This window comes from Muntiacus reevesi, chromosome 1, assembly GCF_963930625.1.
Source record: "Muntiacus reevesi chromosome 1, mMunRee1.1, whole genome shotgun sequence".
Lineage (NCBI taxonomy): Eukaryota > Metazoa > Chordata > Mammalia > Artiodactyla > Cervidae > Muntiacus > Muntiacus reevesi.
The window spans coordinates 95,331,625-95,433,564 of NC_089249.1; the positions used below are offsets into that span (position 1 = coordinate 95,331,625).

General features: G+C 51.6%; 3 protein-coding genes, 1 long non-coding RNA gene and 1 pseudogene across 8 annotated transcripts; 2 read left to right on the forward strand and 3 right to left on the reverse strand.

Moving 5' to 3' along the window:
• Positions 1 to 24,994: 24,994 nt before the first annotated feature.
• Positions 24,995 to 27,064, reverse strand: UBL4B (ubiquitin like 4B). Its single transcript, XM_065903490.1, has 2 exons — positions 26,864 to 27,064; positions 24,995 to 25,753 (listed from the first exon to the last, which is right to left on the reverse strand). The coding sequence occupies exons 1-2, from the start codon at positions 27,062 to 27,064 to the stop codon at positions 24,995 to 24,997; spliced, it is 960 nt and encodes a 319-aa protein (XP_065759562.1).
• A 1,171-nt stretch (positions 27,065 to 28,235) lies between these two features.
• LOC136162984 (uncharacterized) lies at positions 28,236 to 68,449 on the reverse strand. The gene is made up of 3 exons (XR_010662184.1): positions 68,032 to 68,449; positions 63,276 to 63,483; positions 28,236 to 28,570 (listed from the first exon to the last, which is right to left on the reverse strand). It is a non-coding gene; the product is annotated as an uncharacterized lncRNA (long non-coding RNA).
• Positions 30,071 to 30,933, forward strand: LOC136162952 (ferritin light chain pseudogene; annotated as a pseudogene).
• On the forward strand, positions 67,121 to 77,326 carry ALX3 (ALX homeobox 3). Of its 3 annotated transcripts, XM_065927388.1 has the most exons (5): positions 67,121 to 67,442; positions 72,511 to 72,827; positions 75,804 to 75,932; positions 76,307 to 76,363; positions 76,570 to 77,326. In XM_065927388.1, the coding sequence occupies exons 1-5, from the start codon at positions 67,166 to 67,168 to the stop codon at positions 76,639 to 76,641; spliced, it is 852 nt and encodes a 283-aa protein (XP_065783460.1). In that variant the 5' UTR covers positions 67,121 to 67,165; the 3' UTR covers positions 76,642 to 77,326. The 3 variants fall into 3 exon arrangements, with proteins under 3 accessions (XP_065783460.1, XP_065783457.1, XP_065783469.1); XM_065927385.1 differs by having other exon boundaries at positions 76,307 to 77,326; XM_065927397.1 differs by lacking the exon at positions 67,121 to 67,442 and adding an exon at positions 68,719 to 69,193 and having other exon boundaries at positions 76,307 to 77,326.
• Positions 77,327 to 79,990: 2,664 nt separating this feature from the next.
• STRIP1 (striatin interacting protein 1) lies at positions 79,991 to 99,421 on the reverse strand. 3 transcript variants are annotated; one of them, XM_065907232.1, is made up of 22 exons: positions 99,198 to 99,420; positions 96,742 to 96,811; positions 95,948 to 96,022; positions 95,391 to 95,525; positions 94,975 to 95,095; positions 94,136 to 94,204; positions 93,018 to 93,124; positions 92,784 to 92,911; positions 91,376 to 91,558; positions 90,781 to 90,998; positions 89,531 to 89,596; positions 89,359 to 89,422; positions 88,191 to 88,262; positions 87,617 to 87,691; positions 87,326 to 87,423; positions 85,965 to 86,091; positions 85,656 to 85,756; positions 84,853 to 84,919; positions 84,196 to 84,300; positions 83,347 to 83,551; positions 81,959 to 82,252; positions 79,991 to 80,223 (listed from the first exon to the last, which is right to left on the reverse strand). In XM_065907232.1, exons 1-21 carry the CDS (start codon positions 99,375 to 99,377, stop codon positions 82,005 to 82,007), a joined length of 2,514 nt encoding a protein of 837 aa, XP_065763304.1. In that variant the 5' UTR covers positions 99,378 to 99,420; the 3' UTR covers positions 79,991 to 80,223; positions 81,959 to 82,004. The 3 variants fall into 3 exon arrangements, with proteins under 3 accessions (XP_065763304.1, XP_065763297.1, XP_065763307.1); XM_065907225.1 differs by lacking the exon at positions 79,991 to 80,223 and having other exon boundaries at positions 81,392 to 82,252; XM_065907235.1 differs by lacking the exons at positions 79,991 to 80,223; positions 84,196 to 84,300 and having other exon boundaries at positions 81,392 to 82,252; positions 99,198 to 99,421.
• Positions 99,422 to 101,940: the final 2,519 nt, after the last annotated feature.

Below are 101,940 nucleotides of genomic sequence, written 5' to 3' on the forward strand. Positions count from 1 at the left end.
CTTGTAGGATGAGTGATTCTAAAGGACCTTTCACATGACAAAAGGACTTGCCATGTTCTCTTCCTCCAAGATGGTGAGATGTATGCAGTCAGATAAACTCAGGTTCCAATCCCACACTCCCTTGCCAGATGACCTTTGACAGATCACATAGTATATCTGATCTTCAGATTCTTTATCTGGAAAATGGAAATAATCTGTTCTCTAACCTCATGGGGTCATTGCAAGGATTAAATGAGATAAAACCCTTTTTTTTTAAGTCAAGGCAGTATTCCCACTGTTGCTGTTAACTCTGAAGATGTGCCCAATGCTACTTTAAGCATCTTACACCTATTAATTCATTTAATGATTAAATAACCATTTACCAAAGATGTTATAAAATATAAAGTACTTTTTTTCCTTAAAAGTTGAAAACTTCATTTAAAATATAACTCAACCAGACTACCCTAGTGGTTCAGAGGTTAAGATTCTTTGATATTAATGCAGGGGGCCTGGGTTTTATCCTTGGTCAGGGAACTAGATCCCACATGCTGCAGTTAAAGATCCCACATACCACAACTAAGACCCAGCACAGCCCAATAAATAAATAATAATAAATAAAAAAACTTCACAACTAAAAAACAATATAATTCAGTAAGTGATTGGTTGCAAAATTAGTATGTACGATAGCTATAATCTTCAAATCTACAGCAACCAGTAAGAAGATGTAAGAAATTCAGCCACAATAACAATAACAAAAAGGAAAAATACATAGAAATAAATTTTAAAAGATGTGTAGAAAATTCCTGAATGCCACTGATAGCTCCAAAAGGACGTTTGAACATAAGAAACAGCACGTTCTTAGATTGGAAGACAAAACATAATGAATGTGCTGTGCTTAGTCACTCAGTTGAGTCCGACTCTTTGTGACCCCATGGACTGTAGCCTGCTAGGCTCCTCTGTCCATGGGGATTCTCCAGGCAAGAATACTGGAGTGGGTTGCCATGCCCTCCTCTAGGGGATCTTCCCTACCCAGGGGTCGAACCCAGGTCTCCTGCATTGCAGACAGATTCTTTACCTTCTGAGCCACCAGGGAAGCCCAAGAATACTGGAGTGGGTAGTCTATCCCTTATCCAGGGGAACTTCCTGACCCAGGAATCGAACTGAGGTCTCCTGCATTGCAGGCAAATCTTTTACCAGGTGAGCTACCCAGGAAGCCTAATGAAAATGTTAATTCTCTCTGAATCAATCTATGTTTTAAAATGACCTCCATGAAAATAACAAAAGATTTTATTTTTATTTTTAACTAAACAAGCTGATACTAAGCTTCATCTGGAAAAAGAAATCAGCAAAAATATTCAGGGAAATCACAAGGGAGACTAATGGGCCTGGTGTGAGAATTTACCAGGTGATAAAGCATGGTATAAAGTTATGAGTTTAAATTAGTGTAGTCCTACTTATGAGAAAGACGTGAAGCAGAACAGAGTCCAGAAAGAAACCCAGATTCAGTCATTTAGAATATAATAAAGATTACATTCCAAATGAGTAGGGGGAAGATGGATTTTTAATAGAATTGACAGTACCCTTATACCCATATACATTGTAGATGTATTGAGATTAATAAATGAAAGAAAATATAAGCCATAGAAAGTATCAAGAGCAGTACTTAGGAGGATATTTATATAGAATATATACATTAGAACAGAAAGAAAGAGTGAAAAATAAATGAACCAATCAACCATCTCAAGAATTTAGGGAAACAGCCCCAAAGAAAACAAAAGAAAGAAAGTAAAGGCAACATGCATACATGCACACTCAGTAGTCTCAGTCATGTCTGACTCTTGGTGACCCCACGGACTATAACCTACCAGTCTCCTCCGTCCATGCGGTTATCCCAGCATAGAATACTGCATAGATTGCCAACATAGAAATTGATAAACTAGAAAAGCATATATACAATCGAGAGGATCATCAAAGTCAGAAGTTTGTCCTTTGAGAAGTCTAATTTTTTTAAAAAATGAAACCTAAAAGTACTAAAAGAAAGCAGGGAAGAGAGATTGTCACGGCCTGGGTGGGGAAGACCTTTCTAAGTCTGATATATAATCATGGGCACTCCCTGTGCCTCCTCCTGTTTTATTTATTGTTCTCCAAATCACTTCTCACATCTGGCACTCAATTCACAATCATGTTTGTTTGCTTCTTGTCTGCTCTCAACTAGACAGAAAAACTCTGTATTCCCTGGAATAAAGCCTAGGACAGTCCTGCCATATAGCAGGTGTTGAGGGCTATCTGTGGAATGACTGTTCAGAAAGTGGGGAAGGTATTTCCTTAATATATAAAAAGTTCCTTAAAAATTGCTAAGAAAAAGATAAAAGGATATGAATAGAAAGTTCATAGAAAATAAAATACAAGTGACTCCTACACACGTAAAAAGATGTTTAGTTTCATTCACAACAGAAGAAATGCACATTGAAAAATGAGATACCATATTTTACCTATTATGTTGACAAATAACTTTTCTTTAAAAAAAGACTGATAACACATATGTTGCTAGTAGGAGAAGAGTTAAACTGTACAGTTTCTACAGAAGATAACTAGACAGTATTTATCAAAATTGCAAAGGTGCGTCCCAAGGCTCATTAGGCCATATCTGTCAAAATTATGAAGGCACACACTCATTCGTCTAAAGACATTCATCCAAAGATACTCCCTCAGCAGTATTTGTCATTAAAAAAATGGAAACAATTTAGATGTCTATCAACAAGGAATTGTTTACATAATCTATGGTACCGCCACACAATCAAATTTTTTGCAGCCATGAAAATGAACAAATCTGCTCTGTATGTTCTGATGTGGAAACATCTGCAAAATGTGTTGTTAAATGAAAAAAGATGCAGGGCTGTGTGACCATTTGTGTATACTGCACATACTTGTAGAGGCATAAAATATTTCTGGAATGATTCATAAGAAACTGATAATAGTGCATAACGCTAGGGCAAGCATGGCTGGGGGGAGGCGTGGGAGAAAAATTTACTCTTCATCTTTTGAATTTTAGTATACCTTATGTCTGTACCATGTCGATTCAGTATAGCCATATCTGCCTCTATAATGCATCTGAGGTCTCTAGAAAGGGGACATCTGAATCTGGCCACAGTGACTGCCTTTACAGAAGGAAAGTGAGGGCTGGAGGGCCCTGGAAACAGAAACTCGGCATTGAACTTAATGAGTTCCGTTTTAATTTTTCTTGACCATAGGCATGTCTTACTTGCTCATTAAAATACCAAAGCGCATTTCTCCTTGCTTCTCCAGACTGCCACTGTCTGCCGTGCCCCACCCCCATCCCTGCCCCTCTGTTCAGGCTCCTGCCGCCTTCTCCACAGCGGGGCATGGCCGGAAGGGCAGGGACTGCGGGATCTCCTTCTGCCTGGGGGCTTCCTTGCCCTCATCTGTAAAACAGGAGAACAGTAGTGTCTATGCTCTAGGATGCCTGAGACCGGTGTACAGGAGATAACATCCGCCCCGCCGACCTTTGGCAGATACCTCTAAACTCTGAAGGAAGAAAGAAGTGGCAGAGGCTTTGACAGTACCTTCTAATATTTATGAAGACCAGTGAGGACATTCTTCTAGTTTGTACTCGGGGTTGAGGGGTAAAAAAGGGTGTCCCAGATTGCTCACGTGCCCAACATCCTGGAGCCCCAAACTCCCAGCCTGGGAGGAAGCTTTGTTCAGTGTAAACAGAAGGGAGCGGGTTCTGCTCTAGTAGGTGCAGCATCAGCCGGGTGTGAGGTGGGGAGGGGAATGTGCTGGGAGACAGTGGGGGGTGCTAATCTGTCTGCCCCCACCCCAGACCTGGGTAGGGACAATCAAGTGCAAAGCCTGCCTTGCTCCAGAGCCAGCATGAAGCTTTCAGTACCGAAGTCAAATATAGACCCATTTCCATAAAAGCACCAGCCTGCTTCTATAAATACCTCAGCCAGTTTTCCGGGGTTCTCATGTGACTTTGATGCCTACCTCTGTCTGCGGGGATCCGTCTCCATGGTGACCGGGCCATGTGACCAGCTGCTCTTCATTCATGGCAGGTTGCCGCATCCCGTGTTGGGGGTGGGGTGGTGAAGGGGGCTGGAGGGAGGGCTAAGGAGAGGGAGAAGGGGAATGAACAATGAATAACGATAAACTGTCTGGTCTTGGGGGGAAACGGCAGAGTGCCAGCCTTAATGCAAGGATGCTCTGACAGAATTATTAATCTCCCCAAAGCTGGCTGTCGGGGAGGAAAATTTTTATTTGAGAAGCAATAGACATCTTTGCCTATGAGTCAGAGAAGCAAAATCTCAGGGCTGTAAGGGGCACCTTAACAACTCTTGAGGACTGTTACAATCCCCTGGTTGTCAGATGAGGGTAACCAGGCCTGGAAAGGTCGAGGGACTTGTCCAAGGTCAGGCGGCGAGTCAGTTAGAAACTGGGACAAGAATCAGCGTCCGTGTGCTCAGTAGGCTCCTCCCCATCCCTCACTGGGACTTTGCTCTGGCCTGGGGATGGCAAGGGGCTGCAGAGATATGTGTGACTCTGGTCAGTGGGGACTTCGATACCTTGGCTCCCAGGTCATCCCACCTGGCTGGGGTCATAGATCCTTCAGGGGAGGGAAAAACCATTCTGGGCCAAGACTCCACACTGGCCTCTTGGCAGATCCATGTGGAGAGAGTGGCTAATAAATCATGAGAAGTCCCGCAGTATCCAGCAAAGCCAGATGTCACCCTCAGTCATCTATGGAAATATTTCTGTGATCAGAATGTCCCAGATCTGCCCCCATCCAGCCAAACCCCTCAAACATCACCAAGTCCTATGCCCATCCTTGCTTGGGTCTGGGGATGAGATGAAACGGTAGGAAAGGACTGTTCCTGCCTTCACAGAGCTGCTCTGCTTAGGTGCACATGGAGAAGTGAATAGAAGAGAATCTGGTTAACCAGCAGCTGAGCTCCAGGGATGTTTGGAACTGGATGTAAGATGGGCCATGGAAGTTGGGGAAGACTTACAGGAGGATGGGAGGGGAGGACACAGCCAGGCAGGCCGATGGAGAGGGGCATTCTCAGGGGATCCTGGGTGCTGGGGTAGGACCTGTGCAGGGGTGGGGGGTGTGGGGCAGTGCTCTGTTGAGGTGGACCAAGGAGGGAACTCTGGACATGCCTTGGGTTAGGACACTGCTGATCGCAGACTTGATTCATGTGGTTCAATCCCATGAGCTCAAACCACCAGCAGTGGAGGGTTCAGGAGTACCAGAGATGACAAAGAAACTCGTGCACTGATATATTTCTGGGGGAGACAGAACACAAAACCAGACATTATCATGGGCCTGCATGTGTCAGTATCAGCCACAGGCTCTGCAACCACCTGGCCTCGGGACGGGTCTTCAGCAAGCTCCACAGAGGTTAAAATCCATCAGGCTGGAGGCTGGTACCAGCCACAGGGACCCAGGGCAATCCTCCATCTTCCTAACTCTCTTCACCTCTGCAGTCTTTTTAGCGCTGAGGATAGAACCTCCTGCCTGTCCCTGCCCCCTCACTACCATGGACTCTCAGCCAGCCTGACAGTGGACTGGCTATAACAGCGCATCCCCAAGCTCAAGGGGTGAGAGCTGATGCTCTGATGTGGAGGGGGAGCGGCAAGAGAACAAGCCGTGCAGGCCATGCTTTCTCTCTGCTTCACCACCAGCTGAGCACCCACGCTGTGTGTGTTTACTTCACCAAGGCTGCTGGAGTCCAGAGACAGTGCCCAACCTGTTTCTAGAAAAGCCTCTTCTGGCTCCTAGCTGGGAGTGTGGGATGGAGGCACACGTTCATTCAGCACTGACAGGTAGTCAGCATGGTGGAGTGGTCAGAGCACCCTAGGGAGACAGATTTGAATTAGTTCTGGCTCTGTTGCTCACTTATGACTCTCTTGGGGAGATTATTTAGACTCTCCAGGCCTCAGTTGCTTATCTATGAAAGAGGATAATGTCACCTAATATGAGAAACAGTTGTGAAAATCAAAGTGATTACGAAGTGTCTGGCACGTAGAAAGTGATTTTAAAAGACAGTTGCCTCGGACTCCCCTCAGGGTCCAGTGGTTAAGAATCCATGCTTCCCATGCGGAAGATGTGGGTTTGATCCCTGGTCAGAGAATTAAGATCCCATATGCTGCATGGCACAGCCAAGTGAATTTTAAAAAAGTAAAAAGCAGCCATCTCTACTACAGTGGGTGGATGAATGGATGCACCTCCTCATGGGTACCAGTTTCCATGCTCACCGGCCCAGCATTCTCGAGTCTTTCCCTGCATCATCTCTTCTGCTGAGAAGATTCTCCCTCTTGGCTCCCCTCATCAGAAGCCTTTCTGTCCTTCAAAGCCCCATTTCAGTGTCACTCTTCCCTGCTACCATGCCCGATCACCCACAGGATGCTCCTTGCGTAGACTCTGCTCACACAGAGGACCAGCTATTGTACCATCCTTCAGTATGCAACAATAACAACAAGTGCTACTGGGATGGGATGCCATTTACCACGCTGAGAACCTAACAGGCCTGAGACTTAGAAAGGTAAGTGACTTGTCCATGGTCACACAGCTATGACGTGGCGAGAGTGAAAGATAAACTCCAGCCCGTTTGGTTCCACCTCTTGTGCACAGCTTCTGCATCCTCCCTGTTAATGATACTCTTACTTGACCATCTTCACTCTCTCAACTACATTACCAGCCTGTGTGGTGTGGCAGGAAAAAAAATACAGATCCTGGGTTTAGCTAGAAATAGGGTTAAAATTCACCTTTGTCACTGAGGAGTTGTAAATAAGTTGTGATCTCGTAAGTCCTCAATCTTTCCAGATCTGTCTCCTTGCCTACAGCTGTGTGCGGTCCTTGAGATGACGTGACATGTGGTGATGGGCCTGTCTTATGACAACAGACATCACCACCGGCTCGGCCTTGTCCCCCAGGTGGCTGGGTGTGTGATGACAGCTCGTCCTTGAGTGTACCTCCTGTAGCAGGCACCCTCCTGTACATCTTCTCTTTGTTTTCCTGATAACATTACCATGAAGTAAAGACTTTGAGGATCCCCATTTTTTATAAAACCAGAGCTTAAAGAGGTTGAGAAACTCACCCAGTGCAGCAAAAGCAGACAGCAAAGATGGGACTTGACCCAGATCCATCAGATCCCAAAACCCATGCTCTGCACTGTGATTCCTCACTGCTTCCTTACGAAGCAGGTGATGAATATTCTTCTTCCATTACTGTCATGAAGCAGTTAAACAGAAATCACAAACTCCATCTTACAGATGGGGCAGCAAAAGCCTGAGGTACCAAGTGACTTGCCCAAGGTCATGTAGTGACAGAGTCAGTTCTAGAACTTGGGGCTCCTAAACCCAGGGCTCCACTTTCTCCCTTGTCCCTGCTGCCTGTAGCTGAGATTCTTGAGACAGAGACACCAGGACTCTGGGAGCTTGGCCAGTAAGTTGGCCACAGGTCTCAGCCTCAGTCCAGGAAACTTCCAACCATGGAGAAATTTGCTTTGAAGACAAAGGATGATTCCTGGCAAGGAGAGTCATTCCTATTTCTGTTCTAGACAAATGGGAAGCTGTCTCAGATTCCATGATAAATCTTTTTGCTAAAGATGATACATCACTTTGAGCTGGTTATATGCGCAGTCTTTGGACATCATACAAGTCAATTACTGAGACCAAGTCCTCAGCACTGAGCAGAGATATTTTCTTTGGTTGCTGTAACAGAGCCAGAGCCTCCCAGGGACTGCAGAGTGCTGACACCTGCCCAGAAGCCCTGTGGGGAAGGTGTCCACCACTCCCATTCTGATGGCCTCCACTGTCTCCCCCTGAGGTCACCACAAGGTTTCTGGGTAAGATTATTGACAGCCAAGATTATTCTGCCTATTTTATAATCCCAAGCCTTACTCTTGGCTAACTGGACTTGGGGAAGTAAGTTTCCACCCCAGGACAAAACCCCAAGTACAGAGCAGCAAACAGGGCCTTGCTTCCCTGACCCTGAGTCTCAGAAGCATATCCCTACACTCTGAGGAGCTCCTTACCTGAGTCTGAAACACTTCCAGGTCAACTCTGCCCCTCGCAAACCTCTTGGGCATCACAACTTTCTGAGGCTGACCCCTGAGAACCACTCCAGGCCAGCAGATCCAGCCTTCCCTCACTCTCAGACTCTAAGAGGAGCCTGTGTGTGGTTTTCAGTGTTGCAGGACCAAGGTTTGAGACCATGTTAAGAACATGGGTGATGTGAGCTTCATGACTTTGGCAGGTCTTTAATTTCTTTGAGCCCTCATCTGAAAATGTGACCAATGGCCCATCCTAGCTCCAAAATGCTAAGAGTCATTCTCTGGGGTTCCAGGAACACAGTTGGAGATGGCTGGAGCATAAGATGAGGGGGCTGGAGTGGTAAGGAATAGGGAGGTAGGGATTAAATGGAGAGGGCAGGGGTCTGAATCATACAGAACTTGAATGTCATGCTAAAAGGCTTAGATTTTATTTTAAAGGTAATGGAAAACCAGGGGAAATTTTTAAGCATGGGAGAAGAGTTGCCAGATTTAGCAAATACCAAACATCTATTTAAGTTTAAACTGGGCATCTTGTATTTTATCTGGCAATGCTGCAAGGAGTGACAGAGAAAGCTCTCTGGCCACTGAGTGGAGAATGTGTCGTAGGGAATAACACTGGAAGCACAGACCATTGCGGAGGTGATTATCTTCCAGGCCATAGTTACAAAAGTTAATATTTGTTGAATGAATATTTGTTTTTACCAGGCACTGTTCTAAGTGTTTTATGTGTATAAATTCATTTAATTCTCATAACAAAGTGTAGTATCATTTCCGTTTTACAGATGAGGAGACAGCGGCACAGAGGGTTTAAGTTATTTGTCTAAGTCACACAGCTAGTTAGTGGCAGAATTGAAATTGGAGTCCCAAGCCCACATGCTTAACCACTGTGACATGCTACCACTCCAGTGGGCCATGAGAGCCTGGACCAGGCCCTGTAGTGGGAATTAGGTGTCAGTCTGAAGCTGTCTTGACGCTCCAGCCCCTGGGGTGGGGGTTGGGACGCTGTGACTGGCAGAGAAGAGAGAAGGGAGGCTCAGGGATCTAAGCTCTGTCACAGTGACACATTTTCAGATTACCTGGTACTTTTTGAAGCAGGAAGAAGGGCTCATAAGAAAAAGAACTAGCATCTCTTCAGCATCTACCAAACACCAGGCAGGGAGCATAGCAATCCTCGAAGTATTCAGGAGTCACAATCAGCAGGCACAGTGGTCGACGGCTGTGGAGTGAAAGAGGACTTGAGGATTCTTGTTTGGGATGACTGAGGGGCCCCAGTGAGGGACCAGAGAGAATAGGCATCTAGTTCAGGACATGTTGAATTTATCAGGTATAAGACCAGGAGGCAATCAAGGCCCAGAGAGGTTAAGTGACTACCTTGGAGTCACACGGAAGGTAAGTGTCAGTGCAGAAACTAGAAGTCTCTTTGACTGTGTCTGGGGTGCCTGATACAGAGAGGACCCCAGTCTAGGTTCAAAGATTAAGACACCTCAGAACACAAGTCATGACCAGTATTTGAAGACTGCTGTTTGGTGCGGGTTCAGGTGGTGCCTACGTGCTCGGTTCTGAGAGCAGACCGTGCCCCTTCAACTTTAAGCCAAGGGCTGAGTTTTAAGCACTGTGAGCCAAGAACATTCTCTCTGCAATGTTTTTCTCCATCTGTAAAAAGACAATATCCACAGCAAAGCTGTTTTGGAGATTAAATGAGGTAAGTAAATGGGGAAGCATTGACCCATGTCGTGTAATCTGTCCTTGTGCTATTATTCCAGTCTTCTGCCTCTGCCACTACCCCTCACCCTTTCCTGCTCCTCCATCTTCCTCTCTCTCTCTCCCCAGTCTGCCCTCCCATTTTCTCATCTTCCCTCCTCTCTTTTTAGGCCTTGGGACAGAGCCTGCTCCAGGGAGTGTCTGCAGATAAGCAGCCTAGAAACAAAACGTGCAGTCTCCCATCTCCGCCAGCCTAGCTCCCTCCCCCACCCCCACCCCACCCCCACACTCACTTGCTTTACAGGACAGCCCACCCTATAGGGGACCAGCCCACCTGGCCTTCTCTCCTGCTGACCATCAGCTCCCCTCCCTGCTGCCACATCCACCGGCTTCCTAGGGGACTCAGTGACCCCCACCGGCGGTTGCCCAGGGATTGCCACCAGAGGTGGCCAGAGGGACAGCAGAGACACCACAAGAGTCCCAAGGGGATGGGGAGGCTCCAGCCGGGACAGCCTGGAAATGTACAAAGCCGATCCCTAGGGACGGGCAAGAGACTGACGTCAAACCGAGGCTGAAAATATAGTCTGGAAAGTCACGCGGCATCGTGAAAAATGAGCCGTTCTCCCCAGCCAGAGACATGGACGGTGGGGAAGGGATATAAATCCTGGCTCTTTAGAGGTTCCAAACAGCAGGGGTTGCTAGCTTCTAGGCTGCCTCTCGAGAGGTCTCGGGGGTCCCCAGTGTCCTATTCAGGGGCCAGGGCACCTGCAACCATCCCCATTCCTGAGAGCAGTCAGTGCCCTGAGAACTGAGGGCCAGCAAGGGAATCTAGGGGTGATCCTGGCCCCCTCCCCCACGCCCACACTGCTCAGCCCGTCTTTGGCTAAGCCGTGGTGTGGTGGGCAACACGACCTCCCGCAAACCACACGCAGAAGGCCCAGAGAGCCAGGGCCAGAGCCTCAAAGTGGAGGTCAAGGTCCCTGATGGCTCTGAGCTCTGAAGTGCAGCCCGCTGCCGCTGCCGGGGAAGCCTGCTTCCCCAATCCATTTTCTTCCCCTCCCCACCCCACCACCGTCACAACGACTTAGAAGTCTCTCCTTTTAAGAGGTACAGAGCTGTTGGGTGGCCTGGTGTCCAATCCATAGGCAGTCTGTCAGGGAGGGCCTGGAGTCCGCTGTAGTGTGAGGTTCTCAGAGACTGGACTTCCCACGGCCTTCAGACGCCCAAGCACCCCCTTCAGGCTGGTGTGAAAGGAACAGAGGAGCCCCAGGCATGAGGGCTGGTCATGGGATTACTGCTTTCTGGGACACCTAGCCCTGGGCCCCCAGGGCCTGCGAGGACATCAAAGGCAGACGGCCCTGCCCCCAGTGGCCTTGGTACTCCATAAGTTTGCAAGAATTAAAGCAGTCCCACGGAAAGTGTCCGGGGTTCCCCACCAAAGCAACTGAGGTTACATTTTCACCACCTCGTGGCAATAGAGTCAAATGAGGTTTTAACTGTCATAAGAAAAGAAAGAAAATTTGGTTTGTCTTATCCCTTGTTAAGGGGCTTCCCTGGTTGCTCCACGGTAAAGAACTCACTCGGCTGCCAATGCAGGAGAGACAGGAGATGTGGGTTTGATCCCTGGGACAGGAAGATCCCCTTGAGGAGGAAATGGTAACCCACTCCAGTATTTTTGCCTGGGAAATCGCACACACAGAGGAGCCTGGCCAGTCCATGGGGCTGCACATAGTCACAAGTTAGCGACTAAACAACAACCACCCCTGAGTTCAAGATTAATATTCTTACCTCCTACAGTTTCCTATTCCTGTGTCTTGTTCCCTCTTCTGGTCTGCCCCTCCAAGTTCTCTTTTTAACACCCCAGCTCTGGTGCTGTTCACTGTCTGAATGCTCCCACCTCACTCCTCACCCCCAGCCCCATGATCCACCCCCACCCAGAATAAATCACCCTCTCCTTTGAGCTTCTCCACAGACAAGCCTCCTGACACTGCATCTAAGTGTCACACACATGTCTGTCTCCTCCTTCAGGGCTCTTCCAGGGCAAAGAGGGGCCGTGGTCATCTCTGCAGCCTTCAGGGTTCAGCTCAATCCAGCCAGGAGGAGGGCTGGGCTCAGTTCATGGAATCTAACTAAACAGGGTTCATGTGTATGTTAGCAACACAGAGACCCTAAAAAGACAAGCAAGGGCTGGCGCCCTGGGCTGGGAGGTGGGGGTGTCACTGGACTCTCCTTCTCTGGGCTCCTGTCCCCAGAGCCCTGGACCTCAGGGCTCTGACAATCCTTGGTGGGAATCAGAGCCGTGTGCCTGAAAACCTAAGTCAGAGTCTATCCCTAACCTCAAAGTCCTGGCCTGGCTCCTCACCTCACTGGGATATAAAAAACCAAAGTCCTTAGCAAAACCCAAAAGCCCTGTGTGACCTGGTCCCCATTATCTATAACCTATCTTATGCTGTGCTGTCTCCTTTCTGCTCCAGCCACAGCAGGCCTCCTTCAGCACCCACCTCAGGACCTTTGCACCTCTCTCTCCCATTGCTCAAGTGTTACCTCTAGGAGGCCTTCCCTGATCAGCTTATTCAAAACCACATACTTGCACACACATACACACAAGCATGCTCTCTCTACACCTTCCCTGTTTTCTCCTTATTATTGATCAGCAACTGATACCTATTATACTTTATTTATTATTTCTCTCCCCAAGTAGAATGGAGATTCAATCAGAGCAGGAACTTTTATCTGTTTGATGTTTGTTCTTCTCTTAGTTAATTCATGTTCCTCCTTTATTTTTATTTTTTCATTTATTTTTATTAGTTGGAGGCTAATCACTTTACAATACTGCAGTGGGTCTTGTCATACATTGACATGAATCAGCCATGGATTTACATGTATTCCCCATCCCGATCCCCTCTCCCACCTCCCTCTCTACCCAATCCCTCTGGGTCTTCCCAGTGCACCAGACCCGAGCACTTGTCTCATGCATCCAACCTGGGCTGGTGATCTGTTTCACCATAGATAATATACATGTTTCGATGCTGTTCTCTCAAAACATCCCACCCTCACCTTTTCCCACAGAGTCCCAAAGTCTGTTCTGTACATCTGTGTCTCTTTTTCTGTTTTGCATATAGGGTTATCATTACCATCTTTCTAAATTCCATATATATGTGTTAGTATGCTGTAATGTTCTTTATCTTTCTGGCTTACTTCACTCTGTATAACGGGCTCCAGTTTCATCCATCTCATTAGAACTGATTCAAATGCATTCTTTTTAATGGCTGAGTAATAGTCCATGGTGTATATATACCACAGCTTCCTTATCCATTCGTCTGCTGATGGGCATCTAGGTTGCTTCCATGTCCTGGCTATTATAAACAGTGCTGCGATGAACATTGGGATGCACGTGTCTCTTTCAGATCTGGATTCCTCAGTGTGTATGCCCAGGAGTGGGATTGCTGGGTCATATGGCAGTTCTATTTCCAGTTTTTTAAGAAATCTCCACACTGTTCTCCATAGTGGCTGTACTAGTTTGCATTCCCACCAACAGTGTAAGAGGGTTCCCTTTTCTCCACACCCTCTCCAGCATTTATTGCTTGTAGACTTTGGATAGCAGCCATTCTCACTGGCGTGTAATGGAATCTCACTGTGGTTTTGATTTCATGCTCCTCTTTTAATATCTTGTAAAAAATTTTGAGATATACAGTTATTTACTCTTTTAAGTTACGTTAGACGGTGAGAACAAGAGAGGAAGAAAAAAATATTTTCTTAATACAAATATACATATAAGCATATTCGTAAGGAAATCTTGTCCTTGTTTCCACAACTGGCAGAGTATTTATAATTCCCTTATTCCACTGGATGATCCCTGTTCCCTATGCCCTCAGCAGGTACCTCAGTCGGTTGCAGTCTTTACCGAGTGGGGGTGGGAACGTTAGGGCACATAGCAGGCCTTCAAATAATATTTACTACATCAGTAAGGAAGAGGCTGGTCTACATGGATCATTGGAAGTAGAAAGGAGCCTGTCTCTGATTTGTGTAGACAACCAGAATAGATGAACGACCTAGAAAGCTCTACTCACCACACAACCATGTGAGCTGACACCCAGGTCAGGAGAGAGTCTCTTGCTAGTTTTTGTTTTCCAAGGTGCTTGGACACACAATCAGAGAGCTGTACCTTGGGCTCTACCCGCGTCAGGTGCGGTAGGTGAGGCCCCACCTGCCTCAGTGGCCCCACATCTGTGGAGCGCTCTCTCGGGCTGGACGGGTAGGAGGGCTCAGGCGCCGGGAGACGGTGTGGAGGAGGGTGAAAGGCAGTCCTCAGCCCCCTGTGCAGCACCTCCTTCAGTACTTCCCTCTGGATGACATTTTCCAGTGCCCTCACCAGCGCCACTAACGAGACCCAAGGGGCCCTGGGGGGCTGCCAGCAGGGCTTCCGCTGCTGCGCTGAGGGCTCTCCACTCTGCCTGCAGGCTCAGAGAACCTGCCTCGGTAGCAGCTTCTCCTGAGAACTGCTCAGGACAACCAGGTTCAAGCAGGCAAGCCAACTCCAACCCACAGCTCCCTGAAGGTCCAGCAGCAACCCTCACGCAGCCACAGACCCAGAGAGGCACCTGAACTGGGAGCTCCGTGGGCAGGGGAACAACCTCATCACCCTTCTCCCAGATCTCTGGCTCCAGCACTGGGACCTGACCGCAGCGAGGCACGTGACACACTCAAGCAGTTCCGAAAGCAACAAGCAAAATGAGCAGTGCTTCTGAGAGGGTCCTGGGGACCATCCATTCGCTTCTGCCACTCCTTGGCTGAGTCACCTGCATCCTCTGAGTGCTGATTCTGATTCTTTATCTCAAAGGGGAGAATAACAATGCCTGCCTCACCCACTGTTTAAAGGTCCTGATGTGACCCTGTGTTTACGGCCAGAGACTTGCAGAAGCTCCACAAATGCTGCAGCCGGGCAGGTAGAGGCAGAGCTCCCCAACACACCCACATGACACCCTGGGACCATCAGACACAACTCCCTGCTCTTTCACCAACGCCTCAGACACAACTCCCTGCTCTTTCACCGACACCTCCTGCCCTGCTGTGTGCCAGCAGGAGCACCCTGTGTCAACCAGTGAATCAGACCCAGTAGGAGATGTGCATGGGTTTGTTACAGGAAGGGGCTTACAGGAGTGTGGAGCTGGCTAAGTGGGTCCAACATCTGTGGGGCGGGCAGGCAGGCAGGAAGGGAAGATCATGGGTAGACTGAAATCCACAGGCACTAGCTGAAGCTGCTGGCCAAAGGCCTGAGTCTCTCTCAGGAAAGACCCAAGTTGTCTCTATCTTTTTTAAAAAAATATTTTTTATGTATTCATTTATTTGGCTGCCCTGGGTTTTAATTGCAGCATGCTGGATCTTTAGTTGGGGCATGTGGGGTTTAGTTCCCTGACCAGGGATTGAATCTGAACCCCCTGCATTGGGGGCACAGAGTCTTTAGCCACTGGACCACCAGGGAAGTCCCCCAAACCTTCTCTTAAAGCAGGGATCCCCAACCTCCAGGATTCAATGCCTGATGATATAAAGTGGAGTTAATTAATAATAGAAATAAAGTGCATAATATATGCAATGTGCTTGAATCAACCTGAAACCATTCTCTACCACCCCAGTCCTTAGACAAATTGTCTTCCACGAAACTGGTCTCTGGTGCCAAAAAGGGCTTCCAACAGAGTGAGCCAGGCCCACCAGGATCATCTCCATAATTTAAAGTCAACTGATTAGGTGCTTGAATCACCTGTGCAAAAGCCCTGTAAAACAGCACCTGAGTTAGTGTTTGATTTAGTAACTGGTAGGTGGGGAGTGTATGCTACAAAATAGCTGCTTCTTCCTTTCTGTTGTCCAACTCCATGAAAGACTAGCACACAGGGATTCTAACCAAGTCAGGCTACCAGGAAGCCCTTACATATCCCACTTGCTTAAACCTGTATAAAGACACTTCTTGTCAACATACAGTCACGGTTTACAAAACACATCTAAATTTCATTGTCTCATAATCCTCATGACAGCTCTTTGAAGGGAATTTATTTTATTGCTGACTTACCTAACCTCACACACAGCTGCTAAGTGACAGAGTCGGGACTTAAGCCTGTGTTGACCTGATTCATTCACATCCTCACCAGAGAGTGAGTTTGATAAGCGGAGGGAGGAGAGAAAAGCTTCAGTTTCTGGCTGCATTTTAGGAAAGGGCAAAGGAATAGAGACTCAGATTTGTGAAACAATCTTTGCCTAAATGTTGGTTTTGCTGGGGCGCATTCTAGATGACAACAAGATAAGAAGTCACAAACAGGGGATTTTACTCTTCTGCATATTGTGCTTAAAAAGTCCCATTTCATCCCCCAGTTAAATTTAACCTGTCCAGAGGGAATTCAAGGTGTTGCTATTGGAGCTTCCTTGTCCACTATCCATTAGAGGTGAGCAAAGATTCTGGAGTCTCCCCCATCACAGTACATTCAGAGAAGGGCCCCCTGGCCTCTGTGTGCACTGTCCACACAGCTCTGCTCATGACCAGTCCTCATTTGGTCTCTGCCAAGAGTCAACTTTCTCAGGTCACCTTGCTGCCATTGCCCTCTGGCTCCTCCCAACCTCCTGGGAAGCCCTTGCCCTTTAGCCTGTTTTCCTCCAAGCTGCCCTTCCACCATCTCCTTCAGCATAATGCCCTCAATGAGCCTGTATTTTTTTCTTTTTCTTTTTGGTTTTGGCTATGATTTTTTATTTGTTTATTTTAATCGAAGGATAATTTCTTTACAGAGTTTTGTTTTCTGTCAAACCTAAACATGAATCAGCCATATGAACCTGCATTTTTACAACACAAAATCCAGGAAAGGGTAAGAGTGGTCTTCTAGGTGTCCTGACAACCAACTGTTGTAGTAACAATAACAAACTTACTGAATATTTATTGTCTACTAATCACTTATGTTGCCTCATTTAATCCTATTAACAAGGCACTATTATCATTAACCACTTTTACATATGAGGGAAACAGAGGCTTGAAGTCACATGTCCAAAGTCAGCTCAGCTCATGAGCATCTCCCAGCTTTCTTACTCCAGGGCCTGTGCTCCAATCACTGCCCTGTGCCATCTCTCCCTAACACTGGTGTCAGGAAAGGGGGCGCAAAAGCCTGCCTGTGTGACCTTGGGAGAGAGGAAGGACAATTAGCCACAGAAGCAAAATCAAGTCACAAAACAAGCTGCGGTAAATTATCTCATGCAAGTGGGTGGGGAGTGGGGAAGGGGAGTAAAGGAGCCAGATTATGGTTCTGCCATCTACCAGCTCCCTGACTTACCCTCTCTGTCAGTCTCCTCCCGCACAAAATGAGGTGGGTGAGCCCAACCTTCCAAGCTCGATGAGAGGATCAAAAAAGAAAAAGTATGGAAGAGCTCTTTGTAAACTCTGAATTCTGTAGATGTTTCATGTTAAGAGTATGGGCAGAACATATGCCTTGCCAGCGCCTGGGCTTAATAACATCAGTCGTGGCAGCCCTAAACAAAAGACAGCCTGATGCCAAGGTTAGGTCACTGTTCTGGGAGCTAGGGAGCTGGGCAAAAAAATTCTGTTAAAGACTGAAACAGAGTTTGCTTTCCTGTGCTAAAGATGCTGGAAAACACAGAACTACATTTCCTATAATTCTTTGCAGCTAGGACCCACGAGTGACCGAGTTCCACCAGGAAAATTCCTACATAATACTTGGAGGGGCTGGGGAAGATAGGTGTGGAGAAAGAAAGAAACGTAAGGCAGTATGGGGTCAGGGGAGATGAAGCCTCTTGGGTGAGCTGTGGAGGTTTCCAGCGCCTGCTCCCTGGGTACAGGGCCGCAGAGCTGGGTCTCCACACAGCCCCCTGGGGTGCTCGTGGAATTCTCCTGGCTCCGTGATGTCTTGGCCCTCTCCAAGGTTCTATAAACTACCTAATATCCTCTAATAAATTCCTTTCTGCTTAAATCAGCCAGAGTGGAATCTGTTCTCCCAGACTGGTATTGGAAGAGATTCCGAGCAAGAAACCCTCGAGGATATGAGAATCTGGGACTGGTTTCCGAACACGTTGCATTTCCAGACAACAGCGAGTCAGCACCAGAAGACGGGATTTCAGTCGTGGTTGGCCATCACGATGAAAGAGCCACCGCTCTCACTCTAAGGGGCCCACAGTAAGGAGTCCGTGGGAGGCAAGGCTTTAGCAACTTGGCCGCTGCTGAAGTAAACCTCTAAAATAAACTTTTATATGAAAAATTTCAAACCAACACAAAAATAGAGTAGTATGCGCAAACCCTCATGTACCCAGTTTCTACAGTCACCCTATCATTCTGTCACTGCAGGAACTTCCTCTGTCCCAGTTCACTGGATTGTTCTGAAACAAATCTAATGTAACATTTCACCCCGAAGTACTTCAGCGTGCTTCTCTAAAAGGTGACTTTTAAAAATATAACCATGACAATATCTCACCACCTAGAAATTGACACTAATTCCTTAATGCCACCAAATATGCAGTCAGTGTTTATATTTCCCCATGGTCTTGCCTTCTTAAAAAATTATTTTCATATGGACCATTTTTTAATGTCTTCATCAAATGTATTACAAAACTGCTTCTATTTTATGTTTTAGGTTTTTTGGCCACCAGGCATGAAGGATCTTAGCTCCCCGACCAGGGATTGAACCTTCATCCCCTGCATTGGAAAGTGAAGTCTTAACCCCTGGACCACCAGGGAAGTCCCTTGCCTTTCGGTTTTTAACAGTTTATTTGTTCAAATCAGGATCTAATTAACTCTATACACTGCGATTAGTTGACACACCTCTTAAATTTCTTTTAATCTATAAATTTCTCTCCCTCTTTCTCACTCATTTTTTCCTTCTTGTTGAAGAAATTGGGTCATTTGTTCCATAAAATTTCCCATAGATCAGCCTCCCCCAACTAACTTCTTGGAAAGTTAAAATCCACATATCCAAGACTCTCTTTTAGCTAAGGTTTCATCACAACCTGGCTTCTCCCAGGCAGACCACTCACCTGATACTTGTAGGTGGAAGTGGGCTAGCTCAGAAGAGGCAGCTCTTCAGCGTGGGGCTGGAGACAGCAGAGTCCCTGGCGTAACTGTCGTGGTGAGGAGGGGTTATGGTTTACAGGATCCCTGGGAGGGCCAAGCGACCAGGTTTGGACACTTAGCCAGGAGGGACACCCAGACTGCCATCTCACCTACCACTTGGCTCCCACGCAGTACACCTCTTTAGGTGTGAACTGGTCAGAGTGCATTCTGCTGACTGCAGTAGAAATCGATGTGGGTTCAGGGCAAGGGTAGAATAAGCCTTAATTCTGCAGAGCACGTTAGGGTTCATAAAACACTTTCACATCCAGTGGGTGCTCTTAACTACCCCAAAAGAGGGCATTGAATAGATGCCCTCATCCAATAGATGAGTCAGACCAAGCAACCAAACCTCCCAGCTAAGGAGTACCTCAAGCTCAATCTCAAATCTTCAGATTCCAGGCCTCACACTGTTCTCACCATCCGCCTCCATCTCCTCACGGGCTGCCAGACTCACAGCACAGACGAGGGGTGTCTGAGGCTACGATGGCCCAGGAAATAAGCCAACACAGAGAAATGCAGAGGCTGTAGGAAGACTCTTCCCTTTGGGTAAGCGAATGCACATCCTCCCCAAAACTCCCTGCCCAGTGGTGTCAGCGTTACTTGGACAAAGTCCTGGGGCTTGAGCACCCCAACACTCCTCCTTTCAGCCAGGCTGTGCTGGAGGGAGGAGCAGCAGTGGTCAGGAAAGACAGCCCTCCAGGCGAAAGCCCGCTCTGTCCCCAACTCTGTCACCAAAGCCTTTCAGAGTCCCTGTTCCAGTGTGTGTGTGTGTGTGTGTGTGTGTGTGTGTGTGTAAGGGGGTGCACTGGGAATTGGTCAGGGAAATAAAGTGGAAGGGGGTTCAGGGGACCCTGAGAGGACAATGACTTTCTCCAATGCATGGTCACTCAAGTTTAAGTAGTGGCAGTGGCCTGAAATTATCTAGATAAGAGGAGAGGCTGTGGGGGGAGTTCCGAGGGCCTCCCTCCTGCTCTTTCTGATGGACGGCAGCTTTGATCCTGGAGTCTGAGGCTCACAAATAACATCCCAGGCACGGGTGCCCTGGGACTTCTCCAAGGGCAGCTGGCTGACAAGGCCGACTCTGCCAGGCCTTGCAGGCAGGCCTGGCCCCGCTGCAGCGGGCCGTGACGGGTTTATGGCCAGCAACCGACAGTAGTTACCTCAGATTTATCACCCGTCTACAAGGGCAGGGGGAGCCACTAAAGGCTGCCAGGGAGCTGTTCAATCACCGTGATGGGAAGTGCAGTCAGAGGCGGCGGAGAGCAAGGAGGTAGGAGCATCCTGGGAGCCTGGGCTTCCTGCTGGCGCCTTGGGTTACAGTCTGTTCCTGAGGGGGATTTACAGTCCCGGAGCCCACAGGAGTCAAGCCACCCTCCGAGAGGGAGACAGCTGAAGGAGAACGAGGGGCCTATACTGTTGGACTGGCCCAGGCAGAGCCGTGAGGGGAAGCACGGGGACCCAGCACCCAAACTGCTGGCCACAGTGCCTGTGAAAGGCAGCTTGCCATCTTGGCCAACGCTGCCTGACCGCCTGCCTCGGCAGTTCTGCCTTCCTGGGAGCACGTCCATCTTCAAGCAAGTCTGTTCGTGGCAACCCTCTATGTGCAAATACTCGTGCCCTTTCTCTGGATGTGTGTCTGTTTGGGGGTTTGCATCAGCAAGAAAGGTGCATGCATGCAATGAGGCCATTTCCCATCGTGCTCGAACACCGGCCTGGACAGCTATGTCTATGAATTAGTATCACATCAGTGCACAGGTAGGGTGGAGGGCGGGGACATCATCAAAGGCAGAGGGTTCTGGGTCCTTGTCCACGCCTATCTAATGGGTGAGTCAGTAGATACAAGAATACAGGAGAAAGGACACAGGAGGACAGGGAGAAGGGCTGGTGGGGTTTAATAGAAGGGCAACTATGGATGAAACGGATGGGAGGAAAGAGAAGCTGGGTAGGGGTGGGTGGAAAGAGACTTAAAGATAGAGGGAGAGCCAAAAAGCGCCCAGATGTCCACACAATGCAGCCAACTCGGCCCCAAATGTGGTCACGAACAGGAGGGGAAGGGGGGAAAAGAGGTACGGGAAGAAAAGCAGAAAGGACAAGGGAGGAGGGAGGCAACCCGAGAAGGGGGGGCAGCGTGAGGCAGCCGGTGGGAACGTCATCTGCTCCAGGAGCCTGGGACCTGGCTCTACAGCTTTCGCACCTCAGCCATCTCCACTAGTTCTAGCTGGCTCGGCAGCTGGACCTGAGCGCAGGTCAGCCTGCCCTCTGGTCACTCCACAACCACCCAGGCCCAGCTCAGAGCCCAGAGAGAGTGATCCAGGCCTGGGCTGGGTGAGAAGCAAGCTTGCCACCTTGGAGATTTCACGCAGAGAAAGGAGTCTCTGTCCTCAGACGTGAGTGGGCTGATGCCAATACGAGTGTGGAGCACCACTGCAAGGCCCAACTGCTACCCAGCACACAAGTGTGTGCATCCACATGGCCATCTCCATGTTCCTACATGCCCTGTGAGCACCTGGGTCCTGACCATATAAGGCATCACTTGAATAGTACAAAGCTGGTCCAGGCCACCTCCTCCTGCAGCCCTAGGAATTCCTAGGTTCAGCTCTGCAAAGTCTTCTCTTTCTGTCCTTGCATTTGCTATGAGGGATCTTCTGGCTGGACTGCCTGGGCTCCAGAAGCCTGAACCCCAAAAGGCCAGGTGCGAACCCAGACACTACAAGTGGAACAGAGCCTAAAGCTCACTTCTGCAAGCCTGGTTCTGCCACTACAGACCACACCCTATGGGTGTGAGGTGTTGAGGAGGGTGTCTGTGTGTTTGCCAGTGTGCACCTTGGGTATGTCACATGACTCTGGGTATCATGGGGCACCCAGCCAGCTCAGATGCTGGGTGTGCTGAGCCCAGTAACAGTTCTCCAAGTGTGACGTGTAGACCCCTGGGTGTCAGGAAAAGTCCTTGAGGTACCCTTCAACTTTTCCCCTTTCCTATGCTGCACTGGTGTTCGGCCCTTTGTGAGATTCCCTTTCTCTGAATGTGGGCAAGACCTGTGACTTGGTTCTACTGTAGCATCAGGCGTCCAGCGTCTCTGGAGACCTGGGAACACTGTAAGCCCTCTCCCTCCCCAACATCTACAAGAATGTTCATCCTGACAGACCGTTCCCTGCCCTACCAGGGCCACGGGTGTAAATTCATACAGCCAGTGACACACACATCCCCACATCTCAATCCTGGGCTATGTGGCAGGGCTTCCCTGAGCCCTTCCGCAGCAACAAGCAACCAGGGGCAGCAGGGGGCGCACTCCTCCCTGCACTGTCTTCTCAGGGAGCCCAACCCAGGTCCCCAGCACAAAGCAGAGCCCGTGCTAAGACCACCATCAACCTGTATTCATCAAAGAATAAGGGGCTTATGAAATAGCACATGAACCAGGGTGCGACACCTGTTTCCATCAGAAAGATGATTTTGCCAGGGACCGGGGACAGAGGCTGTTGGCCTGTGGTGATGCAGGAAGGAGCTCGGAGGAGAAGGCAGATTTCTGTGTGGTTGAGGATGCAAAGCTGGAAACCTAGATGCCGTGGCTGCCCTGAGATGACTCCCACTTGAGTAAAGCGGTTACCTCTAAAGGGATCTGTGTGTCCTTTTGTGGCAGGAGAGGGATGCTGCGGGGAAGTGGCAGAGCTACATGGCCAGGGCTGCAGTTTAAGAAGAGCGCGCCCTCCCATTCCCATGGTCCCTCAGATGCTGACAGCAGCGGAGGGAGCCTTCAGTGGGTTTGCTGGCACAGGTTCCAGTCCACCTTTGAAATGAGGTGAAACTGAGACAAGGAAGGACCTCCAGGGCAGAATAGGAGCCAAGTTTCTCCACGCAGGGGAGGAGTCTAACCCGTTGCAGGAGTGTGAGTGGCCACTCTGCCCCCAGCCTCCCAATAATCCCTAATACCTGTAAATTCATCCATTAGGGGACAAACCCCACAGTGAGAAATGCAGCATTGAATAAAATATCCCTGGGAGGGAGAACAAAGACACGTTCTTGCTCAGTTCCACGAGGCAATGCATTCTGCCCTGCGCTCAGCTTTGTGGGGAGGGCTGGGAGCAGGGCCCCCCCGGAAGGGTGGAGTCAGAAGCAGGAGGCCATGACAGGCACTCGAGAGCAGAACAATTCTCCTTCCTCCCATTTGGGACCTAGGGTCCCTCCCCCACAGCACCCGGGCTTAGCAGCAGAAGTGGCTGCTCCCACCCAGCCCTGACACTCCCACTAACCAGGGAGACAACAAAGCCGTCCCCCATCCCCTCGTGCCAGCTCTTCTTGACAAAAGGAATAAAACGGCCCACTTATTTTTATCACTCACAGATTTCCCAGGAAATGGGCTATTAGTTCCCCTAATGTAAAGATAATAGGCTTGTCCCCCTCCATACGTGGCACAGCCCAGCATGAACTTACTTGAAGCTCCATCAGGAGGTCTCTCCTGCAGAGGATGGGGTACCTGGGAACAGGGCCTAGAGAGGAGCCAGAAGCTGGGGTTCCCCTACCCCCAATAGCAGAGACACGGTTTCAGGAGTCTCTCCCTGCCCTGTAGCTGAGCCCACCCTACTCTCCATTGTAATCTTCATATTTTACCCTCACAAACACCTATGGGTAAGTAAACACTACTATCACACACCTCAACAAGTAGGATGTGGGGGCCCCGTAGGCCAAGGACAGGATGCTTCCCAGGGACCTGTGTATGCCTGTGTGTGCTCAGTCTCTCCAGTCGTGTCCAACTCTTTGTGACCCCATGGACTGTAGCCCACCAGGCTCCTCTGTCCATGGGATTCTCCAGGCAAGAACACTGGAATGGGTTGCCATGCCCTCCTCCAGGGGATCTTCCTGCCCCAGGGGTTGAACTCGTGTCTCTTACGTCTCCTGCACTGGCAGGCAGGTTCTTTACCACTAGCGCCACCTGGGAAGCCCTGGAACCTGCGTGCCTCCAGCTCCTTTCTAGACTGTGCTTCATCCGTTTCCCTTCCTCTCTGCAGACCCCCTGTGGAAACAGCACTGCCAGGACTTCAGAGAACCAGGCCTCAGTGATTCCCTGACCTCTCGCACACGGGCTGTGGGAGCTCCTCAGCCTTTGGCGAGGGCCGTTCTCATACAAGAACAGGCAAGGGGGCCCGGCTTTCCTGTGGTCTGTGAGGACTGCGCCCTGTAAGGTGGTGGCTGGTCCCCGGGCATGTAGTCACACGGGAGCGCTCTGGTTTTATGTTGCTGCTTTACTTGTCACACGTATGGCCTCTCTCTCCACTGAAGCTGCATGCTCTGTGAGAGCAAGAGCCCTCACTGATACTCTTTGCTCCCAGGAAGCCTGGGCAGTGATGGGCAGGAAATGGGGGCTCAGTGAGCCCCCGTGATTGATGAGATTTGGGGCAGGGCATGGGGGGCCCGGCCCTGTGCTGCTCATGCTGACCACAGTGAGTGTGCAACGATGCAAGCTGCCTTTTCAGCCTAAGCCTGGGCTTCCTGCTCTCCCGGGTGTGTGTGTGTCTCCCTGAGAACACCAGGCCTGCACACAGTAGGTGCCCTCCCCCCACTCCTACCTGTCCTGCCCCTTAGGCTGTGGAAGCATGAGCAGGCAGAAAGTAGGGACAGCCTCTCCTAGAGGGAAAGGGCCAGCTACTAGGCACTCCTTTCCCCTTGGCCATCGGAGGTCTGGGGGTGGGCGCCATGGCCTGGGGATGGAAGAAATAAACTCACGTTATCTGTCTTTCTGCCCCCAAGGAGAAAGACAGTCTGTCGAGAACCACGGAGATTCTGAGCCAGGAGGTGTGCTGACAGCCTGGGTTGTTGTTGGACAAGCAAGGGCAAAGCCGCCCAGCTCGGGAGGAGCTGCCCTTCCAGAGGGGCAGAGGGTGGGGGAAGCCTGTGACTACCCCTTTTGGGCTGCCCATGGAGAGACCAGAGCCACTTCTAGTGATGGGGAGGGAATTCCTCTGTGTTTCAGAAGGGGAATCCACAGGCCCAAGAGAGGAGAAAAAGGTCCCAAATCCCTCCAGTTGCTTTGAAATTTCAAAAAGAGGTGAAGGTGCGTCTATGCCAGCAAGAATTTGTGGGGAGTCACTGGGGAAAACTTAAGGATAAGGCGGGGCAAATTTGAGTGTGCAAACAAGCAGGATGGCCGGTTTACTGAACAGCCGCCTTTTCCTCCTCCTTATCGGAACTCAGAGCCTCAGGCTCCCTCTCCCCAGCGGGCTCTGCGAGCAGCTCCTTGGGCAGGAGGTACCGCGCCAGCTGCTCCAGGTCCCCCAGGCTTATCCTCTGCAGGCGCTCCTCGTGCTCCCGCCTCAGCAGCTGCAGCACTGCCTCAGTGTCCTGGGGCCCAAAGTGTTTGGCCAGGACCTGGCCCAGATGGAGCCACAGGGGCTGGGGCTGGCGGGCGTCCTCAGGCGCCGGCTTCTCCAGGGGCCGCATGACCACTTTGATGGAGGCATTGGGCCCGATGCGGTAGTCGGAGACCTGCTTGTCATCTGCCAGCAGCTGGCCGTGGAAGAGCAGGTGCTGCTGCTCCTCCGGCACAGGCAGCTGCTCGGACACCAGCTTCTTCATCATGGCCACACTCTCCTGTCCCGACACCCTCAGGCTACATCTCTGGCCCAGGAGCAGTTTGGCTGTGAGGAACACCAGGCTGCCAGCAGATTCAGGAGGGATCCATGCTCTGGCGGCTGCCCTGAGGGTGAAGGGGTTCTGTAGAAGAAAGTTTGTGTGTGGCTTCTCCTTATCAATGGAGGGCAGTGGTCCCAGGAGGCTGTGGGCCGGGCCCAAGACGACAGCCATTGGCTGATGCATGGTGATGTCACAATGCCGCTTATCAGAGGGCTCATTACCAGAGTGGGACTTTAGGGAAATGAGAGGGGCATTTGGAACACAGAGCATTCCTTCCTCCTTTAGAGGAGAAATGGGGGGGGGGGGGGGGGGGAAGGAGAGTAGGGAAAGCAAACATAGGACTAGGAGAAAGGAGAGCAGGAGGGTGAGACAAGAGGGTCCAAAGGACAGGGTGGCAGAAGGAAACACGTCCATGTTGCCTCATTCAGCACTATTTCATGCCCTTTCTGCTGGGACCCATCCCCGAGGAGAGATCATATCACGATAGATACTTCCTGCTCTAATTTATCAAGGGTCCTCCTTCTGTCACACACTTGACATGCTCTCTTGGATTGGGTTTCCCAGACGCAGAGACAGGGATTCTCAAGCACATACATAGTTGGGAGGTAACCCCAGGATGCTCCTGTAAGCAGGAGCGAGAAAGCGAGACTGATAAGGGTGGGCAGCCCACACTGCATCAGTGAGCAGATGGCCTTTGTGGTCAACTAGGAGCTCTTAGTCCCACCGGGCACCTTGGGAGGCCACATGGAATGCACCAGCCGTGCTGTTGGGGAAGTAAAGAAGCTAGATCTGTGTGCTCTCTGTCCTGCCTTTGGTCAGTGGGGTGCTAACTTGGTACTGGTGGTCTGAATGCGTGCAGAGCAAGCTCCAGGGACCAAAGAAGACCCTTAGGCAGAGACTTGCAGGAGCTGGCAGTAACTTTAACTCTCTCCACTCCCATCTCACCCCCATTCCCTACTCACAAATAATTCTCTCTTGTCGAAGTTAAAGCCCACTCAACCAAAAGAATGAGACAACCTGAGGGAGGCGCCAGGACACAGAAGTCGCTGTAAAACCTGGGGATGGCGGCTAGCCGCTCCCACCCCAGGGTCAGACCACCTGGGATGATACACTCTCCTCTCATGGGTTGAGACAAGATAAAACCCTAGAACCTAAACAAATCCCTTGTGACCTTTGAATTCCAGAGCCAGCTAACCCCACCTGGGCCCAGCCCCTTTTGCAGAAATGAATCTGCCGGAACCCATCTTAAGCAACAGGGAGCATGGAGGGGCTCAGGCTGGGCCGCCGGCAGCATCTGCTGCAAGGCCTCACCTTAGTGAATCCTCCCGGCCTCTGGGGCAGGTACTGTCCTACCCTCCACCTGCCAGAGGAGACGGTGGGGCTGCTTACTGTCACCGCCAGCAGGCAGCGCACTAGTTTCGTCTCCTGCGACATCTGTTCTGTGCCCTCTGGGTGCCCGAGGGTGCCAATAAAGAGGGAACATGCTGGGGCCTCTGGTGTCAGCAACTTCTGTGGCCTCAGTAGGTTTCTGTTCCACTCGAAGTTCTCCTGGGCTGAGCCCGGTGAATGTGCTGACACATTTAAGTCCATGAGGAAGGCAATGGATGCACTTTGGAAATGAGTGAGCCTGGAGGCCTGGCTGACGTCCTACAGCTGGTGGGGAATATTGTCAGGAGTGCACTCACTTCTCCCCAACACTTTGTGTTCCATGGCTGCTCTCGTCAAGAACCTGTTCTTTCCTCTCGTCCCCTCTTCTTCCCCCTTTCCTTCCTCTCCCTGGGGCCTGGGCTACACTTGATTGAGACTGTTGCCAACAGCCCTGGACTTCCAGACCTCACCCTTCCACAGCACTGGGCTGATTCCCTACCCAGGTTGTGCCTGCCTCCACCCCTCTCGTCTGACTCTGACAGCCTTGGACAGCAGAAGAACACAAATGCCACAGACTCAGCTGCCTTCTTTCTTCCTCCAAACCCATGTTCTCATCTCCAGCAGGTGACCAAATTCGAGTCCATCAAGAAACTAAGCTAAAAAGTCAGGAATCTCACCCCAAGAATGAATGACCCCGAGGGAACGGGACTGGAAGGAGGCAATGCACTATGAATTCTGAGTCACCGGCTGGAAGAAAGTGAGGGTCTGAACTGGGCTGGGATTGGTGGAGATGCAAAGGAGGAGCAGATTTTGGATTTTGTTCCAAGGAAGAACAGAAATAATAAGAGGGCTCCTGTGGTTGGGAGAGGAAAGGAAGAGGGAGGTGGGGAAGGGGCAGCTGACCAGGTGGCACTTTTCTGAGTGACACCATTTGGTTTCACCCTTTTGCTTTTGGAATCAAACCTAGCTCCTCAGCCTGGCATCCAAGGGCATCACGACCTGGCTCTGCTTCCCCCCAGCTTTACCCAGTTGGCATCCTCCACTCCAGCCACACCCACCGGCCTTTTCCTCTACTTACCTGTTTCATTAGAATGCTTCAGCTCATCCTTCTAAATGCTGGTCAAAAACCACTTCCTCCATGAAGCCTTCCCTACTTTCCCTAGTCCTAGGTGGAGATAATCCCACATGCCTCTGTGGAGCCATTACCCTCCTTGAACATTACTTGTGATGTATCTATACATGTCTGTGTCTCCCTCATTGACTCTCAGTGGCAGAGAATGGGTCTCATCTGTTTCTGTAACCCCGCCTCCAGCACACAAAGACTGGTACACAGAAGGCCTCACATGCATGTTTATTGAATGAAGATGATAAATTTCAACACGCTGAGCCATGCAAGCAGATGCAGGGTCCAGAACAGCAGGCTGTGGAAGCAAATGAACCTGCCTTCAGCCTCTCCATCTCCCCCAGAGAAATGAAAATCCAAAATTACATAAAAAAATAAATCAGAAAGTGATTGCAGTCTTTACCAAAGGATCTTCTATAGTATTCTTTAAATAGCCACCTCCCTTGGTGCATTTGAAACAAGATAGAATTTGCAGATGTTCATACAGTGCGTGGGGGTCCCGTGGACTCCATGATCACAGGACGTCTGTCTTGCTGAGGGAGCTGAGGATGGATGAGGTTTCTCCTCGGCCATCTGAGAGTTCCCAGCCTCAGGAAGGAAGGACCCTGTGATGGACAAACCATGAGACGGACAAGGTTGTGCTGGGGGGAGCTACTGTGAAAGATGCCCAGAGCAGAGCTAACCTAGGAAGGCTTCCTGGGGGCAAGGTTTAAGTCATCTTTTGCTAGAGATTGAAGGAACGTGAAATGGGGAGGGGAGTGGCCTGCAATCTCTCTCCCAGGCTATGGAGTTTATGAGGAAAGAGCAGGGGTCCGAGTCTTGGGCTTGGAGGAAGAAGAGAACCAGCTACCTGCCTCAGCCAGACCTCCTAGACCTGCCGCAGCCACTGGGGAAGAAACACTGGGCCTGGGCTTCTAGAAACAGGTAAGGCCACAGCTCAGGCTCCGTCTCCTCAAAGCTAGTGACCACTTGCAGACTGGCACCTCTGTGACCAAGGCTTCAAGGGCCAGAGCTGCTGGGTCACACTTTCCAAACCCACTTCCTGGTCTAGAGAGTCCCATTGTGCTAGGGGGCTATAAGGACAGAAGCCTTAGAAGTAGCGGTATCCCCATTAGGAGAGATGGTCACCACTGACCCCTGCCTCTGTGTTGGAGCCCCCATTGCCCTCCCCAGCGAGGGGAATGGAGGAACCTTGCTGGGCCCTCAAATCATATTTGGAGCTTGGAAACATCATAATTTTTTCCCAGGCGATTGCTTGTCTTCATTATGCAATTAGCATGAGAAAATGCAGTTGTGTAATCAGAGCAGGCAATCAGACAACGATTGCCATAATTAGGGAGGAAGATTAGTGGGAATGAGTGGGTTTTGTGACTTGAGGGAAAGGAACAAATGTGTACAGAGAGAACACTGGTCAGTGGTGGGTCCCAGCCCCTCTGACATACAACTTTAAGTGCAACTGTGTCACGGGAAAACCAGCATAAAGTCTTCAGGAGAGGAGGAGGGGGAAGGAGAACACTTGGCTGCCTGGAGCCTTTGGTGTAGGACTCTGGGACATTGGCACACAAGGGCCTGAACTCCGCAGGATAAAAACCAAGGGTCTAGCGGTCAGCCTGGGGCCACCTTGAGCAGCCTGCTCCTTGAATCTCATTTGCTTCCTCTAATGCCTCCTCTGCCTTGTGAAGGTCTCAAGAGACAGGTCATGCCCCCAGGACCCAGCACAGTGACTGACCCATGAAGACATTCGGTGCGTATTTATAAAAACTTGGAAATGTGAGCTGTTACCCCCAACTTTCAGGGGAAGACCCCATTGCATGAAGCCAGAATCCCACGTGTGATGACCCACAGGCAGGCTGAGCCTTCCTGCTGGCACAGGTAGGCAGCCCAGCAGCCTCTTCAGACCCAGCAGGCCAAGGGCAGGAAGGGGCCAGAAGATGCTGGCTGACAGCTGACAGTGGCAGTGCCCTGAGCTTTGGTTAATCTACAACCACTGACTGGGGCTGCTCAAAAGGCTCATGAGCAAGGGACACTATGCCCATGCCCACCTCACTCTCCAGGAAAGTTATCAAGTTATTACTACACTTTAGAAATGTCAGGGGAAAAGTGCGCTCGGCGGCCCCGCGGATCTGTCTCTTGCTTCAACAGTGCTTGGACGGAACAGGCCCAGGGACGCCCCTTGCTCCAGCCTCTGACCACCCTCCAACCTTTTTTCCAGTCCCAACCTCCGGAGTCAGCCACCCAGCTGTCCGCGATCACCGGGACCAGCCACCATTTTTTAACTCCTTATTACCGACCAATCATGAGCTCCCAGATTCGTCAGAATTATTCTACCGAGGGGGAGGCCGCCGTCAACCGCCTGGTTAACATGCAACTGCGGGCCTCCTACACCTACCTCTCTCTGGGCTTCTATTTCGACCGCGACGATGTGGCTCTGGAGGGTGTGGGTCACTTTTTTTTAGAATTGGCCAAGGAGAAGCGCGAGGGCGCGGAGCGTCTGTTGAAACTGCAAAACCAGCGTGGCGGCCGCGCCCTCTTCCTGGACGTGCAGAAGCCATCTCAAGATGAGTGGGGTAAAACCCAGGACACTATGGAAGCCGCCCTTCTCATAGAGAAGAACCTGAATCAAGCCCTGTTGGATCTGCATGGCCTGGCTTCTGCCCGCGGAGACCCCCACATCTGTGATTTCCTGGAGAACCACTTCCTAGATGAGGAAGTGAAACTCATCAAGAACATGGGTGACCACCTGACCAACCTCCGCAGGCTGGCTGGTCCCCAGGCTGGGTTGGGCGAGTATCTCTTCGAGAGGCTCACCCTCAAGCACGACTAGGAGCTTCTGGAGACCAGTGGCCTTTGAAGAACCCACCTAACATCAGTGCTGCCTGAAGCCCCTCTCTGCAGCTACTAGGCAGCTTTTTAACATCCTGGAGCCCTCTCTCAAGCCTTGGACCAAATGGAAACAATAAAGCTTTTTGCAGCATAAAAAAAAAAAAAAAGAAAAGAAATGTCAGGGGAGTAGTGGGGGTGGGATGCTAGCTGGAGGGGGACTGAGAGATACTGAGAAGCCGGGGAGTGGAGAAAAAGCAAGCAAAAGAAAGGCAGGTGGAGACACAGAAACAGTGGAGAGAGGAGGGGGTGGAGAACGCAAGGGCTAAGCACAGACCATGCTCAGAAAGGAGAGAAGTCCGGAGGGATAAGAGGAGTGAGGGGCAGGCAGAGGAGCCGTACAGAGGCGGCAGGGAGAAGGGACAAAAGGACATTTGTGCCTGGAAAGGAAGGAGGGGAGAAGGAGAAACAGGAAGGAGTTGTTACTGCAAAAAAAGGACAACGAATAACTCTGCAGGCCTCCCTGCTGAGAACAGTGTCCCTCGTCCACTCTCCTTACAGTCTGGAAATGGTTCATGGGAAAATTCTAGCAGAGAAAGTGGAGTCCAGGCGTGGAGAGCCTGAAGTCCTGGTTCCAGCAGCCCCTGCCTCTTCCATCCCAGGTAGCCCCACATTCAGCACTTCCTGAGCACACACGCGGCGCTCTGCAAGGCCCGCAGGAGAGAGAGCTGACCAGCAGGCAGGCAGAACACAGGCCGGTTCCTGGATGCAGCCCCGCATTGAACCTGCCCTCAGGCCGCCACTGGGGAGTCTGTGCCGCTGCCTGTAGCAGTGACCAGGGGACCCCTCCCTCTTTGAGGAGGGGTCTCCCAGAGCTGCTCGCGCCAGGCCAGTGAGGGCTGGCCTGGGACCACGCAGGCAGCTCTTTGGGTGGCCCTTGCCTTGGGTGCTTTCCAGGATGCCTGGCACACAGTAGGTGCTCAGTAGGTAAATGAGGCCCATCATTCGTCCCTCATTTGCTGGCTGGCACTGGCTATCTCAGCAGCCGTACCCAAGTCATCTGTGGCTGCTCCAGCGGGGACCCAAAGCCCCCGGACACTGTTTTAGGGGACAAGGTTGAGGCAGATGGGCCCAAGCCTGGGCAGGCAGGAAGAGGGAGCTGGAGCAGATGGAGGGCGGGGGATCGCAGCGGGCCTTGGGAGCCCAGGGGATGTGGCTGCAGCTTCTGACTGTGGGCTGCCCAGCCTCTCTCCAAGCCTCGGTTCTTGCACCCCACAACCTAGGTCCTGCCCTGCACTGCGGGCCTGGCGCCCTGGAGATGTCACACTGGCTGGGAGCCCCTCGGAAGCCCAGCACGGTGCACACATGTGCCACTCAGACGCACACCTTCTGGAAACCCTTGTGGGGCTGCAGCCGGCTGTGACCACTAGATGTCACTGGTGACCTCCCTGGCCAACTCCAGCAGTCCTAACCAACCAGACCAAGGGCCTCCACCCTCTCTGGGCCTGGCTGGGCACACAGTCCTGGGACAGGGTCCAGAGCCTCATGGGGGATGAGCCCTGTCCTCCTGCAGATGGCAGTCACCCCCCTTCCACCCTCAGGGGTCAGTGCTCTGGGTAGCCGTGCTCCAGGCACAGACATCAGTGCCCACCCTGAACTGGGCACAGTGCCAGGTGCTGAGGCAGGGAGAGAGGATAGGAAGACATGTCCCTGTGTGGAGGATGCATACACAGAAACCTGTCATTTTAGCACTGGGCATAAACGTGACCATGGAGGGGAAGGAACTCCCAACTCCACCAGGAGCGAGGTCTAGGTCAGAGACGCTTCATCCGGGAGGGTGCTTGGTGTGTCTGAAAGGGGAGCAGGAGCTTGACTGAGAGCCCAGCAGGCACACGGCTGTGTATAAGAGTGTGGAACTCACTCTAGCTGGAGTGGTAGGGGTGGGGTGGTCAGGGGGCGAGAGATGGGGCGGGATAACTGGGCAGGGGACAGTCACCTTCACACAAGAATTCTTTACTGCAGCCAAAACTGAATTATCCACGTCACATCCTAAATCCTTGCAGTGCATGTAGGAGCAACCCTCAGCTATTGTTCACTCTTATACACACACACACACACACACACACTGCCAACCTAAGCTGGGGTCCTCAAAGGGCTTTCTTTCCCACACCATTTCTGCTCTACCAGGGCTGTAGGAAGGCCCAGCCAGCACTGCTGCAGAGTGGGTGTTCCCTCCTTCCCAGGCCCTTTCCTGGTGAAGACCCTGCCCATCGTGTGGCTGGTGGCCCATCATCTCCGTTGGGGGTGCTTCCACCATGAGCCACACCAGGCATCCTCTAAGCCCATCTGCACCCTTAGCTGCATCGTTTCAGATGATAAAAAACAGTCAGCTTCAGGCTGTAGCCATGGTACCTGACACTCATTTAAACGTACTAAATGTGCTCTGAACTTCAGAGGGGTGCATTACAGTGCATTCTGAGGTGCAAGCCTCAGAAGTCAGCAAGATGACCTCTCAGAGGTAGAGCCATCAGCGGGTCCTGGGAGTGAGGGTGGGTGGGAGGGTGGTCAGCTGCTTGGAGCCAGAGCTGGTTATTCATGATGCATCCATGCCTGCGTTCCACAAACATTCCTCACACACTAAATCTGGGCCAGACGTCTGCGCTAGACTGTGGGGAGGAACTCTGCACTGCCAATTTACCTGGAGTAAGAGGTGGGGCTCAAGCTGGACTCAGACTTGGCAGGTGGGGCAACGAGAAGGGCAGGTGAGAGGGGGAGAAGCAGGGTTCTTCTGTCCTAGAAAAAGGACAGATATGGGGCTCTAGGGAGAAAGCTCAGGCAGAAAAAGCCATGACCAGCTTCTCAATGTCCGTCAGGGCAGCATGCAGGGGCTGACCATGAAAGGCCTTGTCCTAAGCCAATGTTAAAGTCCGCTGGGAGGTTATGGGCAGCACCCAATCAGATGGTGCCAGAGGCCTGGGGCAGGGTTGTTGTTGTTTAGTGGCTAAGCTATATCTGACTGTTCATGACCCCATGGACTGTAGCCCACCAGGCTCCTCTCTCCATGAGATTTCCCAGGCAAGAATACTGGAGCGGGTTGCCATTTCCTTCTCCAGGGGATCTTCCCGACCCAGGGATCAAATCCACATCTCCTGCATTGCAGGTGAATTCTTTGCCGCTTAGCCACCAGGGAAGCCCCTAGGTCGGAGTTGGGGAGAATGTGTGGGGTCCAGTAGGAACCTGCCTTCCTCATCTGGGGTCAGGGAGTAGGGAAAGCTACAGGGTCCTAGTGGCTGAGGTGGGGGCCGATATGCCAGGCCAGGCACGGTGTTATAGGGCAGATTCTGGTTCCACTAGGACTGATGCTCTGTAACCCATCCATGTGTCTTCCAGTTCCGGAGCCCTATTCCCCCCTTAGCTTCCTAAAACAAAACAAAATTATAGTCTTGTCTTGGCTGCAACATTAGAAAAAGAGATTTATTCACATCTAAGCCAGATTAAGTGGAGAAGCAAGAGGGCTTCAGGATCAGGCGGAATGGTGGCAGCTACAGAGAGCTGGCTGAGGGACAGAGGGGTCCCAGAGGGCCTAGCATTGGTGGATACACCCCTGGGAAGAGCTTTGATTAATCTTCCCTCCCTCTAGGGATGACAGCTCCTTTGAAGATCTGTGTCATCAATCAGAGTGGCAGGAACCCTCCACTATGCAGCAAAGATCAAACATGATATGTTAAAAGTGAAGACAGAGGAGGTGCCCACAGAGTCCTGCCCTGAACCCCGCCTGCTCTTGCTGGTTTCATGAGCCTGCCATGGGGTCGGGGTGGAGAAGTCTGTAGGCATCTCTAGAGATGCTGCCGCACCCATTCTGCAGGACCAAAGGGGCCCCTTGTTGCTCCTGGGGAGATGCCAAGGCTGGTCCTCCAACAGGGCAGCTTGTGCCACCCTCTCAGCCTGGCTGTTGACCTGAGGATGCTCAGGCCAACCTTTATTTGAAATTCTTGCCCACCTGCCCCTTCTCTGAGTTGAGCTATAGGCAGGCTTTTGCCAGGGAAGATGGCATATAACCACCCATGTGACTGCTGCTCCAAAGACGCTGGGACCAAAATGGAGGTCCAAAGAGAAAAGATGAAAGAAAGCTGGGAACAGACCAGGTGAGGCTGCGCTTGGGGGAACCAAATGACTCGGCAGGCAGGCCTCTGTCAGGAAGAGAAGTGCTAAACTACAGTCGACAAAGCAGCTGGTCAACTTGGATTTGATTTGGGCTTGGATGACCCCGAGGAGTTTCAGCTGGCAGGTGGGGCACTGGGCTGGGCAGACTGCTGATCTTGTAGTGGGTGATTTCTTGCTCCTCTAGCTGACAGCACTAACCACATGCAGCTGGTCATTAGAAAAGGCAGGAGCCAAGAGCAAGACAGAAAATTTCTAATCCAGCCCACAGCTGGTTGGATGTTCCAGGGAACAGCATGGAGTATATCAACCAATGGAAGAACTCGGGCCCAATCAGGGGCTGCCTCACCTCCTAGGAGATGATCAGAACTGAGTCAGCCTGGGTATTGAAACCCAAGAGACCAGTTGCTGGACCGGCAGCCTGAGCTCCCAGGTGATAGCCTTCCTGAGGTCACCAACAAGGGCTCAAGAGCTTCTCAGCTGGAAAAATACCATACTGGACATTAAGTTCATTCACTAACAAGTGCTCCTGGGTCTCCTATACAAGTCAACCCATTATTCTTGCTCACAGGGACCTGATTAAGAGTTAAGTGTCTCGAATGGCAGGGTTAGGATTAGGGCAGGAGCTCTTTGTCTTGAAGAGAACCAGAGAATACCCAGGGGACCATGAGCAAGCTGTCAGACCTGTCCTTCCCTTGGCCTCTCCAAACTACTGCCCCCCCATTGACGCTCTTAGTATATTAATACTCATGTATTCCCGCTTACAGAACCCTGCACCTCAGATTCAGTAACTGAATCTGAAAATTGGCATTTTCAGTTGATCTGGACACAAAGTGCTTCAAAGAGGCCTGGGAGGTGGTGGGCAGTGGCCAGGAGACAGGAGAGTCAGGCTGATTGGAGACTGAGAGTTGGTCTTGCAGCCCTAACTCTGGACACAGGCTTGCAGATGCCCATCAGATGCTGATGTCTGTACAAGTGGTGTGTCTGCAGTGACAGCCTGGGACCAGGAAGCAGGGTGTGGGAGCCAAGAGGGGAAGAGGAAGCCTCCAGCCTGGAGAGCTGTGGGGAAATGGAATTGAGACCCTGGCTTCGGACCAAGTTTATGTTCTGGAGATCTGGTCTTCAGCCCTGAGACCCTCTGGTCCCTTGGCTGAGCAAAGACAGAAGTAACCGGGCTGGGTTCTTTGCCAGACAGAAACCAGTGGCCCAAGAATGGGGTCTGGTGGGAATCTCATGGGTTGGCAGAGAGGCTCTTCTCCCCTCAGTTGCTTCAGGGGTCACAGAGTGGTCAACGCAGGAATCTCCTGAGCTGTCCAAAACCACAAAGCATCCTCTCTAGCTCATGCCTGGGGAGAAGGGTAAAAGGGGATCCTGGTGCAGAAGAATTTAGGGTAACAATTAGGGGAAATTTTCTGATATAAAGCTGGTATGCTGCTTCCTGTAAACTTTTAGCAATAAAGAGAATGTGCATGTGTGCATGCTAAATCACTTCAGTCATGTCTGACTCTTTGTGACCCTATGGATTTTGCAACCCTATGGGCTGTAGACAGGCTCCTCTGTCCATGAGATTCTCCAGACAAGAATACTAGAGTGGGTTGCCGTGCCGGCCTCCAGGAGATCTTCCTGACCCAGGGATTGAACCCATGTCTCTTATGTCTCCTGCACTGGCAGCCAGGTTCCTTACCACTAGTGTCACCTGGAAAGCCCAGTAAAGAAAAAAACCCTTGTTTAATTGAACCAGTTAGCCAGAAGCAGGAGAATGGGCAAAATGACCTTGACATGCAGATGTTTTTGAAGAGCCTTTGTGGTAAACTCAAGCAGCGGTGCCTGGACAGAGAGAACCCTGAGCTCCCAGTCCACCAGGCCTCACACTAATGCAGTAGGAAGAGGACAACACAACTGAGGTGTAACCCTCCTGTTCCACTCAACAGAAGAGGTGATGAGACGGTCCTACTCTGGCCTAGCCTGGAGACCCCAGGGTGGTAGAATCACAGATTGCCAGAGGAAAGGGAACTCAAAGAGGCAGACTTGCTACCCCCAACAAGAAACTGGGGCCAGAGAGGTAGCCTGCTGCTTTCAGCCCCTTCTGGAGGGTCTCCATGCCTGTGGACCCCTGGGAGAATGCCTTCCAGGAGAAGAGCCGGCACCTAGCCGGAGGAAGCGAGGGGGGACAGCCGTGGGGAGCCGGGTGTGGAGAATGGTCCCCATGACCCTAGCCAAGCTTCTGGGCCCCAGATGAAGAGTGCATCGTTGGTTCCCCCTGGAGGGGAGTAGTCAGTCACCCCGTAAAAGTTTATTTTTATACATGTCTGATCTATTTCACATCCGCTCAGATATTTTGACACATATACAGGAAATGTAACTCTCTCCCATATGGCACTGTGTGTTTGGCCAGACCTGGGGAAACTCAATAGGGTCACAGAGGAGCAGAGGGGAGTTGCAGTGTCAGGAAAGAATGCCAGAGGCCTGAGGCCACAGTGGGCACCTGGGGCCAGCAGGCTGGGGACGGGTCAGAGCGAGGTCAGTGCAGAAATCCCCCTGCCTGGGTACAGGGCCCCAGGGTCTCACGCCTAGGAGACTGAGAGTGCTGTGGCTGCTGCTCCCCAGGAGGGATGAAGTGATCCAGGAGAGGGCAGCTAGAGCCAGGGGATGGGGCGGTTAGAAAAACAAAGACAAGTCAGGCCTGAGGCCCAAAAGCTGAGACTCCTCAGACACCAGCAGAGCCGTGCTGGCATCTGGGCACGAGCACCGCAGGAGACCCACAGCTCAAGTGAAACAAAGGGAGCGGTAAGGCACTCTGGGCTGGGTGCTACCCACTTGGACCTTCCCCGAGTCAACGAACTCCTGTGGGCCTCCATTTCCTCATAAGCAAATCAGGGTTGATGTTACTTAGCCGGGAGGTCGGGAGGATGAAAGGGGAGAAGGCACATACTGTTTTTTGGATGGGTCTGGTGCAGGAGAAGAGGTTGGCACTTGCTAGTTCTCTGTTCTGAACTATAAAATGGGGAGGATGCTGGTGTCTTCCTCCAGAGCAGTGGGAGATTGAAATGGGACAATATGGGACGATGTGAGTGAATCGCCAGGCACAATGCCGGCTCCAGGGGTGTGCTTTCCACGTGGCACCGTGGTGAAGAACCCACCTGCCAATGCAGGAGACACAGCAGAGGTGGGTTAGATCCCTGGGTTGGGAAGATCCTCTGGAACAGGAACGGCAACCCACTCCAGCATTCTTGCCTGGAGAATCCCACGGACAGAGGAGCCTGGCAGGCTACAGTCCACGGAATCACAGTCAGACGTAACTGGGCACCCACGTGCACAGCAGTGGCTTCCTGGTTCTTTCCTTCAGAACACGCTGGGTCTTCACGTGATGCTGGCAGGCCCCATGTGGGTGTGAGCACAGCACGGTCTGGAAGAACACAGAGGAGCACCTTGCCCCTCCACACGGGTCAGGGAGGGTCCTTCTCAGCTCTTGCAGAGAGGAAAGTAAACTCATTGTTCCATGATGGATGGTAGCCAGAATAGCGCACTAACTTTATTGGGCTTCTCCCTTTTTATTTTTTGAAGTTTAAATTCATTGACATAGCATTCCTACAGGGTGCCCCATGGAGGCAGGCTGATGGACAGCCATCCATAACTCAGGGTCGAGAACGGAGCAGATGCCCGGCTCTCTCCCCGTGATCCCTTAATGCTGGCATCAGACACAGGGCACGGCAAGACTGGCCACGGGACAATCTCTCCAAACAAAGCCATGTGGACTCTCCTACTCCTCCTATGTGCTTGAACACCACACGGGTAGCCTGGCCTCTGCCTCTGTTTCCAGGGACTCCTTCCCCACAGCTATGGGCGCTGCTGGCCTGGAATACGTCCCTGCCTTGGTCATCACTGCCCCAGCGAGCTGGTTCAGGATCTCAAAGGGCCAAGGAGGAGCCTCGCAGTCCCTGCTTGGTAAATGGGGTGTGACAGCCGAGAAGTCGCTAAGCCCTCCCCTTCCTCCTTTCTCCTCTGGGACCCAGAAGGCTGAAGCTCCGAAAAGCCCAGGGAGTGTCAGTAGGTGGAGGCTGCACTTGGCCTCACCTCACCCCACTCCCCCACCCACCTCCCTGTAAATCCTGGCGACACAACAGGAAGGCCCTTTAACTAGCACATAAAAGTGCTTTGGGCTTTCAAAGGCCTGCTCTGCATTTATGGGGAGCCCGAGGCTTTTACGGGCCATTTCTAGTCCCCCTCCCCCTGACCTACTGATACACTGTGGTTTCTAGCTGTGACATGGGGAATTATCACAGCCCAAGCCTAGTGACCAGTGGGGCAGGGAAGGAGAACGAGGGAGCCTTGCACCAGGGAGGCAAGGATATCTCAGCAAGGCCCAGCCGGTCATCCAGCCTCCATGGGCCAGGCAGTCTTCTGAGGGGTCCCTCTGACTGGCCCCTCTGTCCTTTGATAGGGCTCAGAATAAGGCCTCACCAAGTTGGTGCTGACGGATTGACTGATCTAAAGCCACAGTAACCATGGATCAGCCTCAGAAGGGGCTCAGCAAATGCTCCTGAAGGGCAGGCAGGGTCTTGTCCTAAGAGATATTCAGCCCGTTCTGGAGCTGACCAGGCAGGTAAGCCAGTCAGACTAGTGTTCAAACAATGGATTTTTTTCTTAATTTATTTATTTTTAATTGAAGAATAATTACAACATTGTGTTGGTTTCTGCCATACATCAACATGGTTCAGCCATAGGTAAACATATGTCCCTTCCCTCGTGAGCCTCCCTCTCACCTCCCACCCCATCCCGCCCCTCAAGGTTGCCACAGAGCCCTGGTTTGAGTTCCCTGAATCATACAACAAATTCCCACCGGCTATCTGTTTCACATATGTTAGTGTATATCAAACAATGGATTTTGAAAATCTTGTTTGGCCCTGAAAGACTGAGCCTATAGGCTTGTAAGGATGTGTCACGGGGGGTGGGTGGGGGTGGGGGTGCAGATTGTTAAGCATCTCTCCAATGTAGAAATGTAGAGCTGGAACTTCATCTCAGCAGCCTTGCAGAAGCGTTTTCCCCACCTGGGCCTCTGATCCTCCTTAGTACAGAGAATGCTCTGGCTCTGAGTGTGTGGGCAGTGGGAATAGGGTAGGGGGTGTGGTCCCCAGCTTGGGAGATGTGAAGGCTGGTGGAAAGGAAGAAGTGGCCAGTCTCCACCTGCTCCCATCTTCTCCTGCCTCCAGGCTCCCAAAGTAGACCCCAAGACCCCTCACTGAGGTCTGCCAGGACCCCCTCTCCACCCTGCTCACTGCCCCTCCCTTCTTGATTGTCTTCTCTATCAAGCTTCTTCTCTGCTATTTTCTTTTTTAGTTTTTCCTCTCCCTTATTATCTCCTCTTCCTCTTCATTGGTCTCCCTCCTATTCTCATCCTGTGGACCATTTCACTCTGTTTTTACCTTTTATTTCTTTTCTTTTCCTTTCTATATTTATTTGATTTAACCATCTTCCTCCCTCCTCTCTTGTACAAGATGTGTCCCTTAAGGTCTCATTTAACAATGAAATCACATAATTTTTTAAGATTCCATAAACATAGGCCATGCACAGTGTCAGGCAATTTCCTGGTTATTATTATGTTTAAACCTCACCATCATCCTCTGAGGCTGAGGCTGCTCGCATTTTATAGGTGCAAAACTGAGGCACAGAGAACAGGCATGATTGCCTAGGACCACACAGCTATCAGACGATTGACCTAGGATTACCTCCACCTGCCTTCGATAACAACTATAATCAAGATTTCTTATAGTAGTGGCATATAGTATGGCTCCAGAATATAGTACAGTACATGCCAAATAGAGATAGTACATTTAGTGCAGTTTACGATATACGGCCAGATACTGTTCTGAGCGTTTGTATTCTCAGCTCACACTCCTATAAGGCAGGTACTGCTGCTTCCACCCTCATTTTACAGACGATGAAACTGAAGTGTAAGAGATGAAATAACTTTCCATACTATAACTAGTAGATGGCAGAGGAAGATTCACGCCCAGGCCCCTGTATACACCATCACTGGGCCCTCCCTCCTCTCCATGTTCTGTGGCAGGCGGTCCTTTCATTGGGAGTTTCCGGATGATGGAGGCATCACCTCTGGCTCAGACAGCAACAGAGTCCTCGGGGGCCTATGGGCCAAACCCACCAAGGGAAGGTGTCCACAGCACATGTCTGGGGCTGTGTGTCCTAAGGAATGCCAAGGCCAAGTGCTAAGCACGGATGTCACAGGCAGGGGTTGGCTGAGACAAGAGGATCTTGTCTTGTTTCCAGACTAGACAGAATAAAGGCCTCTATTTGGAGTCCCTGCCCCCCAGCCGGCTCCTCTGTTCCTGGAAGGGCCTTTCATTCCCCTCCTGGGAAGGCCTGGAGAACGTGCCCTTCCTCCTGACCTGCTCTGGGAGCAGCAGCTGACTCCTGCTCAGGGAGGGGCCCTCTGCTAAGGTCAGGCAGCACCCCACTTGGGCCCATGGCTGCCCCAGCCACTGGTGAGTTCTTGGCGGGTACCTGGTCTTGTTCTCCCTCACCCTGGCATGGCAAGGAATGTGCTTCTGTCATCCTATCCTCCCTCCCCAACCCTAGCCCAGCGCAGAATTGGATTAAGAACAAAAATATGAGCTGTGTTTGTTTTAATCAGCTTCAAGACATGGGGGTTTTTAAAGGGAAGGAGAGCAGGCCGGAGCTGGCCCCGGGGCAGGCAGGCTGGGCGGTGATGCCATCCCAGGGTCAGAAGCACGCCGAGCCATGAGTGCATCTGCAGGTCAGATCCTGGGGCAGATAAGGGCTGAGAGGGAGAGGACCTGGGGGGCCAGGGGGCTGGAGGAAGGATGAAAAGGATAGAAAGGAGGGAGGGAAAGATAGGGTTTTCCCTAAGAGTGCAGAGGGCCGGCAACCAGCAGCCCTGTGCTGGCATGGCAGGAGGCAGGAGGGGAGGATGCTGTGAGGCTGGGGGAAGCCCCTGGAGCCCAGAAAAGCCAACAGAGAATCATTTTTTCTAGAAAAGGGCTTCCTCCTGGTCTTTGGAATGAGGGATAATGGGAAGGAGTCGAGGGAGAGTCAACTGCGGTCTCCACCACCCGATGGCAGGAAGAGTCCCTGCCTGGGGTCACCACAGAGTCCGAGCAAGAGTACCTGGGCTGGAGCTGGCACCAGAGGGGACAGGTGCTGACAGTGAGTCAACCACACAGAACCCAGTGGAAATTGCGAGGTGTCAGAGGTCATTTTTAGGGAATCAAGGCCTCAAGGAGCAAGAGGCTGGGAAAACAATGATCTCCCTGGGTAGATCTCAGGTTGCATGGAGACCTGGGGGCCAGGGGGTATGGGGAAGGATTCTGAAGAGGGAGCCAGTGGGTGCTCTGGGATCCTGGAACAACTGCTTTTTTAAAAGCCCCTGTGGCCATACGACTGTACACTTGCAATACGAGAGGTTATCCTTACACGTGCCCTGTGAACCAAGGAAAGCTGCCCAGAGAGTTTCAGGGACTAGTCCAAGGTCACACAGCCAAGGAGAGAAGAAGCTGGTACAGTCACCTCAGGCTCAGGTTTTCTGGCCAGTGCTCCAACCTCCATGGATGGGACAGCCTCGGCTAATTCTCAGATCAAAGCTTCCAGATGGAAACGATAACCTCAGACAGCTCAGGGCAGAGCTCCCAGAGGCCTTCCCCAGAACTCTCCTATTCCCCAGCCTCTGGGCACCAGGAGAAAGGCCTGGACTGGCTCCGTCCACGTGCCAATCACACTCCAACACTGTGGGCCATCCTCGCCCGGGGGGGACTGTAAGGTGATAGCTGGATGTCTGAGCCAATCCCCAGTCCCCTTTAGATCAAAGCATGAGCTCCTCAGGACAGAACCGGGTCTTCTAATTCAGGTTCACAGATGGGTTTCGGTCCATAACGACACTTTTGCCAGTCAGAGGTGAAAGAGAAAAATCAATAACCCTTATACGGTAACATTTGGATTTCCCTGGTAGCTCAGTAGTAAAGAATCCACCTGCTAATGCAGGAGACATGAGTTCGATTCCTGGTTGGAGAAGATCCCCTGGAGAAGGAAATAGCAACCCTCCAGTATTCTTGCCTGGGGAATCCGATGATCAAAGGAAACCTGGCAGACTCAGTCCATGGGGTCGCAAAAGATTTGGATACAACTTAGCAACTAAAAACAATAAAATATGGTAATATTTAGTCAGCTTTTAAATTTGAAATATCATTCCTGTTCTGATTTAGAATGTTCTTTTTTTCTTGTTACAAAACATGATGAAAGTAGGACTTCTGGAAAACCTACTCTTGGAAAAATTATAACTGCCAAACCTATGTCCATCCCCTTAATTTTTAATTGGTCCATAAAATCCACAAGTTTGAAAACAACTGTAATATTTTATTTGGAGACATTCTTACCTAACCTGAGGCGCAGGCTTCCCAGGTGGCACTAGTGGTAAAGAATCCACCCGCCAATGCAAGAGATGCAAGAGATGTGGGTTCCATCCTTGGGTTGGGGAGATCCCCTGGAGGAGGAAATGGCAACCCACTCCAATATTCTTGCCTGGAAAATTCCATGAACAGAAGAACAGTCCATGGCTGAAAAGAGTCGGACACGACCGAGCATGTACACACACACACACACACACACACACACACACACACACACAGAGTGAGGCTCACTGCAGAGTTCTGCACACTAGAAGTACTCACTACATGTGGAGCAGGGGATGTCTTACAGTCCAGGCCAGCAGGCACTTGGATGTGGAGACCTGGGCTGTAGAAATCTCCAATGGCTGGGCAGGCCTGAGCAAATTCCTGCCATTTTCAGCCTCAGTTTCCTCTTCTGGAGGAAGAGACAGGAGGAGACAGGGCTTTCAGTCAAACTCTAAGATGAATCCCAGGGGCAACATTCCACGGCTCCCAGAAAAGAGACCCGCCAGCCTCAAGCACTGAGTCTGCAGCTGTGCCCCAGGCAGAAGACTGACGGGGGTGTGGGGGGCACTTGAACAGATGGCCCATGTGAAAGAAGTTCCAGTAACAACAACAAAGATCTGACGGCCCCGAGAAAAGAGACTCAGGCCCAAAGCAAATGAATGCCCACTGGCCCATTGGCCCATGCCTACGGATGCAGCTCCCAGCTCTCCCAGGCTGGGATCAGGGTCAGAGCTGCCCTTTCATTGTGAGTCTCGCCACCCTTCTGTGGGTCAAGTGGATCCAGTCCAAAGCAACCAAACTGGACTTTGCCCCTTCTCTGTGCCAAAGGCCAGGGATGCACACATTATTCAGGAAGATGTGCATACAGTAGTGCCACATTAGTCAAATTTCAAATAGAAGTGTTCCTCTCTTCATGAGGAGGGCATGGCAACCCACTCCAGTATTCTTGCCTGAAGAACCCCCATGGACAGAGGAGCCTGGCAGGCTACAGTTCATAGGGTTACAAAGAGTCAGACACAAATGAAGCGACTTAGCATGCACACAGGTGTAAGTACCCCAGTGTGTTAAGTGGCAATTGGACTAAAGAAAATATGAGCAGCCTCCACTCTCAGAGATCAGTCCTTGGCAAATACCCTACTGACCCAAGGGGGATACAGAGGGGAGGAGACCCAGTCTTCCCATAACGAGCATTCTGGACCACAGAAAAAGTGGGTGTCATGCACAGACCCAGCAACAAGGTAAAAAGCAGGGGCAGAAGGCATGGACTGCTGGCTGTCAATGGGATCTGGAATGAAGCCATCTCTGTGAATGCTGGAGCGAGATCAGGAAGGGCGTGTGCTGATTCAGAGCCAGGCACCGGTACCCCAGGCGCTGTCTCCAGTGTGTGGGTGACTTTTTAGCTTTGGTCCAGCTGTGAAGAGGAAAGAGGTGTCTTTGCCAGGGTCCTCGGGTGCAGGCAGAATGGGCATAGCTGTCCGCACTGAGCATGGAAGGAACAGGGACCGTGGGGGCAGGGTGCTCACAACCCTTCCACCCCCTCAGGCAGCTGAGCTCTGCACAGTCTCAGCCCCATTCCCCAGACACCAAGGGACACCCGCTGCTGACACCACGGCATTGGGTTTCCCCTGGGCCGGCTCAGGCTACTGTCACCAGTCTGCCAGGAAATTGCTGCTGACACTCGGGGAAGGGCCCAGGGAGTGGGGAGGCCAGGGATTGTGAGTTCTGAGGAGGCGCTAGACGGGGCTGGAGCAGGGGAGACAGCTCTGGTTCTGAGTCTCCATCCCACTCCTGCCCCTTCTGGGCCGCAGCAGAAGGCCAGGGAACCTGGCAGCTTGTGGCTAGCCTGGCCATGTGGAGTGCCATGGAGGGGAAGAACAGGACTCCCCCTATACCCCAAACCCAGGGTTATACAAATCTGTTCCTTAGCATCCCTCCAGGAGGAATGCCACGCCTGCCCCATCCTCATTCGGCCATGTGCCCAGTACACTGAAGGGTCCACCTCATGCTTTAATCTGGAGAAAGACCATGTTCCTTCATTGTGAGTCCCACCAGGTCCCAGGTAGTTCGCCGTGCAGCCTCACCTGGGCCTATACACCATCTCTTTCTCACTCTCTCTGCTGGGTTTACTAAAACAAAAACATGCAGTGGCTCCCAGGTACTCCTGAGTATTTCAGAAGTTTGGGACGAAAATGGAAACAAGGCCAGGCGTAAGTGGCAGGAAGGGGAAGGGACCTTCAGACTGGGAATTGGGATCCTCTGACTGTCACTGCCCCCCCTGTTCTCTGACAGGAAGTACGTGCACATGTATGAACATGTGCACGTGTGTGTGCACCTGTGTGTGTCCATGCATGTGTTGGGGACCTTGGGGATGGAATGACCATCAGGGCCACAGAGGGCCACAGAACACTCTGGGCTTCCAAGGGCAATAGTTGCAGGATTTGGGGGCCCAAGCCACTTGGAAAGAAATATCTGAACAGCACCACTCTCCCCGCTCCCTCATGAAAGCCCTCAGTCCTGGAATGTGCCATCCACCCTGGCTTGATCCTGGATTGCCCCACCCTAGTTCCTGGCCAGGAAGGGGAAGAGGAAGGCTAGAGGTAGAAGCAGACCCTATGAAATTCTGAAAGGGGCTGGACCTTCTGGGAGAGAATCGGGGAGTGCTGGGAAGGGTGGTGAGCCTCCTGTGAGCGTGGGGTGAGGTTGTGGGTGTCCAGCCAGGGGACTCCAGAAGGCAACGGACAGTTCCTGGTACCAGGCTGGGAGCCACTGATCTCACCAGCCAGCAGCTTGGAGCCTTCAACCCAGACAAAGACAGGCCTCTCCCTGGGAGCCCCTCCAGGGTAGGGATAGGGCATCTCAGAGGAGGGCCAGTCAGTCTATCCATCCATCCACCAGCAGGTGTTTCAAATACCTGCCAGAGGCCTGACGCTGACAAAAATGCAGAATTTTCTCAAACAGGCCCATCTCTCCCTCAGTCTGGGAGACCCCAGAAGGCGCCTGACAGCAGGGATGGGCAGGGGACAGCAGCGTCTAATTTCCCTGAAACTATTACCTACTGTTCTCACTCTTCAATTAATCAAGTAAGGACATTAAAGACAGATAAAAGTATTTTAACACCTTCTTTAAAATAAAGAGGATAAAAGGCAGTTCTTCCCAAGATCAATTAGTGACAGAGGTTAGACTAGAGGTTATTTTGTGGGGAACTGATTCAAAGCGACACCAGGAGGCCTGAGGGACAGTAGGCAAGCGCTAGCTTCAGATCGGGAAAACACGGAAATTCGCTGGTCTGTATTCTCAGGTTAGTGCGCTTTGTTCACGTAACTTACACCTCAGTAAAAAAAGCAAAGACAGACAGAAGTCAGACATTAGCTCATGAAACCACATGGACTCGGGCAATGCTTCATGAATTCAAATTCTAGCTTCACCTCTTGGTATCTGTGTGGCTTTGAACAAATTACTTAGCCTCTCTGGGCTTCAGCCACCTCAGCTCTAAATGAGGGTAATAATTACACTTACCTCAAAGAGCTCTTGGGAGGATTAAATGAGTTAAAACATGTGAAGCCCATCCAACCACATTTGCCATATAGTAATCACTCGGTAAGTGCTAGGCACTGTTATTAATATTATTTCAAGAAAGTGCAGCTGCCAATTTCATACTGAAATACAAGAATAAATTTAAAAACTTCACATTAAGAAAACATAAAATGACACTTTATAATGTAAATTACATGCTGTGATATGGCTTTCTTGCACAAACATAATTAGAGACTCTATATGTGATTACTCATTAATTATTCAACAAATATGTATTGAATGCCACTAGCTGCTAAAACTATCCCAAACAGTAAAATAAAGCAGTGATTCAGTCAAAATTCCTGTCCTCATGAATTTACATGTGGGAGACAGTACAGAAATAAGCAAATAAAAATGTAACACAGGGCTTCCCCAGTGGTCCCGTGGTTAAGAATCTACCTTGCAATGCAAGGGACGCTGGTTCAAACCCTGACCTGGGAAGATCCCACATGTCGCAGAGCAACTAAGCCCATGTGCCACAATTACTGAGCCCACACTGCAACTACTGAGGCCTATGCATCTAGAACCTATGTCCACCACAAGAGAAGCCACCGCAATAAGAAGCCTGCACACCACAACGAAGAGTAGCCCCCACCGGCCACAACTAGAGACAGCCTGCATGCAGCAACAAAGACCCACCACAGTCAAAAAATAAAATAAAATAAATAAATAAATCTTTAAAAAACTTTACCGTATATATTAAGCATCAACAGAGGACATCAAGCAGGATGAATACCAAAAGATCTACACAAAAACCACACCACACCGAAATGGCAGTAAATCAGGACAAAGAACAAATCTCAAAAGAAGTCAGAAGGGGGAAAAAATGCAAACGCTTTACTCACAGAGGAACAAGGTAAAAATTACATCAGACTCCTCCTCAGACACCAAGCAAGCAAGATGAAAGGAAAGTGAAATATCTGAAGTGTTGAAATAATTTTGTATCCAGTGAAAACATCCCTCAAAAGTGAAAGAAATGGACTTTCTCAGGCAAACAAGGTCAATAGTGGTAAATACTGTGAGAAAAATGAAGGCAGGCTAAAGGGTTAGAGAACAATGAGGAAGGTGCTGTCTCAGGGAGGTGAGGACATCTCCCGAAGGAGGTCCATGTCCATGGAGACCCGAACAAGGAGAAGGAGCAGAGCGGCGCCACACGAGGACCAGGGAGGGAGCCCGGGCAGAGGGAAGGGCAGGGACAAAGGCCCTGAGGTGTGGGGTGTGCTGCAGGAGCAGAAAGATGCCATCCCAGCTGGAGTAGGAAGAGCCCGGGGTGGAGGGTGTGAAGAACGCGGTGCCCGAGGCCTGGGTCACAGGGGGAGTTTGAGTTCAGTTCTGAGTGCCAGGAGAAGCCACAAGAGGAGTCTGAGCTGAGGGGTGATACCGTCGGGCCTCTCTCTTCCAAAGATCACTCTTGGCCTCGGCGTCTGAAGAATGGGGAGGAGCAAGGAGAACAGGTCCAGGGCAGCGTCCAGGCGGGAGATGGTGGGGCCATGGACCAGGATGGGGGGCAGAAGCGGGTGATTCACTGGATTCTGGATACTTGGTGGAGCAATCGGATGAGGGGCGGAGTGGATGTGGGGGGTGAGGCAAGGAAGGGGACCATGTGGGTCTTTGGCCTGAGCAACTAGAGAGGGGCAGTGCCTGCGGCTGAGATGGTGCGCCTGCGAGAGGAGCCGATTTGTGGCCGAGTCGAGGGTTCTGCTTTGTTAGGTTGAGACGCCTTCTAGGCCTGCAATCGGAGAGGACACGCGGACAGCTGGACATACCAGTCTAGAACTCAGGGGAGCGGGCAGAGCGGAAAATACCACTGGGAGTCGTCAGCAGCAGGAAGTCAAGCTCACATGCCCTGCCTGTTCTCACGCTTGGGGTTTTCTCATAATCATTATGGAAAATTCCCTGTAGCTCTGCTAAGAAAAGTGGAAACAGTTTTTCTAGGGTTGTCTCATTAAGGTTGGAATATTCTGGGCGACATCAGAGAAGGCGAGACCAGCATCCCCCCCCCCGCCTCCAGTAACTCCATCCGTCCTCTCCCTGTGGGTGGTGAGCAGGTGTCTGATGGCCGAAGATCCAGGGATCCAGGAAAGGAGTGGTTGACGCTTTGTGCCAAAGGCCAGAGAAAAATACCACCTGGGCGGGACCACTGGATGCCCTGGGTAGAACTGGAAACAATGTTAGATGGTGCTCTGAAGAGAATGAAATAATCATTCCGTCCACTTCTCCCTCAGACCTGATCGCAGTATGACTTTGGAATAATAGCTGCGTCTGGTCACTAAAACTGTGGCTGATGGGACTTTAACAGCCTTTTACAGTGGCTGACATTCCTGTTTAACAAAAGAAAGCAAACTTTAGACTCCAAGCCTTCCAAAGGCAACTTGAGCTACAATGTAATCACATTCTATGCCTTAGTTTTATTTATTTTTCTGGCTACCCTCTGTTTAAGACAAGTGCTACTGGTGTTCCATTTATAGTAGGACTGTACAATGTTCTTTGAAAAGATACTCATGTGTATGTGGACATGCATGCGTGTGTGTGTCTGTGTGTGTGTGTGTGTAATGAGTTAATTTAAAGAAAAATGTTAATAGTACAAGTGGTACTCAGATGTGGCCGAAATCATGAAGGTGCTACTCACAAGACGAAAACCTGAAAAAACATGACTATAAAAGATGAAAAAATGGAAAACAAGAGCCTTGAGTCTCAGATTGGTACACAAACCCCATAACCACCCAAATCACCCAGGATCAAGGGCAGGAGCATTTTACTTTTCCATTATAGCCCAGCAGGCTGCAGGTAGATAACTTTTCCGCTTCCACAAAGAATGTTGCTTTTGTATTTGCTGTGGCTATATTCCACCAAAGGGCTTCTCTGGTGGCACAGACTGTAAGGAATCTGCCTGCAATGCAGGTGACCCATGTTCAATCCCTGCGTCGGGAAGATCCCCTGGAGAAGGAAATGGCAACCCATTATAGTATTCTTGCCTGGAGAATCCCATGGACAGAAGAGCCTGGTGGGTTACAGTCCATGGGGTCACAAACAGTCAGAGACCACTGAGTGATTAACACTTTCACTTTCACAGGTTTCACCAAAGGCAAAAATTCTCTGAATATACAATTCTCACCATCTCAAGTCCACAAATTTGATGTTATTAACACAAATGGTATTTTCCCAAACACTGCAAACTTATGAAATGCTTCTGAATCAGCAAAGACTACAATATGCTCTTTAAATAACAGCTGCATCCAATCATACTTTTAACTCACGGAGATGGAAGTTCTGAACCAAAATGTTGCCAAATGGTACCCTTATCAAAAATAAGGAGTGGGTTTGGGCATGACTCAGGGCTTTAAGAGGCATCTGGCCTAGGCCAGACCTCAGGTGTCTCTGTGTATCAGGTGGTCCCCACACAGGACTGCCTACCCAAGTCAGATGAGAGTGTCCATGTGGGGTCCCTAGACCCAGGCAGAGAACGGAGCTCAGGAAGAATAATAACAGAATACATTCAGATGTTGGTGTTGCTGTCCTCCTAGGACCCCAAAGCAGCCACCATACCCCTTCCCTGGAGACCTTTTGGCCTGCTGATGTTATCCCAAAAGTAGGAATTATGGGTCCTGGGTTCTCAGCACCTCCAGCTGTGACCGGGCTGAAGGAGGCACAGCTGCCTTGCCCGAGGCTGTGTCTCTTGCGAAGGAGAAACATCCGGCCAATTCCACCAAGAATGTCAGTCAAAATGCAGGGCGGGACTCGGTCAGCTCAGCCATCCTGTCCAGCAGTTCTTGTGTCCTGGGAGCAGGCGCCTGGATAGGCCAGGATAGGACCTCATCCCCACTGTCCTCTCCCATCTAAAACCTGCAGCTTGGGGGGGGCCGCAGGATGCGGAGGATGTGACCTAGGATGTGGGGACCCGCGGGCTCCGTGGAGAGATATGCAGAGGTGAAAGGGCAAACCTGCTTCTAGTCTCCTTATCAGGAACGGCCGAGGGAAAGGGAAGTGGGCAGCCCTGGAGGTCAGGCTGGGGGGTCATGGCTGGGGCAGAGTGAGACCCAAGAGACCTGAGAGGAGAGCCTGCTGGGTGGGGGAGAAGGAGAAAAGGGTGGGGGTGCAGAGGGAGGGTCACGGAGGAACCAGCTGCACAGCCTGTTCCCGAGGTGGTGGGCGGGGGGAGGGTGGTGCAGAAGCTAGGGTGGCCAGCCCTCCAGGTTTGCCTGGGACTGTAGGGCTTCCTGAGAGATAAGACTTCCAGGCTTAAAATGAAGGTGTAGCTCTGGCTGGGGACTCACCCCACCACCGTGCTAGAATGCCTTCTTACTTCTCCCCTCCCGTTCTCCACACAACAAATAATGACACGTCCCCTCTGTGCTGGGTCTGCTGCCAGACACAGGGGGCTCAGCAGTGAAAGGACCAGCATGGCCGGGGCCCTTGGAGCCCGCAGACTGAGCATCCTCCTCAGCACACGCAGGTGGACTCCGCATCGCACACCCGTCCGGCCAGCCCTCCGCAAGGTGCCTCTGGGGCACATTTCTGGGAAGCTTTTTGTCTACCCCACCAAACCCCAAAGGTGGGGACTGGGTCTCCTTCACAGCTCTGCCTCCCAGTGAGCCGGCCTAGGGCCCTGAGCAGCATGGGTGCTTAATACGTCTTTGGCTTGAGGGGCTAAAGCACTCGGGGCAGACTGGAAGTGGGGACACCTGTGAATGACCAGTCCCTCACCTGCACCAGCTCACAAGCATACACACACGTATGCACACGCACACACCCAGACTTCGAGCAACATTCTTCCTGACTCAGCACAGATGGGTGCCCAGCCCTCTCAGCTAGGAAGGGCGAGGACACACGGGAGGCCTGTAGGCAGACCCCAGCCTAGGTTAGGGGGAGGTGGTCCCCTAGATGAGGGGGGGGGGCAGAGCTGGCTTGTTCTCCCCTAGCTGTGAGGTCTTAGCCTAGGGCTCCATCATTCTAGTCCCTCAGGGATCCCACCTGCAAGGAGCTCACAATAGTCAATGTACCCCATGTATGTCTGGGGTCATCACGGCGAATCAGAGCCACGCTGAGGCTCCCTTGACCTTGGTCCTTGCAGCTGGAGAAACCAATGGGGACCCTGAGGGGAGGCTAGGCCTCTGGAGGCACATAAGGGTCTGCAGGGGTGGAGGGCAGTGCTGGAAGAGGGCAAAGGTTCCAGCTACAACTCCGACCAGCTCCTCTGCCTGCTTAGAGAGTAAAGGACTGTATCACTGAAGTCACCACAGGACTGTAAGCTTCTTGCAGGCACACAAGACTGTGTGCACTCATCTTAGTCTACCCAGAAGGGCAGTGCTCAGATGGGCTCTCCACACTTTCCATGGATGTTGCCCTTCGAGAGCAGCGCCCCACGTTTCTGTCTTGCCCCCTGCTGACGTTTTATCATATTGCAACTCACGAAATATAACGAAAAGCAAGAGGTGGGATTTCTGACTGGCTGTGTTCAGCCCGCATTTGAGAAGTCTGGTCTTGAGATATCATTAGGATAAAACCCCTGAGTGTTCCAGGAATAGCTGGAACCTAGCCACTCCCAACCAACTGAGGAGTGGCAGAAAGGAGCAGGATGTGGCAAGACAACTTTAGAGAAAACAGCAGCCTGCGGCACACGATCCACAGAACACAGACAGCAAAAGCACCAAAGGGACCTTGGGCCTTTTAAATCAAAACTTAGGTGTCCAGAGGTGGATTATCACAGTCTTTGGCAAACGCACACTCATGCTTTCCTTTAGTTAGTTATTCACTTAGCAACTTTTCATAATTCATAAACACGCATGAACTAGGAATTTTCTTTCTTTTTAAACAGTAGAGACCCCCCCCCTTTTCTTCTAAAGGAAATTTCACCGGAATCCTGGTAAATAAAAAGTGGAACCGCTCTGGCTGCAGTAGGGGTGGGGGCTGGCTGCTGCCTGCTTGGCCCCCTCTTTCACTGCCCCAACTGCCCTGAGAAGCCCCTTAGAATTCTGTGGAACATGATCTAAAGCAACATGATCTATGCCCAGAATGGCAGGAACCTGTCTTTTTCATTTCTATGTCCCAGCACCCAGCACATACCCAGTTAAGTGCCTGGTTTCAACAAATGTTGGGTAAAATGAACTGAATAAGCGAAGCTTGCTCCAGTGTCTACCCAGGTCTGATTTGGGAAGAGGACACCGAGAAGTGTCTCTGCCTCCAAATGTCTCCCCCATCAGCCTACCACAGTGCCTACCATTCCCCATCCCCACGCAGTCTAACTCTGCCTGTTCCCTGGGATTCAGAGCAGATCCACCTCCTCCATGAAGTTTTCCCAGATGTCCCCAGCCACAGTCATCTTGCTGCCTTTGAACGCTGTGGCCACTTTATAACACCTCTTTCCTGCATTCTTCACACTCACTCAGCCCAAGGTATTTGCATACATCTCATTTCCCCAACCGTGCAGATGCTGCCCTCCTTAAGGGTAGGACAGGTTTGACTGACTGCTTCCATCTCAGCGCCTTCAAACAGTAAAAATCAATTAATGTATTCGAGGTAGAAGTCTCCTGATTTAAGGACACTGTGTCTCCGGAAGGCCCGTTAAAGTTCTCAACAGGGGCACCTGGAATCAATCTGACTACTAAGACATGAGTGCAAAGTAGCTTCTCCACTCCAGGAACCATCACCAAGGAGAGAGCATGCAAGGAGATCCAAAAGAGGGAAGTCTGGCTGGAAAAGAGACATGTAGGGCTGCACTAGTGCCAAAACTGTGTGAAGAGGTTGGGTCCCTGGCTCTGAGAAGGATTTGGAAAACGTGGTCCAGGAAGAGCTGGAGGAAGGGACAGTGAGAGTAGAGACGGGCTGAAGGAGGGTCCTGGGTCCTGGGGCACTTGAGTTCGCCTCCCCACGCTTGTCTCCAGTGCCTGGCAGGCTGGGACAGGGGGACTGGTTCCCTTTTCCTCCCCTAGAACATCTGGGGCTGCATCAGACTTAACGATCTGGTAAAGAAAATTGTTATGGAAATATGTAACCGTGAGACGTTATCAAAGGCGTCTTTAAAGTCCCTTTTCAACCCCCAGCCGGGTGGAGGGGATTGGAAATTGGAAAACTGGGAGACGATTACAGGACCATCAAAGTGGCCGAAATTCAATCCAACCTGAAGGTTTAAGGATGGCTAACAGACCCCTGCCCCAGCCCAGAAGGCTGCAAACCCACTGTTTAAAAACCAAATCAACGGCATCATCAGATCCGGGTCTGGAGCAAACAAACGGCGCCCACAAAGGCTTCCCTGGATTTCCCTTGTGTTGAGGAAATCTGAGAAGTGAGGCCCTGGGGAGGCGCCCAGCCCTGGGAAGGCTCCCAGCTTCCAGGGCTTCTATCTTCTCCACCCCACCCCACCCCACCCCACCCCCATTCTGGGCTCTGCTCTTTGTCTCTTCATCCTTCTTGATGCCTTTCTTCTACATCTCTTTGTGCCTACTCTTCCTCCTTCCATCTGTCTGTCTCTCTCCTCCTTCCATCTTTCTTTATATATTTCTTGTCCTAAGTGTTCTTCCTCTCCTTTTCCTCTCTGTTTCTCTCTCATAGTCTGTCTTTTGTGACATTCCCATCCCTTTGTTGTGAATTTCCATCCATTTTGTCTTTCAGCACTGCATCTGTCTCTTTACATTTTGTCTTCTTTCTCTTTTTCTCCCTTGCGATCTTTCTCTTCCTTTTTCTTTCTTTCACAGCAGAAAAAAAAATTTATTTTCTTCAGCCTCTATTGAATTTTTCTGCCTTTTTCTGCTTGAGGATTTCTTGTACTTTCAGGCTACCTATGAAAGGAAATCCTCTTTGGCTGGTATATTTACCATTATGAATCCCAGGTATTTCTCCCAGGTGTCTAAATACAAATAGCCCTCCATGCATGCCCATCGAAAGACACTAGTCTCAACCTCCATCACCAAGAACTGTCCATAGCGGCAAGATTACTTTGCCCTGTGCCAGCATACACAGGCACTCAATATGGACATGTGGTTTTACCTATGAGCAGGCTCTGCAGACATGGAAATTTATGTCCGGAGGGGTGGAATGCTACAGCACATAAAACTGATACAGGCTGAGAACCTCGGTAATTTACAATTCTTTTTTATGTGGAGTGAGAGAAAGAGACTATATTTTGCTACTAATAAAGTTCTCCATATTTATTCTCAAGATGTGAGGGTTTATCTTCATTCATATTTCTTGCGGTCGTAACCTTGAAGACTCTGTGAGATCGCAGGTTTGTAATTAGAAAAGAGTTCAATTCGCACGTCTCTTTGGAAACGCCGAGGAGTTTCATTCCGCCCTGCAAAAGTTGTCGGTGATCAAGCACGAAAAGAAAGCTCCGTTTAGTCATTCACCTTCTAAGAATCGTTTCGGAGGCGCAAAGGGAAACACATACACGTTTATGAAAGAACGGGATAGAGAAAGGGCAGAAGAAAATGAAAGCAAGCGCACGGTCCGCGCCGCAGGAACCCCGGGAAGGCGCGGGAGCCGGCAGGCTTGTTGCGCACAACAGACGGGAAGCCGCAACCCGCTGCTGGGCTGCTCACCAGAGCGGACGCGAGCCGTAGCGGCGGGTTCGGGGCAGGCGGCACCCACCCTCCGGTCGGCCACCCGCCGTCGTGCCGTCTGTCCGTCGCGGGCCCCGGTGCGCAGCGCTCCCGGCTCGTGCGTTTTCCCGGCCCGCCGTCTCCACTTCGGCTCCCGGACAGCCTGGCCGCGCTGCGGCCAAGCCGTTAGTTCACCAGGCCCCAAGTTCACGAGCGCCGCGCGGGCGTGCGCAGCAGCTGGGCTCAGGCCCCAGGCTGCGGTGCTGGAACCCTCGGCCCCGGCTGGAGAGAAGAACGCGCCGGGCAACCGTAGGCTCGACCCCCGGCGGAGGGCCCCCCTGAGCCCCAAGGCCGCGGGTGATCCGGGAAGAAACCAAGCGCCCGTTCTCTTTGATCTGGTTTTATAGAGATTTGATGTTGACATTAAACTTTGAATGCTTTTATCTATTTCGATCTCTCTCTTATTCCCATTTTGGGCGGGGCCTCCCGTGCCAGAGCTTAGGGCTGCCGAGGGCACGCGGGCGGGACGGGCACCGGGGTCGGCGGGCCCAGAGGGCACATGGCGGTGCGAGGGCAACGCTGGACGTAGCCGCCTACCCACATCCACATGCAATTCCTGACCGCCCCCACGTATCCCTCCTTCCCCCACTCGCAAGCCAGACCGCTCGCCGTCAGCAACGCCGGCGTGGAAGGCCGAGCAGAGCTGAGGCGCCGCGGAGAGACCAAGGCTCGGAGGGGCGCAGGGCGCGCAGTCCCGGAGGAGCTGCGAGCCGCCGCCGCAACTCCGGTCTCCCTCCGCAGCCCCTGTACCCATGCCGAGAGGCTCAATTACTTTCAGGTGTGGACCACTTAATAAAATAAATCTTCCGGGGCAGGAGGCGAGTTTTCAGGAGCCTAATTCAAATCAGCAGACTTCGCATTTGTAAAGACGGGCTTCCCTCAAATCCTGGTGGTTGAGGGGCGCGAGGGAGTCAAGAATAGAGGTCTCTTTCTGGGATGATACTCTCAGTGGCTGGGTTGGAGGACCCGGGGAGCCTGTCTGTCTGCGTCTCTCCTCGGCTGTGTCTTTTTCTGACTCTGTTCCGGTACATCAGAACGGAATCAACCATTTGGGGGCTGAATCACTCTGTTAAACCGACTAGAGCCCTCTAGCCCAGACAGGAGATCCAGTAGAAACAAAAGGTCCTGTCTCTCTCCACGCCGCCCCCCCACCCCTTTCTCTCTTTTCTCCTCCTTTGTCTCCATCATCCGTTACCCAATGTCCTCTCGATCTGAGATTTCCAAACCTGGTTTTGCAACACTGGAGGGAAACTCCAATTATCTCCAGGGCTTTGTGAAATGCTCAAAATGAAATAAACCTTTAATTAACTTTAATTATTTAACTGCAGGTTATGGACCCCCCAATTGGCAGGAAAAGCAGAAGAGAAGGCTGATGGATTAAATAAAACATCCCAGGGTGTCACAGCTCCCTGAAGGTGAGAAATGCCAGATTGAGAGATTTCAGGGCTCCGGAAAGAATCCCAGGCTCAGAAAAAGAAAGTTCCCTGGAGGACAGGGGCTGAGTTTATTAAGGTTTGGGGCCAGGGAGGGCTCTCTAACATGAGGGGCCAGAGACTCTGCTCTGCCCTAGACTTTCTCCGCTCACGCTCTTGCCAACTGTCCCCATCTAGGCCTTTAGAGGAGGGAGTGGGCTACTCTCTTCCTACCCCACCCCACTCCTATTTAAGATCCTTCAGTGAGGTCCAGTTTACATCAGACAAAGCAAACTGGTTCCTTCCTCTTTTCCTAGGAAATTCAGACCACAACTGAATTCTTGTATGAATTTCCCAGGAATCGGGCTGGCGTAAACATTCTACCATAGTTCTGCTCTTTTAGAAGAGTTACTCACCCCAAAGTCTCGTCCTCATACCACAGATCTAGGAAACTGCCTTTCTCCTGGGCTCAGGGGCGGGAGCCCCTGAGAGGTGACCAGATGGCTGAGGTGGAGGGCAACTCGCTCCACAGCATCTGACAAGGGCCCACATGTTTCCCGTACAGAGAACAAATCTGCCCCATTAAAGCGTTACTCCGTTGGGGAAAACACTGATGCAATATTGGAAACATGCTGGGCCCACAGTGAGCGCCCGGAAGGAGAGGCAGTTCTTCTCAGGAAGGCAGAGGCGGCCAGTAGGTGAAGCTAATCCTGCCACGTCCACCCTCGCTTGGCCCAGCAAACTGAGGGAGGGATTATGGACCAAAACATCCAGACACAGAGGGAGCCTATGGGGCTGGTGGTGCATTTACAGAGAGAGCAACTGGGGACAGACAGGGGGAAGAAGGTGCTGGTGCCCCGAGGGCGGCAGCAGGAACAGGACTTGGGGCCAAACTGGAAGGAGAGTCCACTTCCCGGAGCCCAAGCTTTACAACCAATAACTCCATGGTTTGGGCCCCAGCGACACTGCTGATCTAAATAGTTTATTAACAAATGGAAAATACATAAACACATAACAATTGCCTCTAAGAAAAAAAACTTATTAAAATCCCCCTGTGTTGTTTGTAAAATAAATAGCCGGGACCATATGGGTGAGGGGGAAAGTGGTCGTGTCCTAATTGGCTCTCTGCTCCTGGCAAAGGTTCCCTCTTTAGGCCTCAGTTCCCTCCTGTGTAAATGAAGATGACAGCCTAGACGCAGACTGGTGATTCTCAAGCTTTAGATGGCGTCAATATCACCCAGAAAAAAAAATTTTTTTTTAATTGCTGGCCTTACCCCAAGAGTTTCTGACTTAGTAGGTCTCGGGGAGTACCAACAATCTGCCTGTCTCACAAGTTCCTAGATGTTACTGCTGTTGCCCTGAGACCCATACTTTGAGAACCTTTGGACTAGATGATATTTAAACTTCCATCTAGATCTAACACACTCTTCCATCTCCATACTCCTGTGTCTGCCCCATCAAGCCCTGAGAAGTTTGGAGCCACATATGAGAGGGGCTGATGTTTTTACACTCGAGCATCATTACCCCTGTCACCAGTGCAGAATAAATCTTTCCCTGGCCAATAGGGACTGGTGCCCCTGCCCACTGAAGGATCCCAGTCCTCTCACTACACATATTCCAGTCTGAATTAACCCCAGCTGGCTGGCTGTAGGGCCTGAATCTCCTGCAATGGCTAACACTGCTTTCCCTTTGTACCAAGCAGGGCTGGGCCTAATCCTACTTAAATGTCAAGCAGGCCTGTTGTGTACAGGGCTGCCTTCAGAGGGGCTGGCAAGAGCCCAGGGTACATCTTCAGGCCCCTCGATGTAGCCTAGTGTCTGCCAAACACTTGGTCCGACACACACCCGCGCACATGCATACACTCCGTCACACGCAGAGCCTGGGTCGTCAGGAGAGCTAGTTTTACTTTGATGTACCTCTCCGCTGCACATTTGTTTCAGCTCCCCTCCTGGAGCCATAGCCTTATTTATCTTCTTGGCATGGGTTCTTAGAATACTTCCATTCAGGCAGCAGCAAAATCACTCAGCTCCACTGTTTTACGAAGTTTATCAAACAGCAAAATATCCGGTCTCTTTGTCCAATGGATCTGGTGTGAATGTGCCTACAGAGCTGCCTTTCCTAGACGCCCTGGGGTCTGTGTGTGGTTACATATACCCTCCCCTGAGAGGACCCCACAAAATTCAGGGCCTGCCTACTCATGCTGCAAGGGGCCCCCCAAAGCAGCTGCAGGACTCAGAGGCATCTTCCTGAATCAGGAGACCCAGCCACACATACCCCGCACATGCACGCGCTATGCTCATACTCCACCAGCAGAGCCTCAGAAGCCCACAGCAGACTAACAACCCTGTGCCCCACCCCAGTCGCCCCTTCCCCAGGCCTGCCATGGTGCCCTCACCCCCAAAGGACAAAGCTTCTTCTAAAATCATTGCTGTCATCTCAACCCCAAAGTTTGGGAGCTCTGTGGAAGGACGCACCTCCCCCTGCAGCTGAGGACTCGGGCCCTCTCGACCCACTTAAAGGGACCAAGGTTTCATACCCTCCACAGGCTGACTCAGAATGAGGTCTTTGCTGTTTTCCCCCCAGCCCCAACCCACTCCAAGCATCCTGTGCTGGCTTCCCAGAAATCATGCCAACTCCAGGGCTGGGCTCCCTACCTACAGCCCCTCACCTACCTGAGGCCTACCAGCCAGGGCTATCTGAAGAGCAAGAGGGCCCACTCAGCACCTACTATGCCCTGTGCCATCACCAGCATGGCCCTGATCATGGGGTTCCAGAGCGTGGAAGTTCACTCAGTGCCCTCCCTGCTCTGCCTCCTAAGGAGATCCCCAAACTCCAACAGGAACTTCGTAGATGCCCTGGCTTTACAGCTGACAATGTGGTAAGTGAAGAACCCCTTTCAAGATGGAAATCTGCCTCAGGGGTTCAAAATGTCCTCTGAAGCCATGTCTCTGTGCCTGGTCTCTGCAGCCCCCCTTATCTGGGCTGCAGGTCATCCATACACCCCTATAAGTCTGGTCGTTCCTTCCCACTAAATATTAACACCTCTTTCCTTCAGCCATTCTTCCGTGGTGGTTCAGATGGTAAAGAATCTGCCTGCATTGCAGGAGAACTGGGTTCAATTCCTTGGTTGGGAAGATCCCCTGGAGAAAAGAATGGCTACCCACTCCAGTACTCTTGCCTGGAGAATCCCATGGACAGAGGAGCCAGGCGGGCTACAGTCCATGGGATCACACAAAGTCAGACACAACCGAACGACTAACACTTTCACTTTTCACTTTCAGCCATCCCTCTTCATTTCCTCGGCCACATCCTGTCACACCTTTGACACCTCGTGCCTGGACCACTGTTCTATACACTGTCTTGTCCCCTTCTCCCATGTCCCTGGGGAAATAATGCTACCTCCCTCACAAAGAATTAGATAATGCACTTAAAATAACTGGCCCAGGGCTTCCCTGGTGGTCCAGTGGTTAAGAATCTGCCTTACAATGCATGGGACACAGGTTCAATCCCTGGTCAGGGAACTAAGATCCCACATGCCACAGAGCAACTAAGCCCATGTGCCACAATATTGAGCCCATGCTCTGGAGCCTAAGTGCCACAACTAGAGAGTCTATGCACCTCAAAGAAAGAGCCTGCACACTGCAACTAAGACCTGATACAGCCAAATAAATAAACAGTGTGCGAGTTCTGAGGCTGGGTCATAAATAGCACCTCAGTTTCCACCTTGGTCTATTGGCTCATCCTCTGTGGGACAAGCCAGCTGCCAGGTTACGAGGACTGTTTGCAGCAGCCAACGTGAAAAGGCCCACATGGGGAGGAATTGAGGCCTTCCATGAACAGTCAACACCAACCTGCCAGTCATGTGAAGGGCCACCTTGGAAGCAAATCCTCCATAGAATGACCACTGTCTGATTTGGGGTCCCAAGTTACCCCCGAGATAGACCATTCAGCCAAGGTGCTCCTGAATCTCTGACCCACAATCACTGACTATGCTATTTTAAGCCACTAAGTTTTGGGGTGATTTCTTATGCAGCCTTAGATAACTAATATACAAACCAATCTCAGCTTCTCCATTCTGTAAAAGGAGAATATTAATATCCACCTTATAACATAATAAAGAAGATACAAGATGGTGTTTGACCAGCACGTTGTAGGTGACCTATGAGTGGTAGATCCTACTATTATAACCCATCCTGTTCCCTCTTCTTCTCAAGAGACTTTGGAAGAGGCTGGTAGAGCCCTTCCACACTCTTCACTTGCTTTTCTCCCAGTCTCTTGTGAGGTTTAGGCCCAGTCTTCGTATTCTCTTCCACCAACACAGGAGCAGACCCTGGGCTGGAGTGTACTTCTGTGTGACATGGTGGTGAGCTCCATCCAGAACTCTGGGGTGGGTCCCACTCACATTTCTAAGGGGGTTCAGTGGTGTGTGTTTGCATTTCCTTTGAAGGGCCCCAAATGTGATAATTACATACTTGTTAGCCCTGTAAAATAACAAATCTGGAATCTACACTCTGGAACCAATGGATTTCCTGCTGAAATGAGTTCAAGAGGTGCCCTGACCAGCATTCCTGGTAAGAGCCTGTCCCCGAGAGGCCCTGCAGACCACCCGCCCGCCCACATCCCACAGCTCCTCTGTTCAGCTCTCCACCTCATGGCTCAGGCGAGCAGATGTGCTTTTTGTTGCAGTAGTTTTCATGTTTTCTTCATATCTGCCCTCTGGGTGTGGCTTCCCACTTAGTGTAGGGAGATTTCTCAGGCCTGAGGCTCCCTCCTCCATGGCTCCCACTAGCAAATCCAGTGCTTGGAGCTGGGCTTGACAGATGCTAGGGGTGGACACATGTGGAGCCAGCCTGCCTTCTCCCTAGAGCTTCCCTTGACTCCTGTGGACTTCTCCACCTTTATCTGTCTTCCTCCTACCCTGCCTCAAACTCTCTTCTTGCCTAGGCTCCAGCAATATTCAACAAATCCAAATTCCCCAAACCTGGCTTCCTCTTTCTCACCTCTCGGCTGTCTTTCTGGAATGCCCTCCCTCCCTGCCACCTCCATACACCTTTCTCTGGCTGACCCTCACTCAATTTTCGAGATTCATCCTGGAAGTGTTCCATGGCAGCTGCCTCTAGCCCAAGGCGGTGCCATCTCATGGCCCCCACAGCCCCCTGTGCCCTCCTGCCTCAGAACAACATGCCCTGCTGGATATCTGCCTGTTGCTCTGTGTCTCTCCTGCTAGAGTGGAAAAATCCTGAGAATAAATGGTCTGCATCCCTGACCCTATTCCCACTGCATAGCCCCACTCTCTGGCACATGGCAGACATTCAATAAATGCCTGATGAACAAACGAATGAATAAAATCAATTGATCAAAGTCTGCCAAGAGGTCTAAACCTGCCCCCCTCTGTTTCACACCGAGAAAGAGTTCATGAAAAACTCTCCCACAAAGTGACTTCTCTTGGTCCGAGCCAGCACTTGCCACAGAACACATTTATTGTAACACCACGGCAGTAAGGCAAACCCAGCCTGCGGGGCACCACCACATCCCAGATGAAGCTCTGCCTTTCTGGCCCCTGCCCCCATACCAGCCTGACCCGAGGAGGGTGGGCGGAGAAAATGAGCAGAGAAATACAAGTTCAGGCTCAAGAAACATCTCTGTGAACTCATTCATTCCAGAAAAGCTGAACTACAGACCCACTCCCCTCCTTCTTCTGGGGAAGAAACTGAGGCACACACAAGTTAACTGGTTCTCCTATTGAAAGAGAGCAAATCAACAGAAGAGAAAAAAGTAGCTCCCTCCCTTTCCAGAAATTTTATCCCAAAGCACAGACTTCAGCCTGGGTTGTCAGAATGACAGCCAAGGATCCTGGGTATCCACAGCACAAAGCTGCTGCTTCCCCCACCCCCCTCCTTTTCTTTCTTTTAAATATCATGGGTGAGGGGGAAGTACCGGATCTAAAGGTTTATTTACCATTCCTTAGTCTGACCTTCCAGGAAGAATGTCACTAATGAGAAACAATCTACGTGGGCTCCCCATCCCAGAATTTTCATAGGGATCAATTTAGGATTTCAAAGTCTAAACAGGACAAGAGTAATATTGACTGTCTTGCCTTCAAAGAAAAAAAAAGAAAAAGCAACTGAGTTTTTCCTGTCTGGAAGGAAGTTTTGTAATTCAAAGAAATGTCAGATCTGAGGTTCTATCTTTCCCGTTGTTCTGACTGCTCCTGGATATCCCCTGGGAGATAAAGGGGCACATTCCCCTTCGTGTGGCATAGGCTGAGGGCAGTCAAAAAGACAAGGAAAGCTGAAGTTGGGACCAATGTTCAGTTCAAGAACCAACCTTAAAGTTGAGGCTAGAGGCCAGGAGTTCTGCTCTGGAGACCAGATTCCATTCTTATTCACATCCAAATGATGATTTTTTTTTTCATTGTGGAGGAGACATTTCCATTCCAGCAAAGTTGACATGTGGCAGGGGTCACGTCTGTCTTGCTGTCTGCTGTATCCCACTGCCAGCAAATGCCTGTCACAGAGTAGGTCCTCCTATTAAACTAATGAATGAAACAATCAGCCAGTGTAAAACAGTTGCCTAGAAACAGCCAGTAAGCATTATTTCCATTTTAAAAGTAGTTTTTCTCAGCAGGTGGAGCGATTTTTCTTTTCTTTCTTTTTTTAATGATAGGACCCAGAATTATCTGGATCATCCTTTCAGCTCATCTCACTGAGCCTCTGGACGCTCTATCAGTGACAAAATGCTATTGTAATTCAACTGGTTATTAAACAGTACGAATGGTGAACTCACAAATTCTCTTAAAACTCTGCCCCACATCTGGCTGTGTTGGTGGGTCATAAAACCTCTCAGGTGTTAGATGCTGTTTCATTTGGTCTCAGCTTAGGAGAAACCCCCCTCCACCTACTGACCCGACCACCACAGTTGGGTGTGGCAGGTCTCAATAAACTGTCACTCGGTGATCAGAAAGGCAGCAAAATGGCTCCATCTTGGACCAACTCTGTTCCCATCCACTTTGGCCTCAAACTGCATCAGGAAGAAGCTCTGAGACCTCCCTGGTAGTCCAGTGGTTAAGAATCCACTTTCCAATGCAGGGGCTGCAGGTCTGATCTCTGATCGGGGGAATTGAGATCCCACGTGCTGCAGGGCAACTAGCCCACATGTCACAACCACAGAGCCTGAGCACCACAACTAGAGAAACCCATGTGCCGCAAGAGAAGACTGCGCGCTGCAACTAGAGAAAGCCTGTGTGCCGTGAATGAGACCCAGCACACCAAAGGAAAAAAAAACCATTAAAAAAAATCCATAAAAATAAAGAAGTCCTGACCTTCCCTTGGGAGAAGGAGGTGTGCATCTAATGGTTCCAGTTTTGGTAGGTTAGCTGAAGGACAACTGAGAGATAGCTGGTGGGAACCACGGACCTGAGCATAAATTTTCGATCTGCCACTGATATCCACATTGGACAAATGGCACCCTTCTGTGGCCTCAGTCTCTCTCTGATAATATGGGTAATAATTGTGTCTCCTTCCTGGGGTTGTTGTGAGGGTCAAGTAAATCAATAGATAGAGAATACGTTAGATAGTGCCTGGCACACTACATAACACTACATGTGTTAGCTATTGTTTTTATTTGTAAAATGAGGTCCCCTATGATACTTCATGATTTCTCAGCCCTCCTAAGAAAGAAAATCTTGAAACTCTGAGGTTGCATTTTTGTTTTTTCTATGCTCCTGCCCCATCAAACTACCCAGAGCACATATGGATAAAGATGAGTGTGCCCTAGTGGTGTCTAAGAGGGGACAGGAAGGGCCCCTCTAAGAACTGTTTCGCATGGTCCTGGAAGAAAACCCTGCAAGAGGGGCAACCCCATCTACCTGACCCACCTTAAATGGAATCTGGGATTTCCTGCCACCTCGGTTCAATTGGCAACACCATCTCAGCATGGAAATTGGTTCTGTTCAAAGAATGGGAGAGAGGCAGAAGGAATTACTGGGTTTGGAGAAGAGTGTGGGTCCCTAGGTCTTTCTGCTCAGCCCCCAATTCTGGAACCTTCCATCTGAGGTCATGGAACCTTCCACCAATTCAGTGATGTAGCCCAGAAATCTGGCTGCAGTTTCTGGATCCTTAATGATAATAAATATCTCTTAAATGAACACAGTTCATCACATCCATCAAATAAATGTTCCTCAAATATTCCTTGTTCATGGGTAGGGTCCACTTTTATGATGAGTAAACTGAGGTTCAGAAAGGTTATCATTGGAGGCAAAACAGTTGACACTTAAATTTGGCTGCCCTGTTTAGACTGTTGGTGATGTTTTTCTGTCATACTTTCATCTTCCACAGTAAGCTGCTTGATTACTTTGTTGAACAGAAAAGGTGTCCTGAATTGACATTAACATGCTCCTAAAAAAAGTCAACAATATCTACAGTCCTAACCCAATAACTATTATTTTCTAAATTGAGGTAAGTTGATTTACTATAGAAAAACAGTATCTATAGAAAAACCCTTATGAATGGGCAAAAGTGATCAAGTTGGCTGCCCTGAGCTGGGATCCACTGGATCCTAGAGAATGGATGCCCCTGGTAAGACCAGAGAGGAAGCTTAATTCCAAGCTAAGCCTCCCTCTTGGCTGGAAATAGCAGCTCCAGGTGCTCCCATCTCACTACCCCAGTCTGTAGTCTGTGATTAGGGGCCCTAATGGCCATAATGCCTCCAATGTGGTGTTTAAACCAATAAGGCTTCAGAGAAGTTACGGTATGTTTAATAATGGCTTAATGACTACTTGTGAGATGCAAGGCTTCTGGTTCCTGTTTGCCCTTGATTTACAGCCCAACTCTGGCTGAGGACAGCCAAGAAACCCCCTCTAAGCCCCCAGCGGAAGAGGGAGGTGTTCACACCAGGCCCCTTGGATTCCTTTAAAAATTGAGAATTCAAATGAAATACAAATGATGTTCGACTCCCCACCCTTCTTGCTAATCTCTGGAGGCAGTGAAAATAAAAAACTGTGTGACCCAGAACGAGGGGCTCCTCAATCCACAAAAGTGAGCAGAGTCCTAGGGCCCACAGGTATTTCTTCCCAGATCTTAGGTAAGGTGGAGGTTGTTTCACTTTTAAGAAATTCTAAGCTACTGCCCTAGCAGTCCTGGGCTTCCTTTTGGCTAGGGAGACCCAACTCTAAGGTGACATGGTCCTACTTTGTCCTTCTAAAGTGGCAGGCCTGGGGCAACAGCACCCAAGGTCTGAGCTGCAGACAGCCCCTCTCCAGGTGGTCTCTAGGCACTTTCAGATCATTTGCTCATTAAAAGGCATTCACTCCATGCCTGCTGTTCAAACACAAAACTCTCTAGGAACTCCTCCACCTGCTCCTAAGGTAACCTCTGCTGGACTCTGTTCAGTCCTGAGATGCCTCTGCAGCCCCGCTGTCTTCTCTGGCCTTGCCTCTGCTTCTGAAACTCACCAGGAATATACAGAGATTCAGAGGACTGCCTGTCCAATGTCCACAGCCAGATGGGGACTCTTAAGAGACTAGTTCAAGGCCTCACAGCTAATTCATTATCACACCCAGCTCCCAGACCCCAGCACCCATTACCAGATCAGAGCTGTTTCCACACAACAATGACCCCTTGCCCCGAGAAACAAGAGATCTCTATAACGGAGGTGTTTTTGCTGAACGCCAAGTTTTTCCAACTCCCAGTAAAGAAAACAAACGTCCCAGCCCAGCCCCTACCTGTTCTCTGGCCATTATCCCAGGCTAAAATCAGGAGACCGGACCTAAAAGTACTTGTTGGGTCTGGAGGGGGTCTCTACCCTGAAGTGTCTCACCCCTCCAGAGTCAAGCCGCGGGGCCAGATATCAGGGCCAGTGCTGCTCTAAACAAGGGACTCACCAAGATGCACAGACAAAAGGGACTCTACCCTCGAGAGAGGGGGTGGCTTCCTTCCCCTCTCCCACTGCTTCTGATACCGGGACTGGAGTGAATCAGGGGGCTACCGGGCTCCGAGGGGTTAACCCGCGCGGGGCTGCACGTGACGTGGATGGTTCCAGCATTAAGTCAGAGTGCGGCCCCCTCCCCTGCCCCCCTACCCCCCACCCCCCGCGGCGCGCGCCGCTCCCGGGGGCTCCGCGCCCCCGCGCCCAGGTCCCTCCCCCTTGGCGGGCGCTCACAGGCCGCGCGGGCAGCGCGAGCCCCGGAGCCCCCGGCGGCCTGTGCGCCCCGAGCCGGCATGGACCCGGAGCGCTGCGCGCCTTTCGGCGTGGGGCCCGGGCCTGGCCCCTACGCGGCCGCCGGGGACGAACCTCCCGGCCCCCAGGGAACCCCCGCCGCCGCGCCTCACCTGCACCCCGCGCCACCCCGCGGCCCGCGGCTGACCCGCTTTCCGGACTGCGGGCCCCTGGAGCCCTACCTCCCGGAGCCGGCCAAACCGCCCTCCAAGTACCTGCAGGACCTCGGGCCCGGCCCGGCGCTCAACGGCGGCCACTTCTACGAGGGCCCAGAGGAAGGTAACGCGCGGCGCGGGGCGCTCTCCCTCTTCACACCCCGGGCCCGCCGGGGCCTCCCCGCTTCCCTCTCCCGGTCGCCTATTTCAGAAGTTTCTACCTATCTGGACCCTCGCACGGCCCTCTCTGAAGCCGGACCGGAGCTGGTCCGCACTGGGCGAAAGCCAGCGCCGTGCGGGGAGGCAGAGCCACGCGTGACTCTGGCGGCGGGAAAGGGAGGCGGGAGGTCCAGGGAGGCTGGAGTAGCGACGGCCCGGGGCCCCGTTGGGCCGGAAGACGGCTGGAACCGGGAAGCAGAGATCGTGCCTTGCCGGAGTTGGGCGGGAACTGACACCGAGGCCCGGGAGCCAGGCTTAACTCTTGGCCCCAGTGCGGGCAGAGAAGCGCGGCTTTTGTGTCTGGCGGCCCTGAGGTTGGCCCCGATCTACAGTGGCCAAGCCGGACTCAGCCGACGGAGGTTGCGGCCTGGCCTCCCCCGGGAGAGGCGCTGCTGTCTGCGCCTTAAGGCGCTCGGTATAGTGGCCGCGGTTGGTGAGGCAGTCCCGGGCCATTCTCAGGGCAGAATAACTGTGTTTTTATTTCCCAGACTAACCTGGCCTCTCCGTCGTATGCACGGCGATGGCCGCCCTTCTAGCAGTCTTGGCTTCCTCGCACTGGATGATCACCGAGGGGCCGTCGGGAGTGGGCCTAAGCCCTGGGCGCCTCCGGCTGCTCCTGGGCTGGTGCCCTGGACGCTAACGCCAGTTGGACCGTGCGGTCTCCAAAGAGCGCGCCTGAACCCAACCCCGCGGCTGCCACTGCACCGGCTGACCTGTGGAAGTGTCGGTGCCCGCGCCCGCCTCATCTTTGCTGCCACATCCCGAAGCTTAGGCCCGGAGCTGAATCCTTCGAGATCGCCGCCCAACCCGTCTCCGCCCCGCTGGCGCCTCGCGGGCCTCTGCGGAGTGGCCAGGCAGCTCCGGCCTTCGCCCAGTCGGGGCGGTGAGAACGTGTAAGGGAGGGCAGGGAGGTGTGTGGGGGTCAGTGGAGGAAATGAGCGAGTCCGCGGAGCTTCGTGTCTGTGCCCTTTGAAAGAGGCTCTCCTGATAAAAACCACAGTTGGGACTTAATGAGAAGCAGTTGGCCTGGCTCCTCTGATCCCAGCCAGACGGCGGCGGCCGCGCAGCGCCGTGAGCGCCGCCCGGGACACAGGTACCTGGCCTGGCTCGACGCGCCGCGTTCGGCAGGACGCACCCTGCGGCTCAGCGTCCCTGCTGGGCACGATGGATTACGGCCGGCAGGCCGGGATCGCGACCGACCCCGGCGCCGAGCAAACTGCTGAGAGCGCTGGAGCAGAAAGAGCGGCGAGGAGGAATCTAGCGACCGCGACGGTGTCAACAACGAAATGCGTGGGGAAAAAAATAAAAAAGTATAAACAACCAAAAAGAGGGAAAAGGAAATTCGACAAAAAAACAGTGGAGAGAGGAAAGAAGGAAAGGTAAAAGGCGGTCAGCGAACTGGGCAGAACGGAAAGAAATAAATGAAGAACGAACGAAAAAAAAAAAAAAGCGGAGGAGGATCGAAGGAAGAGGGCAAATGGAGAAGAAGGGAATGGACGAAAAGAAAAGCAGCAGACAATATGGAGAAAAAGAAACATCCTTAAAGTGCAGAAAATAGTAAAATGGGAACAAGTAGGAGAAGGAAATTAACCAGGCGAGATGAGCAGAGGACAGACCAAACGAAAAGGAGGCGCGGCGGATGCGAGTCGAACCTGGGTAGAGCCCCCGGCCTCCAGTGACCTCCCCAGTGCCCTAGCCTGAACTCGGCGGGTGGCTTGCGTCCCTGCTGCAGAGACGGGCTGCTAGGGAGGGACGGCCCGGGGGACGCGGGCCGTGCAGTCTGCTTGGTGGGAAATGTTGGTCAAAAGGGGGAACCCGCCTAATTTCTCGGCTCTTAAAATAACGTGCTCAGAGCGTTTCCAGTTTAGACCATGAACGCGCAGCTATGCCCCCTCTTTTGCGCGATCCCGGCGAGGCCCTTTATTGAGCGCTCGAAAGCCGGCGCACCGCGCTCCTCTCCAGCCCTTGGCCGCCGTTTGCCGAGAGCGCACAGCCCGGGTCTGGACCGCGGTAGTGTCGGGGCAGTGCCAGCAGCTTTCGCGCCCTCAGCGCGTGGCTGCTCAGCGGGCCGGAGAAGTGCCTGGCCGTCCCCTCCTGTTTTGTCGGGGACCTTCCAGTTTGTCCTCTAATTTGGCTTCTTGATGTCAAAACGCGCTCGCCACCGCATAAGCCCTGAGCCGGCTAACCCTGTTGGCCGCGCTTCCTGGGCCGGCCTCGGACTTCGAGAAGAGTACCCAGTCGTCAGCTCCGCTGAGACTAGGGCGAGGTTGGAAACCTCTCAGGAGAGCCCCAAGGCCCCATTGGGTGTTTCCAGACGGCGTGTAGGTCCACACCGGCTTTGGATTTTCAGCCGAGCTGGGGAACCCCAGGCTTCAGAGACCTCTGCGGGTCTCTTGGGCAGGGGCACGCGGCGTGTACGCTTTCGTTCGAAAGCTGAAAGCCGGCTAGCTGGTCCTGCGGCATCGTGGACGCCATCCATGGGGGACAGTGCCGCTTCCTATAGGCAGCCCTAGTTGTGCGGCTTCCAAGCTGCCATGGCTTCCGGGCAGTCGGGCAGTCGCTAGTAGGACCCGGGATAGGGAGTGCACTGGCGAGAAGGAAGTGAGGGGCAGAGCTCGCTGATGCTCTTCCTGACTCTTGTCTTTCAGGCCGACAGACTGGTTGTGCAGGCCACCCGGCACCTCAGTGCTGGGCTCCAGGCTCCCAGTCTCCAATAGGAGCACTACCCGCTTAATCTCCCGGTGGCCCCAGTGGGTACAAGTGACTCCAGTGCAGAGCCCGTGCACACTTTGGATGTACTCCGGGCTTACAGTGCATCGTTCCCATGACAAGCTCAGACTCAGACTACTGGCCTTTGTTCCTGCTCTGCCTTTCCTTGACCATTGCCCTCCATTTAGCCCATCTCCACCTCTTTTCTCTTCTGAGCCTTGCTTCTCAGGAGGTTGCTTGGTGTTCTGTGATCCATGACCCTGTCCCACTGGACTCCTCCGGGCAGACGGAGGTTTCACGGCAATGGCAGTGAGGAGGGGAGAAGTTCTGTGGTGCTCTGGGAGGGCTGCAGAATGGGCAGTCCCAGGAGGCCAGCAGAGGCCAGCCAGCTTGGCTCTTTTTTGGGGTAGCTATTTTGAGAAGGCTTGCTGCATTTTCTTCCCTGGTAGCTGGGTGGCTTAAGGTCAAGAAGGCAAGTCCTGGAGTCCCAGGTCTGATCCCTTCCAGTCTGGGCATATCCAATCGAGACAGACACTGAGGGCCCGGTGACAGCTGAGCAAGCCCTGGAGCTTTGGGGAGCCCTCTGCAGGGACATCAGAGCTCCTCTGACCCCCATCCCTGAGCCACCCTCACGCTTCTCTGCCTGGAGTCCAACCATCCCTCCCTCTGAATCTGAGATAACAAGACCCCTCCCTCTCCAGCCTGTAGTTTGTGTGGTGCCCTCTCCCAGTTTCCCTGGTCTTCCTGACCACTTAAAATTATTTGGTTCAAACTACCATTGAGTCGTCCTTCCTCTGGTCCTACCTGGTGGAGCTACCATTAGAACCAAAATGTATTGCCCAGGAATAGAAGTCAAGGACTGAAGCAATTTCCCCACCTGTGCTCCACCTGCATCATGAAGGAAGTGTCTGAGCTGTCACTATGTTCTAGCCCAAGGGCAGGCCGTACCTGACTCTCTCCCCAGCCTCCAGGACACATTCGTGAAGCATAGCTTTTATCACAGCCTGGGGAGTCCTGGGAGGTCACTCACCACCTTCCAGCTGTGGGGGGCGGGGGCGGTGGGGAAGGTGAACCTCACCCAACTTGTCCTCCACAAGGAGACAGGGACTCATCAGATCCAGAGCTCCAGAACCCACCTCTCTGATCCTCTCTCTCAGTCTTTTCCCTCCTGCCCCTCCCCACTTTAGTGAGCCAACATGAAGTCCTGGGAAAGAAACTGCCTCTTGGTGCCAGGTTCCTGGGCTTCTTGGGGGCCAAGCCCCCACTGGAGATGGGCCTGGGGCCAGGGAAGGGTCTGTGTGAATCAGTTGGGCGTCTTTGTGGCGTCGCTCCTGACATCCCAGAGGACTGTTCAGAAGAGATTTCACGGCGACGCTGCTGGGGGTCCTTGCCAGAGGGAGAGGGTGGGGTGATCAGGGTGACCTATTTTTCACCATGCCCCGGTCATGGTGGAGCTCCACCAAGCTTCCCAAGTGAGGATGAGCACGTCAGAGTGGGGCTGCTTGTTAATCATGGGCAGTGGGGGAGCCAGAGACTCCCAGGGAGTGGGGACAGACGACAAGAATGATGGGCTCTGAGGCTCTGCTGTTCCACACTGCTGCCCACCTCTCCTTCTCCGAGTATAGCCTGTCACCTGTCTCCTGCTCTCTAACGCTGGAGCTTCATTGCTTGCCCAAACATCAATATCTGATGCAGAATTTGACAATTCCTCTTGAAGCTTCTTTGCCCCATCTTGCTCTTTCTACCCCAGGACAGGAGGATTTGACACTGTCCCGACACTGGGGGTTCAGAGAATACGGCATCCTTGTCTGGTCCTGGAGCAGAGGCCTGGGCATTGGGGTACGGGAGCCAAGGCCTGCAGTCAGGGCTCAGGAGGTAGGGGCAGGGAGATGTCGACCACCCCATCCCTACCCCCTCCTTCCACCCCTGGGCTTGGCCCTGCTGTGGCATCAATCCTGGCACCTCCACACTCTGTGGGATGCGCCACCACAGAGCACTTCCCCGAAATGAAACCCCCTCCGGCCCCAGCAGATCCGCCCAGACCACAGAGCACATGGTTCCCCAGGGCCCCCTCCCCAGCTGGAGGCTCAGCAGGCAGGCCTCCGAATGCCAGGCTCCCTTGAAGGGTGGCTGCTGGGAGGACGGGAGGAAAAAGGAAGGGGGAGGCGGGGACTGAAGCGTCAACGTTCTTCCCCCTCCCTCCATTCCACCCACAAAACCCCCTGGTTCGGTTTCCATCCTCCTTTTTGTGTTTTCCATTGCAGCTGAGGAGAAGGCCTCCAAAGCTGCCAGCTTCCCCCAGCTGCCCTTGGACTGCCGAGGGGGCCCCCGAGACGGGACCTCTAACTTGCCAGGCTCCCCAGGCCCCTGCCTTGCCAGCCTGCGTGTCCCTCTGTCCCCGGGACTCCCTGACTCCATGGAGCTGGCCAAGAACAAGAGCAAGAAGCGCCGGAACCGCACAACCTTCAGCACGTTCCAGCTGGAGGAACTGGAGAAAGTCTTCCAGAAAACCCACTACCCTGATGTATATGCCCGGGAACAGCTGGCTCTGCGCACGGACCTGACCGAGGCCCGAGTACAGGTGAGGGCACCTTGGCCACAGAGCTCCCTGGCTGCCTTGACCACCCGGACCGTGAGCCAGGCCACTCGGGGGCCAGGAGAGGTGGACGCTGGCACCACAGTGTTGCCCTTCCCCAAGCCTGCCCCTGTTCGCCCTCCTGGGTTTCCCTCCACGCCCAGCTTGGCTGCAGCCACAGGCTCGCAGCCCAAGTTGAGGCTCCTGTATGGGATGAGGGTGACAGCCTCCTGGAGTCAAAAGACCTGTGTGGGTGTCCTAACTTTGCCACTTACTAGCTGACCAGGTGACTTGGGGCATGTCACGGTCTTGGTTTCCACATTTAGGAAAAGACAATGATAGTACTAACGCATGAGAAGGATCTTGGACGATCACAGGTGTGACAGCATTTTAGAAGATGTGATAGGCTAAACACGTCTCAGGGCTGCTGTCAGGGTAGCTGCCCAGAAGGGGAGGGTCCCTGCCGGGGGTCTCAGGATCAGTGGTGCTTAAAGCCAGCCTGAGCCGGTGACCTCAGTCTTGCCAATTCCCAGACCGTAGCTGGGAGAGCCTGGCGGGGAGCCCCTGCCCACAACAACAAACTCTCCCCAGCAGAGATCAGGCCCTGGGGCTGGATGGAGCTGTCGCCAGCTTTACTTGGGTGGAGCCCAGCCTGTGTGGACGGGGTGGGAGGACAGAGGGATGCTGGGAAAGAGAGAAGGGAAGGGAATCCATGTCCAAGGCATGCTGGAAGTGAGGAAGAACATGAAGGTGGTAAGTAGGAGGTGGGGACAGAAAAGGGGGCTTCAACAAGAGTCTGGCCCAAGGAAGATGGTCGTTATTACCTTCCTCTGAACCTGCTGCGGAGCAGGCTCCCTGATGCCAAGCTGGAGGCACCAGGAGAAGGGTTGGGTTTGGCCTTCTTGGGAAGGCAAGGAGGTGACCTCTAAGCAAAGGAGAGTCCCTGTCCCAGTGGACCCAGGGCAGAGCTCATGCTTATCACAGCCTGGGTGGGGGCCCCTCTAGAGGCTCTAAGGGCCTCAGGCAGGGAATATGGGAACCAGCAGTCAGTCTATAAAGAGGCCAACTGCAGCCTGGCAGAGAATGCCCTTTAGTTGAATTCAACATAGGACTCTACTCTGCTGGGTCTTCCTGCTTCCATGTTCCTACCAGGTGGCCCCCAAAACAGACTTTTAGAACTGTTCCCCAGGGCTCCTCAGGGCATGAGACCATCAGGGTAAGAGGCCCAGCTTTTGAGATAACCCCAGATCACAAGCCATGGAAGTCCAAACGTCACATCTGCAGACAGACCAGCAAGCCTCAGTGGGGATCGGGGCAGGGGGCTGCTCTGAAGAGCTGCCCCTGTGGAACTGCTTTGGGGAGGCAGAACACCCTTTCCCCACTGCCCTTCTAGGCCTTTTCAACCCTAAAGGAGTGAAGGGATGGCCACAGGCCCCCAGACCTAGTCTAGAAGCTTCCATGATGCCTGAGGCCCAAGAGCAGTGACGCTTGACAAGAACATGACACCACCCATAGGCCCCACCTCATTGGGAGGAGTAAGGGGACCACCCACGGGACAGTGCAGGGGGCAGGTTCAGAGCCCAGAGGGGAGAGCGGGTGGTGACAGAGAATTACAAGAAAAGTGATCAGCAAATCCAGGCTCCTCCATCTGTCCGCAGAGGTGGTTGTTGCTCAGTCGTGTCCAACTCTTTGCAACCCCATGGACTGCAGGGGAGGGAGAGCAAATTAAAGAGCAAGGAGGAACCGGTAGTGGGCCCTCCCTAGCCTTGACTCAGGCCTGCTCTGGGATCTGCAACCCTGGGTTAAGGGCTGGGAGTACGCCCAACTTCTTAACTATCGGGCCTTCCCTTCCTGCGTGAGAGGGGGCGTGGGGAGTGAGGGACTCAGGTAGGGTTACTTATACACTCATGCAGCTCCTTTTGTTGTGGCTGCCAGCTGAATCCCTGGAAAGCAGGAGAATTTGTTTGGTTTGGTTTTGATAGTGCCAATATCTAGCCTGGAGCTTGACACATGCACTGGTACACACAGCATAACCAGATGACAGATCCACCCCAGGAATGTGGGTAGTACACAGATATGCCACGCTCACCTGCCAGGAGCTCAGAGCTGAGTGGGAAAGAGGTTCCAAAACTGATAGTGGTGTAGGATGTGATGAGTATCATGAGAGCTATGCTGGGCTTTTCAGGAAGTCCAGCAGAGGGTGCCGAGCTCAAATGTATGTGTGGGGGGGATGGGTAGCGCAAGCTGGAAAAACCTAGGCAAAGGCAGGAGGAGCAAGATAGCAGTGTTTCAGAGGGCAGCTAGGAAGAACTGAGTGTTGTTGCCTGACAGATGAGGCTGAAGGGAGGGGCAGGGGTCAGTGCCAAGGGACTATGGTAAGGAGCTGGGCTCCAGGCTGTGGTCTCCAGGTTGCTTCACTGCATTTCTCAGATGCGGTAAGGTGCGAACACTGGGAAAGAGATAAGACTAGACACCCGTAAATCCATGGCTCATTCATGTCAATGTATGGCAAAAACCACTATAATATTGTAAAGTAATTAGTCTCCAACTAATAAAAATAAATGGTAAAAAATAGAAAAAAAAAAGAAAAAAATTTTTTTTAATAAAAATGTTTGGAAAAAAAAAAAGAGACTAGAAACCCAACACATGTACTCGCCCTGAGGCTCTGAGGCCACAGACCCCAACACTACCCTTACCAGACACAGCCAGATTGGAGAACCAGTATGACTCAGCCTCGGGAGCAGGGGAGGGCCCACAGGGCCAATAAATCCTCTCTGGGTTGGGCTTCTTTTAGGCCCCATCCCAGGCCCTGAGAAGGATGTGAATTTACAAGTTCCTGCAATTCAGAGAGTCACCAGCCTGGAGCCAGCTCCCCACCACTTCACAGGAGGATACAGCCATCAACTCTCTCCCCAGTGGGCTCCACGCCTCATGGAGTGGGCTGCGTTGTCACCTCCTCAACCTCTCCCAACCTCTCCCTAGGTCTGGTTTCAGAACCGCAGAGCCAAGTGGCGGAAGCGTGAGCGTTATGGGAAGATCCAGGAGGGGCGGAACCCCTTCACGTCTGCCTATGACATCTCCATGCTGCCCCGGACCGACAGCCATCCCCAGGTGAGACCCCTCCCCACCCAGAGCTAGGGCCTGGCAGTTCTGTGGGAAAGCCAGCCAGAGTGTAAGCTGTGGCCCCAGGGAGACCACGAGCAGCCTTAGGGTTCCATGCGACTGTGGGTGAATCACTTCTTCCTCTGCAAGATGGGCTTTGACCAGTCTCATAAAGGATGTATGTAGAGCAGTTGGACATCTCAGTTTGAGAAGTAACGGCAGGGGCCTTCTGAGATGTCACTGTGAGTGTTGGGGGCTAGGTTTTAGACCTGGGCCAAGAGGAAGCTCTCTCCAAAGCTTCTGGAGCCCGAAGGGGAAGAGAGTCTCTAGGTTAGGGAGGCCCCTGGGCCTCCTGATTCATGGGCTTACTTCTCTCTTTTCAGCTGCAGAACTCCCTGTGGCCCAGTTCAGGGTCTGGGAGCCCCGGGGGTCCTTGCCTCGTGAGTCCAGAGGGCGTCCCCTCCCCATGCATGTCTCCATACTCCCACCCTCATGGGAATGTGGCTGGCTTCATGGGGGTGCCAACCTCTCCTGGAGCCCACCCTGGCATCTACTCCATCCATGGCTTCTCCCCCGCCCTAGGGGGCCACAGCTTTGAGCCTTCTCCGGATGGCGACTATAAGTCTCCAAGCCTAATCTCACTCAGGGTGAAGCCCAAGGAGCCGCCCAGCCTGCTGAACTGGACCACATGATCTGTCTCATGGACATGCAGACTTGAGCTGCCCAACCCCATTTCTGCTCCCAGCTGCTCCTACCCCACCCTGGCCTGGATGCCAGAGAGGACGCACCTCTGCCTCCAAGCCCAGAAGGTTCCTGGAGGCCCCGGCAGAGCAGCTGGGACCCTTAGGCTTCTGCAGGGAACAAGCTACAGAATCTTTCCTGTTAGAATAAGGCGAGGCTGCCCAGGAGAAAGGGGGCTTCAAAGCAGGTAGGACTCTTCCTACCACACACTGGGTCCCCTCCCCCAAACTCTGGGCAGGAGGGAAAAAGATACTGCCCTGCTTCCTTCAGACTTCCTTCAAACTGTCAACCCTCCAGCTGAAACAACTGGCACCTCATTCAGGGAATGCAGGAAAATGGGAGGATGAAACAGGTTGAACTAGGCGTTCCTTGCCACTTGGAAACTGGAGGTTGGCGTAGAAGGTACCCCTTCTCCCCTGCTCCGCCATCTCTCCTCGTGTTCTGTGCCCCCTCCTGCAACATGCTATGGAATCCTCTTCCCCTTCCAAGGGTAAGAAATTCCACCAGAAACCACCAGTATTTGAATTCTCTTCCATGAGATCAGGCCAGATCTCCCTTGGTTTACTCATTGGATGTTGGTAAGAAAACAGATTTCCCCAGACTCAGCCCTTGAGATTCCAAACCCCACTTTTGTAAAGATACTTTTGTAAAAAAAAATGTGCTGCCCAGCATAATAATAAAGGTGGCAGTATTTTTTATACCAGGTGATTGTGTATCCTCAGGGTTTGGCACTTGGTTGCTCTAGGGCTGGTCTGTGCCTGGGGTCCAGGCAGGGATCCTAGAGGCTAGGGGAAGATGAACCTGCAGCCAGCCCTCAAGGCCCATGCATGTCATTCACCTGCCCAGGGTCCCGGTGGCTTCAGCTGGTATAGGAAAGCAAGTGGAAAAGCCTGGCTCTAGGGTTGCTGGGCTCATCTGGAAGGGAAAACCAGGGGTGGGAAGGGGTTGAGACAGCTGAAATAGCTTGTGGGTGAGCTGACACTGGAGGGGAGATGGAAGTCTGGGGAGCCCACTGAGGGTTCCGAGCTTCCCTGGGCAGGGACCCCAGAGTAGTGGGGGTGGGGCCATTCCCTGCTCCCAGACGCCCCGGGAGCATGTCTGAGCTGTAGGGCAGAGACGAAAGCCAGGACCCTTTCTTGTGGTTTCAGAGTATTACCCATTCTATCCTTCATCCCTGCTTTCTGCCTTATCTTCCTGGAAGGCAGGAAAAAAGCAGGCCCAGCCCTCCCACCCTCCCAGTAAACACAACCACATTGCTCAGAGCAGCTTGGCCTCAGCTAGCAGCCCAGCTCCCCCCATCCTGGGCCTCCTCCTCCTCCAGGCGCGGAGAAACCCAAGCACACACAGACTCCAGTGGCCAGCGCCTGCTTCTTCCTGAGGAGGGCGCAGATCCATCAGATGGGATAGTCAGTGGCAAGGCTCAATCACCTCCCGCCCCCGGGGGACACCAGTGCCTTCCTTCTATTCCCTTCATTTGAGGGCCTGGCTTCCGAGGTCCAGGTGTCCTGAGCCCGTGTCCATCAGGAAGGGAAGAGCCTGGGCAGTAGGGAGCAGCAGTCCCAGCGACCACGGATGAGCAGCGCTGCCTTCACCCAACTGGTCAATAGTGAACTGGGGAGCAAACCCACCCTTGTACTTGCAGGGCTAAGAGCTCTGCACTATAAGCTTCTTCACCTAAGGCGTAGCCAGCAAATTTTGGACTGTCTCACAGAAGTCAGAGATGCAGAAGAGAAAGATTAGTTCTACAGATACTGAGTGCCCACTTGTGCCACATCTGGTGCTGGGTGCCAGACGCAGAGCGGTGGTCAAGAAAAACCACGACCCCCTCATTTTTACAGCTCAGAAAGAGGGAAGAGGAAGGAATCCGTGACAGCAAAGGACACAGAAGTGGGAAAGAGACAGACAAGAGAAGAACACAAAGTTGAGTCAAAGATTGACGCAGCAAGGGTGGGAGAGGCGGGCAGCGGCCGGAGCGGGCCGTGTGCGGGAGGGCGGCCCTGGTTGGGGAGGGCACGGGGAGGCCAGAGACCAGCTCCTGGCTCCCATCCAGGGGCATCTGCCCACAGCTCATATTTTTCTGTCTGGTGACAGCTGCATGAAGAGAAAGCTGACTTTACAGCCGCCCACTTCACACATAATGAATATGAATGGGCATCCCAGAGCCTGTTCCCTGGGATTATCTGTGAGTTGACGGCTTCTCCCACTGACTGGGCCATCCCAGCCGGCCTGTCCCCTGGCTGGGACTCGGGCAGCCCTTCCACCTGCTTCCTATTAGCCGTCCTCCCGTCCTCCCCTCCTCCTCCTCCACACCCTAGGCGTCTCACCCCAAGACACAGCCCCCAGGTCTCCAGACGCCCCTGCCCCTAGCCTCACTCCAGAGACAACCTTACTCCTCAGCCTAGTCAAGGCCAGGCTGGGGGCTCTAGTTCACCCTTTTAGAAAAGAAAAAGGGAACTGACCCCACTTGGAATCTTGAGAGGAGCTAGACTTGGTCTCCTTTTGCTAAGGCTCCTCTCTGCTCCTGTGGGTCCCACTCAGAGAAGCCCTAAATCTTGATCCTGGCAGGGACCCAGACACCAGACCCGGAGAGGAGAGCCCTAGCTAGCATGCCCTTCAGTCTCAGCTTCCAGTGTCAATCCAGCATCAGGAAATGCTTCTCATTAGAGCCATTCAATCTTCAGCCCCAGGCGCTCCCAATCCTTTACACATCAGCCTGAATTATAACCCCAGTACACAGACCCTCTGCAGCCCCAGACAGGAACGGAGCCCTCAGGAACTGGGCATTTCCTGTATCCAGCAGGAGGAGAACAGCCTCGGCCTCTGGCTCATCCCTGCTGTGAGCATAAAGCATGTGCTCTCTGAGCCCTTGTTCCTGAGGCTGGAGCCCCACCTTCCCCACAGCAACTGCAGGCTCCCCTCGCCCCGCCCCTTCCCCAGCAGGAGGGCACTGGCCAGGAGCAGCGGCCCGTGCGTGAGGCCCTCCAGGTGCCTGTCCCTGCCACATCACTGCTCCCACTTGCCTTTCTGGCCAGCTGTCCATCAACCGTGAGCTTCTCAAGGAAAGTAAGAGCGTGGTGTCCTGTTCACCTGGACACTCAGGACACCCACAGTGGGCTCGGCCTAGACCCGGCTTCAAATGGCCAACCTGCCAGAGCACTCTCTGTGGCCATGGTTAAGGCCCTTCCCCTCCCGGGCCAGCAGATGTAGGATTCACCTGCCCAAGCTTTACTGGCCTGTGCAGCTTTGATATTCTGTGTTCATTCTGCATAGATATATAGAAAGATATTTACAGATCTTTGCAAACCAAGAGAGAAAATGGCACCTTTGTTAAGGTGAAGCTTCAGAGGAGAGATAGGGGAAATAAAAAACTGGGAAGGAGGTCAAAGCCTCAGCTTGGTGGGTTCACGGAGAAGGCAACGGCAACCCACTCCAGTACCCTTGCCTGGAAAACCCCAAGGACGAAGGAGTCTGGTAGGCTGCAGTCCATGGGGTCGTGAAGAGTCGGACACGACTGAAGCGACTTAGCAGCACCAGCAACAGGTGGGTTCAGGAAGCCAGGCTGTGTGGTGAAATAAGAATGTGAAAATTTATCTTACTCAGACTGCAGTCTCAAAATACACACTTGCTATTGATCCTAGTACAAAAGAGCAGAGAATCCATCATGTACACATAAATTGTGTTGAATCCCCTTGTCCTGTGCAAGTTACTTTGTGGTAAAGGACAATTGCAGGGACTTTCCATTTCCTAGGCTGTGTGACTTACACACGGAACACACTGCTGGCTCCACTAGGCTGCTCATAATCACGCTGGTGCGTCAAGATCTGTCCTGAAAGCCCAGCTCTGGGCCTGGACTGAGGCTCAGTGGGCAGGTACTGAACAAAAAGCCAACAAAGGGGAGAATTCCCCCAGAATACCTTTCCAAGTCAAGACCCCTTGGAGACTTAGAAAAACCCCATACGTGGCCTACAGGTAAGATAAGGAAACTTGTAGCAGTTCTGAAAAGGGGACACCCTTTTCCAGCATCAGAACATAAGATCCTCAGAAGCAGAGCCTCAAGATCGAGTGAGGTGGAGGCAGATGTATCCAGGGGTCCAAAGGCTGGAGCAGGCTCCAGAAGGCCTCACACTGACACTGAACACAAAGGTGCGCCTTGCTTTTTCTTCAGCCACGTGGGCCTGCCGACCCTCTCTTTCCCAGGACTCCTGATGGTCTGCTTCCCCAGGCTCTGGGCACTTACATCTCCTCTCAGTCCCAAGCACCTGCCCAGGGAGGGCCCAGGACAGTCCACCCCTTCTCTGACCTGGCCCCTCCCCTCCTAGTACTGGAATTGGTTTGGCTGAGGCCAGCTCAAGGGTGTGAGCCAGAGAAACCTGAGGCTCCTAGTGCAATTATCTCTAACCCAGGGCGGGTGCAGACAACTTAATCACTTCAGCAACCCCAAGCCCCGGGGCTGGGAGCCCTGGGGCAAAACCAGACTGACTGGGGTAAGAACACTTGGGCCAAGTACCAACTCCCCCTCTCCTTCCCCCTCAGATGGGAAAAGTGGGCAGTTCGGCAGGGACAAGGGGGTGATCTATCAATGCTGGCAAGAAAACCCACTTTCTAGGCCTGGAGGAGATGTTCAGGGGCCATGTTTCCTGCAGACAAGGCAATGGGCATTGGTTTTGCTTCCTTTTAATGTAAACAGAATACACAAACACATTAAAAACCTCAACATGACACAAGAGAATACACACAGATGTATATATAGATATTTACAGACCTCACACACCAAGAAAAAAAAATGGCCCCTCTGATTAAGGGAGGCTTCTTCTCCTCCCCTAACCCTATCCAAAACCAAAGTGCTGAGGCAGCTGCAGGAGCCTCTGCAATTGCTTCTGGATGAAACCTAGCAAGAGGCTGGAATGATATCAGAAACCCCCAGAGCAAGGCCAAGATTCCGCTCTAATCCCAAGCCCTCCTTCTTTGGCAAGCTGACATGCCAAGGATTTGTGTCTCAGAAGAGTGAGCATGACCCCTGAAATTTAGACACAATGCATTTCCCAGCCCATTCCAGCCTTGGGTGGAATGACAGAGGAGCTGCAACCATGTCCAAGAGAGGAGGGCAAGGAAGGAACACAGGCTCTCAAGCAGAGAGGACCACTCCCGAGCAGGACCCTGGGAATCAAAGAGAAGCCAGATCCAGACTTGCCCACCAGCCCAGCACTGGCCCGGAAGGGCACAGTAGGGATGTGCTGCCACCTGGAGGAGGAAGGGAGCACTGCAGCAAGGAACCAGGACAGCCCCTGGGGTACCTGGAGATCACCCCTTCTTTCATTTTCAGCCTCTTGCCCAGGAGCCTCACTGCAGCAGCTCTTCCCAGGAAATGGGCTTGGAGAAGACCTCCCTTTCTAACCAGAGGTCATAGTTCATCTGGAAGTCCTCAGGGAGGTCCACCCGCTGGCCCAGGACACTTTGCAGGCAGTTATCCACAGGCAGAAAGTCAGGGTTGCTGTGGGCCCGGTCATAGCGCCGGGCGTTGAAGCGCTCGATGTTGGCACGGAGGGCACACTCCTCTGCCTGGAAGTCCCAAGGCCGGGCATCGAGATCTATAACGAAGCAGAAGGACGTGTTATGTTGGGAGCCAAAGCCTTGTGGCAGCTCCCCTTGGGGTCACTGCGGCTCAGGGCCATGTAGGCCTGGGCTTGGACTGTTCAATGTTAACCAATAGCAGGAAACTTCCAAGCCCAACCCTCGGGAAGACTTACAGGACTTCTTTCCTAGGTATACAGGAAAGTCAGGTCAAAGGCGAAATGCCAGAGCTACAGAGTAAGAGGCTATACAGCAGTTTATGTGGATCTGCTGAAGGAAAGCCAGGAGCACAACACTTCTCTGAAAGTCACATTCTCCCTGGCTCTCCCGGATAAGAGGCAGGAACCTGCAGATACCCCCATTTGCTTATTCTCTCAATTCCCTGACCAGGTGCTATGGGCCACCCTGGCTCTGTACAAATTCAGGGTGTTACGAGTGCAGATGCAGTCCTGTGGCCCTGGTGCTGTGGTTAGGAATTCTAAGGGTGCGGCAGCATGCTTGGGGGTAACAGGAAGACCCACTCTAACAGGGAGACCAAGGTGGGGAGGGGAGGAACACGTGCAGATACAGAGGGGTTCAGGGAGGCATTCTGCCAGGAGAGGGAACAAAAGTCCGGGATGGGATGGCCAATGTGCTCAGAGCCCTAGGTGTGATGGAAGCTGGGCTGAGAAAGTGGATCAGATTATAGAAGACAGGGAGGGACTATGTGTGGGCCTTATGTGTTAAGAGTTTGGCTCTAATTCTCAGGGAAATCAGAAAGTCAAAGAGGATTTTACTCAGAGAGATACCACCACCAGATCTGGGTTTTATAAATATCACTAGGGCCAAGTCTGAGGCACTGATGGGAGGGAAAGGAACTAGAGGCAGGGAAGCCATCAGGAGCTGCGAGAATTTCGGTGACCAGAACCAAGGCAGCTGCAGGGGTGAGAGAAAGGACGAGAGGTCGGAGAAGGTCTTGCGACAATTCCTGGAAAAGGAGAGAGGAGGCACAGAGAGGAGCCGGGAGGACCACAGCCACAAGCCTGGCAGTTTCTCCAGGTCCCTCCCGGGCTTCCCACCCTGATGCTACAGAAGCGGCAGCTGGGCACTTCGGGGTTGCTGGGAGCCTCACCGTTGCCGTAGGCCCAGTCGTCGTTGAGCCGATGCCGCACCTTCTGGTAGATGGCAGACATGGTCTTCATGTTGCTCTTCCGCCACTGCCGTCCCAGATACTTGGTCTGCACCTTGAGCAGCTTCAGCACGTACAGCTGCATCATGGCCTGTTTCACCTTCAGGGCCCGCTTCAGGATGGGGGCCGACTTGAACACCACCAGCATCTGGGAGGGGGCAGGAGGGAGGCCATGTTGAGGGCAGAAATAAACCCTGATCCATCATCTGCTGCTGTCCCTCCGGGATTACGGGCAGGGTGGCCAGCTGTTAGTCTTCCTTAGACTAAAGAGTTCCTTGGGACATATGATTTCCACTAAAGTCTCCTGGCTAAAACTAGGAAAGTCCCAGGCAAACCTGGATGGTTGGTCAACCGAGTTATGGGTCATTCTGGAATCTGAAGAAAGCTATGGATTCCGTCACCCAAAGTATCCCTATGTGCAGGTACATACACTTTCAGGGGGTTAGTGGGTCTCCCCACCCAAGGCATCCACAGACTCAGGGTTAAGACAATTCTCAGAACCCTGGTTATGTTACCAGTGGAGATTAAGAGGATATACAAAATTCTGTCTATATACACATGAATTTGTCTCAGTGCATGACTGTGCCTCTTCCAGCTTCTAGTTCAACTCATCAAGGAACAAGGGATCCACCCTCAACATCTAAGGATGTGGCTACAGGAGAGTCAGGTGAGGAGGATGTGGCTGCTCCAGCAGCCGTGGGGACTCCCTGTCCCCACGTGAAAGGGACAGGAGGGTGTGTGGCACTCTGCTTTAAGCTCTGGGACTCATGCCTGCTGGCTGTGCTGACTCACCATTGTCCTTGAATGCTTCCATTTTGTCAGCTTGTTCAAGATCCGAAGCAGATTAATACAAGAAAAGAGGTTTCTCCAGCAAAACTGGTTATTGTCACCTGCTTCCTGCAGGGAAAACCCAGGAACTATCATCTCCTACACAGCTGCAGGTGCCCCAGTTTCCCAGGCCCTCCCATGTAGGACCTCAGCACTGCTGGGTCGCTCCACGTGGGTACCAGGAACCCTCTCCTCTCCTCAGTCCAGGGGGAATGCCATCCCAGAAGCTGGCAGAGGGTAAGGGGTGCTCCCAAGAATCTTCTTGCAGGAAATGTGGAGCATGATATTGGGGGCCCGGCCTCAGCCCCCACTACCTGGCGCACCCAGGCTCTCTTAGAGCTGTGGCCCCAGAGTTCCAGTGTGGAGAGAAGGAAAGAACTCGACCAGGTGAGCTCTGGGTCAGCAGCCCCTGAAGACCACAGTCCTGACAAAGTTATTTCTAAATCCAAATGTTCCTACAAGGTTCCCTCTCTGGTCCTCCTATGCAATGTCAGTGCTTCAAAAGCCAGGCACTCAACAGTGAGCTGATCTGTAAAGACACCTTTCCTCTGGGGGAGGAGGCAGGATCTCCAGTCCGGCCCTTACCCAGAGGGAGCGCTGGGGCACAGGCCAGCTACTCACCAGACTCTCAGCAGTCAACTCTGGCAGCTCGTGCACCACGCAGTGAGGGTAGTCCAAGACAGAGATGCTGCAGGGGGCAAGAGAACAAGGCACCCACCATGAGCAAGGGCTGGGGCCTGGCAGAACCACCGCTGGCTCCCGGCTCTCCTCTCTGACTTGCCGGAGCAGAAACAGTAATCTACCTTGCCTGCACTGCCCTGACAGGAAAACACCTGCTACAAGAGCACTTGTAAGACCCCTTTGTAGCCAGAAACAAGCTTGTAATCTTGTGAGGGGTGGAGAGCATGGAATCCCTCAGCAATAAACCTGGGGTCCGGGGGTAGATTTCTCAAGGCAGTTAATTTACGCCAAACCCCTACTGGAGACTGTCTGGCTGACAGCTCAGCTCATGGTGCATCACGGTGACAAGCAGTCAGTCAAGGACAGCTGGCACCAGGTGATGCAGCGGGGTAAGGGTAGACAAGGCATCACACTGCATATGGCCGAGCTCCTGGCAGAGGGCAGGCAACCCCGCCAGTCTCCTCAAAATAATGGGGATGCAGAAGGACCGAGGGCAGTACTGGAGCCCAAGATGAGAACCCTCCCAACCAGGCACAGGCAGACTGAGTCACCTGTCACCAGACTAGCCAGACTCAGGTTTGACAAACTGGCATTTTCTACAGACCACATCTCTTTCATCTTTGGATCCTGACATCTGCCAAAGCACCAGCTTGTGGATGCTGACTGGGCTCAGTGGAAGAGGCCAGCTAGGAGCCCTGCCATCTGGCCATACCCACCCCTTCCTGATCCCTGGTCCTTATCACCTGTTCTTGGCAGTGATGTAGGACATAATGTTTTGATTGAAGAACTTTAGGATCAAAGGGATGCAGTTGGCAAACACCAGGTGCTGGGCCATGTACTCAAACTGAAAGCAACAGGAGAAAAAATAAGCATGCCCCTTGGGATCTCACCCTTTCTCTAGTGATAAGAGGCCTCGTGTGGAGGACTGTTTATTTGCACATTCATGCAGAGCTTAGGGAGGTTTGAAGGCCAAGCCTCTATTCTTTCGGGCTGGAGGAGCGGCACTGCCCAAGGTCCTGGTCTCATGGACAGAAAGAAGGGGCTGTAGATACCTGATAGACGTGGTTCAGCTTGAAGTGCTTGAGCAACAGCAGCAGGACGGCAGAAATGGCCTTAACGATGACCTCTTTGTGGCGGTTCACATCCACTCCCAGCTTCATGCTCTGCAGCACTGTGGTGCTGGAAGCACAACCCCTAGTGAGCTCCCAGCACGTGCAGCACCTCCTGCCTGGCGCTCGCAGGAGGCAGGACCCCAGAGCCTTCTTAGGGCAGAGCTCCCACCTAACCCTCCACCCTACGGACATCTCAGAGGTTAGGCCCGGCTCCTCTCACCCACCTCCCAAGCAATCTAGCTCAGTACAACTGACTTCTTCCTTGTGATGCCCCAACATATTCTTAGCCTATTTCCCTGCTTTTCCTCCAAAAATGAACTTCTCATCTCAAGATCTTCCTTAAGCTTCTGCCACCATATGTACTTGTGTTCCTCAGAGCATGTTCTGTTGGAATACCAGCATATTGAGATGGCTCACGTTATGGGGAAAAGGGGTTCAGAGTTAGATAAATTTAGGAAGCATTTACTTAAATCAGTTTCTTAATTTAGGAGTTAAGTTCTTAATTAAGGAGTTAACTATAAATCTTTATAAGAGGAGATTTAATATTTAACTCTGGAATCCTTTTTCCAAGGACCATCTGATGGCCTGGCGTTCTAGAACACCCACTTTGGTGTTGGCCAACCCTCCTACTCCCTCACTGTGCTACCCCTGCTACACTCAAGGGGCTAGCCCACCAGAGAGTTAGGCTCAGAGCTGGGCAGTACTGGCAGGCAGGCAGGAGATCAGGTTCCCGGGTCCTTCTCAAAGTAGAACGTGATCTGAGTTTGTACTCTCACATCAAAAGGATGAGATCAGGGCCCCAGGGAGGAAGAACCCCTAAAGATTTCACTATTACCCTGAGACACTCAAAAATATTTTTCATGCCAGTTCACTGGTGAATAGTAAAGAATTTACACCCGGTTCCAAAGGCTGATTTTTGTGCAGAAGCTAAAAATGTATGTCCTAATCACATAGCTTTCAAGGGAGCACTTGGGGAAATATCAGACACAGCTCCATTCATTTAACAGAGGAGGAAGAGGAAGTGACTTCTCCAATTTATTCAGTCGCAGTCTACACTAGAATCCAGGCCAACTAGATGAAAACGTCCCCACAAGCAGTAAAACTAAGTATTTTACCCAGTACATTTTCTTTCTTTGAAACCAGGAACACCCTAGAGTTAATCTGCAGAGAAGCTGAGCTAACATAGCAGCAGCAGCAGCAGCAACAACAACAAAGCAAAGAACCGCCGCCGGCAAACGTGGGCTGAAAGGCAGACACGCCCCCTTTCTGTACATCCTCAACATGCAAGACTTGGCACTCACGGCATCTCCTCAGGCAGGACGTCAGCTAGGATGTTGATCGAGTCTGTTTTGGCCTTTGAGGTGGGAGCTGCGGCCAGCAGGATCTTCAGCAGCGCTATCTGGGGAGGAGCAGACATTCACACAGTGTGGCTGAGAGGGCCCCGGGCAGCACAAAGTCCTGAGAGGCGGTGCTTTTAGAGGTGCTGAGGGGGCACAGGAGGGGCTCAAGGACACCGGTGGGCAGGCTCTCAAGGCCTACGTTGTGGGCAGGTGACCCCATGGCAGGCAGAGTGCCCAGAGGCGCGCACTCACCATGTACTGTGGCAGGCTGGGGAGCAAGCCTTGGTAGAGAGTTTCTGCAGGGACCTGTTCGACTTCCTCTTCTCCCTTCCAACACAATGGGTACAAGGGGCACTGATACAAAGCCTGGTCCTGACAGTGCCCCCCTGAGCCAGCCTGCCAGCTGGCTGCAGGAGAATCCGTAAGGATGGACGGAAACGACGATGCTAATGATGATCACAAACTTTAAATAACAAGATGTGCCAGGTACTTCACTTGTAAAGACACAATGAATCCTTACTACAACTCTATGAAAAAAGTACCATTGTTATTTCCATTTAACAGGCGAGGAAGGGAAAGCAGAAGGAGAGAGAGTACCTTGCCTACGTCACCATCCACCAAGGGTGGAGCTGGATTCAGAGGTAGGTGGCGGGCCCAGAGTCTGTGCTCTTACCCCGGCACCTGACACGCAGCAGCCCAGCAGCAGGAGCTAGACTGGGAGTCGTGTGAGGGCAGGCCAGGGTACTCTGCAGGTACTCTGTTCCTAGGCCCATGCACTGCCAGGAACGGCCGGGATCCTGGGAGCTGAGGAAGGCCTGCAACTCACCCCCGAGAGAGGAGAGCGAAGGTACTCCTCCTCCATCTGTGCCTGGACCTCTGCAATCGACGTGTACTTGTGCTGGACAGAGAGGGAAAGAGGCATTAGGACAAACACCCCACATTCTCTGGCCAAATGCCCACACCTGGGAAAGACCCCATGCAATTTTCCTCAAATATCATCTTCTCGAAGAGGGCTAAATCACCACACAGATCCTGAACTAAAACCCAAACCCAAGATATTTTTCTAAGTGGGCACTTATCTCTTAAGACCAGTATAAAAAAGCACACAACAGATTAGGGGGGAAAAAGGCAAATTAAAGGAGAGAAGGGGACTTTCACATAGCTATAGCTATAGGAGGAAACTTAAAAGCAGAATCAAGGACTCAAGTACTCAGAACCAAGTACTCAAATACTCAAAAAGCCTAGCTGCATGAGGCCCATCTAATACTACAAATTTCAAAAATATTATTTCAAAAACATATGAACATTTACATTCCAGATACGCTCTTAGGGGACACACCTCTTCCTCACTGTGCTGTTTCCTCCCACTGGAGGGACACGTGTGTACCAAACACCCTGGTCTCTCCCCGCCGCCCCCCCACTCACTCCTCCCCTTCCTGACTGGCCAGTATGGGAGGAGGAACAGGACAGTCTCAGCCCAACCTCCTTCTCTTCTCTCTTAAGGAAAAAGAAAAGCCTGTGTACTCTTCTGCTCCTTGCCTAGGCTGAGCAGGGTTCCGCCCTCTCTGGTCTGGGTAGGCGAGCCTGCCTAACTCTGGAAGGGAGGTGTCAGGACACCTCCTGCAGCTGTGCTCTCATATCACTCCATCGGCAACAAAGCTGGCATTTGAATCTCCATCTGCCTACTCCTCTAACTCAACTCCCTGAACTCGGGCAAGGAAAACGGAGGCTATTTCCTAGGCCCCTTAAAACGCCAACAGTCAGTTAATATAATCTTTAATGGGTACCCCTGTAAGTACCCAATAAAAAAGTTCAGTTAAAATAAGTAAAATGTATGAAAAAGTGTTTTCAAGCATACTGCCACTGTCCACCTACTCCTCCACCCCTCGTTCCTTCAGGCAGACAGAAATTTAAAAAGGCTTCTCCCAACAGGCTGGTCTCACTTTACTCTCTTGGGACCAAACTAGGCCAAAAGCTTACCTGAGGCCACCTACCTGTTTCAGAGTCTTGATGCTTTCGTGGATTGGCCTGGGCAGCCCCACCACTGTGTTCGTGTCACTGGAGAAGAACAAAGGCCCCGTGTTAGGTCTGGGTTCTCACACACCTGAGGCCGGGAGGGTGACCTTCCCACTACCTTTCTTTAAAAGGCACTCAGATAATACTCACCTGCCCAGAGTGTAACCTATGAACTTGCTGCGGCTGGACTCGAGGAACATCTCAATGTCTTTCTCCCTGCCAAAGGAAAAGACTGCGGCTTTCTTACAAGTTACCTCAAGGCCTCATCGTTAATAAAACACAGAACGTCCAGAAATTGTGAAGCCAAAAGAAAAAGTCTCCCACAATTGTTTTTCTTTTTGAAAAAAAAAAGAACTGAAACCTTCAGACTATTTTAAGGTCCTTCATAACGCTGTTGGATCAATACTCTGAAAACATACTAAGTGTAACTAATTTACTCATAAAATTAAGGTGCTACATCAAACTTAAAAGCATACTTTATTCAAGCGTATTTGACATTAATAACAAGTCTGTCAACAGAATTTCTCAGATATTTATGACAGTTCCAATTACAGCTGTAAACTACCCCCTTTTTCATATGAGTCATACTGTCCTGTCTCAGACTATTAGGCTAGCTTGCATTTTCTGATGACTTGTTCTGTATCCCCATCACAGATCATTGAAAACTGGGGCTTTACTTAGATCAAGAAAATGACTTCTATATCCTTTCCCATGTTCATCTATTTCTTAAGTTGATAGCCTTTCCAAACAGATTCCATTCATATGCATACAGGAACCTTCAAATCCATGGATTCACACACGTGTATCTCAAACGTCTTAATTATGGTTCCAAAGAAATTCTTCCTTAATCTATAAGCAAGTAAGTAAGTGAAATTGCTCAGTCGTGTCCGACTCTTTGTGACCCCGTGGACTGTAGCCCACCAGGCTTCTCCGTCCATGGGACTCTCCAGGCAAGAATACTAGAGTGGGTTGCCATTCCCTTCTCCAGGGGATCTTCCCGACCCAGGGACCGAACCCAGGTCTCCCGCATTGCAGGCAGACACTTTAACCTCTGAGCCACCAGAGAAACCCTTAATCTGTAATTTTCTGTCAAATATCATACACAATCCCTGGGAGGGTAGAGATGAGTTCCCTTAAATGTCCTTGTTTTAATTCTTTCTATTTCCTTTTACTTGTATCACATCTAACCAAGAGTTAATCCACGTTCCTGACTTGAGAGCCATATAAGGCCTCTTTGTGCCAGGCCAGCACTGGGCACTCCAAGAGAGGTTCATCCCAAGGTCAAGGACATCCTGGCCTTGCACAGGACCTCATGTGACAACTCAGGCCAGATGCCAGGCCTGCGGGAATGATGACTCTGGTTTCAGGAGTGAAGAGCATTCAGGAGGTCTGAGACTCACCTGACCTTGGGAGCCCACGGGAGCCCCTTTGGGCAGGTCAGCCTGTCGGTCTGGGGGTGCTGCAGTGGGGGAGGCATGACCTCATCCCGCTCAAGGGGGAACGTCTCCCCCTCCAAACTGTTGTCGTCATCATTCTCCTCCTCCTCCTCTCGAGAGTCATCAGCCTTGTAGGGATCCCGCTCGTTGAAGGCATCCAAGTTGTCCTGCTTTATGAGTGCCTGAAAGCAGAGGGAAGGGAGGTCAGACAAGAGCCAACCAACGAACAAGTAAGGGGTACGGAGGCTGGAGAGGCAATCATACAGAAAGGTGGAAGGAAGAGCCAGGAGCAGTGGAAAAGCCCGAGGGCAAGGCATGGTCTCGGGCCCAAGTGACAAATCATTTCTTGCCCCCGAGTCCCTCAGAAGTGCCGTGTGCATAATACCCACTAGATCCTGGCCCCTGGGCTGGGGACAGAGCGTCCCTGCCCTAAAGGCATGCGCACTGACTCGCTGATCAGAGGGGACTTGCAGCAACCTGGGGCTCATCCAGGGACCCTGCCACTGCACCTGTGCACCCTGAGAACCCTCAGGAGTCATGGGGACCTCGTCGCCCTCACCTTATGCTCCCGACGGCCCCGTTTCTGCTGCTGCTCAATCAGGTCAGAGGCAGAGGCTGGGGGTGAGGCGGCCCTCATGTTGCGGATGACCTTGATGCTGTCCTCAGGCAGCGGGGGGAGCCCCAGGATAGTGCGCTTCTCGGCCTTCATGCTCTGCAGCTCCTCAAAGCCGCCCAGAGTGCACTGCATCAGACAGGCGTGGAGCCAGGTCAACATGGCCACCAGTCCCTGTGTCAGGCTCGAAAGTATCTGTGACACCACAGCTTTACAGAGACCACGCAACCTCTGAACAAGGGCCTCGGCCCACCTCCAAGAGAAGCAAGCGACATCATCATGGGAGAGGAGAAAGGGGGGGCAAGGAGAGACAGACAGGCTGACAAAGCTTGGTGCAGAAGCACACACAACTCGGTGTGGACCACAGACTCATCAAGTAGGAACAAAGGCTGTCTGAAGAGCTTAACCCTTTAAGTTCCTAGAAAAGTAGGTGATACTCAAATGCTTCAAAAGCTATACATGCTAGTCTTTCAAAGTTAAATTGGGAATACAATGCTGGATGCTCAAATTAAGAAGACAGAAAAATCTTCACCTAAACATCACCCTAGAAGTAAAACCCCAGTAGAGCTCAATGATTTTAGGCTGCTTCATTTCATTGTTTCTGAGCAGTACAACTGCTTTCCTCTCTGCTTCAATGAGGCTTCACAGGCAACCAACAGGCTTCTAGCCAAAATGAAATGTGTAGACCACTCTGAAGGGGCCTACACTCACTGAGCTCTGACTCCGCAGAGCTGGCCCATTATGGAAGATGGGAAGGTGAGGCCCGGGGAGAGCAAGAGTACAGACTCCAGCTCCTCCGTCCTCCCAGGTCACTCCTCCTAGAAGAAGTGCTCCTGGTCTGGCAAGGGTCTGGCTACTGAGCATGGCCCCCAAGCCAAGGGTGAAAGCCAGCCTACTCTCCTGGACCCAATCCTTCCCTAGCTAGAAAGAAAGTAAGCTTTTACACCATACCCTGAGGATAATGTAGGCTCAGGGCTCACCCTTTCTTCTTTCCAGTGACATCTGACTGAGGGGCCCTATTACACCAGCTCTAATCTTGCCTCAATTCACTTTACAAGCTCCAGGTTCAAAGAGCAGCCTGTCTGGGGAGAAGGTGTTCCATGATTGCAGAAAACAGTTTCCAGGAACCAGGGAACCAACCACCTATTTTGATTCAAACGCCAAGTCCTCTTTGGCTGCTGTGAGCTCAAAGTGACACTTTTTGTCATTTCCTTTCAGGACCCTTCTTTCAGAGTTTTATTTAACTAAAGCAGTTATGTATTCATATAATTCAATATCCAAAAGGATACACAGTGAAAGTCTCCCTCCTCCCCTGCCCCCGAGCACCTGAGTTCCCCTCCAAGGAAGTGCTCACCAACACTGTCTTCCAGAGTAGCAAGAGAACCTTTTTCATGGGGAAGTGAGGCGCATGGCCACTGCAAAATTTGGTCACCATCCCAAACAGCATGATGGCAAATGGCTCACTGTTGTACAGCGGGGAACCTGGGGGACACCAAGGTATCAGGACCATCGGCAGCAACAGCACCCTCCCAAAGCCCTCCAGCCTCCATTCCCAGGAAGGCCTCCAGACAGGGCCCCCGAGTCCTACCCAGCTCAGCCCTGAAGGTCTGTCGCATCGTCCTCCACTCGGCCTTATCACCCTCACACTCCTGGTGAACGGTCTCCACAATCAGGTACATGATGTTGAGCAAGACCCTGGGAATAAGAGGCAGCTCGTAAGGGGGCAGGATGGGGAATCAAGGGAGCACCCCTGGCTTCCTCACATCCCACCCGACATGAGAAAAGTCTGCACACAAAGGCTGGCTGGGGCAGGGGTGGAGGTAGGGGTGCAAGGACTATAAGGTAGAAAAAACTGAAAACTCAGTCCCACAAAACACCTTGTGATGTTTCCTTCTTTGTCCTTGGTGCTAAGGTTGAGACCAGACCTTCTATTCTGTGTTTCTAGGGTCTGAGTCCTTACTCAAAGCAGATGCTTAATAAATGGCTACTGAATGGATGAACATGAGCAAGAATGGCCCAAAGCATTTACTACCCTAAGCTTCCTGGAATGAGAAAAACAGAGGCAGGAGTGAGCTGTGGAAGTGGGTGTTGGATCCGACAAAGCAGAGGATGGTCAAGGTGAGAACAAGCAAGTGTTTACCCCATGATGGAGTAGAAACAGGAGCGAGCAGGACGATGGGCAGGGACCCTAACTACAGTAGGGAATGCTACCAGTATCTAATCTGAAAACTTCCAAATTCACAAAAAGAGGTGTATTCTAATCCTCACAAAAATGGAAAGGTGATCTTGCTGTCTAGCAGCTGCTAAACTTTGGACACAGCCAGGAAACATCCTGAAGCCATCAGGACTAACCCCATGCAGGCGGGCATCAAGCTATGCATGTGCTTCTTGACACAAGAAGCCACATCGCGTGCTTCATCCCAATACAAAAGCCACTCCACCAAGCTTCTTGGCAGCACTGTGGGCAGGAGGCCACATTTCTAAGTGGCTTCACCCTGGATTTCCTCTGGGGGTCTCATCCCAGGGCCCACCCAGGGAGTCCTCAGTAGGGCCTACTCATCATACACCGAGCCCATCGCATCCGCAGATCAGTGTGTGCAGAAGAGCAGCGCACACAGTGAGGAAACCCAGAGCGCCCGCCCCTGCCCGCCCTGCCCTCCTTCTCCGGGTAGCGCTCGGGGAGCCCCCGTGTGCGGCTCGCCTCACCTCAGGTCCGTGCTGTCAGCCAGAGAGATGGCTGGCTTCCTCACCGCACTGCTGCAGGCAGCACTGTTGCTGTGGAGAGACGAGAGTCAGCGCCGTCCCCCAGGCAGGAAGAGGAGTGGCTCCCCCAACAAGAGCTGCCCAGCAAGGTGACAAAACCCGATGCGATGCACTTAGACTGCACAAGAGCCCACAGGACCCAGCAGGCAAAACTCAGGCCCTGACCCAGGCTGCCAAGGTTGGAATCGTGGCTTTAACGCTGCCTAGCCACGTGCCCCTGGACACTCAATTTCTCCATGCCGTAGTTTCCTCATCTGCAAAATGGGGGCGGTCACAGCAGCTACGTCATTAATGAGTTAGTGTGTACAGTGTCCTTAGAACAACGCCCGGGACATGCAAGCACCCAAGGGGCGCTTTTACTGCTGATGGTGTTTTCCTTAGATGAGCAGCAGCTGACCTGTCCGAACAAAGGACTAGGGGAGACGAAGGCCAGAGCAGGTGTCGTTTGCGCCCATGTGTCAAGACTTGTGTCTGGTCTCCTGCTCAGGGGAAACTCAAGGGAGTGTGCGGGTTCACAATGAGACCTTTTTCTTTTTTTTGGAGGGGCACTGTAGGCCTGGGCAGGAGCTGCACTGTCTAATGAGCTCTTTGGTGTTAGTGAGCTGTGGGGCCCCTCACTGGTCTTCAAGGTTTGGGTCAGCATCTTGCCTGTTATTCAAACTGACTGGTCAGAACAGAGCCCCATGTGGCCCATTTAACCCTCTCAAAACTGGTTGTCCTGCAAGCTCTGCCCCTCTGCCCTGCTTCCCCTTCCCCTACTTAAGCCCCTCAGAAGAACTCACTCTATTTCCATGTTCAGAAGCTCCACCAGAGCGTTGAAGGTGCCCACCTCCAAGAGCAGAAAGGTGTTGTAGCGCATCCAGGACTGAACCTCGGCCTCTGAGCTGCACTCCCCAAAGGTGCCTGCAGATACAGGGCATGGCTTGCTGCGCTCCTGCCCGCATCTGACTGGGCAGCAGACACAGGGCATTGCTGCATCCCTGCCCGCATCTGACCAGGCAAGAGACACAAGACAGGGCTCGCTGCATCCCTGCCTGCACCTGACCGGGCAACAGAAACAAGACAGGGCTCACTGCGCTCCTGCCTGCATCTGACCGGGCAGCAGACACAAGGCACGGCTTGCTGTGCCCCTCCCCACAGCTGACTGGACAGCATCACTGAAGCTGGCGTCAGGGGTCCCTGGGTGTCCACTCAGTACCTTGGGCAACGTAGAGGATCGCCCGAGCCACCTTGAGCCTCTTCTCCCTGGCAGTGACCTCCAGGCCGTCCAGCAGCCTCATGGCGTGGGTGCGGTGCTGGTTGGTGTCCAGCTCAGTCCACTTCCGATCTGTCACTGCCGGGAGAGAGACTGCTTAGATTGGAGCCTGGAAAAATCCTCCCAGTGGAACAGACACCATGTTAACCCATCAAATTCAGGACTGCCACAGGACCAGAAGCTCAGAAAGATAAATTACTCCTTACATAAGGGAGGGGGTCACACCACTGCCCCATGAATTTGAAGTGTGATTGAAATACTGCTATTTTGGGTGCAATTTTAATTACATAAAGTTCCCCCCATGATACACACTTCTGAAAATCCCCCACCAGTGTACCTGCAAGCCCACCCTACATGTCACATCTGGCCTTGAATAACCACGGTTCAGCAGGCTTCTCAGGCCACTCCAGGATGACTGAGGTCATTCAGATGACTAAGAGAAACCTGTAGCTCTCAGGATGCAGGGTGAAAGGAGCCAAGAAGTAGGGGAATCGTCTCACCGTGCATCCGGAAGTCCTCCTCAAAGCATTTGCGATTCATCAGGAATTCTGGTCCTTCCGTGTAGCTATAGAGCTCTATCAAGAAAAAAGGTTATTATCTCCATGTCCATGTCCCATAGCAGGGTCACAAGTAGCAGAGAAGGTAAGATGTCTGCTTCCAGGCCCAACTCTGTCCCTGAGTCATAGTGACTCCTGGATGATGCTATCTAATTACTAAGGGGGGGTCTCAGTGCTCTAATGTGGACAACAGAATGCTGACTACCCTTGCAGCCAAAAGGGCATAAAGCCTGGCATAAAGCCTGGCATTTCCAGTCCAATGTGCATTGATCCCACCATGCCATGCCAAAGGCTGACTGCCACCATGAACATGTCTCTCTCAAGGGGCATGAGAACAGGGTCTGTACTATGGAGGCTTGAGAAGCAGCTCGGGCTGACTTCATACTACATATGAGCAGCAGCGGCAGCAACGGATGGGCACAGAGGTAGACCCACTCACTGGCATTCCTCAGGACTCCTTGTTCGAGGAGAGACCACTGTCAGGGGGATTGTGTATGGCCAAAGAACATCAATGTCCATAGTGGGACTGGGCCACAGCCAATTGAGTTGACCATGTGGAGATGTTTCATAAAAGTAAAGGACAAATCAAAGTTATGAGATACAAAGGGCTTGAATCTAATAATAAATTTTATATAAACATATCATTACTAGTACTAACCAGGAGACAAAAAGAACTCCAAAATGACACTCACTCTCAATTTTATTAAAGACCAAATAATGGACAGTCTCTGCCTTACCTGAGAGCTCTGCAGCCCACTTGTCTGTGTCAGCATACTCAAACTCCAGGTCTGGAGACTCAGAATAGCCCTGTTGAGAAAAGGAGTTATGTAAAAGATCACTGTGAGTGTTTTCCAAAGGAACAAACACACATGCTTCCAGAGACACCACTGTGTTACAAGACATCATCGCCTTCACTTTTCTGACCTTTTATCACAATGTTTTTGTCTTCTGGGTTAGTTCAGCTCTCCCTACCAAGCCCTCTCAGAGTACCTTGCACTACTTCTTCATGGCACTTACCGTAACTCATATGCATCCGTTTAGTGTCCATTCTTCTCACCAATGATTTCACAATGCCCAGCACAGTACTTGGCATGAATGACTGAATGAAGAGTGTATACTCAAATAAATACTTGTTGGATAAATGAACACTAAAGCTTCCATGTGTTCCATGCAGTAAAATGATCATTCCACATGGTGCAATGATTTTAGAAGCCTCATTTCTTTCTGGCTAGTGGGCTATCAACAGCTCAGTACAAAATAAGTGTTGACACCCTCAGTCTTCCTGCCTTTCTCTCAAATTTCAGCAAGAACTGACAAAGAAGGCAGCAGCTGAACAGAAATGGCTTCCCTCCCACACACAGGAGAGATTATGGCAAAGAATCTTTCTACTGCTGGAAATATGTGAGTACTGAGAACACACCATCTGGGAAGCCTTGTTCTGGGAAAAGAGAAGAGGTGAAGAAAAAGGTAGTCCTCAGCTTAATTATAATCTACTTGGGAAGACAATGACCACCCACAAAATGACATAAAATGCCCTCAAACATGAATAACATAAATAACTCTACTTCTTATTCAGAGGCATCAGACTGCACACTTTCCTAAGTTCCTGAGCCTCAGTTTTGTCATTTATGGAACGAGGATGACAAAAATCTATCTTGAAGGTTTTTTAAGGACTAATCAAAATGATATAGCACACAGTGGGCTCTCAGCAAATACCTGCCTCCCTGTCCTGCAGGCATGCCTCAGGCTCCCAGCTACTGATTTCAGCTTTGACTCAAAAAAGAGCTGTATCAGTATTTCTAAGAAAATAGATTTTGACAGGTCTCTCAGCTTAAATGTGTTCACAGAATAACCTTCCATGTGTTGAATCTACATAGAAATTAAAGGGTAGAAAGTACATTTAATGGAAACACTTAGGAAAATTGTTAACTATTTAAAAACTATGATGCCTCTGACGATGAAAGTGGATTCACTCCTACCACTTTTAAAATCCTCCATACTTGAAAAATTATTAAGAAGTCACCAGTGATGTGCAAAATCAGCCCATCATGCAAGGACTACTAAAAGGTCAGTTTCATTGCTTTTTCAAATAATTCACGTCCAGCTCAAAGTGTATCTGACTGGAACTTGTCAAATTTTAATATTTTACCAGAAGTTTGTTCTTGCCAACAAAAACCAAGAGCTTGAGAGGTACTGATTTCAGGTGTCTGAAGATAGCATCATCACTCAGGTATGACCTGATACATTATATCTGGACAAGGAAAAAAAATGCCCTCTTATTAATAAGCACCTGATTGCTCATCAGCCTCGCGGTTGTCTCAGGTGAAAGAAATTTCCTAGTAAGTGCTCTGGGAACATGCTGATTAAGAAGCCCTAAAACGCTGCTACCGTGTGTGTCTTCATTCATGAATTCTACAATGGAATGCAGTGGGAGTAATTCTTTAACTCGGGGTGAGGTGACTAGTCAGCTCCAGACTACGGTGTCTCCAGAATGGGAGGAACAGCCCACGAACGAGAGAAGAGAGATGTTGAGCCCCAACACCTGTTTAAATTATTCCTGATCTGGGCACACTGACCACCCGGCACTGTCTAACCGTGGCCTGAATCTGCAGTGGCTGAGGTCAGAGCACAACAAGACTGCTCGCCTTTCCAACCATCGCGACCTACAGGCGCGTAGTATTGATACTATTAGTGTTGATTAATTAGCTCAGTCCTTCTCGGAGGGGCCTTCCCAACCCTCGCCAGCCCCTTCCCAGCCCACACACGCCCTCCACCGTGCGCGGCGGAACCCATAGGACCAGAAGCTGGAGATGATTACGGGGTCGGGGGTGTAGCCGCCCCGCCCTCTAGAGCGCACGCAGATCACCGACTCTTCACCCGAGAAATGGGGCAGGGGGCGGACTTCCCAGGGGTTGGGGCCCGGAGGCCGCGCCCACAGCCCGGGCCTCAGAAAAGCCGATACCGGCTCCGGGAGCTTCTCCCGGTCGGCAGAGCTCGGGGCGGGGACCCCAGCTTCGCTCCTCCGACCCCCGGGGATGCCAGCCTTGCTTCCTGCTCCTTTCACTGTAAATGACAACTCCCCTGCCGAACCCTCCAAGAAACCCAGCCTGGACCCGAAAGTGGCCCCGAACAGGAGCCCGGGTCCACCGGCGCCGCCCGCCTGGTGCTAGCCTCGCCCCCCGAAGCTCCTGACCTCCGAGTCTTTTCTCTGGTTGCGGTTGAACTCTCGGGCTTTGCCACCAGGCAGGAGGCCTCCGGCGGTCCGCGGTGCCCCAGGTGGAGGCTGCGCGGTTGCAGGCGGCGGAGGTGGCGGCGGCTGAGGCTGCTTGTTGTTCATGATCAGCGGTCCGGGACTGCCGGCTGCCGGCTCCATCTTGGTGGCTCCACACCCCCGGCTCAATTCACTGACTATGGCTGGGATGCAATTCTCGCGTGATTTCCTCTCGGAACGCGCCCTGGTCGCCATATTAAGTGTGGCGGCAAATGCCAGAGCCATCTTGACTGCCCAACACCTCGCGAGATTTTCCCTGTGTGAAATTTTACCGCTGTTGTAGTTTCTGTTTCGTTTCCAGTTTAGAGATCTTTTTTTATCTGAGAAGCCTCGCTTAACCCCTCAGCCAGTTTAGTGGAACCCCTCTCTTTCCTTTAACATCGCTTTGCACTTGTTACTTTCACAGCTCTGTCCAAAGCTTGGGGGATATTGTAGAGAACAAAATGGACACGATCCCAGCCTTCATGGAGATTACCTTCACGGGGGAGATGTGGGAAACGAATGAGTAAATCAATGAAACAATTACACTTATGCCATTCTTTTAATCATACTTTCAACAAACATTTAACGAATGTCTCCTAGACTTCAGGCAGTGTGAGAGAATGGGGAACAAAATCAAGTTCCTACACTAATGAAAAAAGTGAAATGATATATAACATAGAGCCTGTGGGTGAGCCAGACAATGCGCTCACAAATATATTAGACAAATAAGTGCTGAGAAGAAACGAAAAAAAGTGTAAGGCATTGGAAGGTGACAGTGATCGAGGTACGGCTGGGCTATGTTGGGTAGGCTGCTCAGGAAAGAAGGGGCTGAGAGTGATTTTGAATGAGTTCTGAAAGAAGTGAGGGAGAGCCACGCCAATATCCACGGATATCCAGACAGAGGGACCAGCTAACTGCAGGGCCTCCTAGGTGGCTTGGCAGGAACTGAGTGAGCCAGAAGAACAGTAGGAGATGAGGGCCATGTAAGTGCTGGGGCCAGATTAGAATAGGGCCTAGAAAAGCATAGAAAGTAGTCTGGATTTTAAGTAAAATGGAAAACCATCAGAAAGTGTTGACCTTCTGCTGCTTTTGGAGAAAGGATTGGGGTGTTGCAAGAGTAGGTGAGGGTGGACAGGTTCAGAGACTATATAGATGCAAATGATGGTGTCTTACGCCAGGTTGGAACATTGGGTTGATATATGGTATTTCTGTATTGTGTAGGTAGATCTGCTGAAAGACTGGAATCCTATCAGCAGAATAGAAAGGAATAAAGAATGAGTCCTAAATCTTTGACTTGAGCAACTGGGTGGGTGGTTGTATTGCTTATTAAAATAGAGAAACTGGAGGAAAATAGGTTTGGAAGATCAAAATGTCTGTTTTGGACATGTCATGTTTGAGATGCCCATTTGACATCTTAGAGGTGATGTGTAGTAATTACCTGACACTGTGTTGTGAAATCCTTAAAAGCATATTATTTATCCTTGTCTCTCCAGAACTACATTTTGGCTGCTCAGTTCTTGGAAAGTCATTGTGATGCAACTCTTGAATGATTTCTGCCAAGGTCCCACCTGGTAGTTGCTTTAAAAGTCTTTGTTGCAAAATAATGAATAAATCCCAAGCTGCTATGTTGGTACTTCCTCCTACCTATGTTCCTGTCCTTTGGTCCAGTTCCTTTTCAAATCCAGTAATATATTTTATAAATTAGCATTTCATCCAAGCTGAGCTGGTTCGAGCTGATAGGAAAAACTAACGAATTTGCAGGGAAAGGACCAAAGCAGAGAGAATTCTTAGATAATACCAGCAAACCCCGCACAACCAAACACCTGACATCTAGCTTCAGTGACCATGATTTGGTCACATTCCAAGACTGACCAAAAGCTTAGAAGCTTTGATCAAGTTCCAAGACTTATTACCACAAGTTGTATCACCTGGGGAAAAATTTAGACCTTTGAACAGTACACTATTTCAGCTACATTCAGAATAAGGAATATTTTGATTTAGTAATTCCACTTTAAAAAATTGTTTTTATTGTTTTTGGCTGCACTGGGTCCTTGGAGCACAGGGCCTTCTCTAGCTTTGGTGCAAGGGTTCAGTAGTTGTGGCACGCTGGCTTAGTTACACCCCAACATATGGGATCTTAGTTTCCCAACCAGGGATTGAACCTGCATCTCCTACACTGGAAGGTGGATTCTTAACCATTGGACCACCAGGAAAGTCCCAGTAATTCCACATTTAGTGATAAGTTCTAAGGAGATAAAACTTTAGACAAAGATATTGTGTGATGATTTTCCAGGCAGTGATATTTTCAATAGTGTAAAGTTGGTACAACCTAATTTGAAAAATAGTCAATAAGAAAATAGCTAACTAAGTAATGGGGCAAGTAAAAGATTGACTATGGAGAAGTCATTAACATTTATGTTTAATATTAAGAATTTTTAGTGGCATAGGAAAGTACTTATGATATAATTGAATATACAGTTGGTTCTCATTGTGCTTGTGTGTGTTTGTGTGTGTGTATAGAAAAAAAGACTGGAAGGAAATACACAAAATTGTAGTAGGTTTAATTTCTAGATGGTAGAAGCTTACATTATTTTCATTTCCTTCTTTATACTTTTCTGTGTTTTTGAAAATTTTATTATTAAGGTGCTATTTTTTGAGGGATAATTTATGTACAATAAACCAC

Coding starts and splice junctions, on each gene's coding strand:
- STRIP1 (XM_065907232.1), bottom strand. CDS start 99,377: ATGGAGCCGGCAGCCGGCAGTCCCGGACCGCTGATCATGAACAACAAG. Junction 96,812..99,197: donor ACCAGAGAAAAGACTCGGAG/GTCAGGAGCTTC, acceptor TTTTCTCAACAG/GGCTATTCTGAGTCTCCAGA. Junction 86,092..87,325: donor GTCCTGCCTGAGGAGATGCC/GTGAGTGCCAAG, acceptor TTGTGCTTCCAG/CACCACAGTGCTGCAGAGCA.
- UBL4B (XM_065903490.1), bottom strand. CDS start 27,064: ATGGACTTAAATGTGTCAGCACATTCACCGGGCTCAGCCCAGGAGAAC. Junction 25,754..26,863: donor GCTGCCTGCTGGCGGTGACA/GTAAGCAGCCCC, acceptor TCTCCTCTAAAG/GAGGAAGGAATGCTCTGTGT.
- ALX3 (XM_065927385.1), top strand. CDS start 67,166: ATGGACCCGGAGCGCTGCGCGCCTTTCGGCGTGGGGCCCGGGCCTGGC. Junction 72,828..75,803: donor TGACCGAGGCCCGAGTACAG/GTGAGGGCACCT, acceptor ACCTCTCCCTAG/GTCTGGTTTCAGAACCGCAG. Junction 75,933..76,306: donor GGACCGACAGCCATCCCCAG/GTGAGACCCCTC, acceptor CTCTCTTTTCAG/CTGCAGAACTCCCTGTGGCC.